The 140,449-nt window shown below is 40.4% G+C and overlaps 6 protein-coding genes across 7 annotated transcripts; 3 read left to right on the forward strand and 3 right to left on the reverse strand.

Annotated features, from left to right (window-relative positions):
- Positions 1-3,215: 3,215 nt before the first annotated feature.
- Positions 3,216-13,681, forward strand: sltm (SAFB-like, transcription modulator). The gene is made up of 20 exons (XM_070835264.1): positions 3,216-3,350; positions 4,675-4,762; positions 4,860-4,915; positions 5,525-5,552; positions 6,856-7,504; positions 8,098-8,141; positions 8,274-8,386; positions 8,513-8,662; positions 8,788-8,900; positions 8,976-9,136; positions 9,240-9,340; positions 9,455-9,511; positions 9,604-9,749; positions 9,874-10,048; positions 10,329-10,453; positions 11,113-11,286; positions 11,672-11,983; positions 12,066-12,204; positions 12,722-12,876; positions 12,973-13,681. The coding sequence occupies exons 1-20, from the start codon at positions 3,216-3,218 to the stop codon at positions 13,082-13,084; spliced, it is 3,033 nt and encodes a 1,010-aa protein (XP_070691365.1). The 3' UTR covers positions 13,085-13,681.
- Positions 13,682-14,695: 1,014 nt separating this feature from the next.
- mindy2 (MINDY lysine 48 deubiquitinase 2) lies at positions 14,696-35,966 on the reverse strand. Of its 2 annotated transcripts, none has more exons than XM_070835286.1 (9): positions 34,998-35,966; positions 34,626-34,683; positions 32,271-32,335; positions 25,342-25,500; positions 24,280-24,382; positions 22,313-22,455; positions 21,219-21,392; positions 20,006-20,218; positions 14,696-19,088 (listed from the first exon to the last, which is right to left on the reverse strand). In XM_070835286.1, exons 1-9 carry the CDS (start codon positions 35,907-35,909, stop codon positions 18,903-18,905), a joined length of 2,013 nt encoding a protein of 670 aa, XP_070691387.1. In that variant the 5' UTR covers positions 35,910-35,966; the 3' UTR covers positions 14,696-18,902. The 2 variants fall into 2 exon arrangements, with proteins under 2 accessions (XP_070691387.1, XP_070691378.1); XM_070835277.1 differs by having other exon boundaries at positions 14,696-19,091.
- A 1,899-nt stretch (positions 35,967-37,865) lies between these two features.
- On the forward strand, positions 37,866-63,623 carry adam10a (ADAM metallopeptidase domain 10a). The gene is made up of 16 exons (XM_070840621.1): positions 37,866-38,112; positions 43,091-43,241; positions 49,773-49,891; positions 50,758-50,916; positions 53,594-53,694; positions 54,071-54,229; positions 54,498-54,590; positions 54,776-54,959; positions 57,646-57,809; positions 57,943-58,126; positions 58,208-58,358; positions 58,497-58,680; positions 58,819-58,930; positions 59,895-60,115; positions 60,212-60,338; positions 60,679-63,623. Exons 1-16 carry the CDS (start codon positions 38,061-38,063, stop codon positions 60,783-60,785), a joined length of 2,268 nt encoding a protein of 755 aa, XP_070696722.1. The 5' UTR covers positions 37,866-38,060; the 3' UTR covers positions 60,786-63,623.
- Positions 63,624-64,745: 1,122 nt separating this feature from the next.
- On the reverse strand, positions 64,746-72,552 carry lipca (lipase, hepatic a). Its single transcript, XM_070841720.1, has 9 exons — positions 72,471-72,552; positions 70,791-70,975; positions 70,223-70,402; positions 69,950-70,067; positions 69,583-69,816; positions 67,916-68,158; positions 66,620-66,734; positions 65,952-66,170; positions 64,746-64,867 (listed from the first exon to the last, which is right to left on the reverse strand). The coding sequence occupies exons 1-9, from the start codon at positions 72,550-72,552 to the stop codon at positions 64,753-64,755; spliced, it is 1,491 nt and encodes a 496-aa protein (XP_070697821.1). The 3' UTR covers positions 64,746-64,752.
- Positions 72,553-77,630: 5,078 nt separating this feature from the next.
- On the reverse strand, positions 77,631-86,917 carry aqp9b (aquaporin 9b). The gene is made up of 6 exons (XM_070843290.1): positions 86,816-86,917; positions 85,872-85,998; positions 82,579-82,716; positions 82,229-82,347; positions 80,939-81,156; positions 77,631-77,860 (listed from the first exon to the last, which is right to left on the reverse strand). The coding sequence occupies exons 1-6, from the start codon at positions 86,915-86,917 to the stop codon at positions 77,698-77,700; spliced, it is 867 nt and encodes a 288-aa protein (XP_070699391.1). The 3' UTR covers positions 77,631-77,697.
- A 3,250-nt stretch (positions 86,918-90,167) lies between these two features.
- On the forward strand, positions 90,168-112,434 carry aldh1a2 (aldehyde dehydrogenase 1 family, member A2). Its single transcript, XM_070827815.1, has 13 exons — positions 90,168-90,353; positions 98,471-98,575; positions 99,434-99,574; positions 100,025-100,154; positions 102,275-102,336; positions 103,026-103,154; positions 104,731-104,844; positions 107,955-108,057; positions 108,717-108,901; positions 109,038-109,202; positions 109,368-109,525; positions 111,162-111,236; positions 111,471-112,434. Exons 1-13 carry the CDS (start codon positions 90,237-90,239, stop codon positions 111,541-111,543), a joined length of 1,557 nt encoding a protein of 518 aa, XP_070683916.1. The 5' UTR covers positions 90,168-90,236; the 3' UTR covers positions 111,544-112,434.
- The last annotated feature ends 28,015 nt before the right edge of the window (positions 112,435-140,449 follow it).

A 140,449-nucleotide genomic window follows, 5' to 3' on the forward strand; every position in this document is an offset into this window, starting at 1 on the left:
AAAGTAACCATGAATTATACCTACAGAGAAACGTGGTGTGTGGACAATACATGTCAGAGAATAAAATGAAGCCACGACGACACAATACCCCCTAAGATGTGAGCAATTCAGTCAAAAACTGCTTTTTCCTTCTTAATTTGTTTAATTTGAATAATTTTTGAGTATCTGAAGAGGTAAAATTATGCAGTGTTATGCAAGAAAAGTGCAAAGATTGGAGAAATGTTAGAAAATATACATGATTTAAGTTTTGATATATCTTGTGACCCATTTGGAACCATTGATTTATGTATTAGTTTTACTTGCTGGAATTAAAACGTAGAAAAAGATGACATTTAATTGGCACATGAACATTTACCTGGACAAATCTGACCACCCATAATAAACACACAGATGTACATATTTTTGTAAAAAAAAAAATGAGGGACTGGTAATGTTTCCGTTTATATGTCTACAAATCATGTTCAGTTTCAGTGATGTCAGGATTATGGCTGCCACATTACTGAGTTTTGTGTGGATGTGAGATTTACCTGGTTTGCAGCTTGTGTGTGTAAAGCTATGAAATTAAAAGGGATTTGTGTCTTTACCACAACTGTAGGTCTTTCCATAAGTGGGGCATGTTGCATTATGAATCATTTTATCGAGACAGTAATAACATTTTATTATCCTCATACTTATTAGCAATATTATTAAATCCAATGGCTACCTGCTGTCTGCCTCACTCTTGACCAGAGACCTGTGGTGTGGAGCTCACAGCGAAGACTGAGCTGAGAAAGACCTGAGGAACCTGAACAGACGAGAGAGGAGAGTAAACTGTGGATGCTCTGTGAAATGATGAGAACAGCAAAAGAGGGAAGACATTTCTGTTTAGTCAAGTGTAAGTTTAACCAAACTGATTTACACATACAGTCGTATGAAAAAGTTTAGGCACCCCTCTGAGGCTGCATAATAATTTACGATCACAGTGGCATGCCATTCATTTTCTAATAAAAGCTAAGTAATGGGGTATTTTCCAGACAAAGATTTTTAGTGTAGCAATATTAAGTTGTATGAAATTGTATCAGATGTGAAAAATAGGCTGTGCAAAAATTTGGGCACCCTTGTCATTTTGCTGATTTGAATACCTGTAACTACTTAGCACTGATAAATTGGAACATAAAATTGGTTTGGTGAGCTCATTAAGCCTTGAACTTCATGGACAGGTGCATCCAATTATGAGAAAAAGGTATTTAAGGTGGCCAATTGCAAGTTGTTCTTCTCTTTGAATCTCCTCTGAAGAGTGGCAACATGGGGTCCTCAAAACAACTCTCAAATGACCTGAAAACAAAGATTGTTCAATGTTACGGTTTAGGGGAAGGCTACAAAAAGCTATCTCAGAGATTTCAGCTGTCAGTTTCCACTATGAGGAACATAGTGAGGAAATGGAAGACCACAGGCACAGTTGTTGTTAAGGCCAGAAGTGGCAGGTCAAGAAAAATATCAGAGAGGCAAAGGCGAAGGATGGTGAGAACGGTCAAAGACAACCCACAGACCACCTCCAAAGACCTACAACATCATCTTGCTGCAGATGGTGTCACTGTGCATCGTTCAACAATTCAGCGCACTTTGCACAAGGAGAAGCTGTATGGGAGAGTGATGCGGAAGAAGCCTTTTCTGCACACACGCCACAAACAGAGTCGCTTGAGGTATGCAAAAGCACATTTGGACAAGCCAGCTTCATTTTGGAATAAGGTGCTGTGGACTGATGAAACAAAGATTGAGTTATTTGGTCATAACAAGGGGCGTTATGCATGGCGGCAAAAGAAGACAGCATTCCAAGAAAAACACTTGCTACCCACAGTAAAATTTGGTGGAGGCTCCCTCATGCTGTGGGGTTGTGTGGCCAGTGCTGGTACTGGGAATCTTGTTAAAGTTGAGGGTCGCATGGATTCCACTCAATATCAGCAGATTCTTGAGAATAATGTTCAAGAATCAGTTACAAAGTTGAAGTTACACCGGGGCTGGATATTTCAACAAGACAACGACCCAAAACACTGCTCAAAATCTACTCAGGAATTCATGCAGAGGAACAAGTACAATGTTCTGGAATGGCCATCCCAGTCCCCAGACCTGAATATTATTGAAAATCTGTGGGATGATTTGAAGCGGGCTGTCCATGCTCGGCAACCATCAAACCAAACTGAACTGGAGATGTTTTGTAAGGAGGAATGGTCAAAAATACCTTCATCCAAAATCCAGACACTGATTAGGGGCTATAAGAACCGTCTAGAGGCTGTTATTTTGGCAAAAGGAGGCTCTATCAAATATTGATGTGATTTTTCTGTTGGGGTGCCCAAATTTATGCACCTGTCTAATTTTGTTTTGATGCATATTGCACATTTTCTGTTAATCCAATAAAACTCATTTCACTACTGAAATATTACTGTGTCCATCAGTTATTTGATCAATCAAAATGAAATTGCTGATCCAAACACCTCATGATTTAGAAATGAAAATTAATGGAAATTGTCAGGGGTGCCCAAACTTTTTCATACGACTGTACAAATGATAAAGTAGCTTGAAAATTCCAGATTTTGTGCACTACTTTGTGACAGCACACTTACACCTTGGAAATATGTGAATCTGATATGGCAAGTTTCGGATTGTGTCTAGATTAGGAGCAGAGCCTACATGTCTTTTGAGGTCAACAAGGGAAGCAATTGAATATTATCAGTGTAAAAGAAACAGCTGGGTACTTGTGTGCACTAACCTAATATGGGCTGAATGCAGGAGAAAACTCTGCAGGCCACTTTGAACTGCACATGTTCAGTGCTTGTACTATATTCCACACCATACCACACTGTAGGACTGCACCAGCTTTTTTTGGAATTGCACATTTTCTGCAGACTGCAACAGGAAGCTTCCCCGCATCTTATGCAAAGCACGTGAAATGAACAAACTATACCCACTGTGGTGGAAAGGCTTTAGCAGACTGCTCAACCTGAAGTTAACACTGTCTGCCAAAACAGCTTTTATGATGAATACTGTTTATTTCACTTTTGATTCGAGAATAAGTTGGATCACCGATTTGTGATCATGTATTGATTCGGTCGTTTCTCCGCCAGTAGGTGGCGTCGTGGTGTTTAATGACATTTTTACGACAAATTAATGAAACGACGAAGAAGAAGCTGGAGTTTAACGGTCTGCGCGCGCATACGACTCTGTAATCTTGAGGTAAAATGGCGACGGGTGCCATTTCCACGGAGTGTAAGAAAATATCAGAATTAAGAGTTGTTGACCTCAAATCTGAGCTCAAACGAAGGAATTTGGACACGACTGGCGTAAAGAGTGTACTTCTATCAAGACTGCGACAGGTAACTTAAAAAAACAAGCTAATTTGTGCAAGAAATGGTGACTGCGCTGGGGAATGCGATGCAGAGGCAGCGTTAGCTACGGCTAATGTTAGCTAGTGTTGTGAGCTGTCCTGCTAGGCTAAGGGAATCCACCGTAGTCAGGTTTTAAACCGTTTAAACGACCGCTGGGTCAGTCTAGCTTTTAGCCGTGTAACTACACCTGAAGGAAACTGCTACACATACACCTACCAGTGTGAGTGAAGTGTTGGCTGCACGGGTTTGAAGGACTGTGTCGGGGGAAGTGATACTGTTGTGTTAAAGTTGCAAGTGTTATTGAATGTTAAACATTAGCGCTCAGTCAAAGGAAGGTCATAAAACTGTGGCTCTAAACAGTGATAGGGCTCCCTGAATATTTAACGATGTCACCACTTGGCGTCAGTGCCTACAGTACAACCTTAGTAATAGGTTGCACGGGATTGACTGTAGCTTTATTGTTAACTGCGTGGAGGACCACGCACATTTAAGTGTGGGTAGAAGTGAAAGTTCAGCACATTCATCTGTGTGTCGACATCAATTTGTTTGATCGATCACAATGAACTAACGTCATGTGACATCCATAGCATGACTTTATATTTTCCATGTTACATTAAGTGTTTTCAGTTCAGGACATAACGTGTCTGGATGGATGGAGGTAGAAACTCATTCGACTGGCGATACATTTTGAGGTTAAAAAATAATAATTCGTACGTTGTTAAAGCAGAATCAGAATCAGATTGATGAGAAACTTGTAATGACTTTGTATTTGCAATTTAGCATTATTATATAGCCATTATCTTTAGATACAAGGGTATTATATTGAGATACTAAATCATTATTTTGATAGAGTTTCTAAGTATAATCACATACAGGTTATTTTTTTCCACCATATCGGCAGAAATAGGTTTCCATAGGATGCATCCATAAAGATTTTGCAGCCTTAGGAGAAGATAGCAATAATACAGAGTGCCAGCCATAAACAATGTTTATATATACATGGGGACTCTGGATTATTAAAAAATAAGTGCCCTTATCTTCAGTCTTAAAGTGCACTTAACATACCACAAACAATGGCAAAAGAATCAGTATTGACTTTAGTTACTGACAGCGTGAGTCTGCACATTGTCCTTCATAGCATAAAAAACAAGCCTTTTTTCATGGGTCTCACAGCTCAGTCTGTGTTTAGGCAGATGAGTTTTGCAGTAGACTAGACAATTGGTGGCAAAAGTAACAAGCATGAATAACAAGGATATTGTGTGTTGCAGGGGAAAATTAAATTTTTTTATTAAATTCTTAAATTTCTTTAAAGGCTCTTGAGGATGAAGATGGTGACCCAGAAAACATTCAAATCCAGCTTTCGGCGGATGCATCAACTCGGAAAGTTGGAAAAGCTAAAGGTAAACTTGCTTTTGATTTTATCAAATGCGCCAGGTTGACCAAGCAGAAATGTTTGTTTTTTCATTTTGATTTGTCAATCTTTATTTCAACTTTCAGGAAAAAAAGTGGATTCAGATGCGGACACCACAGGGGAAGAGGATGTGCTTTCCAAGGTGACTGTGGCATACATTTGCGTTCTATTGCGTGTTGCTTTTTTTTTTTTGCCATTCCCTTTAAAAGTGTAGATATTGATATTAGAATTAGAATTTCTCAATAATCATAATAATCAGAACAATCATTGTGCATAATCAGTCAGCAGTGAGTGTGAGCTAATCACCATAATGGGAGCTGTTTTCATGGTCTGTGTTAAGGCAAACCTGCATTTATTTAAAAGTTTGGCTCACCAAGGAACAGCACACAAACATCTGTCTGTTCCAGTGGCTGCCAAGAAGAGAGAGTCTGAAAAGTATAAAAAAGATGAATGACAGGAAGCAGCTAAGATACTTTTAAGATTTACCATGCTTAGAAGTATTCTTTGCAAACTTCTCCAAGTAATTCAGACCTTTTTCAATCCCAGTGAACACTATAAATGAGTGCAAAACCACAAACTTGCTTCACACGCGGCTTCATAACAATAATGGCCTACGTTTATAAGGAAAGCCACTGAAATATGAATATTACTTAAATACTAGTTATCTGCATGCATAGTTATAACCACTATTTGTAGCTGTGCCTATTGCATAAGAATATTTGTCAGCTCACCTCAGTATTTTCTTTTCTAGGAAATGGAGGGGTACGAATCAGAAAAAGGTATGTATGCTGGTACACTGATGCCCACGTCTAACGTTAGATTGTTTCTTTTTTACAGCTGAAACAAATGATTAGAAACTCCTGGTAGAATGCATAACCTACATCTAGTGGTATGTCGTGCTTCTGCTGGCTACTGCACTATCTAGGTGACAGTGCACTAAAAGGAGCACCAAGGGCGTGATTAATGAAGACCTTTCTGAAGACTATTTTTTTGATGAAAATGAATAACTGGATGTGGGTGGCCTTGACCCAGGTGCCCAATTTCCTTGAACAACTCAAAATATTTTATAGAAAAGTTCTGTTTGCCTCAGTGGATTTCCATTTCCTCTTGCATTCAACCTCCTACTTTCCCCAGTGAAACGAAGAGTGAAGGTTCACAAAGAAGCAGACATTTTGTTATGTCCAGTGACTTGGAAGAAGCAACTTGTAGAAATCGAGGATCATTACATACACATTCCTGTTGCCATTTTGATTTACACCACTGAGGAACAGACCAGTCGACAAGTACACTGGGTAGGCTTGAATATTTGACTCCCTTTACCACAGGAATCAAGACGCCATATTACAGGTTTTGTCAGGTGAGACAGCCTGTGAATGTGGTCGGGATTTGGGTAGCTCAAGAGACCTTGTGTCAGGAGACAACTGAAAGAACAAGAGACTTCATACAGGAATCATTCATGAACATCCACGAAAAGTGCACACATTCCTGCCACCATGATGTGGGCAGTGAAGAGATCTGACATACAGGATGGACTTGCAAGGACAGACTGTCACCAAAGGGACACTGTATGTATGCAGTTGTGCACAGTTACCTGGACATGTTACAGCAGTTTGGATTTGATGATGAATGCTAATTTACAGAGTGTTCTGAAGTCTGCTCATAAGACATTGATGAGATTGATTGAAGAAATATTGGAAGACATTGAAGATATCCTAAAACCCAGATGACTTCCCATGGACTGATCAACTGGAGATGCATTTTGAATAATGGAAGAGACAGAAGGATGAACTTTGGCACAAAATTCCCACCTGGAGAACTGACACACATTGTAGGAAGCATCTGGAATTGCACGTTCAGTTTGAATTAGGACTCAAGTGCTTTACATGTGTCAAGAAATGAAGAGCACTGGTGCATCCCCATTTTCAGTGAAGATTGTGTGTTTTGTGTCTTCCTGTGGTGTCTACGCCCTCGATGACCATTAACACTAAATGTGCTTTCTATTTTACTTTTAGGTCAAGTAACAATCGAGATGTCCATGTTAAAAGTTGTGTTTGCCATGTTTATCCTTATTAAATCCCTCAGATGTAACTGATACAGATGATGGTACTCGTGAAAATTCTAAGCCTGCACCCTGTGAGGACAGCCTCGCTCAGCCAGAGGCTGAGGTCCTGGCTGAGGCTGAACCCGAGTCAGAAGCTGTGGCGGCTGAGGCTGATTCAGAGCCTGAGGCAGAGGCGGATGCCGAGAGTGAGCCAGAGGCCGATGCAGATGCCGAGACAGAGGTGGATGAGGATGCTGACCCAGAGATGGATGGGGAGGCTGAGCCAGAGGCGCAGACCGAACTGGCTGAGATGGATGCTGAAACCATGAATTCCTCTAAAGAAGCTGAGGACGATCACCTATCTGTCTCAATCCCAAATGAAGATGCCATCACCCTTGATGTTGATGGTGACGACCTCCTGGAAACAGGTAAACATGTGAAACTTCCAGATCCAGAGGCCGAGAAGGGCACTGATGAGCCAGAGGCCTCTGCTGAGACGGGCCCAGATGATGACATGAAGGTGGAAGAGACGGAGGGCCACAAAGATGGTAAGAAAGACGATGGATCCAGGGGTGAGCCCACGAAGAAAGACAGCAGGGAGGCCTTGAAGAAAGCTGAAACGGGAGATAAAGAAAAGGATTCTGGGAAGAAAGGCCCCTCCACTACTGGGGCATCAGGTCAAGCAAAGAGGTTTGTCTTTCTATGTCAGTTCTTTGATACTTCTACCAAGTCCAGCTCACTAAGAACGCAACATTGTGGGTAGCCTCAAGATTTTTTTTTGCCATAAGGGAAATGTTCACTGATGTACCTAATCCTGCCATTTACTACTTTGATTTGTTTTTCTGAAGTTGGTTATATTGTGACATAAACCAGGAGCACAGAAAACACCTCTTATTTTGTTACTTTGACGTTTCCAGAAGTTTTAAAGGCATTTCCAGTTTCTACACAAGGCATTGTAAAAGAGCGTTAGACCCCGTGATGGCAGTGGTATTTTTTTTTTTTCCTTTTTGGTCAAATGATTCGCTGTGAAGTTGAACAAACCACCGAAGATTTCATTGGTCCAGGGAATAAATTGGCTGACAACCTGACCCATCTCACCTCTGGAAAAGCAATGAAGCCTTTGAGACATTGGTTCAAATCTACGCCTTGCCTACAGGATATTTTTTCTTGAAAAGTACAAAATATTGTGTTTTATTCCACTAGATGTATGCCTCTCATTTTACACCAGGGTTTTATTTACCTTCACTCATTTTCTGTTTGTTGTTGCAACATTTGCTTTGTAGCTCTTCAAGAGACAGAGATGGAAAAGCTTCAAAAGATGAAAAGGGTAAGAAATATGTCCAAGTGTTAAAAGCCAGGGAACCACTGTTCATTCAACATTATGCATTATTTTGTATATCCAGTGACTGGAATGTGTCAGTGGAATGTTTTTTTTTGTATATTAAAACACCCTAATCAGGAGCAGTCAGCAGTAGCAGCAACAGCAGCTCCTCTCGTAACATATGGGTGAGCGGCCTGTCTTCAAACACCAAAGCAGCTGATCTAAAGAACCTATTTGGCAAATATGGGAAGGTAAATACCGTGTACAATTTTTCTAGAATTAGTTGTTAGTTACTTTGAATGTTGCCTCAAAATATCACTTTAAATTTATGCTCAGTTTTGTAGAAAAATATTGAAATTAAATGTTGTTGTCCACAGGTTCTAAGTGCCAAGGTGGTTACAAATGCTCGCAGTCCTGGTTCAAAGTGTTACGGCTTGGTGACGATGTCCTCCAGCACAGAGGTGACACGATGTGTCTCGCACCTTGACTGTACGGAGCTCCATGGGCAGCAGATATATGTTGAAAGGGTAAGTGAGAGAGCAGATCAGCAAAATTGTCTTTGGAGGGACCCTGATTGGTGTAATGCCACCTTTTCATTTACGGGAATATTGTTAGTCTTTGTCATTCAAATTTCACTGCTGCTCCTTTTCAGGCCAAAAATGATCCATTCAAGAAAGAGGGCTCAAAGAAGGAAGCAGACGACAAAGCAAGTTCCAGTAAATCCAATGATAAGCGCAGTTCTACAGGGATAAAATTGACTAACAAGTAGGTGACAGAAAAAGTTGAAAAGTTAAACCTTGATTGAGGGCACATTTAACATTTTGTTCTCATTCTGTGTAGAGCACAGCCATCTTACAAAAAAGACGACAAGAAGTTGGATAAACTTTCAGAGAAGGACAAAGATTTATCCAAGAAACAGGACGTCAAAAGTGGAAAGTCTGAGTCAGTTTCATCAAACTCGGGACAAGATTCTTCAAAGAAGGACGACAGAAAGCATGGCCGTAGGTTCAACCCCTTTTCTCTTATGTAATTTAGAGAATTTGATTGAGTTGATCAATAAGCATGTCTGTTCTTTGTGATTGTATATATTTTCTTTTTCTGTAGGAACAAAGAGCCCAGGCAAGATGCCGATGATGCATCATGCCAAAGGAGATTCTAATTTCAACAAAATGAGGCCTTTCCGAAGGGGAAGGTATTTTGATAAAGTAAGACAGTGTATTTCTTTCTAATTTAATTTTGAAAGCATATCTTAGATTTGTGATTATTGAATGTGAAATGTGGTTCTGCTTTTTGATTTTGTTTTTTTTTTCTTTTTCCAGCCCTTCATCAATATGAATGTTCAGAGGCGGCCGAAATGGTTAATTCCTCCTGAAGAGGTACATAACTGTTGATACAATGAACGTGTAGCTTAGTATTTGCACAAATCACTTATTTATTTAAACTTGAAATGTATTTTTTACCCTCTCAGTTGGAGATGATGAAAGACAAACAGCGACCTTTTGCTAACAAGGTGGAAGACAAAGACATCCTGCCTTTTGAGAAGATGAAGGAGCAGAGGATGCGTGAACGGATGGCTCGTGTGGAGCGAGTCCGTAGAGCCGTAGAGTTGCGCAGGTAGTTGGCGTGGCCAGTAGTTCACGCACATTTGGTAGATTTTATACGATTTTAAAAGTGTTGCATGCATTATTTATTTATTATCCTTCATTTTTAAGATAAGCAGTGTTTTGTTTTTTTCAAGGCGTCGTGAACTTGCTGAACGAGAACGTCGGGAGCGCGAGCGTGTCCGTCTGGAACGTGAAGAACGGGAGAACCTGCTCCGGGAACGGCAGAGACTGGAGATGGAAAGACAAAAACTGGAAAGGGAGCGCTTGGAGAGGGAGAGGCTTGAGAGAGAGAGAATCCGTATAGAGCAGGTACAGCATGAACAGATTCAAAGATACATTTTCACAGACATTTGACTGTTTTCAGACTTCTGAAAGCTGAGATTAATTAATCTCTGAGATAGACAAACGGTCCTGGTTGTAGTCCTGGATTTTAGGTATGCAGCAGGAAATGGTGAATGTAGTTATTAGTCCGTAATTGGCTTATTCTTTACCACTTGTTTTTAAATGTGTCCGCATGTTTTTTTTAAAAAGTTGATAAAGCCACTCCAATGTCCACATTTCTCAGTCTCTTTCTAACCGTCTCTTTCAGGAACGGCGGAAAGAAGCAGAGCGCATGGCACGTGAACGTGAGGAGCTGCGGAGGCAGCAGGAGCAGCTCCGTTATGAGCAAGAAAAGAGAAATAACCTCAAAAGAGGCCGTGAAGTGGAACACGGGTATATACACTGTTTGAATTTTAGTACCTCCGCAGTTTCGTGGTGTTGTGATTATGACCAAATGGTTGGATATTTAGAGTTGTTGTTCTTTTTGAGAAATGTTGCCTATGAACTGCTAATCGACCAGGAACTTTTGCCATGATTTCCAACCAAAGTGAACTTATGTAACTAACAGGCTTATTGAAAGGGAAATGGAGAAAGCTGCCAAAAACACCTGTTTAGGGCCAAATGTTGGTCAAAATTGGTGTTGGTGGATGGATGAGATATCCATCTTTTTCCTGAAATTTGTTTGCCAAAAAAAGTCACCACTTTGTGTCAGATATCTTGATTTAAGTCATACTGTGGATTGTTTTTGGGCTACCCAGTTAGACTACACATTGACGTCCATCTTCTTTTACCTGTTCTGTCTGAATAATAAGTTGTTAGTTCCTCGCTCCTTTAGTTCCTTGGTATCAAATTAACTCAAATCTATCAGGCAGTGTATCTATCGAGAAACTGAAATACTTTCTCTGAATACTGACCATGGTTATGATCAGTTGTCATTTTTACTTCACCATATTACATTGTTTTCGTCTTGCATCATCACTGAGAAGTGATAACCATAAGTGTTGCTATCCAAACTCATGACTCATGAGGTAAAACTGTATTTAATGTTTCAGTCGTAGAGACGATCCCTACTGGAATGGCAACAAGAAGATGCAGTCTGATTCTGATGTACGTTTGAATCAAGGCTCAAACTACAACCGACCGCAGAACCGCTTCTCAAACTTCAGTCCCAGAGAGAGGGGTCGCTTTCCAGAGGCTGCTGCCGAGCAGCCCAATACATATGACAGGTACACGTTTAAATTATTGTAATTGAGGCACTCATACATTGTGGCAACATTATTGTTGATATGACCTTCTTCACAGAAGCCACTTTGACATACCACATAGGAAGAGCATGTGTGTAAATACTAAAAAACAAAGATGGCTGACTTCCATTTTGCTGCTTCAGCTCAGGGTTATTGTGCTCTGTCTGTTTTTGCAATGAGAGAACCCCTCTCACCAGTCCAGGCTAGAACCAACCTTGTTGGATTGTCCAGTCAGTAGTGTGGTACTATTGCTTGTATTCTCTTTTGGTCCACAGTACTTAGTTAATTTGTTAGGCCAGGAATACAGAGCCTGTTTTATGCTGCTGCTTTTTACTGCGTGACTAATCCCAATTTGGTCTATGTTTAGACGGAACCGGTTTGACGGTGAGCCAGAGGTAAAGAAGAACCGCCCTGCTCCTCACAGAGAGGGCTCTGGCTTCGACCGCTACCCCAAGAACTTTGAAACTGTCCGCAGAGCTGAGCCACCTCCTCCTCCACGCACCGAACTCAGGGACACCGACCGCAGGGATAGAGATGAGCGACGGCCGGTGTCCATGCACGATCGCCCTATGGGAGCCAGAGCTACGATGCCTGGCATGTCGCACAACCGCTCGCCCAGAGATGGAGGGCATGGATGGAAAAATGACGGCAGTATGAACTCCAACAAGGGTGATATACGGTAAGAAAATGCACTTTTGGAACACAAAGCTTATTAAATTGACTGTTTTTCCCAATAAGTAAAATCTAATTTCTTTGAGCAGAGGACCTATGCGCATGCGTCCAGAGCGATCAGGCAGAGATGGTCCAGGCCATGCACTTAGGGGAGGCTCTACGTCAAGCCGTGGAAGGAGCAGCTTTAATGATCGAGATGGAGGAAGACCCATGGTGATAAATGATCAGGTCAGTTTACCTTCTGACCAAGTCCTCCTGTACAGGATATTGAACTGAGGATATCGACAAGTCATGCAAGAATATTGTTTTTGTTAAAGTAAAAATCTCAGCTAGTGCTTAAACAAGTAATTCCACATCTACACACTCACACACCTCTGCACAGAAGTAGCGGCCACTGCTCCACAAAAAGCCATAGCTGAAAGTGTGGCACTCCTCTTCCTCGCTGTCATCTTCTCACAGATTCGCTGGCTTCCATTGCACATTAACTTATAAATGAAACCAGAAACGCTGACTTCAGTGGCCTCCACGTTAACAACAATCCTAAGCAGCCTCAGATGTAGAAATTAGTGTGCCAATTTCACTGGAAATGTTAGTCCAGTCTTCCAAATATCTTCAAGGTTTTGGTTTTTCACTTGTAAAAGTAGTCGTAATTTACAGCGTTCAGAGTTTTTAACAGGTAAGTGTCAGAAGGAGCACTTGATAGCAGACTGGTTCCTGACTCCAAATCCCATCTCTGTCTCTGCAGCCATTCACCTCTGGCCGCCAGGTGGTGGTGGAACGCCACAGCAGAGAGCAGGGACTGAGGAAGGAGTGGCATGGCGGAGCAAACTCCCAGGGCGGGGGCTTCGCTGATAATCGCAGGATGGGAGACACCCGCAGCAGCTTGATGTCTCCTTCCAGGTGAACCACATTTACAGACAAATGGTGACACAGCCAAAACAGTACGACCTCGGTTCTCAGCCGTCTCACATTTGGGCTCCGTTTCTTTTTCTGCAGTCACTCTTCGTCTGGATTGAACAGGATTGTACAGATCACCAACAACTCCATTCCCAGTGGTGGCAACGTGGGCGGATTCAAGCCCTATAAAGGAGCGCCGCGGCAGTACTAACCGCAACCAAATTTAAAGCACCTGAAGATTTGAGGACTTGTCTGAACTCTTTATTTTTAGAATATCAATCGTCGTAGGTGGCGCATTTGTAGCCACGAGGTTGATAACACTATTTTATTTTGTAGACTTGTTTACCTCAGTGTAGGGTTTTCCTGACAGTTCTGCTGTTACCATTAAAGAACCCTGTGCACATGTTTTACTGATATTTAGGAAGACATTGTACAGCCATAGGTCTTTGTAACAAGTTTTCAAGTGATATTACCAACCTCTCCTTTAATTGAGTGTCGTATGTACATTTTCAATAGCCCAGTGTCACACTCAGTTTTCCTGTGTAATATGTCTTATTTTACTGTATTATAGAGATCAATGTGACAGGGAGCATTCACTCGGTTGGATGTTTCTCTATGGAAGTGGATGACATGACTAATGTTTTTGGAAAAGTCATACTTGGTGTGGATGTCCTATTTTGTAAAGATTGGTTGGATTTGCTAAAACAATGTCAAACTACACACTAGCCTGCATTGTAGCAAAATACCTGGCATAGGCTAATGACATTCAGGCCCATTTCTCAGAAATAAAAACTGACTTTCAACTCTGTTACTGCAGAGCGTTCAGTGGTGTCAAGAGTACCTGAAAAGACCATAATGCATCCCGTTTATATTTGTGCATTGTTATTCCAATGATTCTGTACATTTGGTTACACCCAGACACCAAATAATGGCTTTAATTGTGTCATTTTGGGATTTTCAATCGATTCAAAGCCTGTAGTCTGTATCCGAAGACAATGTTTTCCTAAATCACTCTATTGGGACGAGCTTTGTGCATCATTTAACCCTGTTAAACAAGCAGGAAGTCCTTTGATAGCAGCATGTAGAAAGTTTGAGTTTAGAAAAACATGGTACTCCGCATGAAAACCGCACTTTAACACTACAGAAGGTTGACACTTTCACCATCACCTTAAACTTCCATATTGTTTTTCAGCCATTTTAGTTTTATTTTTTTCATTTAACTTAAGAACCTTTTTTTTTTGCTTTTTATAGATGAACTCATACCCAGGTCTGCGTTGCATGTATTTAGACTGTCACACTCACACTTGTCAGAATTGGTTGATTAAACTGCAGAAAGCTGAAAAGCAGAAAGACCTGTGCTTGTTGTAGTTGCCTCTCTATCTCCTCTCAGGTCATGAGCAGATTAACCCTCTTTGGATGCCGCAGGCTAAAAATGTTTCTGTTGGCTTCCCTTTTGATTCCCCTCAATGGACTTGGACGTAGTTTCTTCTCTGACACGTGGCGTCATCTGTGGGAGATGAGCAGTTTCAGCGACATTTCATGGACTTTAACCTTCAGTTAACTTACGATACTCTTGTACAGGCTCTTGCATCAACTTTCATTTGACTGTTAAACTAGAAATTAAAGGAAAAAGTCACTCACTCCATCCTGTTAAAACACTGCACAAATGAGCCTTTTTCTTATTGAAATGCATGATGAGTTTAAATTGAATGCAGTTAATCTAACGTCACTAAATCATTTGTGCTTAATGCACTTAGTAGAAGATCTAATCACACATGTTCAAAGAGGTTTGGGCTCATTACAAACAACAACAAGGCAACTATTGATCTTAGTCTTTTATTATCCTGGTACTTCTAATCAGGTTGAATGTCCCTCGTCTATAAGGCATTTTGTTATATATATATCACCACATACATTATGTGACTGTAATGTGAAAGGCTACATACATTATTTGGTCATTTATGTAAATAGATGAACATTGAAATTAACACAAATGAGTAACCTCCCATATTCACAAACGCCTTCCTTTTGCTTGTATGTTCCGTGTGAAATATGAACCTGGGCCGTACAGCGGAAATGATATTCTCGGGGTAGTTAATAATAAAAAATTTTTTTTACTTCACCTAACTTTTCAGTCCACACTATACATGCACCACAAAGTTAAATCTGGGAGTTTGATATTGCATTAAAGAAAATATCTCCCTTTAGATTGTTCAGCACTCGGGATGTGTGTCTCATACAACAAGAATGAACATTTCCCTCTGCTACATAGATGACAACACTCAAGCAGCCTTTCCCCTTGTTTTGTTTGTAAAAGGTTTAGCGTATTTAAAAGGTTGTGTAGTTTAATGATGGACTTTGGACTGGAAAAATAACTACCTGCATTAGGGGTGCACCTACACCATTTTTTTTTGCTGATTCAGTTGAGTACCAGTGTTGTCTACATCTTTTCTTCCGTACTTTGTAGAAAAACTGCTCCTGTTTGATGTCAAGTCAAATGACATCTATCTATCCGTCTATTGTTGTAACTCATATCATCCTCCTCATCTGTGATGTGTGTGTGCTGGTACTTAGGCCTTTGCACTGGTAGCCTTTTGTCTGGTATAGGTGTACCACTAACCTGAATATATCAAATTGCAGCAAGTTCTATTGAAGTGGTACTATTTTCTTTAACAAATGTACTCTTTCATTTTAAGCCAAAACATTTTAACAGCCCTTTCAAACTCTTACAAATTAATACGATTCAGCTGGCATAATCTACCGCTACCATGTTGAGATAATTCTTCTGGCCATTATTCTTTTGTCTTTTTTTCTTTTTTTTTTTTTTAAAAGGTACCCAAAGAACAATAGCACTCTTGCACAATTTCTGTTCTGTATAAAATGAGGTATGTTTCTCTTTTGTTAGTGCATATCAATGTAACAGTGCAAAACCAATTACAACGACTATTTGTTCAACGACCATCTTGTCAAAACACTAATTTTACAGCATTTACCCCACCATCACTTTTACAAGGCATACAAGAAACCACTTTGAGACACTGAACACACATTATCCTTCTGATCAACTCATCTTAGGAACTAGGATAAAGCAAACACATTACAACAAAATATCAAATTCTGGTAGTAATGACTAGGGATAGCAAGCGAATGCACAGTAGTACATCTGAAATAATAATAATAATAATAATTATGTGTGGCATGTGTCAATCCGCATTCTATTCACTCGTACAAACATAAAATTTTCCAGCTCGATTCAAACTGCCCTAAGTGAAGTTTCCTTTTTTTAAACTTCCTCTGGAATGTTTAATCAGCATGTTCACTTGACGGGCCGAGACTTAAATTAGGTGAAACTCAGAAAAGACAGAAAAAAAAAAAAAAGCCTAACGTTGTTAGAAAGCCTCCCCCGTCTGCGATTTGGCTTTCATTTAATGATTATATGTGTTATTTATTTAAGCTGCATGGGAAAAAAAAAATGAAAAGTGAACATAACTAACAATGTTCCTTAACCCTGTTCAAGGGGGGTTTATTTTCTTTTAATCAGGTAGTCCAAGTTAAACCAAAGAGGAGCAGCTTAATTCATTGTTGTTTAGTGTGAAGTCTGACAATGAGGGTCTTAAATAATATAGTGTTAAGTCCTTCAAAGTGTCAAAACAGCTGTTGTGTGTACACATACACACCCACTTAAAGTTGTGACTGAGAAAGTGACTACAGGCCGAGGAACTGTGCCAGTACATAAAAGACACTCGAGGATATGTCCCTTCAGAAAAGGCCTGAGAGTATTTCTGATGTTCATGTGATAAACGCATGGATTGTCTCTTTCTGGTAATACGCCTGTTTCCTTTTGTCCTATAAATTATGTTGAAATGTTGTAAGGCGTTTTATATATATACAAAACATAGCCTTGTTAGGGCCAAACAAACATGGAGCTCAAACTCCAGCCATCACGAGATGAAAATTCCCACACAGTAGGTAGCCCGCTGCCTCCATGTAATCGTCCTGTTTTGACGCTCGATTTGTTCTCACTGAACAAAATTATGGAGACCGTTTTTTTTTTTTTTCTTTTTACAAGCGTTGCAAAAGACCTCCTATGATGACTGTCTCCCTCAGTCTGTAAGAGAAGGCTTGAGTCAAGGCATCCAATTGGAATGTATAGATAGAAAAGTTTCTCAGGAGGCAGTCCCATGGTACAATAATGGCACAAACCACTAGCTAAATCCATTATAAGAATGCATTAGGTAAATATGTACATCATGGGTTTGCACGCTCGATGCTGCAGTGAAACGCGCACAAGTTAAAAGGTGATACCACAGAATTTCAGTAAACTCAATTTATATCATATGTGCTGCTTTTTTTCCACTGATAATAGATTAATTTACCCCTCTCTGAATTTTCTGGCGGCAAATGTACATTTCTTTTGAGAGAGAGCTAGAAAAGGGGACTTTGAGGAGAACCGGCAAAAATTTCTTCTCAACACAGCTACAGAGTTACACTCTAACTGGAGTTAAAAACTCACACTGTGCATCTTGACGTCACACATTTGGGGTTTGGATTCAGCTTTTTGGAAGAAAAAAAAGAACATGTTCACCAGTATTAACTGAAGTTTCCCCAATCTAGACGAACGTTACATGCAAATTACTGAATTCTGTGGTATGTCTTTTCAAAACCTGGCTGCAGTGGAACTTCTACACCCAGAACCTAACAGAGGAGATCATGATCGTGCCTGCACACACACACACACCGAATCTCTTCAGGAAGCTGCCAGAAGAGACTGAGAGAAAGAAAAAGGGCCTTTCAGAACTACCATACACTGTAAACTGGGTGCCATCTAATACAAATGTAATCTGCCAAAAGGTTGTTGTGTCTCACACAGAAACTTCAGATTCAGACAAATGTCGTCAGTTAAAATCTCTAACAGTGTTCTCAGTTTGGCTTTCCCAAATGTGGTTTTTGTGTGAGAGAATCAGAACATAAAACACATCAAATGTCCCAAATTTGTAGCTTAACGAATACAGCATAAAAGATTTGGCTATTTCCAATTTGAAACTTGTTACATCAATGATGCTCATTAAATGAGACATGTATACCGCACGCCATTATACCACATAGCACACGTGTACTGTACATACCATACACATGAAAACAAACGCACACACTCACATTCAAACAGAGCAGAATACAACACTGCCATACTCTGGTAAGGCAAGTCTGAATAGGGCAAGCTGTGATAAGTTGTGTTACATAGCTACAGTATCTGGCAGCTATCTGGCATTAATTAACCCTTAGGTACATAGTGTTTCGGAGGGGACACAAGTAGTGTTGCACTGATTTCCAACAGGCAATATCAGGAGAAAATCCCTCTCAGCTCAGAGAAAAAAAAAAAAAGAAAACCTCCCAAAATCTTCCTCTTACACCGATTCATAAATAAAAACGTGAATCTTGGCAGCAACGACTAACTTAAAAAAAACTTAACTGAAACCAAAAGGTGGATCTGTCTATATACGCTTTGTAAATATTGATACGTACAAAAAAAAAGCTTATAAGCTGCAATAATGAAAAAAATGAATGAAATGAGTGACTTTTTTTGTTTTTTGGAAAAAAGACATGGTGAGAGGGTGATGCTCTGTTTCTTCAGATCATGTCTTTTGCTATAAAACATACCATCCCCAATAATTGACCCCACATCACAAATATATAGTGCACTGTGCAACTTGTAACAAAGTTTGGCCGACTCTATGAAAGATAAGGGGTAGTTGTTGTTGTTGTTGTTGTTGTCGTTGTTGTGTCCCTTCCTCTGATGTCCAGGTTCCACTGAGGATAGAGGATAGCAGGCACCAGTGGTTTGGGAACAGCAAATCCTCTATTAGTCTTGTCGCGCCTCTCCTCAAATGTCTCCTTCCCTTGTTTGTCATCAAGTGGGGGCTGCGCGTTGTGTGTCCAGTCCTCGGAGAAACAAATGCCGTCCCTCCCGTCTCACAGATAAGCAAATGCACGAAACACTCACACGCACACTCACACAGACGCGCTGTATGTTACAAAATAACACATTTGTCTTTATCCTTCGATTCTTTCTTGGCTTTGCGCTCCCCGCTTGAGGACTGTTTTCCCGGGCTGGTTGTGGCTCCGGCTGCTGCCGCCGTCCCAGCGCCGGCTGCTGCTCCGCCTGCTCCTGCACCTCCTCTGTCCGCCTCGTCTCCCTCGGCGGGCTCCGGCTGGCCCTGCTGCACACACAGGGCGGAAGAGCAAAAGAGTGGAAATTCACAGATGTGTGTATATTGCAAGCAAAACTACTTACTGCTCTGAACTTGAAAAAAAGCCATGAACCAAATACTAATGTCTGGATTGGAAAAAAATAACTTTATGAGGTAAACTAAGTATTCATGAAGAAATCTGGAAACCACTCAGTTTTTATTTATGATAGAGGGATGTTGGGAATTTCCTGTTTGAATATAAATGTAATAGTATTCCTTATAAAATATAACACAACCTTTTAAGGTATGACATGCAGGGTCTGTTATTTATTTAGTTAACTGCACTTACTTTTTAAAAATACTTAATTGTGTTGACAATGCTTTTTTAATATTAATTTTATAATCATATTATTTATGTGCATGTAAAAAGTGAGGGAAACAGGAGGGAAGGGTTTTTGTTTTTTCCCACATTTAGACTTTTTTATGCTGTTCAAAAGCAGATGATAGAAAACGCTAAGAACGCTTGTTGGAAAAATTGATAGTAAAAAGGGACCGAAGAGAGACCTCTGTGAGAGAATCTTTGGAGAGCCAAAAGCTTCTTAACGCCACACTGGTTCTAATTATGTCATTTATAGAAATAACTCAATCAATATATTGTATATATATAACAGGGAGTTGCAATGACTGTTCTTAGCGCCTCCAGGAACAATGCTTGTGCCTCACAGTGAACAGAGACAACATATCTAGAAGAAAATAAATAACACTGTGCCTTTTCATCCTCAATTCCTCCTTTAAAGCTTCAACTCTCTGATGCAGACATCCATCTGTTTCCAAGAGGCAGCATCTTCCCTCTACGCTACGTTAAACACCCCAGATTTGTTCAAAGTCCTACTTCTCCGCCCTCTCCCACCTGCTTCCGTTTCCCTCAGCCCCTCCCTCCCCACCTGTGCCTGTGCTGCTGCTGCTGCTGCAGCCGCTGCCGCCGCCGCCGCTGCATGCTCCTGCTCTTGCTCCTGGTAGTACTGGGAGGCTCGCCGGTCCTCCTCCTCCTGGAGCTTCTTTGCGAGCTCTAGGTCACTGATGCCCTCGGGGAGTTGCTCCCACTGTAGGTCCTGACTTTGCTGCTCCTGCTGCAGTGACAGCGCCATCAGATAGTCCTGACGCACGTGAACATGCACGAAGAGAGAGAAAGATGATGATTTATGAGCAAAGCTGTCGGTCTGATGTTTAATTACATAAACTGTGCTCTCATTACGGAATAACAGCTTGGCCACTCTTCGGCTTATGCTGCACACAGACCAATCCACAACCGCAGTGCCTTACTTATTCACTCAGCCATTTGTGTCTGTCTTCATTCATTTTAATCTGTTGTACCATCTTCATTATACACTTTGTAGTAGTTGTGGTAGAGTTAACAAAACCTTTACTCTGGTGTTATCCATTTTATTATAGAAAGTCTCTTCAATTATGTAGTTTGTCACTGCAAAGACCTCATTTCCCCACTGGCATCATTACAGGTTTCCTCCTAATTGAATTGATTATGAGAGCAGAAAATTTCCTGAATACATTTTGCTCATCAAAACCTGCCTTGTAGATAAGGAGGTCTGGGACTGCAATAAAATTTAAAAAAAAAAAGGGTACTAGAGCTCTGCCTCGCCCCCACACAAACACAGAGACTAGACAAAAGCATGGAGACTGTGCCTGGACCACTCTGGCCGACCAATGAGCAGACAGCTGTGAAACCAGTTAAAAAGCCCAGGGGACCTGAACCCAATGCATTAGGGGCCAGAGTGGAGCAAAGCATGGATGAGAACAGAGGGGGGCGCCATGTGTGTGTGTGTCTGGTAATGGAGAGCTACAACACATTTATTATTGAGGAGCTTCCCTTATTTTCACTTTTTTTTAAGCCTGGGATGCTGCACAATTAATTGGATGTCACATGTTTTGTTTCTTTTCATCTCTCATTTCCTCCAGTGTCTCCCTGATTCCTGTAAAATAACTTAAAAAGAGGTCACTTGAAAGAAGTGCAGTGAGGACCAGTGCGACAATTACTGGTCGTCTATTTTGTCTTGGATTTTGTGGCACACTGATGGTGTGGAGAGCACATCAGGATTAAGCGCATCGTGGTTTCAGTCTTGCCTGCATCAGTGCTCAGACCTGGTCTATCTGATCCTGCTGGCCTCGGTACACAGTCTCTGGATCCGAAGGAGGCCTCAACCGGAACTCGGAATCACAGAAGTTGCCGTCTCCGTCAACGTTGTGCAGACTCTCCCAGACGACCTTCTCCTCTGTCAGGAAACCTTGGTCTGTAACCAGGAGGTACAGCTGGCCCTAGGAAACAACCACATACTGCACACTTAACATACACACATCTTATCAGTGTCACACTGTCTACGCACAAACACGGCAGCATGGTTTCTACTGTCATTGCACGCCTGACGCAATCCGAATATGGTGGTTTACAGCGTGTGATTACACGTGTCCACGTAAAAGTCTGCAGCTGAGTGATTATAAGAAAACTTCGGCTGTCACGATGCTTTGTCTGAGGGTTATAGGTGATACACGCAGCTTGGCTTACATTGGCAACAACAGAGCACCGTTCAGACTGAAAGTAAGCAGGCTCCACTTCCTGCCCCGTAGATAACAGGAAAGGTCTGCAGTGATATGGGGAGAGAGCTGTGGGCAGGGGCTGTTAGCGATGGGATGCAGATGTGTTTGCACTGAATGGGACCTCTTAGAGGGTCATCATGAGGGTCTACTATTGTGCATCTTTCACACATGAATACAAGCTTTCATCTGTTTGAACACCATATTTGTATTTATAAGTGATCTAGATTTGCTAAGAGGTAGGTGGTAACTAGTACTTTTCCTCAATCTGCTGCAAATAACAATTACAAATGTTGAAACACAATTGAATTTCACTATTTTTTCATGAATGGCCCACAGAGAAGCATTTCATTTAAATGAGTTTATTTATATTAGTGTTAGGAGTGATTGTAGAGCCATTTAAGATTGCAAAAAAGATAGTTGTGCTGACATCTGTATGAACATTGCCCATGAAACAGAAAATATTACATACAAAACACAGTAATTGTCCTGTAAACGTACGGTGCTTCAAGGTGCTTGTCACCGACTAAAGGGACAGTTCACAACACATCCTGGCCCATTTGCGTTGCTCAATGCTTGATTCTCAGTCTAACTCGTTACTAACAGTTACGGTGAAGTCGTCATCAGCACTTTTTGGTGTTTACCTTGTACTTGATCATGGTGCTGAAGTGGTTATTCCTGAAAAAGACACAGAGCTCTCCCTCCTGCACAGTGGATGTGAGCTCACACAAGCCGTGGTAGGTCAGCTGAGTGGCCGTGCTGCTCAGAAACTGCTCTGCCACGATGCCTTGGACAAGAGAAGGGGAAGAGGGGGGAGAGAGAGAGAGAGAGAGAGAGAGAGATTGTGATTGGTTAGCAAATGCAGAAAAAGGGACCCATGAGTCTCTCTTGAATATTTTATTATATATTTATACCAGTTGCGTGTGTCTGGTATTATTTTGAGCTTGCGAGCCTGTGTGTGTGTCTGTGTGTGTCATCATGTCAAAATGAGACACCTATTGTAGTGGGAGCTACCACAGAATCCAGTTTTTTGTACTGGACAGGCACACGACAGTGTCACAACAGTTCAAGATGCAGTCTTGAAACTTTACAGTGTCTAGCTGAGATCACAGTGGAGGCCTAGTTCAGAGATGGGTGTGTTTCGAGCATGGGCGCTGGAAGTAGGGAAGTGGGAAGTAGGGAAGAGCCCACTGACCCACCACTTAATGCCCACAGCCCACATTCCTTTTAAGTCACGGATCACTGTATCCCACTTTCAATCAATCTTTCCTGTCCACTGCTCCAGCGCAATCTCACTAACTTTTAACCTTTATAATTACAGCTAACAACAGCAACTAATATCATGCATTATACAGAATCCTCACATACTAATGTAGTATTTTGTCCAAACATTGACAATGACAATTCTCTCTTCATCTTTAATGAACAGAAAAATATTATCTATGAAGGTGCATTTAACCTTTACTTGGATGTTCCTATCCATGCCAGGGGGGTTACACACCAATTTGGCATCATAGTGGGTATGATCCCATTACAGGATGCTCTCTAATTGATTAGATGATTTTAGCCCATGTGTTTTGCAGACAGATTTTAAACTGAGTGATGGTGCTTTTTGGAAAGATTCACCTGTCACTATTGTGCTGACCTGTGAGTAACTAATTCAGTTCTAATTAAAATCAACTATTTAGCCGAGGCAAAGCATAACATCCATTTGTGATTTATAAATGAACTCTTCTTGATCTATAAATACTTTCATCATTAGACCACAGACCACTGGGTGAGTCATCTGCAGTACAATCACAAAAAAAAAAAAAAAAACATTTTAAAAAAATCAAGCATTCCTTACTCATTCATGAACATAGTTCACTGTTTGGATATGATATGATGGAAATATGATGGAAACCCTGCTTTTAATGTCTGTAGCAGCTATTTGAACATCCTGGCTCTGATGGGAGCTGGTTACTATAGTGAACTCAATATAGGCTGAGAGACAGATGGCGAGTGACATCTGTAGGACAGAGCAGCATTCAATGTGGAGCAAACACACAAAATCAATGTGATACTCAAACAGTCTACACCAGAATGAGCCACATCCTTTAGGGAGAGTTGGAAAATGAAACTATTGAATACTTACTATTAAATATTTAAGAACATTAAAGCCTGACAACAACACTCAGAGATGTTTAGTATTCTCAGAGTTCTATTAGTCAATTCACAGTGGTTGAAAAGTCATCTCTTCAAGCAGCGATGGACGGGAGATCTGGGCTACAAATGTAGAAATACAATAGAAAGGAGTGAAGTTTCCATATCAATAATCAACACCAATTAATGCAAAGCTACTGACAGCTGGTAAGAAAACTGTGAGCTGTGGAAGTAGGTCATAGGATGAGCAGCCACATGTATGTCCTGGTTTTATTCACACTCAGTGGTTTTGTGCAGAATCGGTTTGCTCCAGACAGTTCGGTAAACATATCTCATGCCATGACACGTGCCACTGAATGAACGCCGTACTTGTGCCGCTAGATATGCAAACAAAGACGATGGCGCTACTCAACTTCAACATGTACCGTCAAATTTAAAGAAAAATGCACAACTCTGTTTAAGCACTCACCTTCCCCTGCCAGCTCGCTGTTGTCCGACTGTTTGCAGGATATTATCTTCTCTACCAGCTGGTTGTAACTGCAGTTGCCCACTGCCTTGACAATGTCCTGCATCTGCAAACAAAGATAAAAACTGTGGGAAAGAATGCTCACCAAGCTCTGGTGCTGTTTTACTAAAAGCCACCATACAATATTTATAGCGAGAAAAAGTCTCTTGACGTGGAGTTCACACTCAAACTACTATCACTGTGTAAACCTGATGCCTCTTGGTGCAGTTCAACTCTAGTGCCGTTAATTATTCTTGTTTAGGGTGGTGTGAACGCTTTCATTTGAACAAATCAAGTGCACACAGAGCACCTAAGAAGCAGTTTGTTAGCAGTGGGAACATAAACCGGACTGTGCAGTAGCAGGCATGACGGTACGGATTCAAAAGAGAAACTACAATTACACCCATCTGCTGATTGTGGGAACTCTCAAGGAACTGATCTCCAGCATGCTTATCCAAAATCATATCCAAAACCACGATTGGCAGTTAAGTGAGAAATGTAGAGGCCGCGGTCTATTTTACAGCAACTACTGTATCGGCCCCATATGGCAGGTTTTGATTCTGTTTCTTTCCGTCTGTGTTTTCTAAATGATATATGAGGTTAAGGTTCATAATAATATAACGTTCTTAGTGGCATCTTTGTTGTTTATTTGTGAACCAACCAATCTTTATTCATATAGCGCCAAATCTAAACAGTGTTATCTCAAGACGCTTTCCTTAAAGAGCAGGTCTACACCAAACTCCTTAATTAAAAGAGAGGCCCAGGAATTCAAAATTAAGGATTCAAGAATTCGAGATTTGTGATAAGTTATGGTTAATACGACACACAAAAACTAGAAGACAACAGTGAACTGAACTCCAGGTGTGAAAGCGGCCTCAGACTAATGGCAAGACTTGGTAAGTAGAATATTTCATCACTCTTGGTGAACTCGAAGGAGACGTGCCGAGGATAGACAGGAGGACGACGAAACAAGTTGATTTCAGGGAGGTGAAGAGAAGCAGCAGCAATGAGTAAGCTCTGTCTCACCTGGGGGTCAACCAGCCAGCCGTGGTAGAGGGGGATGTCTAGCAGATCAAACACAATGCATTCTGGGGTGTACTCGAAGACTCGCACCCCTGTGAACTTCACGTTCACATCCAGACCCGTCTGCAGCTTGTGCAACACTGCCATGGCATCACTCATGTTCTAGGAGACAAAGGCAACAACGGTTCAGATTTATGTTAAAAACTGTGCGACAGCAATGCAGCAGAGGGATTAAACAATGTGAACTTTTTGTATTGTAAACATTATATAGAACCAATAACTGTGTCCAATCCAGCTGTTGGTGTACTACATGCTTGTGGACCATATGCCGTCTTTATCTGTTATTCTGGTTGTCTGAACGAAAAACTCTTTAAAAGAAATGAATGGAAGACTATGAGAGAGTGACTTGACTTCTCATTTGATGTATTACTACATCAGTAAACATTTTCCTTATGAGTTTATGGTCTCGTTTAAAGTCTTCATCCAAACAGCATGGTGTTCATTTTGTAAATGATGGTCCCATTCAGAGTAAAATAGACTATAAAGCTGGGTATGCTGCAGACTAACCAATCAGAGACCGATCATGCCTAACCATAACCAATCAGAGGCAGGCTTTCACAGAATGTGGGAACTCAAAAAAATAAAATAAAATCAAACATCACTTCTGGCTCCAAAAAAACAAGATGGTGACGGCCAAAATGCCAAACACGAGGCTTCAAAATGGTAGTCGACAAACCAATGGGTGATGTCATGGTCCACTTCTCGTGTACAGCTATGAGTCAGCATAGCTGAAGCTATCAGGGATTGGAAGAGACCATTGGCTGCCATTTATTCCTATAGAATACAAAAAATACTTCCACGCATTCATCCACATCTTTCATTTGGTTTGTGTCAAATGTTTTTGTTTTCTAGTTGGTTTTCTACCGTTTTCATATTCACTAGACATATTAGGTTTTGCTTCACTAACCGACAATCAATCTACAACCACAGGAAGAAATGGAAGTGTCTGCCAGGAAATCATTTGATGTGAAATTTCTGTGCAAGCTCTCAGGCACATCATTGTGAGAAATGATATTTCCCTTTCATAACATTACCAAGGGGTGGACGAAATATCAGGAACACTTGACAATATCATTCAATACAATGCAATAGCCCCACAATAAAGATGATTTTTGGGTCATTTTTGCCTTTGCTTTTGATAGTGGATGGTAGTAGTAGACAGTTAGTAGACATTAATTAAGGCTTCAGTGGTAAAATACGTTTTAAACCATCTCTATCTGTCTCTCTCTCTCTATCTCTCTCTCTGCACCAAATATTGTGCAGCTCTTTCTGTGAATGTGCCATCATGTCTGAATGTAGCCAGTGGGAGCATTAACACAAAATTCAACCATGTCTAAACGACACTTTAACAGATAGATGAAGCCTGTGACGTTAAGGTCATCAGCTGGGCTCAAACAGAGGACGCTGCTACTACATGGTCAGCAACCTAAACGCTTTACCCACCAGACTGCCTCTAATATGTTCAAGTTTCAGCACTATCGTGCCGGACAGATGATTCGATCCAGTAGCCATTTTGAGGGTGGAGTCTGTTAACTGAGATTGCATTATACTGTAAATTGAAATCTGTGCCCATTTTTAATTCTTTCTCGAGGCTCAAACATGAAGTTATAGAGTTATTCCAAACAGTAACAAATCAGTACAGAGTTCATCCTACAGCTTAGATGTGACTAATACTTGTAGTGTAAGTTACAGTTAGTAAAGAGGGTCAGTAAACCTCCTCAAAAGAACAATTATAAATTCAGGGGAAATGAATGGGTAACACGTTTCAATAATAACTCACTGTAGCAGAAGGTATGCACTGACGTCACTTTTTCACATGATACCACCCCCCAAACCTCACTATGAACAAACTGAGCTGTGAGCGAGAAGAAAAACACACAAAGACTGAAAAAGTAAAGGCCGTCAGAATCTACAGCGCTCCATGCTGCGTAACAGGCGCCCAGCGGTCTGTGGACAGAAATCAAGCTTCCTGATGTATATACAGAATGTAACATCACACAAAACAGTGGCATAACAGTGCCTGAGGCAGGTTTATTGTCTCATCTTGATACATTTACTGAATAAAACCCCAGAATCCTTTTGAACTCAGAGCACAAAATTGTGCACTGTGAGCTGTTCTGGGTTTAATTCAGCAGAACCCTCCTGGAAAACTCTCCTGACCTCTGGAAACACATCCCTGGACCAGTTTTAAAGCAGCAGCCTCGTCAAAATGGTTGACAGCCTTAAATGATATTGTGCTCCTCAGTGGAAAAGTGTACACCATTGCATGTTTCATTTAGGAAACAGCTTGCTTGCTCTGTTAATATTACACAGACTCTGGGAAATTATTGCTTCGCTTCTCTTTGGCCTTCAGCAGTCGGTGAGAACGTCTGCCTGAATTCTTTCTAAACCTGTGCAGCAAATTGCCTAACAGCTCTTAACCATCTTACCAGTGTTTTCTATGGGTTTTACACATATGAATGCACAGTGGTAGATGCAGACTGTTGCAACTGTGATTTCATTAAAACATTTGACAATTTACAGAACTTCAGTATTTTTTTTTCTTTCTAGAAACAGTTTTATGCTCTTAAGAAGAATAATGTCGTCAGCTATATTGTTGTTTACAAGTTCCTGTCAGTTTTAACTAGATTTGTCTTCTCCAGTATACATGAGATGCAAATCAGGACTGAGTAATATTCAACTAGTCATTCATTTTAAGGCTGGTGGTTTGATCTTCTTCTGTCCACATGCTTCCAATGTGTGTGAAACTGATTTTATTGGTCAAATGTGAAAATCATTTGAGCTTATGACCAAAATAGGTAATAAATATCAGCGCAAACTGCTTTAGTCAAGAAATAAAGTTGTATTAAGAAAAGTCTCTTGGTGCACTATTAATGTACTACATATATGTAATCAATATGCTTACACGCATTATGGTGTCTGCATTGTTCTAAAAGTTAAATAGTTTGACTTTGAACTGGTGCTTTATTCTGTTTTTATCTCTGGTCGTGGTGGAGGGTTTTAAAAGCTGCCAAAAATACATATGTAGAAAGAAATTCCTTTATTTTAAATCAGCCCCTCGACGGTTGAAGAGAATTTCTACTATGATTACAATTCATCCTTTAATTATGAGTGAGGATTTATCGCCATTTTACATTCATACACATCATATCATATGTATGCCATATATGTCACACCTGTGCACCCACACACCTGAGAACCGAACCGACTAATTCTTGCATCCAGCCTCAGAGCGATGTTTCCCAGCTGGCTCTAAACGTCTGCTGCCATTTAACTCTGAGATCAAGATAAGCCCTGCAGCTGAGCCATACAACTCTATTATGAGCATGTGGTTGTAAGTGATTTCCCTTTGAATTCAACTCTTTCACAATAAAATACTACAGATGGTAGAAATACAAAAAAAAAATACTTAACTGATATTAAACTCTTAAAAGTCTACAAACTGGGGTTTCTGATTTAGGCTGCAGTTAAACGCTATCGAAACAGGACTGGATGATAATTCAATATCACTGTTTGTCGACTTTCAGTGGTATCTTATTCTAATAATGCAGTGTGTTATGTCATACTGTTGTTCAATCATTTCAATTAAGTTCTCTTAAATCATAATAAGCAATATGTAAAACCTGAAAAATGAGACATTCTTCTATTTCCTTCACGCCCAACAAGGAGTATAATGCTGCTTTAGAATAATTTTGAAAAAGTCTCAGTCTCAAAAGTCTCTTTCTCGGCTCACAGATAGAGGGATACAGTACAGATTCTGTGTGTGCGTCCCATGGGCAGCGAGCTACTCCAGCTTTGATGCTTGGCGAGGAGAGCTGAGGTGAAAAGCCTTCAGCTGGCCCATCAGAGTGTGTGGATTAGGACGCTTACGAGCAGCAGTGATGGCAGGATTAGCAGGGCTGTGTAATGGACCACATCTCTTCACTTTAGGCCAGAGAGCTCTGACACCAGATGAGCGCTCGGAGATCGGATGATTAGCACTGCATCACTCACATTCATCTGTGCTTGTGTTGGATGTATTTCCACAGTACAACATTAGCACGGCACTCAGCTGAGGCCTTTCAGGGGCCTTTTAAATTTTCGTTCTTCAGAGTAAGCATCTAAGAGAAGGCCTCTCTCTTTGAGGCCTCTCTCTTTGTTTTCTTTAGCCCTAAATTCTCCTGGAGACAAAGTCCTGAGTAGATATAATTATCTGGTAGTTGACAGAATATGGCATTAAAGTGCAAAAGTGAGAGATTTGGTTCCCACAAAGGTTTCATTTCTTAACATGAGAGTCCTAGTTGAAAAAACACGTGCAGCAGTTGAAACACACAGCCGAGAAATCAAATCTATTTAAAATCAAGCCGCATACTATAAAAACATATATAAAAGAAAGTGACCATGCTTCTATAAAAACATATATAAAAGAAAGTGACCATGCTTCTGAATATTGGAGAAAGAGCCGTTATTCCCCATGATGCATTTTAAATTTAAAACCAAAACTTTTCTGCCAAGCAAAACGACTGAGAAGCAGTTTTTGGTTGAGAAACACATACTGAGGTTGATATTGATCAAATTCTGTGCCATTGCTAAATAAAATCATTTGAAAGGATGCAGCCGTCACATATTTGTCAGGCAAATTCAATGAATCTGTCAGCATTCAGGTCTATAAATATTTATACAAATGTACACAGCAGTCCTGTGAACCTAAAGAAACAACACATCCATCACTGGGGGACAAAAGTAAGCCATTACATAATGCCATGGCCTATAAGTGGGAACTGTAAATAATGAACAGTTTACAAGACCGTAATGTCCCATAATGTGGGTCACACTTGTATGAATCCTGGCGCAACATTAGCAGCTGTCGCTGCTCTACATTTTTGTTGAATTACTCATCAAGCTAATCTAATGTTTCTAATGTTTCTTTCAGCTCCTGCTTAGATAGAGAATCTCTCTATATAATGCAGCCCAATACAAATACACCGCTAACTATGCTCTATAGATCACCGTATGATCAACATAAACTGACTGTAAGTTTCATAAAGGTGCATAACCCTGCATATAGTTTCATCTCTGATCTTGTAATTTGACGTCCAAAACAAACTGTTTCATCAGCAATTTCTCATCATGTTTTCTCTCAGTCAATGTCTCTGCTTACTCAATTGGATACAGATTTCTATTCAGAAGGCCTTTAATTTGATTACCAGAGTGTCTACCAAACATGTCTATGTATGCCAAATTTACATTCGTTCATCACCAGACAGGCGAGGGTTAAGGGCATGTGCAAGAACAGAGAATAATGCTTTTTGAAGCCCATTTTGGGTTTTTATCTTCTTTATTCAGAACAAATAAAAGGTTTAAGAAACTTCTATGAACAACGCCCGTCACTGTGAGTGACGTTAAATCCAAACAAAAGAGCCTTCTTAAACATAATAACCCATTTCCTCCAGTACTTGAACAGTCATCGTGGATGAATTGCCTCGTGAGAGTCCACTCAGACAAAAGCAGAGCAAAACTACGCTCACTTCAACAGCTCCTCCGAGTAAATATTCAACAATAGCTAAAGAGCAGCCGTGCAACTGCTATTTTAATCCTCATACACTCCTGTGACAGATGATGTTTTTAAAGCTGAATTTATAAATAGAACTACATCTGTTATGAACTTCTACTTCCCAAAGTCAGGGAGGCTTCTGTTGTATATTATAGCAATCAATAAGCAATGAGAACTCATCTCTCCGAGTGTTAGAGAAGAGGACACCTTTTGTTTGACATGCACATAAACACACTTCAGACTTGCTCTCTCTTAGATCTCAGCTTCCAGCATCCCGGAGCCCCGCCCACCGTAGTCTCCACATACTGTGTCGACCACAGCACACGGACATGAGGACACCCACATGCGAAAGAGCTACCAGGCCAGTGTCTAGGATTAGACTGCCATAATAACTATGCAACACAAACTTTAACCACTCCCTTACTTAAACAGTGCATGTTCAGGGCACCACTGGTTTATTTAAGAGGTTGTATTTCAGCTCAACTTAAATTTAGAAAGACGATGCAGTAAGCTTCTACGAGGAGACTGCATGTTATTTTTTTTTTTTCTCCTCTCTGAATGAGGGACAAGTGTGGCTTCAAATCATTCACAGATGTGCTGGTGCTCTGCCACGCGAAAGCAGGAGAGGCAGGGCCTCTCCCACACCGTAGGCAAGCAGTGGAGATGGGAGGTAGCAGGGGAGCCAGAGCTGGAGCTCCATCTCCAAGTGCTTCTCATGGTGACATACACACACACACACACACACACACACAGCCTAAGTAATAGCCGGGAGCTGAACCCAGCCATGCGTCTCTAAGCATTCACAGCCATGTGAAACAACATAATCTGACACTCCTGACCCCTGTTGTTCCCTGGGCCTTGCAAGACACATATTATGTAACATATAGAGCAGTGGAAAAAAGCTAAGCTGCAGTTTTATGTGGTTTGTAATCAACTCGATGCTTATTTCCATATTACGGAACATCCGCTGGCCTTCTCTGCTGCCTCAATGCAAATGTGCAAACATGTTTTAGTGTTAGCATGCAGCTTTTCTGAATGTGTGTGTGTGTGGACAGATCAGAGCAGTGTGCGTCTCACTTTGTATACTGTGGAGAAAATATATCAATAGTGGCGGGGCTGAGATATTTTGAGTGCATCAAAGAGACAAAGTGAGAGCTCATTAAACTTGCACTATTATGGTTTTCGACGCAGAGAGAAAGAGGGGTGAGAGACTGAGTTCATCCCAAAAGCCCTGCGCTCCTCAAGCACCATGAACAGTCAGCAGCTAACTAACACACACATAAGCAAAAACACAAGCCTGTTTGATAATAATATTCCGCAGCGATTAGCCGGGCCTTACCTGCTCGTAGTTTAGCCGCTGAGCCTCTGATATCTCCTTAGGCTTGGTTTCCAGAATGTAGTCTCCTGCAGTGAGAGGAGCAGACAGATGTTGGCAGAAGTGTTGACTTATATTGCACTGACAGAGCGACACAATCGCCACCTTGATTGGGACTGATTATCACAATGGCTTCATGTCTTAAGTGTATGTGTAGAAGGTGACAGATGTTTTGAGATGTTTTAAATGCCAACAGGAGGAGGGGGGGTGGGTGGCACTGGCCAGCTGTTTACCCAGGAAAGGCTGTGCCAAATATGTAGCATCAGCCGAGCCCCTGTCCACCGGGGTGTCACCTGAGAGCTCTTGTCGACTTGGCTCTGCAGCAGCCCTGCCTGGCAGCTGTCCGGCTCCAGCTCTGTTCAGCCTGATCAGCGCTGCTTATTTCTTCAATTATTTATTTCTTATTTATTCAATCATTTCTCAAGGAGAACCATTAACGCACAGCAAACACCACCACCTCCAAACCACGTGTTCATTTTCGTCGTCCTGTGTTTGCCACGCTCGCTTACACAATTCTTTAGTTCTGAATGATTTCAGAAACTATGCAAGAGTTTCACATAGATTGAATAGCAAAGGAAGTTATGCAAATATATTCTTGATATTGCAGTTAAAGTTTCCTTGCAGTCCGCTCCTTACTTATAAAACTCTCGTGTAAGTATTTTTCAAAATCCTTCACAGAGCATCATTAATTTCCCGCTGCACTTTCAACACGTACTTTTCCTGAGAATTACTCAGAGGAATGCCATCGACCTCTTGTCATCAACAGCTACATTAAGTAAAAACAGCTACACATGGAGGGAAAAATGCTTTCATTTGTATTTTGCTCAAACAAATAGAATGAATGGAGTACATCTAGGGGGGGAAAAAAAACCCTTTTAAGCTTTTTTTTTTTTCGTGTACTTAGTGCTAATAATTGTATAATTGTAATAACTGGCCCAGAAAGGCACAACTGTCCAAGCCTAAACCGGCCTTTCTCTGCACAAAATACAGCTAATACAGCAGCTACCATGTGAGCAAAGCAGAGAGATGTGTTAGACTCTTTTAATTTACATGCAAACTTGTGTTTTATGAACTAAAATGAACTCAAACTAAAGCACCAGTCGGGATCGTAGACTACTTGTAGCTGCGATTTTTAAACTGCCAGTTGCGGTTTTTAAAACTCTTCTGATCTGATTTATATCCCGTCACCCTAGATGAATATCTTACTGCGAGTCAAGATTTCTTTTCCAGCAGCGGTCCCGTCAGAGGAGTGGTTGTACCACAGTATGTCCAGAAACAGGGAAAACCCCTCACTGCTCTGTGCCACAGTGAACTCGCTCATCTCTTGTCCTCTTGTAATATCTATATCTGTGTGACCCGATAGGTCCGGATCACTGGCATGCTACACTGCGTGCTGTTTGCTCAGCAGTGAGACCACCACCCACTTTGAACATCACGTCTGAACTTCATCACACACCATCAGGCTTGGTGTTTGTTTCTAATGTGTTATGAATCCAGCAGCCGCTGAACATTATACAATATTAACTTTGTGCGCTGTGATTGTACACAAGCACAAGGTCAACTCATCCGCCCAAATACCACACAAATGGGCACATTTGGAGACAAAGAAAATGCACATAGCGATAACAATGTGAAATTCCTTCATTATTCAATTGTCACTCATAGAGATGTGAGCAATGTTTGCTTGGTAGCCCACAGATAGTTCAACAATAAAAGTGCTGTGATGTGGATTATGTTGGTCTACTCTAATAAGGCCCTGACAGCTAATGGGAGACACTACCAAGGACTGGCTGAGCCCCTGCTGTAACCAGACACTCTACTTTGATATTGTAGAGTAATCTCAGTTATGAAGGGCAGGAGACAGCCAAAGAGAGGAGATAGCTCCTGTTTCCTTTGCAGCATTTGGATCTTGGGGGATTCCCCTGTTCTGGTCTCTTCCTCTGTTGACTTTGGAATATTTTCATACATATCTGACCCTAAGAATGTAACCACTCATTTGAGAGGATGTGAAACGTAAGAATGTTTACTAGACTGCTGAACCTCAGAAACAGTGGCTTCATGGGCTTGTCTGTTTACAAGTGTGCACACATGGGAAACACTTTCAAGCTGGTGTAAAAACAGGCCACTGTGTTATTACTGCAGTAAGCTACTTTATAAATGTATTATCACCTGCATGGTACAAAACACGTTATTGTAAATGTGTTGGGCCAGATTCAGTGAGGCGGCATGGCTTAACGTAATCATTACTACATTTTTCCTCTTTGATCAGCAATGTGGCATCAACTTGCTCTTGTGTAATATGTAACAACAAACACTCACCAAGATACTCCATCAGTTGCTCAGCAGTAATAATTTCCATCATAGGTGGCATCTTTACCTGCAACATGAACACATCACACCCCTTGAGTGGGATTCAACGTGTACTGGCATGTTCATACATAATGGTAAAATTGAGAAATCATACATGAGCTTTCTTGACAGAAATTAATTTGATAGCAGGATGTGCAGAAGGATCGAGAGGCACTAGGACTTGTCCATAGATCTGATGTTAGATGTGTTTTGGTAACTACTATCAAGTCCAAATGTTGCACGTTGCAGTTACATAAAATAAGTGGAGACAGAGCTCAGAGCTACCTTATAAAATATTTGTGTTGTATTTGTTTTAAGTTTCTATTGATTCAGAGGCTTTACCTTCCATGCAAGCAGTAAAACATTCATAATTGCCAGTAATGGACAGGGGCCGTTCTCGTTCTGGGTGATGATCGGCGTGTTCTCCTCCCTCCACTTGATCCACTTAATGTGGTAAATGGACTGGCCGGCGGTCCGGTCCTTAGTGCAGACAGTCTTTGTCCCATCAGCCCCGTACTCGCTCTGCAAGGCCAGGGCCAGCCCTCTGTCCTCCAGCCCCTCGCTGTTCAGGTCGGAGCTGGGGCAGGAGTTGAGGTTGGAGAAGGACTCGAGGGAATCCATGCTTCGGGACTCTCCCCCGAGGCTGGGATCGGGGTCACTCCCACTCGGTAATCCCTCCGATAAGGTGTGATCACCGGACAGCCCCGACTTGACGTTTGCTGCGATTGCATTGTTCGGACACAGATGGGTCGGTTTGGCAAGTTTTGTCGGTTCACTTTCTCCACAAGCCAAATCCTCGTGCTGCACATCTGTGCTCTCCTTAGCAGGAGGTGAGGACGGGCCGTCGGTTTTGTTGTTTACTAACTTTGAGGCACCACCCTCGCTATCTTCTGCAGCCAGCACCGAGTCATGCCCCATCCCGTTACTGATCTGATCCACGGACCCCGACCACGATCCGCTCGCCTCGGTGTCCTTCCTCTTATCCTCCTGCACGGGGAGGACTTCGACCTCCTCTGGCACGCCAGACTTCCCAGCACTGGGAATGACATTAGCTGCGCCGGGAGAACTAACATTAGTGGTGCTGTTATTACAACTAACGTTAACCAAAGTACTGAGAGGAGCCTCACTATTCTTGCATTTCTCGGCTGTTCCTTTCACTCCGCCGACAGCTGTAACATCGCCCATCTCTCCCGCGATCGTGGCACACAAAGAGCTCCCGTCAGTGTCTCGATGCAGGTTTGCATTTTTCTCCATTTCGATTTACAGACTGTCGACAGATTTTAGCTAAATTGCAGCCGCAGCTTCGGTCCCAAAGACGCCATGACAACTCTGCCAGTGACGTCATCAGAGTGAATAGCTTTCAGGCCGAGCGAGGAGGCGTTTTAGGGGCTCGTATCTCTTAGACTCTCAACGTTTATCGCTACGATAAAAAGTGTGTGACCAGCCGGACATTGATGGTATTAACATTAATTTCAGCTGATGATTATTGATTATTTGTCAAAAACAAATTTGCAATATTTTCCACCTCAAAGCAAACGTTGTTTTGCTTGTTCAGGGGCGACGCAGAGTTAAAAGTACAGTTCAGACTCTTTTTGTCTATCGAACAGAACATCGCATATGACTTCAGCAAGGTGACAGAATACAGAATATAAAGTTCAAGACAGGGACTTTTGGATCAGGCTGTGGCGTTGTTGGCTGCAGCTTCTAACGGTTTACAGTTTGAAGTACTTTCCTTTAACGAGGATCCCTGAACGTAGCACGAACAGAACGTACAGTGGCCGTCTTGCGTGCGAATGCTCGCGCACTTGTGAGGACTTAAAGCTCTCGCGCAGCCAGACGTCCGTGCTGCTGTCCGGGTCCACGAGACTCCGGACGGTACAGGGCCGTCATGTCTGAACCACATTAATACTGTTAATGTACAACAAAATAACAGGTCTGCTTTATTTCTTCAGTTTGGCGTAAAAACAAAGTTACCCCCAACGTAAACTGACAGAGTTAACTCGTGCAAAGTCATGACAGCATACTGTATCCACACACTTTCACTTTTCTGAGCTTTCCTTTTTTACTAAAAGTGATCTTTTTTTGGAAGAGGGGGGGCTTTCTCCGAACTTCCTTGGACCTATTGAGATGGAGCAATGCGAGCAAAGTCCCATATAGGTTAGTGTACCCAGGGAAAGTTATTATTTTGACAGGTCTGATCAGCCCACATGCAGTAACTAATGATGGTCGCTGGGTGGCAGCAATTACTCGACCGAGCAGAAGAGGAGCTCCTGGCAGACATGCTCCCACTGATCTTCATTCATTCAATCCATTCTTCCATCAATGTCTGAGAATATGGGACGTACATATTTTTGTTTGTCTCTTAATTTAAGATGCCTCCATGAAAAAAAAAGCCTTCTCACTGTTAGAGCTCTTAATGAATGTGATGATTTTAATACAGTAGAAGCAACAGTACCAGGTGGTTGAGATCACAAAACTAAACATAACCAGTGTTTCTTTGTTAAGCTCACACTGTGAGATCATTTATTTCTATATAAATCCTGTAAAGCTCAGTGTCTAAGAAAGAAAGATTGTTTCCACTGATGACACCTTTAACTTTAAAAAAATAAATAAAAATCATTCTATTTTAGTTAGGGACAGATGCAAGTCAAACTGAGGACACTTCAAACAATACTTTTCAAGACAGGCATCGTTAACTGCATATCAGTCAGTCATTTTAATTATTTTATTACTCGTAGTCTATAATAATAAAGGTCTTGATGAATGTTGAGATCTAAAATGGCACCCTTCCCTTGCAGGTGGCATAGCTTGGCAGAGATGACAGAAACATATTTAGCAGTACTTTCGTTCAAAGATCAAGTGGGTTCAAGTGCGAGACTTTTGACATTAGTATGGCCGACACAGGAAGTCACACCGTTGTCTTATGAACAGGATGTGCTCTTTTAATAAACCTCATCAACATAAAACCACAACAAAAACTGTCGTTAAACAAGGAAAGTGTTATTTGAACGGGTAAACAGGCTGCAAACAGGCAGCAGACAGAAGCTGCACGGCAGTCTTAATGTTGTAAATGGTGGCGTAGGGCTGATTTGTGGCTGGTTCTTAGAGTCCCTCGACCTATGACCGCAGTAGTAGAGGGATGGGTGTGTCCGGGCTGTCCTGGCAAAACTCACCGGAAGGGAGGAGTGTTTGTCACGCCGTCTGTCTGTCTGTTTGTCGGTGTGTGTGTGTGTGTGTCTGTCTGCCGTCGGGTTGCTGGGGACAGACGGGGCTGCTGTTTGTGATGGGAGCTAGCTAACTAGGAAGGGTGACTATACCTTTAAGTGGAAGATAACGAAACAAGAAACAATCAGCGGTGTCGCTGGGTCGCTTAGCTGGGTCACTGGGCGCTCTGGGATCTTCGATATGATCTTTGTTAAACTAATTTTCATGTTTTGCTGCCTAGGAGACATCACAGGTAAGTTTCCCGTAGCCACAAACGGAGAGTGTTCAGTGATCGTCAGTAGTGCTAGCGCTAATCGGATCAGCCAGTTGTACTCTAGCTAGCTGGCTAATGTTAATGGTGACTGTGTTTGGAGCAGATAACCCGTGTTTAGTCATTAGAGTGCGTAACCAGGCCAGGTTAGTCAGCCTGTATTGGCCCGGGTATCAGGTTAATTAAGCCTGGACGACACGGGTTGATAAATTCAGCCTGTTTTTGACCGTCCGTAAGCGATAAACTAAGACTACGGCGCTAACGTCCTCAAACAGACTATTTGAGTAACGAGAATATAACGTTAGGTTAATACACTGGGAATTAACAGAAATGTTCACCGGCTGTACAGTTTTGTTCAACTAGCTTAGCCCCAACTAGCCTCGCTGGTAAACACACCAGCAGGTACTGTAGGCTAGCAAGTCAATGGTGTAGATCAGCAGCAGCGTTTGACAGCTATTAATGCTAACGTTACATCTGCCACAACCAAAAACCCGCAAGCTAAACCTGTCACAGTTTATTTTTTTCCCCACTACTGACCTGCAGTGACCTTAACTTAAGAGATCATTTTGTCCACGGGTGTTGTTGACAACAGCACAAAGAAGATCCACAGTGTCAAGTAGTTTTAACATCCTTTTCCTGTTCGTTGCAGGGATGAGTAACAGGGTGCGTTTATTGCGTTAGTTTCAGTTAAAGTTGTTAGCGGGGGAAACAGACGTTGCTTTAAATGGTGCTTGTCGAAACTCAACGCTTACTCAAGATATGCTGTAAAACTAGCTTCACAGTGTTGAAGCGGTGCCACTTGGAACATCTGTAATGACTGTTTTGATGCAGATAAACTTCCTGTAATTTCAGTGGAAACCTTTTTTTTTTTTTTTTTTCATACTTTCCAGGCCTCAGTGAGTCACTATTGGTCAAACAAGCCAAACCTCCACTGTTGTGTGATAATTGAAACTGCAAGGAAATGACTTTAGCCTGTAGATCAGTGTCTTTGCACCCTGATAAAATACTTATTGTAGAGGATTTTTGTTTACGTTATTTTCACATTTCATATAGTTACACAACCCAAAGTGGTTCACAAACACCATGACAACAAATAGCTTCAAGTGCTAAATGGATATTGTCCGTACTGAGTTTGTAACCCCCAAACCCCCTGAGAACAAATCAGCCGTTGAGATTGTGCTGCTCAGATTCAGAACTCAAGCAGCTCAAGTCACTTAAAAGTGCAGCACAAGTCGAGACAGTGTGCAAAACCAGGACAGGAAAACCAACTAGAAGGTTTTTTTTTTAATGGCTTTACTGTGTTGTCACTGTTTTTATTGTATTTATACTCATTATAGAGTTTAATTTATTTATTTTTGGCTTGTGTTTGCAGAAGCCTAAATCCAGGGTTCGTTTCAGATACACAAACTAACTTTGTGTGTTTCAACGCTTCACTGTAAAAGCCACGATTGAGTGCAGCAACGCCTTCCTCGCATTGTGCCTGGCACATCAGCAACCAAAGCGAGTTCTTCTGCAGTAGTGCTCGTTGCAGTGTGAATATAAGTGAGAAATCTTCCCCTCTCCTCAGTTTTTACATTGCGTCTTCACTAGCCAAACAGAAATGTACCGATGCTGCACCAAAGGGCCGCGTGCACAAAAAACAAAGAGAGAAGCTGTTTATGTAATCTCAAGGGACAGGAAAGGTGGGACAGACGTGTTCTGATCAGAGCCTAAATTGCTACAAACACTTTTATTTTGTTCCACATGCTGCTCTAAGATTCATGATCAATATGACGGGCAGGTTAGAAAAAGCTGTGTGTGGTCAAATGGTGATTGCGAATGTTTTAGTTTTAGGTCAGACTTGATGCTTGCAGATTACAACCATCTTTCTCACTGTTATTTTTCCACTACTTGTGTTGAGGAGAGACATTTGAGTTGCCCCAGGCTGTGGGAAGTCTGATGTGTCGTGTTAGCCAGCCTGCCATCACCCAACATGCATGGTAATGTGAGGCTCAGATCAGTTGTGATCCATGCTGTTACCACCTCCTCTGTTCCTGTCAGCAGTTTCCTTTCTGTCAAGAATTGCACTTCACTGGGGCACTTGAAGCTAAAACAGATTGCACTGAAATCATGATGACGTAGCATTTATCGTGAAACTGACTGCCAGTTTTTTTCCTCAGTTTTTGTTGCTGTCTGTTCCGAAATTTCAGCTGCTGAGGTAATCCATTTAGGCCCAAGTAAAGTGGGCCAAATAGAATACAGTTAAATAGATTAAATAGAAATATGTTTGAAATAAGATGCACTGTATGTAGAATAATCTTGTTGAAAACTATTGGCAAAATTAAATGCAATGAGTAGAAGTATTTTTGAATTTTTTTTAATGTTTAGTGAATCCATTTTGGTGAAATTTTACTTTATATTTAGTAGTTTAGTAGTATTGCCGTCAGACTGCCCAGTCCCCTTTTGTCAGGAAACTGAAGCCATTCTGTCTTTCAACACTTTCTTTAAAGCCACCAGATTCTATTCACAAAAAGAGTAATTTTACCTTGTACTAAATGGGAGTCGCTAGCCTACCACTTCCTCAATTGTCTAGTTTGCTTGTGTTATGGCGTGACTTTGGTGTTTCGTATGGTAGTTTGGGAACAAACTTATGTGGTAGTTCATTGATCCAAGGCAGCAAACTCGCCATATTCTGTACAGTAAAATTACTGTTTTTGTCAATGGAACCTGGTGGCTTTGAAGCAAGTGAAGATCGCCTGAAGGCAATGTAAAGCTGTGAAAATATTTTAAATATAGCTTGCACTTAAACTCATACTGATTGTTTAAGGTGGGCCTTTTTTTTGGATGGCTAAAACATTTTTTCTGCTCACCCTGTCTACAGCAGTACATAGCTTAGCATTGCCACTTAAAACTCGGGGGCTGCCAAATGTAGGTAATACACAAACTATGGATAAGTACCGCATACAACTCCACTTAAAACAATCCATACTATCCCTTTAAGTGTAGGGGCTGTAGATGAAGTCAACGCTGCGCTTCACTCTGGTTGGAATGCTGTAGCACAAGTTGAGCCCCATGCAAGTACTCTAGTCGAGAAAAACAATGTATTTTTTTTTTATGTTTTAGTGTGAGTAGAAATGTTATAACATCCCCAGAAATGTCAGACTTCTTGCTCCGTTATTATGCAAGCAACAGTCTGCTGATAGATCAGCCTTGTGCTTTCACGTTATCGCATATTAATGAAGTTGTCACTTCCTACTGAGAAGGCCGATCTGGGCAATCCGAGCTGACAGTGTTTGTTTTTGTACAAAATCAACATATTCCCTGATTAATTAGAGCCTTGCTGTCTCTCATCCCAAAGCCCATCTTGTTGATTTTCAGCCTGGTTGTTTGTTCGGTCTAACTCACTGTCATTTTGATTGTTGAAGAAGCTGATTGTTGGAATATATCCTCCCTGCATTCATGGACAAGTTGCTACATGTACCAGACTGGTACAGCCTCTCCCTGTTTAGGGAGTTGTGACTCCCACCACATGGAAACCCCTACAGTAATGGGGAAAAAAACAGTGCAGTGTAAAAAATAAGGTGGAGCGTATCCATTTTGGTCTCAGTAATGTGTTTTTCTATGGGCTTGTACTACAAAAGTTTAGCTCAGTGTCAGTCTGAACTCTTTAAATGGAGCCCTTGCCAAAGGCCGCATTTATAGATAACAGCAGAGCTTTTTTCTGTTATGACCCGGAGCTTCAGACAAACATTTAGTTGGTAGTAGCGTTCTGTATTTCCTTAGGAATGTAGATTAACACTTTGCCTGGGGCCAGTTCAGGCACTGTTTTCGCACGGTGACATACTGTAATACTGAAACAGAACCTCGGTCACCTGATGGGTATCATGTGCTCCTCACTTGTGCTTTAAACTGACCATTTCTTTGTCTTTGTGCAAGAACAAAGAAATGGTCAGTTTGAAAGCCGACAGGATTGCCTCTGTAGTCCCACCAATGAGCTGAATAAGCCAGTTAAGCGTTAAGTCTAGTGAGTGGCAGCTTAGACTGTAGCTGTGCTCTATGCCAGAGATTCACCCATGTTTTTTGACACGTTTTGACGCGTCACAGTGAGAAAGGCACAGGTTAATATCAAAATGAATGAGGGCCGATTTCTATTTAGCTGCTTCATTGTCAAGATCCTGGTGTTGTACATGTTGGCTCACCGTCTGTGAAAAAGACCTGTTGCTCATAGAAATGTGCAATGTCTTGTTGCTGTCAGGTGCTCCGATGATGTTTTTACAGTGAAACGTTAGCCCATTAGTCGTGAAGACTTTGCATGTTCCAAGCTATAAGTATTTCTTGTGTCAAATTCTTTATAAGACAGATAAATGCACAGACTAATGCCTGAAACAGGAATAATAAAATGTCAAAGCAAAATTTTTCCCTGGCAGAAGATGTAATGGAAAAATACTGAAATGACAATTAGTTGTTGATGACCTTTGAAAGACCAAGTGTAACAACACTGAAACATGCCAAATGTATATATCTGCCCTGCAACTGATCCTAAGAAAAGGACATGGCGAAAACAGGAAAACACCTGGAGTTGAGTTTGAGGGCATTTGATCAGAAAACAGGAAACCACCTTGATTTTAGCATTAGGGAGGATGACCAGAAATTAGGGAGTTACCTTGGCTATTGTCGCTCTTTGTGTCTGTGATTTATAATGCTATGTTTTACTTAGATTTTTACCTTATAAGGAAGAAAACCATTTGTGCTTATGATACGCCCAATTGCCTATAATACTCTGTCTCTTATCTCTTTGTGCCAGTCAACTCCTTCACTCTCTTGTAGTGTGTGTGACTTGACTCTCTTGCAAGATCTGCTGATATTAAAGAACTCAGTTTGCTTTACATTGCACCGAGCTTGGTTTTATTTCATATAGCGATTTTTCTACAACAATTATTTTTATTGACAAATATTGATGAGCCGTTGAACTCTCTTTCAGGTCAGTTTGGGAATCCCTTGAACAAATATATTCAGCATTATGAGGGTTTATCGTATGACACACAAGCCCTGCACAACAGTCACCAGAGAGCCAAGAGGGCCCTCTCTCCTCAAGACAGGACTGTGCAGCTGGACTTCCACGCACATGGAAGGTCAGTTTAAGCACAAAGACGCACACACACACACACACATACACACTGTCCTCCTCGCTTATTCACACTCTCTGTCTGTCTTTTGACTTAACCTCATATTATGCTGCCTGATGTTTTTTTTTTTTTGTTCCAAGAATATGCAAAAGAACAGTAATAAACACTGTTTTGTTTTTATTCACTCATTTAATCTCTTTTCTCAGTGACATTTATCTCATCGTATTTACCTTGACATGTGCTGTTCTGGGCTTCTTGTGTTTATTCACCATGTAATCACCGCCATCGTGTATACCGTCATCTGCAGTAATAACTAAGAGGCAATACATTTGAAAGTTAAATGGATATGAAAATGTTTATGCAGTTCCCTCCAGTGCCAAAAGCAAATTTATGACTGTACTGTTTCCTCATTGAACCATCTGGACAAAGAAGAGAACTGTAGCCAAAGACAAAACAAATGTTACTATTATACTGGGCAAATGTATTAGAACTGAAAACCAAAGATTAAAAGCCCCCATATGGCAAAAGCACCTCTTGTTTTCAACAGACAGGACATTTGTGAGGGTTTATTTAAGCCTAGAAATTTGAGGTCCCACCATTGATCCTGTGTTGAGAGGGTTTTATTCCTGGTATAAAAGATACCTGCCACTGTGATGCAGGTTTCTCTGGGAACACCAGCAAAAACATTGTGGTTATTTAAAACTCTGAAAAGACTAGACTCGCCACTTTATTGCACGGCGTAATCAAATCCTTTCCTTTTCCTTGTATTTTTTTTAATTTTTTTTTTTTACCTCTGACAGTGGAGCCCCAGTGGAGTATTCTTTCCTGCTCTTTCTGATTCTGTTTTAAATGACATGTAATTCGAGATGAGCCCTTGTCAAGGCCAAGTTGTCGGAGTACAGCGGTGCCACACCTGTTTTGGAAACAGATTATTTCAGGCAGTAACAGTATTTAAATGCTCTCAGATTTGTATCAGCTGATTTCATGTCACTTGGCATAAAGTGGCAGCAGGCTGCAGAAGAATGTGTGTGTGTGTGTGAGCAAACCATTTGCAAATGAGGTCACAAAGACTTGGCTGGTAATTTTATACCCAGGCAATGTCTTTGTGAGGCCGGTGATTTAATTTGTAGCGTATAATTAAGAAAAAGAAAGTACGTTTTAGAATATTTTAATTTACATTTCTGAGTCAAACACATAGATGCCACAAGGATTCAATGACATGGCTCATAGATTTCTTAAGATCTTTCTGAGTGCAGTGATATTCTACAGCTCCTCCAATCATCTAATGATGTATGCCTTTCCCTTACTATACTCCAGGACTGCATAGTGCCTCAACACATGACATGAAGATGTGTGTACATGGTGAGCTCATGAATAGCATCTGTTCTCTATCTACACACACACACAGTGCATTTTAATGTAGTGTCTTGTTGTCCCAGTGCTGTTCTGTGGCTGGTCCTACTAATAGGAAATATGTTTCCATTTGTCCCGCTCCCTTTCTGTCTCTCCCTCATTTCTATCATATCTATAGATTTTTTTCATTGCCAAGTTGAAGAGAATAACAATGATATACATCAGCAGCACTGTTTTATCAGCAAACTCCCTCTGCTTTCCTCATCACCAAGCCTGTCTGTTGTGGGTTATCAGACGGATCCTTTTCCTGTCCTTTTGTGCTCTTTCCTGTGATCGCTGGCCTTGGAGAAAATGCAGGTGCTGCCTGTGTTGGTGGGATAATCACAGTGTCATTATCAGCCGCTGTCTTAAGACGACATAAACAACATTTTGTAGAGGACCATGAATATAAGATGGTTTGCAGCTCCCTGGCCAAATGGACCTGCAGCTTGTCTACTGTGAACAAACTCATGTATCCTCTAAGTAGCAAAGGAAAAACTGCAGTACAGCTCAAACAATGATATGTAGGAGTACTCAAGTTGAGTTCACTGAACAGGAAAAGAGGATGCAATGAGTGATTTATGAACATTTAAGACAACAAGAATAACGAGGAAGTGCCAAATACTGGTTATATAGAAACATAAATAATGCCTCTGGTTGTAATGTAGCATGTTACACATCTGTTCTGAGGAGAAGCCGGTGGTAATAAAGCTAGTATGTTATTCTTTAGGTCTCTGAATGTGCAAAGACAGACACACACTCTTCCCTCTGTGAAAGCCCAAGGCAGGGCTGTGTGGCACTGTAGAGGTTTGTTGTAACAAGAGAAAAGCTTTCTTGTGTATGCCCACTCACATGAGTATTTGTGGCTGGATCAGGTGACAGAACAAGGCAGGGCAAACAGTTGTCTCTGTGGAGAGCTTTTTTACATCGAGAAGTGCCAAAAAAGTAGTCAAGCGTTGGCTGTGATACAATGTCTGGGGGATGTGACACCATTCACAGTTCAGTTTAGTGTCCAGCCTTCTAAGAATAATACTAATTCGTTAGATGTGCTTTGTAATACAGCAGGATAATAAAAGATTTGCAACAGTAGGAGTTGAATAGATTTCAGTGGCCCAGGCTCACGTAGCCGTACTTTGTATTAAAAGAAAAAAAAATGTGTCTTCTTCTTCTTATTTTTTTTTAATTAGCCATTGTTTAGCCTGTTGCCATTTTTCTTGAATAATGGCAGCAGGCTAAACGAAATGTTTTAAGAAAAATGGCAGCAAGTGCTCTGGAATGATGAGTCAAAATTTGAAATATTTGGCTGCAGCAGAAGTCAGTTTGTCCACCAAAGGGCTGGAGAGCAGTACTATAATGAGTGTCTGCAGGCTACAGTGGAGCATGCTGGAGGTTCCTTGCAGCTTTGAGGCTGCATTTCTGCCAATGGAGTTGAAGATTCGGTCAGAAATAATGATGTCCTCAATGCTGAGAAATACAGGCAGATATTTATCATGCAATACCATCAGGGAGGCATCTGATTGGCCCCAAATGTTTTCTGCTGCTGGACAAACACACCAAACATACAGCCAATGTCATTATGAACTATCTTCAGCATAAAGAAGAGCAAGGAGTCCTGGAAGTGATGGTGTGGCTCCCACAGAGCCCTAATCTCAACATCATAGAGTCTTTCTGGGATCACATGATGAGACTGAAGGATGTGAGGCAGGTTTGGAACCTGTGCAGGTGTACCTAGAAGAACTGATGCTGTTTTGAAGGCAAAGGCTGGTCACACCAAGTATTCATTTGATTTAGATTTTTTTTTTTTTGTTTGCTCACTTTGCATTTTGTAAATTGATAAAAATAAACAAATGTTTATATACTTACTTTACAGCATTTCTTCACACCTGCCCAAGACTTTTGCACAGTACTGTATATACTGTTGATAGTGGCCCAGTTGTAGGCACACTGTCCCTGTAGATGTGGCCTGAGGGCACTCCATGTCTTTGAGCTGGCCTGCTTACTGAGCAAAGTGTATGACTGTCAGATGCTTGAGTCAGTATGCTCAGCATTTGGAATATGTCTGAATAATTTATCAGTCAGCTGCTTCAGTGAGATGAGCACTGACTTGTTCCACGGCCTCTCCTTTTCCTGTCTATTGCAAGTCATGTTTGTCTGCAAGGTTTTTGTCTGGAACGTGTAGCAGTAATTTTACTTTCTCTTTTAATTGCCCAATGCTAATTCCTTCCTTTTTAAATATTTTCCCTATTTTAATCTGCACTCATTCTTTATTCTTACTTGTTTGGCATTGCACAGAGCCCACAAAAGGTTAAATTGGGATTTTTTTCCTTAAGTATTTTACAGTGCCTTATGAAACATGTTTAATTCCCTGTGATCCATAAAGAATGGCTAAGCTCTATTATGTTTTATGCAGTAAACTACAGTAGGCACTATATTTTTGTCAGTTGCTGTGGTTGTGGCTGTAGCCATGTCTGTGCTTCGGCTGTTATAATTATGGCTGTGACAGATTAGTTTGTTGTGGGTATAACACTCTTCATGCAGGGGATGTATGCCCGCAGTGGATTGACATGGCTGTGCTGGTTAAGCATTAATGAAGCTACAGTATTCCTGAACTCCTTGTGTGTATTGATAACTCATCAGTCATATCTGATATATGAAGTGCAGGTTAAAATCTTGTGTGGTTTATTGATGCTTTCCTGGCTGGCAGTGGTAAAGTGTCGTCACTTTACAGTCAAGTCCAAGCAATGACCATATCCACAGCCGCAGCTTGACTCTAGACTGTCAGAGCTTCCTTTTTTATAGGAGTAATGAGCAATAAGAGCATAATGTAAAGTGTCATTTCTCCTTTCCATAGTATCCTCAGAGAGTTTCATTATATTGGCAGTTGGCTGTGCCAACACACTAATTGTTCCTATGGATCAGGGTGGAATTTTAAAAAAATTATGATCAACCATATTTCAAGTGCGTAATAGTATTTCACAGAAGAATTATCACTCACAGATGTTATGATATTACTGACCCTCTGTGGTCCTGGTTATTTGGAAGTTGTCTTTAGGTGGACACGAGTGATCAAATATGCAAATAGTTGTACAATTTCTTATTAAAGCAACTAGGTCAAATTTGCGTGCTATTTAAAGTGGGTCTTGCTCTGTGATGCTTTGTAAAAAATGCCTTCATGGACAAAGTGACAGTCGTTGACAATGAACATTCAAAATGCTTGTTAGATCTTTGAAAGTATGGGCCTTCCCAGAATTAAACTTTGTGGTGCTTAACCAACAGCACATAGCACCAGCATTGAATAGCCAAAGGTAAAAGGCAGAACACACACAAATCTTCAGGACCAAGTTGATTAATCTCAAACGTTTAGACCTAGTGCCTTCCATCAGAGCACATTCAAAATGCCTTTGCAGATCCCAGATAATACAGATTAAAATTCTAACTGAATAATCTACTTAATGGATTCATCTGCGTCTGTGACCAGCGTGCCATGATGGTATCATGGGTCGTCTGAGCCTCTGATGGGGCGTAAATGAAGTCCTCTGGTCATAATGATTGTTGTAAAGGCCATTAGTAAGGTGGGAAGAGGCCAAGAACTGTAATGGGTGTGCCAGGATGAATAAGAAGTAGAGGAATTTTTACTAAATCTTATGCCAGATGATCTTTGCGTCACGATGCTGACTTCAAAGATTAGGTCATATTGCACTCTTTGTTCCATGTGTTGAGCAATTTGCTCTCTTTGGTCAAATTCTTTTCTGCAGTTACTCTTCCCTTGGCTTAATTTGAAATGTACTTCTGACAGAAGATTCTCAGAATACAGATCATATCATGTTGGACTGCCTGAAATAATTACTGACTCACTTGATGATTTTAACCTGTTTTTGAAATACACAGCTAAGACTAGATGAATACATAAGGATATCTGTTATCTTATGCTACTTTACATTACTAAACTGAAGGAAATAAAGAAAGTTGGTGTGGGGAACCAATGAATAGAAGATATTGTAACTGTAACAAAAAGTGGTGCGTGTGAAATGAGAGCAGGAATGCTAAAGGGAAAATTTAATGCTGGGGCACGTCAAAGAGTCATCCTGTACGGGGATATCCTGGACTGTGCCTGGCTCTTTTCAGCATTATCTACTATCTTTCTTTTCCACTCCTCCCAGCAGTCTACTGGCTGTCTGTTGTGCTCAGTTTCTCTAGGTTATACTCTGTTAATGTTCTTACGCACTCTCTGCTGCAGTGTTGTGAGTCTTTACCTTTGTGTCTTCAGCCCTTTTTCTCCTCCTAAACACACCTGCTACCGCAAAACATCTTTGGCTGAAGCAGATGTCCCTGAGCCACTCAGAGGGAAAATAACCCTCTACTTTTGGTCTGCCCCCAAATTTTCACCTTAATGGGGCACTCCAGCGATTTTATACATAAAGTGTATTTGTCATGGGGAGCGCTGCTCAGCCTGCGAAAACAGTCATATGTCATCATATGTCGGCTCTTGATGGAGCTTTCCAAAATCTGAAATAATAACATCACATTATCTCAGCTTGGGCTTGGAGGCGAAACATTTTTTTGGGAAATGTAACAGAGGAAGAGACTACACTTGTATGCTTTCATGTAATTCAACAAAAGGAGCAAACTGTAGACTTGGCCGTTGACATTTAATCTGCTAGCATGAGAAAACCACAATGCATGCAGGCTCAGTATGAGGCAGTAACGTGAGCATCATTTGAGTCATCTGGAGGAAGCTTTACTCCTTGAGACCAAGCCATGTGATGATTGAGGAGATTCCTGGTGCAGAGGAACTCGCTTCACTCCCTCAGGTTTCTGGGATCATGTGCACTTCATGTGATGCTTGCCTTTGTCTTTGACATCATGATTATGTTACCAAGAGGATTTTAAAAAAAGCACTACGGCTGTGCACAAATGTTAATGCGCTTTTCCTCATGACAGAATTCTTCTTCTAACTCACTGAGCACAGCAGTATCGGGAAGCTCAGTAAAAATGTGCAAATGATGCTGCTTTTTCTGCTCAATCTTCTATGTGCCGTCCAGTGCTTTCCAGTGTGTTTGTGTGTGGTCATTTTATACTAAAACTCAGCAATTAGTGTTTAAAGCTTATGCTAATTATACATTTTCTTCTATACTTCCCTTTTAGATATTTCAACTTGCGGATGAGGAGAGATACAACTCTATTTTCTCCAGATCTCATAATTGAGTTATCAGGAGAGGAGGAACCCATTGATACATCACATATTTACAGCGGAGAAGTCTTTGGTAAGTCCAGCTGTTTCCACACACCACATCCTGGGCGGAGACACAGTTTCTGAAAAGGACTCTCTGATACATGTATGCTATTTTTGCTTTCAATTAAACTGAAAGTCTGCATCACTTGAATGACAAACATTACAACTAAGAGATGATGTTTTCATTTCATCTAGTTTTGGTTTATTCTAACTAGTGCATTATGGAATATTGTGTGTGTGAGAGAGAAGAGAGAAATTTAAAGTTTGTTTCACACAACCCAGCACTCACAGGATTTTTATTTGTACCCAGTTCTTCCTTCCGCTCCTAATCCCTTCCCCTCCTGGACGCCTTCCTCCTGCCCGTCTCCAGCAGAGTTCAAATGAACAACAGACCAAAACAAAATCGTTTGCCCTGTCGTGATCAGTGTTTGTGAAGCAAAGGGAAAGGTTACAGACAAACTGAGAGACTTATATTTTTCTTATTGAAGAGGGTGCCCTCATAATAAGTATCTAAAATAAGAATAGTATGTAAAATAAAGCCGTGGCAATCAATGCAACTTTCATGACCTTTAAACAAGTTCAATATGGTTCATGTCTAAATGCACAATAAGCCTTTTAGAAGCCACGCCTTTCTGCATCATTCCCTTTATTTTATCAAAAATGTTGTGTAAATGAAGTATTGCTGTAACCATAACCATTCTTTAAAATGCACACAATAGCGGAGTTGTCATATCACTATCTATTTGATGACATTTCATGCTTATTGAAGAGGTAATTTTGACTGATTTGATATCTATTATGCTCTTCAGTTGATATAACTTTTGTTGTTTTTTGTTTTTTTTTAAAGAACAAGACTGTTTTGTCCTCTGCTCATCTTCATCGTCTTTGGTGTTTCAGGTGAAAAGGGCACGCTGACCCATGGCTCTGTGGTTGACGGGCGCTTTGAGGGCTTCATTAAAACCCACCAAGGAACATACTATGTTGAGCCCTCGGAGAGGTACCTGAAGGACAAGAGCGTGCCCTTCCACTCCATCATCTATCACGAGGACGACATCGGTAAGTAGCTGCCAGTGCACTTACTGAAGGCCCTGTGTGGTCGAGAGGCAGTTCAAGTCCACTTCATTTGCACAAAGCTTGTGACTTGTGACTTTCTAAGATATGCCACTAACATTGTTAAGTGTAGTACAAGTACTTTTAACAGGAGCCTTTAGGAATGCAAGATAGAAATGATTGAAAAAAAAAAAGATTTTAAAGAATGAAAGAATTGAGATATTCGAAGCTACAAGGGAAGAAAGGAATACTGTAGGAAAGATACTGTTGAGCAAAATACTGCTTTTACACAATGAGGACTAAAATTGTGATGTGTTAGTGTGGCAAGTGTTGTGATGTAAGGGGCAGGTGGTAAAGCAGTTCATAGACTAGCCTGACTAGCTTGGAGGGAAGGTTATGTTTGACATACTGATAGCAGCAGGATTTGGCTCTGGGTCCTGGGCCACGGACAAAGGTGGTCAGCATTTCCACTGGAAGCACTGCAAAGGTATGACTCACACCATCGCTAACCTCCGACTACAGCCAACTGTGAGATGCTCAGTTAGGAAACTCCAAGCTTCCTAATGTTTTTCCTCAAGAACAGACAGCTCTGAATTTGTCTGGAGATAATGAATAGATATCAGATAGGTGTGTTTGGTTAATGAAGCAAATGCCGCATGAATAGAAACACAATCAAGTGACTTGAGATGCATAATTCTGGCCTAAAGAGCTGCATTTAGCTGACAGGCAGTGAGTTTGATTTGTACCCCACCCTGGCATTGGACTGGCTGGTATTCACTGCACACACACACACAAACACACACACGGAGGTTCTTTTGAACTCCGGTTATAGTGACGGAGAGGAAGCTGGTTGGAGAGAACTAAACACTACAGTTGAAAATGAGGAAAAGTGAAACCCACCAGATTGATAAAAAATGTTAATTAACACATTATCTTACATCCCACATGGACCTTACTGCACAGTTAAGGCAAGGTCCCTGCTTACATCTGATTAAGCTGTAAGAAAAGATGCACACTACTCACTGTGAACTGTGGACAAAAGCTGAAAATGCATTCATTAGCATAAAGACCTAATCTCAAAGTCTCTGCTTTGAAGAATATTTAGGTCAAGATTTAGATTTTAGCCTATGATAAGATATTTCTTTGACTTTTCAGATAACACCGTACTTTATATACCATACTATGACTTTATCACTGCATGCTCAGAATGGGCACTACTCACAAAGTTCTCTCTCAGAATAAAACTACAACAACAACACAGTTTCATCTCATATCTGTCTTCTGTAAGAAATCTTGTTTTTTAGAGGTCTGGTGTCAGTGAAAAGGGAAGAATGATGACTATGAAAACAAAAAGACCTCACTTCTAACTCCTGAATTTTGTTGCAGCTTTTTTTTTTAAACTTCTGTCCAACTTGCAAGGGCCTTTTGATTAGCAGTTGAATGAGATGCCATTCAGTGTAGAGACAAAGAAGGCTTTCTCTGAAATAATTTAACACACATTGTAAGACGTTGAATGCGTTGTTTCATTGTGTGTCCAGTCAGTTTAGTAACCAGCACAGCACTGTTCTCTTTCCTGAATGACCAACAATGGTGGTGAGACATTTAGGTGGCACCACTATTAATGGGATCATCCATCCATTGTCTATACCGCTTATATTTAAGGGTTAAGGGGAGCTGGAGCCAATCCCAGCTGACTTTGGGGGAGAGGCGGGATACATCCTGAACTGGTCGCCAGGTTGCCACTGGGGCCAGCGCATAGAGACAGACAACCAGTCATGGTCACACTCACACTTACAGGCAATTTAGAGTCACCAATTAACCTAAAGTCTTTGGACTGTGGGGGGAAGCCGGAGTACATGGAGAACATGCAAACTCCACCCAGAAAGGTTAAAGGTTCAAACTGCACTAGTATAATGCTCTTTTTACTTTCAGTACGTAATATTTTTCACATTAAATAGGCCCCAAATAAATAAAATGTATTCCCTGTCGTGAGTGTGTTTGGAAAAAATCATTTCAATTTCAGTAAAGGAGGTATGAACAATTACGTTTGGACACTGTAAATGACACATTATTTGATGTGAGATTGCCTGTGGTGAACTGGGTTGTGACTCTCAGCAGAGGTGGTGATTATATATCGTGAGACTGATCCCATCATGTTTTTGTGATCCAGTAAAGACAGCTGCTGAAGCCAGATGGCCATGCTGTGGTGGGATGCAGACTCGTATGTTTTTGCTGAACTGTGGTGTTCATGTGAAAACAGAGGAAGGCAGTCAGCTATTACTGTAACATGCTGGCGTTGTTTGACATGTCTTGATCTGAACTGGTAAAACTAAAAGACTGGAAATTCTATTCATATTGTACACCGTTTGTCTAAGGACCTACCCCATTTGCCCATTAAATCATTCAATGCAGTTATAAGTCGGAAAAATACTGGGTAATACCGCCATGGGTAATACCCTATTTTGCTCAGATCGAAAGTTGAGCAAAAGACTTAAAGGGAGAGAGGAAGATAACGCCGCTTTGTGAGGATTTGTAGAGCCATATCGCTCAAGCTGTTTGTTTAATGCCGCTACTCCACCCTGATTCACTTCCTCAAGCCCATCACACATGACTCTAAAGTGATCCACGACGCAGTGTGAGCTCTTCACGACCATTCCCTTATCTCCCCCCCCCTGTCTGCCAGATTATCCTCATAAGTATGGCTCAGAGGGCGGCTGCGCTGACCACTCTGTGTTCGCGAGGATGAGGAGGTATCAGGCATCTGCAGTAGAGGAGCCGGTCAAAGTAAGTGCCAGCATCACAATAAAGCCCCTCCCCCTCCTTCCAGCTCATAATTAAACCCACAGAGGGACGAGGTTGAAAAGATCTCGTCCCAACCCTCCTTACACTAACAGTAAGAACATATGTATATTTTTAGCACAGGTGTTCAGGTTAGCTTCATTATTGGCAGTGTTAAAGCCATGCTCAGCTTTTTTAGGTATGGGGTTGTACATTGTTTTGGGTAACATGAACAGCTGTTGTTGCAGTTGCTTAGTTCACCAGTTAGTATAAACTAAAGTATAATGGCGTACAAAATAAGAGCAAACTATCTTACTTTGCCATCATCACCCCTGTTTCCTCTGTTTGATCCAGACACCTGACAGTTGTGTTTTCTTTACAGGGGGGGAACAGTGCGTTAGAGGAAGAGAGCTCCAATGGTCCCGTTATTCTGAGGAGAAAGAGGGCAGCAGCAAAAGAGAAAAACACATGCCAGCTCTTCATCCAGACTGACCACCTCTTCTTCAAGTACTACGGCACAAGAGAGGCTGTCATCGCCCAGGTATGCACCCACACACACACTGTATAATCTCACATCTCACACATCTATCAAATCTCTATCAAAGGATTACCTAAAGACCTCATCAGCAGATGTGTCACAATGTAAAAGAATCATCCTATTTTTCAGAAAGCGCAGCCTCTGTGAATTTGGCAAAGTTCAGCATCTTCAGCACAGTGCAAAATAACAGAAACTAGCTATCATGATATGTTAGTTTTTCCACGACTACATTTTCCTTACTATTAATCTAAATGACCACTTTTCCTTACAGATCTCCAGCCACGTAAAAGCCATTGACTCCATTTACCAGGCCACAGATTTCATGGGTATCCGAAACATCAGCTTCATGGTTAAAAGGATCAGGGTGAGTTCAACCTCAGGTGAATGTCAGTTGCCATTTTGAGTCTTGACTTCCTCTGTGTGAATATTAGTCCTTTTATGCCAACGGTATTTTAGTTTCCAGAAGCTCCTTCTACTACTACTGTCAGTGTAGGGGTCCCTCTCCTGTCTCGCTTCTCTTCTGTAACTGTTCAACCCTCCGTTATTCAGATAAATACCACCAACGACGAAAAGGAAAGAACCAATCCTTTCCGCTTTGCCAACATCGGAGTGGAGAAGTTTTTGGAGCTTAACTCTGAGCAGAACCACGATGACTACTGCCTAGCCTACGTCTTCACTGACAGGGACTTTGATGATGGGGTGCTTGGCTTGGCTTGGGTTGGAGCTCCTTCAGGTTGGTACATAACCACAAATGTGTGCACAAACACAAACACACACGCACCTCTGGTTGTGACTTCCTGTGAGACATTTAAGCTACAAAGCTTTTCTATCCGGTTGAGGAGTCCTCTTCCAATTTGCTATACTGATCTTCTGCCAGTTTTGCAGGATAATGCACCTCTTTGATCGTCTTATCATTTAATGCATATTTTGATAAATTTAGATGAGTTTGGTTTGAGATCCCAGATCTCGGCATCAGTAGCAGAATGCTGTGCTTAGCAGATTAAGCAGAGGCCTGACTGTTATTGTGGTACTGATGTTCTCTGAAATAATGAGCAATCCTCGGATAAGACTGTGTCTTTATTAACCACAGCAGACCCCAATAAGCCTCACCATCTCTGTCATTCAATTACCACACACACACACACACACACACACACACACACTCTCAAACACCCCTAAGTGATTAAAAGAAAACCTTCTGAATGTGTTTTTTTTGTGTCTATGTACCAAAAGCATTAATCTAACAAAGTAATCCTGGGCGTTATCACAAAAAGGATTCCAGAGTGATTTCTCTAACAACAGAAGCATCATGGCCAGAAGAAAAAGACTAGACTGTCATTAATAACCTGCTTATTGTTGTGAGAACTGGTTTCAGGGGTGGAAAGGGTGCTTTAATGGCCTCTGAACAAAGTACACTGCAGACTTGCCATATGCTGCTGCAGTAATTAGTAAATTAAAATTTGAACATACGTGCTATACACGTCATTAAATATGTTCATCTCCTATTATGAAGCAATGTGGAAATGGGGCATGGCGCAAATTGCTCCATGCCACTTTCCTATTTGTATTCGTGAATGCCTGTGTCAGTAGGAATGTCTCTATTTGTCTTAAATAAAAAATCTGAAATAAACCAGTTCCTCCCTCTCAGACACAACATGTACACTATGAATGATAGCTACGGTGGGTTCTTCCTTCCTGTTCTTTTGAATGAATTTAGACCTCACCATCTCAGCTTGAAGAATACAGCAAAAAACACAGACAATCAATAGAGGCAAATTAGGAATGCTGTAAGCTGAAAGAATCGATTGAGGATAAGAGGCGGTGTGGAAATGGGTTGCAGAGAGCTGCAAGGTGATTGTTTGAACAAAGGGAGTCTTGAGCAAACAGCCATCTGGCATGCTGGTCAAGCACAACCAATATGTATCCTATTTGATGTGACCAGTTGGTGTCAAGATATAAATGGAGGAGCTGCACTGACACATACAGTAAACGAATTTATAATGCGCACGTACACATAATGGACACATTGTTTATGGATTAAGTGCTTTGGTCCCGTGTTTCTGTGCGGGTGCTTCTGAAGTGGTCTCCTAATGACTGTGTTTATGGATTATGGGAAACGCAGTGGCACTGCAGGCATGCTTATCGTTGACTGGCTGTTTTTCATGTTGATCTTTGCTTTGGCAGTTTCATTTTAGATAACTGAAAGTACAGAAAAAGCAGCAGCAGCAGCAGCAGGTCAGGGTCCTGACAGCTTACGTGGTGCATGCTTCAGTCCTTTTAGCAGCCAGAATTCCCTCTGATGTACAGTCAGTTTATCACATTTAACGTCATAGTTTTGGGTATTTTACAACAAAATGTTGCCTTTTAAATTCTTTTATTGCATATCTCTGTTTACCCATTAGCATGCACAGTTAGCATTAGCGTGTTTTTGGTGGTATATGGTACAGGTTTGTGAAAGCTAAAATCCAAAAATCAACTACCACTTTATGTGGGCCTAACTATGTAGAAGTACAGTAGGACATTCATATGTGTTTAACCAAGACATGGTTGGGATTATAGCAGACATATCCGGTTTTAACTTAACACTTTTACTTTTCACTTTTAAAATCATTGTTTTGGTTATCTTGGTTACATTTCACTTTCTTTGTTTATTTTGTTGGTAAAATTGGTGATACATAGAGTATGTGTTTATACACCCATACAGAGTCTTAGTTGTCTATCCTATACGTCAATAAAATGTTTCACTTTCACCAAAATCTAAGTGGGGCTCATGATCATCAGTGATCAGTTGTGTTCAGTTACTTCAGAATCTCTACTTGGAATACATTGATTTAACCACTGGCCAAAACTAGGAAATATAAGAGTTAGCAGTAGAAATACTGTAATTAGAAGAAAGTAGAAGAAGTGTGATTGGAGTGCCCGTTTAGACTGTATTGTCTGTTGCATATTGGCACCTGTTCTGCTGATGTAGCTGGCCGATGTTTCGCTATGATGTTTTAATGGTTCCTGTTCTTCAATAAGTAAGCTGTATTTCTTGGCACCAGTTCAGTTCAAATGACCTCTTCACCTAACTCCTAACATCTTGCCAAAATCCAACAAAAGTACTTTTGTTGGATTAAGGCTTTTTGAACCTTTTTGATGATTGGTCAACAACAGTAAATTAACCTGATGTTAAAATGCATCTTAACATCTTACAATCTTGTCTAATATTTATTTAGTCTAATATTTGAATATGGTCCGGCCTGAGTACACTACTCAGTGTGTGCTTCTGGCAGTAGTGACACACCACTTCACTCCAGTAGAGCTCAAGCTTGCACTCAACTCTGCACTTCCAGAGACTCCTTCCATTTTAGTTTGATGATATTCCATCCTCCTCTTATATTTTGCATTATATTATATTTTACATACTCCTGTTACAGGAAGCTCGGGGGGCATCTGTGAGAAGAGCAAACTGTACTCTGACGGGAAGAGGAAATCTCTGAACACTGGTATCATCACTGTGCAGAACTATGCCTCCCATGTCCCTCCTAAAGTGTCACACATCACCTTCGCTCATGAGGTTGGGCACAACTTTGGCTCTCCTGTAAGTACTGTGATTTGAAACACTGGCCTTTGCCAGTACATTTCTTCTTCTTGCCAAGCTGTGCAACACATTATATGCAGCTCTCTGTCAGTTCTCTCTGCCCTCTGTACTTTACTTGCCTACTGTTTTACAGCATGACTCTGGGATCGAATGCACTCCTGGAGAGTCTAAGATGCAGGACAAAAAGGAGCAGGGCAACTACATCATGTACGCCAGAGCCACATCAGGGGACAAGCTCAACAACAACAAGTTCTCTATCTGCAGCATCCGCAACATAAGCGCTGTCCTGACGAAAAAGAGAGATGAATGTTTTGTTGGTAAGGTGCCTCTTATGAACATATCTTTTCCTGTAATATCTGTCCCTGTCTGTGTCCTCATGCTGCTGTGTCTGTGCACAGAGTCTGGCCAGCCTATCTGTGGTAATGGACTAGTGGAAGCTGGAGAAGAGTGTGACTGCGGCTACAGTGATCAGTGTAAGGATCTCTGCTGCTACAGCGCCAATGAAGGCGAGGGCAGAAAGTGCAAACTCCAACCCGGCAAAAGCTGCAGGTCAGATGCGATTAGCATGCATTTTTATGGTCTAATTTGTGAAAGAATTATTATTGAGCAGAGTTATGAGGATTGAGCACTGCTGTTAATAGCATTTGTCTGACTTATAATTGCATATTTCTAATTCTTACTCTGCAGTCCCAGCCAAGGCCCATGTTGCACACCAGAGTGTACTTTCAAGGGCACAAATGAGCAGTGCAGAGTCGAGTCCGAGTGTGCCCAAGAGGGCATGTGCAATGGAGGTACCGCTCTGTGTCCTTCCTCAGAACCGAAGGCTAACTTCACCTCTTGCCATTCAGAGACCCAAGTCTGCCTCAATGGGGTATGTTGGTATTGGTTGCTCTGTTGCTGTTTGGTGTCCGGTAATAGCAATTTGCGAGTCTGTGTTTGCAAAAGGTTTTGTATTTATTTTGTATTATTTTATTTAAAAAGATTTCTCCTACCTGCTTGTTTGGACCAGGTATGTTCTGGTTCCATTTGTGAGAAGTATGGTCTGGAGGTATGCACCTGTGCCAGCCTAGAAGGCAAAGATGAGGCAGCTGAGCTGTGCCACGTTTGCTGCATGGAGAAAAGTGAGTGACAAGCTGCAAAACGGTTCATGGATCAAAATGGCAGTTACATTAAAGCTGGGAGAGGCAGTTCTCTGGAAAAGGCAAAAAAACCCAAGATTTGAAAAACATAGTTCTCCTCCTGTAGAAAAACAAACAAATCACTGCATTTAACGCATTTAGATATTACAGGAAAATGAAGTTAGCAGCTTCAATCATCCCAAACATGATTGTGATCCTGATGACCATTATAGAGCTTCACATTAACTTCAACTTGATTTAGCCGCAACTTCAAGCCTTTGGCTGACATTACAGTTAGCAGGAGACCAAACCATTAGCAACATTCAACATCGGCTGCTAAATGTGCATACACAAAATATGGATGTATTGTAAGAGATCTTATAATCATGACACAACCTAACAAAGCACTGCAACATTTGGATATTACAGGATGATGAAGTCTGCACAAAGCTATCTTTATCTCTGAAACGCTTCACCACTCGTCTCTTTTAGACTCTTTTTTTTGATCAATCGTTTGTTTGTAGACAGTTTTTCCAATGCTGGAATACCAAACTTTTTCTGCAGGATTTTCTGTCTTTGAATCAAACTTTGACCGATATCTGAAGGGATGTGCACGTGCATCTGCATTTGTAGAACAGCCAACAGAAACGCTCCCTCTCTCTGAAAGGACTCAAGATTGGCTAATGTCTGCCATCACGGGCTAGATTACCTGAAGCCTAAAAGCAAAGCCAAGACAAGGTGCAGAAGTCTAATTTTCTCTCAGACCACTTGAATTGAAATATGCTGAAAGGTCATTATGGCTCTTTTGTCCAGTGACACAAAAAAAAACTGCCTACCCCAGCTTTACACCCAAATTGTGTGATAAATGACATTAGTGACTTTTTATTCTTAGCTATGTCATCTTCAGGGTAAATGCCTGACTTATTATGAGTATCTCAAAGGTCACTCCCTTTCATTCTGCCCTCAGTGAATCCAAGCACCTGCAGCAGCTCGGGCTCAGAGAAATGGGCCAAATTCTTCAACAAGAAGGTCACGACGCTGCAGCCCGGCTCACCCTGCAATGACTTCAAGGGCTACTGTGATGTGTTCATGAGGTGTCGTCTTGTGGACGCAGACGGGCCTCTGGCAAGGCTTAAGAAAGCCATCTTCAACGCAGAACTCTATGAGAATATTGCAGAGTGGATAGTGGTGAGTGTCCCCGCACTGGAAACGCAGCATAAAGATCTGTCGGCACAGTGGCACAAAAGCATTTAGTTAACTTTGAATATATTCTCTGTTATCCAGGCTCACTGGTGGGCAGTGCTGTTGATGGGCATCGCTCTTATTATGTTAATGGCTGGCTTCATCAAGATCTGCAGTGTCCACACCCCCAGCAGCAACCCAAAACTGCCCCCACCTAAGCCGCTGCCAGGTACAGTACATCGTATACGTTTAGACTTACATGTATGTTCACGTACACCCACAGGAAATAGATGAGTCCAGCTTAAGGGGAAAGATTTTACTGATGTCACCTTGTGTTAGGGGTCTTGAAATGTGACTGTTATTCTGTCTCATCAGGATATCTAGCTGCTGAAGCAATTCTTTTATAATCACATGATTAAGATTTTACATGTTATTGCTATGTTTGACTCATCTTTTGCTTTGGCACATTTCTGATAGTGTAGAAAAAGAGCAGCATTACTTTCTAGCATTTATTGTCCTGTTTTTTTTTGTTTTTTTTTGACACTCACTGACATGTCTATGGCCTGTAGGTACACTGAAAAGGAGAAGACAGCAGCAGGCACAACAACAGTCACAAGGCCAGCGCCCCCACCGCCAGCACAGAGAGAACTATCAAATGGGACAGATGAGACGCTGAGACACTGGTCTGCTCTTTGCCTCGGTTCTTCCTAGTGCCTACAATGGGAGCACTTCACTCCAAAGAGTTACCTTTACCACATAATGCAAAATTCAAAGAACTGGCAACTGGATCGATTTCACTGGACAGTTTTGGGGCCTAACAAACTCACTCACCTCTGCTCTGAGAGCCAGATTAGCAGTGGTTCACACAGCTTTTATAGGAAATAAATAACTTTTCCAAGCAGGGACAGGAGGAGAAATTCACTGATCTCTGTTATGTGGTCTTAATCTTATAACTTTCTTTGAATGCTTGTTTTTGACCAGAATGGAGGAGAGAGAAGCAGCTGTATGTTTGAGTCGCCTCCCTCTGTCCTCCATCTGTGCAACCGTTTTCCTTCCTGTTCTTCCTCTCTGAAGTGCTGCCATCATCAGCACGATAGCAGGACTGCAAGTCAAAAGGTTTTCGCTGCCAATCAAAAACAGCATTGAGACGTTGAGCTGGAGGAAACTCTTTTTCTTGCCAATATAATTAGTCTTTTAAATCGAAGCACCATCAAAAATTTAAGCTTATTATTTCTAAAGCGTACATGTTCTTTCTGTGTGCAATTGTACAAATGTTGCAGTAGGTTTTTTTTTCTGTGTTTCAAATGAAATTGATTTTCTGTATGTGAGATGATTTACTGTTTTAATTCACTTTCTCAGGATTAATAAAACAACAACAAACAAGTATATTGAGTGGCAAAGATGGCTGCATGCATATTTCAGGGTAAAGTCCCTCCTGGCTGAAGTCTGCGCAGAAGGATTCAAGTTAGCTTCCATGGGGTGTAGGCGACGGGTCGTATGAAAAGAGTGTAGATAAATGAGCTTAATAAGATTATTGTGTCGTCTGTTAACAGATGGAGGGAAGATTGATTATCCGGATCTGTGTATTTCTTGTTGTGATGTGGTTTTGCAGCTGTGTTTACATAAAGGTAGAGTCCGGGGCTGAAATTAATGGTGAGAGTCATCAACCTGATTGTATCACACGTTTATTCTGTCATAGCTGTTTTTCCCTCATTCGTTGCTTTGGCACCGATTTGTGACACTCTTAATGCTACAGGTTCGTGTGTCTTTACATTCGGAGTGATAGTGAAAGCAAAGAGGCGAATGTGTTAAAACTATTAACTCTGGGACAAAGAAGTGTCCTGGTAAGATTGTCCTGCCTGTATTTTTACTTGTGGTCTGTCCACCTTTTGAATTTCACACACTGGCAGTTGTTTAAGAAAAATCAGTTCAAACCACTTAAAGACAGTTAGATCCTCTGGGCTTCTGTAGCCAGATGAACCTTTCAGGTTTAAATGTGATTGTTGATTTAGCTTTTATTGATTTTACTTGCAGTTCAGATTATTTGTACAGGTGGAGCAATTGAATCAATTGGGGAAAACTAGATCGTAGAATTTTATTGCTGCTTTTTTGCTGCTGTTAACACACATTTACCAGAGCAAATGTGTCAGCCATCCACTGCTGTTCTGTCCTTTCTTTTCATTTCTTGCTGATTGGGATTTACTCAAGGAACTTTGTTACGCTTGTTACACCCTCTTGGTTTGTGTAATTGCATTAAAATGTGCCTACTCAGAGCAGTGTGACTGAAGTTGGTGTACGAGTGTCGGTGATCTTTACCAAGGCTGAAACCACGCACGAGGTGTCAGTTTATCCAAACACTGTTGTCAGACCAGACTGCTGAAATTGGAAGAAGAAATGTATTGGGAATGATTTAGGGCTTGTATGATAATCATAGAAAATGTAAGTGGTGATCGATATACAACTATATCGACCAACACATGAACATTTTCATACTATAATCCGCAACATGTTTCAGATATTTTTCAGATATATTCAGATATATTATGATCAATATTTAGTTTGTATGATATATTATTGCCCAGTTCTAATTTGTCTTATTACGAGTTTTCACTTGTCTTAAACTGCAGACGGATGAGAGTGCAGAATACTCAGAATTAGTGTTAGAGTTCCTGGCAGAATATAAAGATATACAGATATATGTATATGTATAGTTTCTTGAAATTATTTTAGGATGGAACAAGTGTAGCAGAGATTACTTTTTTTTCTTTGCTTCCTCTTGCAAGAGTTGTATTGAGCACATTTCTGTGCAAGATGAAAGGATGTTGCGTTATTGATCAGATAGGTTCTATGCAGAGAATCACAGAGCTCAACAGCGAACAAGTTAGCCTCTTCTGAGAAATGCCTTCAATGTTTTGGGTAAATGGAAAAATCTTTTGTGTTTTTCATAACAAAATGTCGATGTGCTACACTTTCTGAACAGACAAAAATGCAATCCTCTGTGGCTTCTTATACTGATTTTGTTTGTCTTTTTGGTGCTACTAGTAGTGCTTTTTCTCGGGTCGAAGCTTAAAGTATATTTTTCATTATATTTGGCAAATCTGAAAGCTTTTTTTGTGTGTGTGTGAGCTGCTTTGCTGGATCATCCTTATCCTTTTTGTTAATATGGTATGGTGTGGACATTACTGGGTGATAGGGGATAATACTCTGGGAATTATTTTTTTTCTTTCTTTCACATGTGTTGCAATGATGTCGAGCAAATGTGCACTGAAGTGTAAGTGATGTAAACGGAGACTCCAAAATGATCTAGATTCAGTACTACTGTCCGATTTTAATGTGTCCTGTGTTTTTATACAGTGTCTTCAGTGGTCTTTTTGTTGTCATTTACCTTTTTTGTTTCTGTTTCCCATTCTGCTTACTTTGAAAATTTTGCTAAATTTGCAAAGGTATCGTACAAAAATATAATTTCTTTTGAACTACTTGAAATGCATAAATAAACCAGAATTGATGAAATGTTTGTTTTCAATGTTTGTGTAGCGAAAAGTTTGTGTGCATCTTACACTGTAGGTGTCTAAGTTAGGGGTCATTCGGGGGAAATTATGACACGTCACATGTTGGAGCTGCTCGACAGGACGGGATTCAATTGCTGCGATGGTCCGACATGAACTGTTGTTGAAGGGTCCAGCTTTAAACCTGCTTTTGAGTTTGCTGCCTTTCATTTGCTGTGATCACCTGATAAATGCTTCAATCTGGCTCTATTTGAGGTTTAATTCCTCATTGTTTGAGGTTTGACTGGCACCTTAAGGACTGCTGTCTGAACAGTTGGACCTTTTTTAGCTGAGAATATATATTTGTAAATTTCATTGTACATTAAATAACATGTACCAGCAGTAAGTTACCACTGTTAGGTTTTCTATAGTATCTTGGATGCTCTGATGAATCAGTTTGTCAGAAACGACAAAAAGAAAAACAGTCCACAAACCAGAATAGAAAAGAACAGAGTTTATATTTATTGCTCTGGTTTGAGTTTGATTTACAGACACATTTTTTTTTACTTTATGAAGAGTAATGTAGTTTTTAAATGATTGATAATTTTATAAAGGACACTCAAAAACAAACCCAGTTGCATTTGGAATTAAGGAAGTGAACACAAAGACAGAAGTTCAGTACTTCTGTCCTTGTGTTCACTTACTGGTTAATATTTGAACTGGCAAACACTCAACAGTTAATATCTCTGAAAGATGTTTGTATGTAGACAGAAATGTAAATCTGACCCAGTTCTTAAAACTGTGAGGTTCTGTTGAGAAAGCAGTGTCTATCATAAAGATCACTTAGAATAGTTCTGTCAATAATAATTTGATCACATAATCAAACTTAAAACACGCATCTGTAAATTGTAAACACAGTTTACAATAGTTGCTGGTTGTTTTATAGCTCCCACTTTCCAGGATTCAATTCTCCCATTAAACTTTAGCACTTTGCCTGAAAGCTGTGACACTAAACAATTAATAATTTCTAATGTACTCAGCAAATCTGCACAGCCTCACTTTGTGGAATTTACAGAATTTCATCTCTTTGTGAACTTCCAGGCCATCCATCAGAGATCTTCAGTCTGCTGAACAGACCAGGAAACCCACACAAGTCTGTTAGTTGTGCTTTCTTCTGTGCTGTCTCGGTGTGTCCTCTTTACAGCGCACGAACACTTTATCTTGCGACACTTCAACTTGTTGTCCGTCGTTTGTCATGGCACAAAAAGACGTCCTGGAAAACAGAAACCGTGATGGTGGCATGATGTGGTTAAACATAGAGGCTGATCAGTGAGGCATAGCAAAGAGCTGTCAGTACATGATGATAAATGATTCAAATTCTGTGCGTGGGAAACAATGAAACCACTAGGTGGCGTTATAAGTCTGTAAATGTGTAGATGTGTCAAGAGTGGGACACTCTAAGATGTTATCATATCTGAAAACAGTTACTTTAATTCTTTATTAAATGTGTTTATGTGTATCTCAAATCATTAGTACTTACTGGCAGTTCATGATATATGACATAAATACATTAGATAATATTAAAACTAATAATAATAATAATAATCTTTTCAGACTCAACTGCCCTTGTGCCCTCCTGCCTTGCAGTGCAGTACATATTTATTACGTACAGGTGCTTATAGTTCACTGGACTATTTCCATTTCATGGATCTCTATGCTTCTGCTCCACAGCATCTCTTAGTGGTAATATAATCCTTTTTACTTCACTACATTTATATGACAGGAATCTACTTTGCAGAGTAAGAGTTTCCATCCAAAAAATACGATTAGCTTCAAAAATATGATTCAAATCTCTTCAAAGTAGTTATTAACTGTAAAAGAACATTTGAAAAGATTTGTTGTAATGCTGCTAATATTTGGTGTGTGCATTATTTATAGGTTCTTGGATGTCACCATGATTGGGCCAAATAGCCGATGATATTTGGGGAATAAAATCTGGTATGTTGTAAATGTGCAGCGTGTTTAGCTTTGATGAACTGATACTGACAGAATAAAATACCAGTAGTGTATAAATGAATTAAAATGAGCTCAGCTTTTCCAGCTATCACAATAAAGTGCTGTTTGTATCTATGATCAAATGATCAACTAATGACATAAATAAAATAGTAATAATGAACAGCAAGAAAAGGGGCGATCCTGTATTAAGGGTGCTTTTTCTACTATGACACCTTTTTCTGAACCTGCACACTTTTGAATGTAATGAATGATGTGATGAACTTTTTACATTGACATATTGCTGCTTTAACACATCTGAGTAACTTCTTCCACCACCTCTGCCTTGTTATGTAAAGCTGTACCTCTCCTGCGTCTCGCCTGCTTTGACGCTGATCTTGCCAATTGTCAGCTGTGGTTTTATCTCCCGGCCTCCCCAGGGAATTATGGTCTGCACCCGGTTCCACACGTTCCTCCACAGTGCCGAGCCCTCCCAGCGAAATTTGAGCAACATCAGATCGCCTAAGTCTTTGTCCAGGGTGATCAGGAAGGTGTGGGTCCTATTACCCCAAATTGTTTCAGTGCTGTTTCAAAGGGAGGACACAAAAAAGACAGACAGAGTTAGATAATTACAAAAGGGAACATCCTGAAAAACATTTCTTTATAGATATTTATATCTTTATATGTATTCTGTTATACAGCAAAGACCTGCTGCTGTCATGGTATACAACTAAAGCAGGACACGTGAGATTTCCTCTAAGGCTACGACTCTTTGATACACAGAACATGAAGGATAACACAGTTGTCAGAGAATAGTGTCTTGAGTAAATTATTTACTCCATCATCGCCATTTATAGTTCTCTTTCATGCAGCAGCTCCAGTTGTTTCCATGTGTGTCAGCTGCTCTCCTTAACTTGCTCTCATTCTTTATAGAGTTGAGAGCCCAGCTGCATATTGCATGTGTCACAGACTGAGTACACTGTGCATAGATGTGATATAACGTAAGCCCGATGTGAGGTGGTACAGTACTCACATGGTGATGGGGAGATCTCCACTCTCTTCCTTTGTTCCGGTGAGGAAGATGGTGAGAGAGGGCTCGATCCTCTCCATCTGGTTGACAAACTGGACCCTGAACTGGTAATGATAGACTGCAGAGAGGGAACCAGAAACGGAAGACAGAGAAGAACAGATGAGTTTGATTTCTGTATTTTATCAATCAGATGTGCAGTGCGGTAAAATTAAAGTGAGATTAATGTGACCATTTGAGTCGTAATCAGTTCTGATGATTGATAATACTGAGAACAGCCAGCACACTGCAAAACAACGCCATCATGTCACATCTTATCATAATATAACGCAAATCGACCCACTTTGAATTCACACACATACTAACACCTACACTTTAAATATAGGCATGATGTACTTTAAACCCATTCATGGGGTCATGGGTTCTTACAAATTGTAGCTGTAATTTATGTATTGTTTTCAGCCCATTCATGTCAAGAAGTGTCCTTTTTTTTATGTAAAAGTAGCAATACCACAGTGCTGAAATAACTAGAAATACAAAAGCTATTAGCATCAAAATGTAATTAAATCATGGCCCATTTCATAATAATGTATTCTATTGTATTACTGGAGTGTAATTATTGATGTATTAATGTGTGGTGGAGCTAATTTTTAATTACTTTATAAACTGCTGAGTAGCTTGTGAACTTCCTCCCAGGAATAATTAAGTCCTTGCTTATTTTAATCTATAGTAATGTGAGGTAATTTATCTGTTGATTATGTTTTGTATTATTCATCAGCAAAGTAAGTTATCGAATAGGTTTAGTGGAGTTTAAGTAGAAAAAACAGTTATTGACCACCACCTCTGGTACCTGGTGGCATCTGTTGGGGTTGCGATGGCTGTGCGATCTCATATCGTGAAGCATGTTTTTTGACACGACCACTGGGGGCACTAAAGTCATAAATCCTCCACAGTGGCTTCAATGGATAAGGCTGATATTGTTCTATAGTTTTCTTATTGTCTGTAAATCCCATGAGAAGACCAACATCGACAATATGTTAGTCTGTTTTAAGGTACTAGTAAAAGATGGGCACTGTGGCTTTTAACAAATATTACTCAAACAGGTGAAAATAGTGCACTTGTTGGGAACTATTTTTAGCAGTGGATTAGTACACATTTGGTGCTGTCGCGATTATTTATAGCAAGTGTATGTAAGATCGATTTTAATTAAACTTCAGTACCCATGTTCATCATAATAGCAGACTAAAGATATATAAATCAATGTTAAGGCTGTTTATTGAAACAGTAAAGACAACCACGTACGTTTGTAAGGCATCCGAGGGCGGGTTCTCAGGTAGAGCCTCTTGCTGTTGCCACTGCGAACCTTTTTGATATTGTAGCCCAGTGTGTTGCAACGATTCTTCCGACAGTCCAGACAGATGCCTTTGTCAAAAGCACTTGTGTCAATGCACCTGTAGGCCATGCTCTGCTTGTCTTTATTCAGTAGAGAGTCGATGAACAGATGGACGGACCGCTCGTGAGCACATTTCACTGTCTGCTCGAAACCTATGGGAGGAAATAAAGATAACATGAGACATTGATTTTTCTGAACAACCCTGATCTGAGTGAACAGATCGCTTCCTCACAGCTTTTTCTCCTGTGGATTGAGAGGTTGCAGAATACCTTAATCATAGCGTGTGACCATTTTTTTTTTGTGGATTCGTTTCATTATCACCAAAGCCTGACATCTATCAGACTGTCATCCTGTCAGATCTCCCAAAAGCATCTCATTATGTCTAATGCTGGTCTGCTCTGAAGGCCTTTTCTCTGAGCAGCCTCTTGTAGCCTGCAGGCAGCTCAGTTCAGAGGGATGGATGGAGAGGGGAGGGAGGCACATGTTGCTAATTAACTCTTAAGGATGACAGATGCTTTAATGTGGCTCTCACTGTCATATTATGCAGATGTGTGCTGGATAGAGAAGCACCATAAATCCCAGAGCAACTTGTGTTAGATTGGAGGGAATTAAAGTCATCTGTCTGCACACAGAATGAGAAACTGTCAACAAGCAGAAGATGACTTGGAGCCTACGATATTCCCTCTAAACCAGTGTTTTGAGGTGGCAAGACCAATTAAGAAAAAAGATGTTATGGTAGAGCAGAGAACGAGGCAAACCAGTAAGTAGTTAGGCAGCAAAACGCTCTGCTCTGATTCTGATTGGCTTTTCTCCACAGTGTTGTAAAAGTCACACAAGGGTACCAGAAAGCTGAGTGGCGTGTCTGTTCAGGCACGGAAAACATTTGCTCGTAAACAAGAGCTCCCTTCTCACAAAGAGTCATCCAGATTGTAAAAACACAAAATGAACTTTGGTTTTCCTGAGAGATAATTGTAATGGTCTTTGGTCTGGATTTGTTCAGGACTAATAATCCCGATACTGTTTTTAAGGTGGAAGGATGCTTATATTAAGTGTATGCAGTTTTTATTAGTTGCACGGCTAATTGATGGATTGTGTAAAAAGAAACTAGAAACAATCTCAGATACAGATAATATTCAACTGCTGTACAATTAAGTGACTTTTTCCAAAGCCAGAACTGTAATGATAGATGAAAATATAGGTACGTCAATCATGACATCTACTGGTTAGATTGCCGGGAAATTTTTGTGGATATTCAGGGTCATCAGAGGTTGAATCCTGTTGTTTTCAACACCTACAAAACGTTCTAAAACCACCATCAGGCTACAATTTCTACTTACACACAAGAAAACCAAAAGCCATCTTGGCATATGTCATGAAAGTTACTCATGAAAGTTTATGAGAACATTCATTCTCCCCACAGGATGGACTCTTTTGCTTCCTCTTGCCACCCTCAAATCAAATCAAATCAAATCAAATCGACATTACAGCCTCTAGGGACCACCTGTAGAACTTTACATTTCACCATATTATTTGGTAAGTACATTATATTTTTTGAAGTGTGTGTTTTTTGTCGTACCAAGAAGGCCGTACTGGGTTATGTGCTCGTAAATGTTTTGCAGGTCACATCCTGGTTGGAAGTCTCCTCCGTTGGGGTAAAAGTCATAATGTGCCACAGCTTGCTTGATGCCCACGCTGAGGCCCATACGTTCATGGGTGAAGGTGTGGATGGCATCCACAAATTCAGCATCATCGGGAGACAGTCTGTCTGTGGGAGACATGCCCTCAAACAATGGCCCAGCTGGATCGAGACCTGCAATTGAAAAACGGTTTGTTAGGAGGCATAAGATAAACAAGTTCACCATCCAAAATATCCAACACTATATTTGTTTTGGCCAATGAAATTAGAAGCACAATAATTCCCCTGATCCAGTAGGAAAACTCACCAGTAATTCTTCCAATCTTCTCTGCACCCTCTAGATAGCTTCCAGCAAATCCAGAGATGTGAGCGCCCAGGCTATAACCAATCAAATGAGCCTTTCTGAGTGGGTACTGGTAGTGTACCTGTTGGAGTTTATGACAAGTATAGTATATAGATTAATAAGTACTTATGACAACTTAAATCTGGTGTATTGATTCTGTTTCAAGCTTCATTACAACTTCATTATGTGCAAGATATGGACTGTAAACATGAAGCGGCCCTCAGCGCACAAAGTGACCTGAAGTGACTGTAGCAGGTGAGCTATGTCTTTTCCAACAGTGCGGGTGCTCTGTGCCGCTGTGGGATAGTGCTGGTGAGCCAGGGTCAGCCAGTCAGTAATCACCACGTTGACGTCTATTAGATTTGTCTTCAGGGTTGCTGCTAACCGGAGCACCCAGCTCTCCATCATACCGTCCACCTGAGGAAAAACAAGACTGATGGTCACAAATGTGTTATTTACTGAAGTGTTGGCACACTGCTGTGCTCAGTATCACTCCTAATTAGAACAGTCTAGTCTTCATCCAGTTTAGTTTAAAATGACAAGAATAAGTGTCTCCACCAACTGGACACAGTGATGTGAAATACAGTTAAAATGTTAAACAACTTAATCAAATTGAGATTTAAATGAGTCTCTGCATGTTTGCTTCACGTTTTGTTGTTTCTGTGTATTTCAAGGTTTTGAACATAATTTATAGGCAGCATTTACATTTGAAACTATGCCAGCAGCGGTTCCTCCATATTGGTCTGAGTTCCATGTTTTTATCCAGTGGTTTAAGTCAGTGAAGTGGAAGAGAAGTTGACCTTACCGACCACCCGTGAGTGATGATGATGAGGGGATTACTGCTGTTGAAGCCACAGGAGGTGAGAGTGTGCAGCTGCAGAGGGTCCAGTATGCAGTTGTCCTCACCTTCTAAAAACAGCCCGAAGGCTGAACTTCTGACATGTGGCTCTTTCACCCTCAGGACTCCCCCCTCCTCTGTGTTCACTACACCTCGGAAACCAAACAATGGAGGAGTTATCTGTTTGTTCTTCATGATCACTCTGAATATCGTAACATGCTGCTTTTTTGGATATGTTCACTGTGAGGTGAACACTTTATTTGTTTACTTGAGAGCAGAGGAAATGTTCTATTTTACGTGTTGATGCAATTATATGAGAGTAAATACAGAGGACACCTCCTGTTAAGTCCCCTTTGGTGTGTAGGCTGATTAACGCCCTTTCAGAAGCACTTTGCTGTGTTTCCAGGTCATGCAGACCTCTTTGGCAGCTTCACACAGATATCGCTTCATAAAAAGTCCCACCAAGTGAATCTCTGCCAGACTCTTCTCGTAATTTCTTATATAAACTCCTCCTCCCTTAACATGTTTAAAACCACAGCCAAGAAACCTCAGAAATCTCACTCACAGACTTCAGATCATTCTCCAGAGAAATCTGTCATTACATTTTCTGTATGGTTTGTCATTGATTCGTGTCCAGCGTATTTGTTATTTTTTATGTTAATAATGCCAGAAACCCTGGCGCCTAAACACTGATACAGTTGCCATCCGATGAGCTCTGGGTGCTGATATGAAGCTGATGATGAAAACTTTTCCACAGTGAAAATAATTATCCATCATCGTCCATCATCCACCCCTCTGCTCGTAAAATCCCACATCTTCCTTGGTGTGTCTCTTTACTTTTATGTCTGTTTATCCAAATGAACATGGAGAGCAATTAAAAACAGTTTGACTCATTAGTAACAGAGCATCAGAGTGTACTTTACAAATCTTAGACTGTAATTACTTTAATACGTTTTCTACAGTGTTAACTCCAGCAGTGTTTGCTTTCCATGTGGCTCAGAATGATTTTACTCTCTACTATTTCATAGTGTTTGTGTCGTGCTTGGGTTGTTTTTTAACCATTCAAAGATACACTGTAATGTATGAGTGGTGGAACGATGACAATTCAATTCAATTAAAAACATGAATGGTTTCATAATTCAATACTCACAGTACAGAATACAATGTGTTTTTGTTTTTTGTTTGTTTTTTGGCTTCATCTTTACAAACACATATTACAAAGGTATGTTTAAGGAAAATGTAATGAGTAAAATTATTTACAGTAAACCAAGTCCGTGTGAGTTAATGGCTAAGCCATAAAATATTCATGTCTTGTTGTGAATTTATTGTCACTGTAAATTGTGAATTCAAATGAAGGAGAGAGAAATTGTTTTCTGAGAGTTAAAAAAAAAAAGAAAGAAAAATGTTTAAGCTGCAGTTTGGTGCCCCCTGTTTGAAAACATGAGCTTGATGTTAACCTGACAGTTTGACACAGCTGATAAAGTTTGCACAATCATATTTAGTGTGTTTTATATTAATACCAAACTGTCACCCACTGAACTGCACTCTGGACTGCCTGTTGATTTGTAGGTTTTTCATTAATTCGTCCATTGGTGAACTCTTTCATCAAACTTTTTTGGGAGCAATCAAATTCGACATTTCACTCACCAGCTCTGCTTCCTTTGATTTTCTTCGCCTCATCGAGGTGGAGCGTTAACAGCAAACAGCACAGGATTTTGACCGCAGACATGGCGAGACTTTGGTAATTCCTTTAAACCAACGCTTCTCCCACAGGTGAGGAGAACAGGCTTGAAATCTGTAATGGAGGAAATGCAGGTAATGTAGAGTCTGATCACGAGATCCTGTTGGCTGCGTGTGTAGAAGCTCTTTCAAAGAGGCCTCATTGCTGTTCTGAGGCTTGAAAATCAGAGAGGGAAAAACGTTGTACTGTACTGTAGAAGGAAACTGGGAGTAATAGTTTATTGATAAGGGGCATTTGGTCCTATCCTGATTGGCTAGGGGCCAGGCTGTGTACATCAAACACATTGTGAAAGAGTGGAGGTACTAACGGGGAGGGGATCTGGTAAAATGTACTGACAGATATTCAGTGGTAGAAATTACATCATTCAGAGTACGAGAAATGTCCTTCTTCATATAGTTTTTACAGAGCTACCACTTTCAAGCCAAAATTTAGTCTAGGGACAAACCATGAATGACTAAAACCTTCCAACTATAAGATGTGAAATCTTCCTGTAGCAATACATGTTTGAACAGCTGCAAGGTAGCAACAGCCGACTGTATTCAGAGATGTCAAATGAGATGAAATTACATGTTTTGGGTAAAGTCAAGCCCAATCCTCATTTCTGTTTGTAATGTCTGTGGTTTTTTTTGATAATTTGCTGAGTTTTGCTAAGAATAAAATGCCACAGCTTACATGTACAGTCCAATCACCTTTTCACTGGACTGGTTTCAAGTGTCATTGTGTGACTATGCACAGTACAAACAAAGTTAATGGTCACACAGTGGTCACGGAGACCCGCACATACCGATCCAAGTCTGGTACTTTGTTTTTCACTCTTGGACAACACAAATTCTTCAGTTCTCAATCAATACACAGATAACACCTCAGTGATGGGCGCAAATAGTTTATGCTTGCATTAATCAATATTTTTGATTTTACATTATAACAAAATGACATCAAACTTTGACTTTTACATTTTGGTGTCTGTGTATCTGTCCTCTTGTTTTGATGTTTTTCTGCCTGTTAATGGTCAGAAATAGAAAATTGAAATTTTAGCTCATGACTGAATTTTCAGTTTACTCTCTATATTTTGCAATTGTCTTCTGATTAAATGGCCCATTAACAATAATCTAAAATTATTAGATTCATAGCGGATGCTGTTTAAATCAGCATTGATAAATTGACATTATTCATTATAAGAAGTGTTCATGGGATATGATCCACATCCCAAATCAGGTTAGTATTCATTCACATAAACACACAGACACATAGTTCTCATATTTCAGGCTTCAGTGGGTGTCCTCTTCTGTCCACCGCATTAAGAACGAACAGACTATAACATAACATAACATATAACAATAACATTTCAAACTGTAAACATGTTCTTTAAAGCCTCAGTTCAGTCCAGCAGCAAAAGAGTTAAAGTCACAGTTTGTCTAATGTGTGATGTCACATCTGCAGGTTAAGAGCAAACATGATGAACCTTTGCCTTTCCAAGTATTGTGGGTGCGTGAGTGTGTGTCTGTGTGTCTGTCTGTGTGCATGTATTTGGAAAAGGCAAACATAATAATGTACACAAGTGACTCGACCATGTCGATGCTATATCAAGACTTAACGTACTAAATGAAAAACTAAATCACTTGGTGTAACTATCAATGAGTCAGACCAATTAGGAATCCAGTGACACAGGCACGTGTTCTCTCACTCCTTGGGTACTTTATGGTTGTGTGGACCTTCGCCGTAAACAAAGGCATCAAAAAGCTCCTCACTGCTATAACTGCTAAAACTAATGTCACTAAGTTGCACTGTAGTCTATCATGGGTGACTACTGAGGCTAAAATGATACAGAATGTTCTTATCTTTACAATCGTAGATGGAAAACCATGCGGAAAGAGCACAATTTACACTTTACAGAACACTATCATCAAACTAGACGGGTCAGCGTGGGTCATCTCAAACTTCAAAAGCCGAGAACAACTTATGAGCTCGTTTTTTGCATTTATATTCATTCATTGAGATACCAGCCAAAGCAGCTCATTACCTGCACACATTAAAAAATCAGTAGTGAAGACCTGTTCAAAAAATCACTCAAACTGAAACTACTGAGAGGAATGATGCCACTTGCTACGATGTTTTGTTTAGGATTTCACTTAATTAGTTTGTCTGGTAACCTTTGTACATGCATTGTTTAAGTTGTCTGATAGCTTGATTACTTTGACTTTTAACTGACTGAGACTGAGAGGGGGTTAGTGTTTGTATGTCTGTATGCTGTCGATATTTTTATGATTCAGTGTGCAGGATTAGCAACTGCAGTCAAATTCAGACAAAGAAAAAGTACAATAGTAAGAATCAGGTTAAGGATGAGAATGAATAAATGCTGCCATTAGGGTACAATTATACTATTCCTCTTCTGACTGAGGACGACAACTGAGGAAATATTTTCACACAGGCAGAAGGCACATGTGCGGTAGCTAGTGTGGTCTGTTATTATGTAAAGACATTATTCAACCCAAAGAGTATACACTCTGGGGAAGAGCTCTGAAACCACTGAACCGCAAAAACACACTCTTCATCTATTCTCCATGAAGTTATGTAAGCCAGTTCCAGTTGTCTTAAATTTTAATGCATTTTTCCTGCTCTTGGTACTTGTATTGATGACTAATGATTGCACATAGATTTACTTGGGTCATCGAGTTCTCTGGACCAGACTAATCACTGAACTTTATTTGTTGAATTAACTCCTCCCCTTGGTCTATAACAGCCTGTGTGTGTGTGTGCGTCTGTGTGTCTGTGAGCTATTGTACATCTATGTTTGTGAGGACTATTTGGCTCCAATTTAGACCATGAGAGTGAGGACATAATAACTATTTTAAGTTTTAATTTTCACCTATGAGACCAGAGATCTAGTACTGTGTGTGACCAAATGTCACGATAGAATTTCTATTTTCAGACTTGGAGTAGATTTTGGCTGATACTAGGTAGTGCACAGGTGTTACTAATAACATCAGGTGAGTGACAGTGAGCCAGCACACACAATACCAGGACTCTGAAACTGAAGCAGCAAAACAGAATTCATTAATTTTTTCATTTTATTACACCTTTTTTATTGGGTTACTTCAAAGTGTCCACTGTGAAAAGGCCTGTTTGTCCTTAGATGGGATTATAAAAACAATGCTGTGCTGACGATATTTTCAGCAAAATAAAGAGCAAATGTCTGACCTTGATAGGCCAAAACAATCTACCTACACACAGCAAAGCTGGCAACAAAACCTGATCATCTTCACAGAAAGTGATTAGAAAATCAGCAGGGACTATTCTTCAGTAGGACAAAACTTACTGTTCGCAATAGTAGTGGTTATTATTTATTTTTCACCTGGTGATATCTAATATTTTCCAAATCAAAACAACAGGTACCTTTTGGAGGGTATCAAGGTTGCAAATCATCACATTTGTGTATCACATCATATAATGTGCCAACACTCCTTATTATTTATAGTCTTTAGAAAAAATACATAAAAAGTGTGAACAAACTTTATTCAGTATCAAGATACAGTGAAAATTCAGACAGAAAGAACTTGAGGAAATAATGTTGGGAAACTACCTTAGAAAAAGCAAATTAAAATAATCAACAAACAAGCAACAAAAAGATGACACGTGAGTGTAGACCTGGTTCTGGTGAAAACAGGACCAAATGGTGCATGTTTAATCCAGGACATTTCAGCAGAATTATTCTTGTTTTCTTCACATTTTTTTCTGTTTCACAAAAGGAAAACAAACATATGAATAATTCTTAATATAAGTGATTGTCATGTTGCCAAAAACGTGTCTTGTGTATTACACAACTTTTGTGCTGTTGTAAAATGACATTTAGTGCAGCACAATATAATCTCACAATTAATGTATGCATCCACATTAACATCAGCATGGGTCTATATGGATTTCTGTTGCAGATGCAGTGGTTCATTCTTCCAAGCTGGGTTATATTGTTGACATCGGATTTGTCTTTTCAAAGCCACATTTCTGTGCTCACACCACACCAGCATTATGAATCTCAAATGCACAATGAATAAAAGAAAGTCCAGAGTTTTATACCTCCATTTGAAAACAGTAGACCTATTGTTCCTGTTTATTTTCCTGTTTTTTTTTCAGTGTTGAACCAAACCTGAACCAAGCCAAAAAAATTGTGTTTTATTACACATTTTACTTCAGCTCTGAAGAATTTGTAATGTAAACAGTTACAGCCAGTGTTTGTGTATTAACCCTGATACAGCATGTGCACTACTTCAAACACAATTCATCAAGCAATTCAATGATATTTGCAAATGTTTCTGCAAGAAAGTAAATAAACGTTAAAATTATGGCTTGTCAATATCCAGGGTGCCTGTTATGAGTAAATCTGTAATCCCGTGAAATAACACAAGTTTGGGTGTCACAAAATTATGGAGATGAGTGAACATGTGGAGTATAATCATTTAAGGCTGGATTTTCTACATAAATGTGTTCTACAAACATCCCTATCTGCAAGATAAAGCAATCAATCACACACTTGTTTACACGCATGCGAAGGATGAAGTGAATGAGGACGTCACTCCACGAAACACAAAATGACTGTAACATAATGGCTAAAACTCAAAACTAAATGACTCCATTTCCACACTAAATCAACAGTTTCCTAAGTGCTACACGTATTTAATGCCCGTTTGTTAGGTACACAGTATTAAAAATAAAAATGTTGCACAGAAACTTGGCAAATATTTCTAACGAGAGGAAATGATCCCAGTTAGGAAAAGAAGAATCCTGCATAGATATAATGCAGAGGAAACTCTCCATACAAGGTTATGATCTTATATTTATCAAGAAAGTTTAGTATTTCAATATATGAAAGAGCCCCGGCAGATAAAACCTGAAATCTATAAATAAACCAGAGGTTCTACAAAAAGAGACTTTAAAGGCTTCATAAAACATTCATGCATATTTTACAAGAACTATATTGTGTCGTCAGATGCGTGCTTCGTATTAAACCATTACCTGTTCATTTTCTGAGAGTTTTTCTGAGTGTATAAATGTATAAAACTGCTTCATCTAGATAAACGACTTTGCCGAATGAGGTTTAAAATCAGCTACTTTGATGCTCTGCAGCCCTTGTTCTAAACTTTAACTCATAGTTATCATTTCATATTTGTCCTGGACGTTGTTCTCCTCTGGTTTTTCAGGCTCAGGGTGGTGCAGCTCAATGAAGAGAAAGTAAACGCCTGCTCCAACCGCTCCGCCCACCATCGGCCCCGCCACAGGGATCCACCACCAGCAGCCTCCAGCTCTGCAGTGAGGAAGACCCATACACATTATTAATGATAACAGTGTATGTACTATTATAACCACAGCATCCTGCATGAAGTCAACCTTTAAACCCCTTAGTGGATTGCTCCACCACTGAGCAGTAGGCCTACTATACAGCCTGTGAAAATAATTCCTCTGTGGCTCTGAACAAACTTTTTCAACTCCAAGAAAATTACTCAAAAGTGACATCAAAATTTTTCTCAGAGTCGGAGCCTGAAAACTGATCTGCCTACCAGCACCTCTTAACACACACAAGAACTAAAGTTTAAAAATGGCACATTATGGTTTAACTGTTGGTTATATGACTATTTTCTGGCAAACAAGTTTACCTTGTTTACCTTGAATGGTAGATTTTGGCAGGTGATGTTGGTTTGGTTTCAGATCTTCACTATTTATTATTATTATTATTCATAATAGTTATAATCATAATCATAGTAGTAGTAGTAGCAGTAGTAAAGCACAAACTCGGATATATCAGCACTTTTAGAAAAGTTTTCCCATCATAATCACAGTTTAGACTTTGACAAGTGTTACATCCAGCTTGATACACACTAAAAGTCGGGATATCCTGACCTCTGCTACCTCACTTTTAACCATTCTATGGTCCATGGTCTTTAATCTGACTTTTGCAAATCACCAAATTTAACAGAAATACAACATTACATTTCTGCAGTAGTCTTTTAAATAAAATTATGTTCACTGCCTTTCCAATCTGTGTCTTTGTGTGTGTATGCAATTATCCCAGATTACAGTAATGTCTTAAGGAGCTCTCTTTGTTAGACCTATTGCATGTGTCCCTATTCTCACTCTGGCTGACATCAGACGGAGCCAGAGGGAGATTAGAGTCCTGCTGGTCGTTGTTGCTGTTAGAAGCCTTTATTGCAGGTGAAAGGGTTTCAGTTAACAGAGCTGATGCACAGGCCTGAAAGTAAACAAGCGTCTGAGCGGGTCATCTTTCTCTCTGTAGGCATTCAGGAAGTAGACTAAAGGAGGGATGCGGCTGGATTATAGACTTTAATCTATGGCTACGGCTAAGATGATCAGGCCAGGAGACACCCGGTGGGTCACATTGACGCCATGTGGACACTGAATGGAGCCAAATGCTTCTTAACACTCAGTGCTGAAAAGGGATGTAATGTACAGAAATCCTCACAATACACTACATTTGTAGCTGCTGTGTTCATATCATATATATAAAAGATAATCTCAGATGTAGCAAGTACTTTATGCGTGATATGAACCTGATAGTTCCAAAGGCTTATGTGCGCATTAAAGCAGTCTTGATGTATATGTGTATTTGAGCCATCTGGTGATAGTTAAAGCTGTGGTATGTGTACAGAGAGTATCAGAAACTGTATCTTTCACATACCATCGACCACTTAATATCATGAGTTTCTTCAAGATAAATCAAGAATTCTGATTTAAAAAATCCTTAGTTTGGGTTTTTACTGCTTTTATAAAGGTACCGTTTATAATCCAAGTAGTTTTTGTTTTAGTTTGACAACCTTATATTCTCCACTCTTAATGCATTTCAGCACACTTTCAAGGACTAGAAATGCCCAGAGCAGGGCCAGTGATAAAGGGGGCATTGAGGGTAAAGTCAAAAACGGCACGTCAGTCACCAGTCAAAACAGATACAGGCATCATGGGAGGGAAATTTGTTGTTGATTTGCTAGGTGAAGAAATTAACCATGTCCTATAACACATATATGCATATATATGCATTTCTGACGCAAAACTTTCAAGTGAAAAAACTGTTGGATCAGATGGCAGTGATGGCTATAGGACTAATGCCTCAGAGAGCTATTGTTCTTACCAAGGACAGCACTGACTTGGAGAGGTTGATGAAAGGACAAAGAAACCCCAAAATAAAACCTGACCTGAAAGGATCTGGAAGCTCTGAGCCTGCAGTCTCTCATTGGCCAAGTTCACTGGTTAGTAAGAAAGCTCCTCGGCGGAAAGGTGCCAGGATGAATGAGATCAGCTCCTGAAATGATTACAGCTTCTGATATTTTAGGCTGCCAGAGTTAACATGCCATTGCAATAATACTAGATTTTCAGGAAAAGGGCCTCTGAACTGAGTCTGATCAACTGACCAAGTCACCGACCAACCAACACTGTCACCCTGAGAGCACGGAAAAGGCGATCAGAGGAATGTGTTCCAACTTTCCAGGGATCATACTGGTTTAGCTTAGAGATAGTTAAAGCTTAAATCAAGATACTAGAGAGAAGACTCGGTGAGACTTGACTTCAGTAACAACTGTGATGTGTCCACGTCACAGAGTGCTGGACCAAAATTTACTACTAGTACTTTAGTACTGGACTTTTTAAATGTTCCCCGTGGTGTCCTGTGGGAGTACAGTATACAAAGTCTGCTGTTGTGAGACATTTAGTTTATATACATGTAACGTGACAGCTTTGTTTGCATTCTTGGCAAAGTCCAAATTGAAAATGAGACAGAGATGCACCTTGTCCCCTCGACTGTTTGCAACCTGCAGACCGTATCTGAAATGTATTAGAGGGAGAGATCACCTTTTCTGTGTGATGGTATCATTTTTTTGTTTGATTAAATTGCGATTTCTCTTTGGAGAGGTTGAAGCGAGAGAGACTGAGCAACATAGAATTGTGCCATTGCTGTAGCGAAGCATTGAATATTTAATATTTACGTGCATGGAATCTCGCCCTGTTCACTTAAACCCCAGAGCCCTTTTTTCAAAATGCAGGAAATACACACACGGTCTTTGAAATATTGATTCAGATTGTCAAGAGAGCAGAGATGGAGCTACAAATGCTGCTCTACATGTGGGATAGGAAAGAGCAGCCACTTGGTTAAACCCTTAAATCACACGTCTACTAGTCTCAGGCTCTGATGAGAGTGACAACAGCAGTAGCGTAAATAATGGACTCCTAGCTCTCTCAGGCAGGCAGCTCAGGAAGATATCTTCCATTTTCTCTTGAATCTTCCTAATACTAACAATAATAATATTATTAGAAACTTTCATATTTGAATTTACTTTAATTTACGATCACCTTTTGTTGTCTACGTCAGTAAAATTACCTAAATACGTCCATGCCCCATCCAGCCACAGCTGTGAAGAACCGTGGGCCGAGGTCTCGTGCCGGGTTGATTGGATACCCGCAGTTCAGACCCATGGACACTCCAATGGCCATGATGATCAGGCCGATGCACAGAGGCTCCATGCCTTTTGGAGCACCGATATTCCTCTTGTCAGTGATGGCCAGGATGCACAGGATCAGCGCACCAGTTGCAATTATCTTGAAAACAAACACATCAAGTAATTAGCATAACAGGAGTTATATTTTGGCCGTTATTGGACAGTGGTAGAGGCAGACAGGAAAGGGGGAGAGAGACGGGTATGATATGCAATCATGAGGCCATGTGGCCATGAGACCATCCAGGATGCGCTGTAACCATTCGGCTACCAAGGCACTCCTTGTTGTTGTTTTTAAAGGGGATGTTTTTGAGTCACCTTGTCTGCTGTGGTAACCTCTGCCCTGTGTCATTTTGCTTAAGCTTATTATAGGGCTTCCCCTTTCCCCTGATTTCAGTGTGTATAATACTGCTTTACTGTGTAGCTCCATATGGCTGTGAAAAAAAAAAAAAAATCTAAATAATCCATCAAATAATAATAATGATTTTGTTGAACACCACTTATAGGCATGCAGTCTGTGATCAAAATGCCCGTTATCAAATATCAAAACAGGCCATTACAACCTGCTGCTCTCACATTCATTAGCAGGTCTCAATAAAACAACTGAAAGTTAATCATTAATATTTCTGACAGTGTTTACATCACCAATGCATGTAAACATTGGCATAAATCCTGGCCTTACATTGAAATACAATGAGTTGAAAAAACACTGATTATTCCTTTAATTTCCTCTTTGCCCTCACAAATACGAAAACACTAACAAGAGCATCTCATCTCATCCAGAACAGATGGAAGTTATTCTCTGCATCGGAGCAGAATTGTTCATACATCAGCAAACAACTCACTGTCCGTTTTTGCTTACATTCATGCACATGACTGCACTAAATTCACACTCACATGCATCCCTGTATGCTCCAGTGGCTTCCATATACACAGAATCTCGTTAGAAAATCTTACTGACATCAATAATTCTGTATAAAAACAGAGCAAAAACCCTCCATAGCTAATAAAAGATACAAGATCAGGCATTTTGCACAAATTGTATAAAGTATTATTATCCATGGTGATATAATTTTAAACAGGCTTTTTACATGATACCTTGGCAGTGGTATATCATATTATGTTTTCAAGGGAAGTTATATATGAATTATAAGTTAAATCAAATTAAGCCCCACCTGATCAACAAGACCGTTCAGAACTGAGAGATGTTTTGCAGGATAGGATGCAAATATGTTGGCTGTGGCATTTGCACCAGTAACTGCAAATTCTCCATTGGTATATTCCATCAAAGCATCTGTGGACAAGAAAATACAATAAATATAAGAAAAAACTCTCCGTGCAATAAACACCAACAAGCACAATATTTTAGTTTACTAATAATTACTAATAAGACAGACAAACAACATCCTTATAACCAGTGTTTTTAGACTTGATTGAGTTCTGGGTTTGAGTTGAGTTCTGGGTTTATCTTAGCCAAATAACACAAATTCTCTGGTAGGGATGACATTTACACATTTACACCCACCATAATACAACCCATAGACAGCACAAGATCCAGCAAAGGCTCCCAGGAACTGGGCCACAACATACACAGGGAACTTCTTCAGAGGTAGCTTCCCCAGGATCACCATGGCCAGAGAGACTGCAGGGTTCACGTGGGCTCCTGGAACAATCCAACAAAAAAGATCAGGTAACATTTGTACAAGGTTCACCTAAAACATAAGCAAGTAAAGTATTTTAAAAAGAAACGTGGAACAATAACAAGTGGAAATGACAAAAAGTACCAATGTTTTTATGACTCAAAACAAAAATCTAATTAAGAAAGCAATTGCATTTTATTTACATTATCAGTCAGGTTTTTTCTCAGTTAATTGTTAGTGTAAAAAAAGAGTTAAAAGTGACCATAGCAGCTCCTGTAGTCCTGTCTGACCAACAGTCCAACACCAGATGCTTGGTATTTTTGCTTAAAAAATGACTAAAAGAGTCCTCCAATCATTTTGGCATCAGACAATCAGATTTCTTTCATTTTCAAACTTTTATACTGCTGCCGCTGACTTAAGTGACATCATCTGAGGCAATTTATCAGATTTCAAAAGGCTTAATGCAACTTTTTATCAGGTATGTAGTAGCACCTTTGATGTGATGGAAAAAATATTTCTGTCTGATTAATTAGCTAATTGTTTCATCTCTAAATCAAATAAGCTGAGTTCAGTGGATTCACAACAGCCAGTAACAGGCTGTCTGGTCATTTAGTGCTTGTGTTCAAACCCTCTGGGTGCTCATCCATTTCAAATGTTTCAATATCTTATATATTTTTAAATATTTTCACACAAACAGCACTAGGTTTGTGTACCTTCAACGTCTGCCTGTTTTCCTATATTCTACATTGTCCTTGGGAGAGGTGTTTGAACACATTCCAGCAAAATGTTACTGGGCTGTGATGGCAGTGTGGGGTCATTTATTTAACACTCTGGGATCTTGGCTTTGACCTCGCTGTGGTAACACCACTGGGGGTATCAGCCATGCGCCCATTGTTAATCTCCCCATCCTGTTCACAAACACTGACCACGACAACCAGCCAGACCTGCCTGTCTGAATTGCATCTGACATAATCTGCCTGAATCTGCTTAAGGCACACGTAGACTGCAGGTCATTAGAGTGACCATGATGTGTCACACTTACGGTACACTGTCATCTAAAATCTGAGACTACAAAGTGAAAACAATTGTGTTTTCTTCTCCTATGGGGCCGCCCTGCCAGGGAAGCCTAGAAAGCCAGGCTTGTCACACCTGACCCCCCTCCTCTCCAGAGACCCATGCCCCAGTAAAGCTCATTAGTCCAATACCTATGATCATCTTCAGAGATGTCGTTGGACAGAAGCTTCCCACTGAGCCATGGACCCTGGGGCTGAATGGCCCAGTCATGCAGCAAAAGCTCTCCATATATTAACCCCCCTGTCCTCGGGCTTTTCTACTATTCCTCTGAAGCTTTACAACTCTTCTCATTAAACATGTAGCACAAGTAACACTGTAACATGAGTCAGAGTGATCACAACAGCCATCCTCAACAAGAGAGAAAAGGAAAGCTTTACTCATGGTGCTTTTTCTATTTTCTATCAGACTTAAATCTCTCACTGAATAATCTTTTGGGTTGGATTGTTTGGACAATCGCTGACGGACTAAAACATGATAAAGGAGAATCAGTGCCATCCCGGGACTGTTTATTTAGGAGGACAAACTTTTAAGCTTTTAGGGGTTTAAAGGAACAATTCAGCAAGTTAGATGAGAGGATTACTACCACTCTCGTGTCTGTAATTATGTAGCTGAAGTCAGCAGCTGGTTAGCTTATCTTAGCGAAAAGACTGGAAACAGGGGGAAACGGCTAGCCTAGCTGTGTCCAAAGGCAACAAAATCCACCAACAGCATTTCTACAGTTCATTAATAAGTATATTATATCTCGTTTAATCAGTACAAAAGCCAAAGTGTATGAACGCCATGTTGTGATGTTACGAGGAGTTATGTCTTGATGAATGAGCTTTAGGGGTGCTGATAAGTGTGTCTAGCTGTACTAGCCGTTTCCAGTCTTTATGCTAAGCTAACTGTTTGACGGCTGTTGCTTCATATTGAACAGACAGATGAGAGAATAAGTGTATTTCCCGAAATGTCAAACTCCTCCTTTAAGCAGTTATTATGCCGTCAGATGTTGCAACATTTATTTGATCTCTTCTCTGCAACTTTGATGATGATGATTTTTCTCTTCCCAACGGTGATGGAAACGACCACCACACTGCAGTCCATGAGGCCAGCAAATGCAAACCTCGACATAATGAATCCCTTGATTGCTGATTAATGGACACTCACCATTTTGGCTCAGCAAACCTATAAGAAGCACTGTGACATTTAACAACTATTTCCTCCTACCCCTATCACTGCTGGCAAAACACAGAGGGCTCCTCTTGCTGTAATCCTTGAGGAATGTACCCCATAGAGTCCCATTTGGACACAATATCTTGAGCCCTGAAGCACACTGACACCACTTTTACACTGAAAATCACCCCATTAGAGAAGGTAATTAAATGATATCACCAGGAAAGGGCATATATGTTGAATGCTCTCCATTATAAAACATAGTCCATAACAAAGGTCCACTTTGGTCTTCATAGGCCATTACGTTATCTAGATCAGTAAGCTAATGCGATGATATCAGTCATCCGAGGTGAAAATACAGCCTAATAGTTTCTAGTTTTTCATGCAACTACTTCGGAGGAGAGACTTCCACATCCATGACCAAAGATCACACCAGTCTGTTTCTACCATTTGTATCCTGTAATAGCAAATAATTACATGTTTTTTTTTTTCTTTCCCTGGGAACCCCAGAGAGTTCAGAAAATGACTGAACTAATTTGTGAGAGAAATTTGCCACTTAAGCAATTAGTCAATTGTCAATTTACCTGCAACTGTTTTTATTAATCAATTCGCTGTTTCGGTCATTTTTTTTTCAAACAAAAATGTCAAACACCCCTTAGATCTCGTTTAAGTGCAAGATTGTGTGCTTTGCTCTGTTTTCTTTGACTGTAAACTTAATATCTTTGGGTTTTGATTCTTGATGTGACAAAAAAAGTGCAATTCAAAATGTAATTTTGGGATTAAAAAAACTGCAGAATTACCATTTTCTGACATTTTAGTGACCAAGTGATTAATTAATGAAACAATCTATTGAATAATTTCTAATGGAGATAATCACAGGTTGCAATAGTGGATGATTTAGTGGTGTAATGAATGTGAGCTGTGCACAGATGTGTGTCCATACACCTTTTACCTGACACTCCCCCGGCCATGTAGACGGCCATCATGACTCCCAGAGTGAAACCAACGTGGATGGTCAAGGGCTCCCCGAGAGCCCCTTTACTCAGCACCGTCTGGGCCACTGAACCACATCCAAAGAGCTGGGACACAGACAAGAACAAAAACACAAAGGGTGGAGGTAGAAAGACTCATTGTTTTTAATGATTCCAATTATACCCGCCATTAACACTAGCCCTAGCCTGTGACTGCCACAGACAATTTGTCCAACTTGGAGCTGGGAAAAATAATGAATCCCCCACTTAGGTAAAAGGCAGAAGTAATTCAGATGGGAAAAAAATGCTGAAGGGAAAGCAGTCATCCAAAAATAATAATAATAAAAAAGGGCTGTTGTGGAAGCTGCATCACTCCTCTGTTGTGGCATCACAGGCATTAAAGTGGACTCAGAGAGGTGACAGGCTGGGCTCAGGGGTGACAGGTGACGGAGGAGAGTCCAGACTACAAACACATAACAAATGAAAAGCAGCCAGCTCCTTCAGTGAATAATAAGGAAACAGAAAAACAACAATACTTCTCTGTGCTGCAAAGCGAGCTGATGATTTGCTGTAATTAATTTAATCTCACTATTATTTTTTTTACATAACCTCATAATTGAGAGACAATGACTTGTTATAATAGTGGTTCAAATTTTGGGTTACGTTGCACTTCTGGAGGAGCTGTGAGGAAGAAAAACAGCCCCACAACAGCCACATCTTGTTATGATTGTCAGGAGCAAATTACAGCTGAGCACATCAAAGACAAAGTCTGTTATTCCCAGAATATACTATCTGGTAATAGAGACATATGAGAGACAGCAGTCAGAGTCCCTGGAGACCCAGTTTGACACCTAATTAGCATAGTGGTTCAAAGCTTTAAAGCGGCTGTTTAAGCTGGATGACAGGTGCAGAGGGAGGTACTCACTATCAGGACAAATATCCCCAGAAATTCCGCCAGGAACTCCTTAAAGATGTCCCGCCTCAGGCCAAATCTCTCCTTCATCTTCCTCTTGCTATCATTTTCCATTTTTTTTTTCTTCTGCAGCTCCTTGATGTCTTCCTGCGAGCAGAACAAACAGCTAACAACTACAGTGGAGTCTCTGTGTAATTGTCGGTGCGGGTTGCCGCCTCCCACTCGGTGCGCTCGGACCGTGCAGCCGTCGGCAGGCTTTCTGCACCTATTTCCCTTTATCACCACAAGGGGTCTACTTTTTATTAGAAATACGGGCTCTGGGTTGTTGCACTGCCATCCAGACCTAAGAGCAACTGAAACAATTAGTTTGCACTTCAAGGTTGTTTTTTTTTCTGAAATGCACAAATAACACTATAAATCAGACTGCAGATTGGAGAGGGACATCATACGATGTTACGATGCCACGACGATGAGAGAATCTTTTAATAATCCCAAATAACATAAAACCATGAAAGATGAGATAAGAGCTTCATCCCAGTGGATATTTTCAGACACACTGACGTCCAGTGTGAAATGTGAATGAATAAGAAAGGCAGCAGAACAACTCTCACTGGGGATTTATAGTCTGAAATATATCTCTCAAATGTGAACATCACCTACAATTACATTTCCCTCGCAGTGATTAACCAACAGTGACTTTTCTGACCACAAACATCGCTTCATATTGTTTACTTTAATGTTGCGTAAGTATAGCAGCTTCTTTAATTACTGACAACGAACAAATATGACAAATAAGGTAGATTTTTTTTTTTTTATTGTCCATTCACAGGTTCAACCCACAATTTAGGATGATGAAGTTTTATAATCTATACTTTCTGTATTTCTAACAGAACTTCATGTAGATTGTATTTAATTTAATTAATTCCAAATGATTGTGCACCTATACTGGTTTCAATATGCAAACATAATTGTCTGAATTATAACTTAACTTGTTAGTTTGGACCACTTTGAAAATGTTTGTCTGATTTTGGCATTTGAAACAAATCAACAAATTGGCAAAACTAGTCCACAGCCAAACTTTTTGTAGGCATTATTAAAACTATATACTGTAAAAAAAAAAATTTAAAAAGCGAATTCACTGGTATGAATAACCTCGGATACAAGTCTTTTTAAAAGTCCCACGTGGATTTTGAAACAAGGAAGGTAAAATGTTTTACTGAATACCAGAAGAAAAGTAGTTACAAAGAGTTAGAAAAATCTCTCTATGTATAGATTTATATTGTGGACTTAATGAGAGAGACAGTGTTATCAAAAGCTTTGTCTCCCTTTAAGATGTATTGTTCCAGATGCATAATGGCCTTTTATGTGTCTAGTTTGAAGCACAAAACCAAGAAGCACATGTTAGAGAAGGCTGTAACATTATTAAACATCCTTTCTGTGTATTTTGTCCCTATTGTTTAGATATTTAATCTCCTTAGAGGTTTTTTCTTGCTAAACACCAAAACAGATAACGTACACCTCTCTTAAACACCCATCTATCCACTGAATTATCTTATTCTTTTTCATCCCAACTTTTTTTTTAAAAAAAACTTTCCACAGCTCCCTTTTCGCACTTTTGGCTCTTTTCTTTTTGCCATATCAGAAAGTTTCTCTCTCTCACCTTCTCCACGCAGCTTCTGTTGTTCCACTTCATCTTCTTAGACATATTTTCCAGTTCCCATGCCTTGTTCCTTCCATGCTGCTGGGAAAAATCATCCCATTTATCACGTTAAAGCGCTCTTGGTAAACAGTGTTAAAACTTGAATATGTGAGTGTGACTCTGAGAGGTCCCAGGCCCGCTTCCTCCAACAGAGGGAGCTCCATGAATACGTTTGAACTGCAGGCCGGAGTTTGTCACACCGTCTCCCCGGTGCGTCTTATCTTCCGTTCACTGAGCTTTGTGAAAAGGTGAGGCGACGGGCCGAGGATGGGATGTTTTGAATGCATTAATCAATGTCACCGTTTCAGGCACGTCCTCTTTGATGTGAAACAGACACTTGGAGAGTGTCGCCCATGCTGTGAAAAAAGGGTGATGTGCTGATGGAGAAACAGCATCCTCCGGGGATTTGCAAATGACGGGCCTGCATCTGTCTCCACACTCCTTTGTCCTGTCAAGAGGCCCAGATCACCAAATGTAAAACTTAAAGGGCCTTCTAAGTGTTGAGATCAATGAGACTTGACTTTGTATTGAAACATCGTTCCTCCACTGACCAGATACATTTATCTCCGGAGCCATCTCCCATTTCTTTGCATTTCTACCGATCCCACAGTCCTAATCTCAAATAAACTTCTGATTCACCCTTTAAGTGTTATCTGAGTGGCCTCATGAATGTGTAAGGGAGCGCAGTTGTTGTGGATGTGTCAATACATGCGTGGATTTGCTTTAATTCCTTTAGTTTTCGGAGACAGGCTCGCTCACAGCTAATTGGTGGATGTTTATTGGAAGAATTATCACCTGCAGGACAAATCTCTGCCAACAACACCCCAGCAAGTAGCAGCGATCCCTCCAGCCCGCATTTACATAACATCTTAGGCCGTGGGGAGGCTGTGTCAGGCAAGTAAAGACCACTGGGTGATGGTGAGGAAAGGAGTTTGACACCTTTATGTCACTTAGGAAATGTTTAATGATGGTGCAAGAACGTGAGTTTGTATTTCCTGTGGAGCAATCGCGCTTTTGTAAGTATATGTGGAGATGTTGGTTTGGTGCCAAGGTGGAGAATTAACTTATGGTCTCAACTCTTTAGGCAGCATGAATGAGAAAGTCCTAAATGTGCTCAGAACACAGCAAACTGTGTGCTGAAGAAGGTCGTGTAACGCCATTAAAAGTCAGAACAGCTACTAAATGGAGGTTATGAGATTATTTTGCCAAAAAAAAAAAACCCACAACCATGCAGGCTTCATACGACTATTCTGCTTCAGTGAGTTTAAGGAACTGGGCCCACACTCATTCATTTATGACCCATTCATAAATAAGGGATATGACATTTAAAACTCGCAGCCCAATTATTATCATGGTTGTTGGTTCTGATAAGTCGTGGCATCCTGTTTGATAATCTCAGTTTTATGAGCAGGCCTGTGTCTGTGTGCGTAAAGTTACGAGTTTCTATAGAAAACCGCTGCTGGTGAGCGAAAGCTGTGGAAACTTAGTGTACCGGGAGTGTGAGGTGGGTGGGGTGGATGTGTTTCTCCTCCTTAACACGCATGGCTGAGGTCGTTTATGTAAATGCGTGAATTTAATTTTCAAAAGGACGGCCCTTTTCTTTGCCCAATGAAAATGAACCGCGGCTGACACCTGGCTATAAACCCAGGAAGGAGCCCAAAGTCCTAATCAGAAATCTGCAGAAAAAAACACCCAGAGAGGCGCAGCAGGCAGACGAGTGGAGAGACGGCCGCGATGACTTCCAGTAAGATCGAGATCCCCGGAGAGGTGAAGAGCGACCCCGCCGCTCTCATGGCATCCCTCCAGCTGATGCCCTCCCCGGTGCCCAACCCGGAGATCAAGTACACCAAGGTCTGTTTCTCTGCTCCGTCCGACTGGCTCTGCGCGTCACGACTCCGCTTCTCCCAAGCAGACGTCCGCTCGTGGGTCTTAGACCAAAAACTTTCTCTTGAGCTGAACTCTGAGCCTGTGCGCAGCTGAAGCCTCGGTATCAGACCGCGTAGCTCTCACGGGGCTGCAGCTGATAAACTTCTCCGAAGCAAAACTTTCTAACTTCCAGCTCAGACCTGATAAACTGACGCCTGCATGTTTTAAAGTCCCCGTGAGTTGTTCTGCGTCCACGTGCTCCGTGTGGCTCTGCCTTACACCAGTGATAAAATAATTTAAACTAAAGAAGGAGATCTCAGAGGTCTTTAATCAATCACACAGATTTTTAGTGTTTTCTTCTCGTCACACTTTACTTTTTTTTTTTTTTTAAGTAGATTTGTATCTTATAGTATAGTCATTGCGTCATTGCATAGATCTGGTGTTATCATAAAGATTGATTATTGACTTTGCCTCTAATTTGAACCAGTTATAATTGCAGATGCTAAAATAATAACGGAGTTTTTAGGAGGCGCAATAACGTATTAATAAGGGCGTGTCATAGTTAGAGCTTCTTCTGGATATAAACTTTATCAAGTGTCTTTAAATGTATGTAACTCTAAGGGGCAATTATTGAATACTATTGTGTTTTGTTTTATATATTTATTCCACATTGTACCTGAAGTGCAGTCTGCATGAAGACACAGGCCAACATCCGTTTAAGTTCCTGCATTGGAATTCATTTAAAAACACGTATTTTTCAATATAAGTCGCTTAACAAAGAGTTTATAGAAGCAGCACTTATAAAAGTGAAATATTGGAAGACTGGAAGCAAATCCCTCCATTTCTTTCCATTTTTCCATTTTGACTATAATGTTTAACTTCAGTAGTGTTTTTGTGGTATTCAGTGAGTCATTAAGTCCATAATTTAATTAATGTTAAATTGCTCACAGTGATTTTAGGAATCAGTGGCAAAGGCTGAGTTTGTGTATAAACAAATCAGCCCACATTCTTTCTGCCTGGTCTAAAAGGTTCTCCTTTCAATGGCATCAGTAATCGCAGCAATTTACACTACACACAGCTTAGTCATGCAATTTAAGTCAGGCATTGTCTCATTAATATATGACAGCAATCCGGTTAAGCGAATAAATGGTTCAGCATTAAATAATAATGTTGTCAAAGAAAAAAAAAAGTGTTATCAGAGCAGGTTTTTGGATTGCCCTACAGTCAGAAGTGTGTGGGTGGATAAGTCCAATATTTTGTAGTTAAGTGCTCCAACATTTCTCCATGAATTAATAGAAGTAAACATACTGTAGTTTAATCACTAAATTGCATTCTCTTATTTTCTTATGAAAGTGTTTGAGCTTTTGTGCCCAAGTCTTTAACTAGTTACACACATGTTGAAAATAGTTCGAAATGTCTTGTAGCCTGTTTGATAACATCTCTGCAATGTCTCAATGATTTTTTTTTACTATGGCCAATGCACATTTTGGAAGAAGTAAACTAAAGTCAGTAGTTAAACATTGTCCACTTTACTCTGAGATTCCTGTAGTGTCTCATCATCAGCGTTAGCAGCCAGGATGTAGCCTGCTGCAGTCTTGTTGCTACCGAACAAAAGTGGGTCTTTTAGCTGTAGAACAAGTGTTTTTATGATTGTGAGATGAAAGGGCAGGTCTCGCAGAGGACAGATTCATGATAGCGTGGTGTAAGTTCAATCAGGGCTATAATTGCTCCGTGCTAACACATACCTCAGTGTTTTAAGTGCAAAGGGCGCTCTGCTGCTGCCGCTGCTGCACCGTAAAGAGGACGGTACATATTGTATAGGTTCTGTTGTGTTGTAAGCTTTCCATTCCCTCACCGTGCAGAGTGTTAGTTAAAGGGGTGGACACAACGGTGTACAGGAGGAAATTTAGGGAGTGACTTGGTGAATTAACCCCCAGGAATTTGGATCATCCAGTCCCTGTTGGTTTGGTGGACATAGGGGGCAGAAGGGCCCTGATTTATGGGAACCCCTGGCGTGGGCTCTCCTCACACCCTGTTCCTGTTCTCCACCCCACTGATTGCAAGGGAAACAACCAGCACTGTTCACTGGTCTGCAGGGCGTGTGGATGGAGCTGCAAGCTTCCAGACACAGATTTTCTCAGGTTTTGTTTTTACAACGACACTTTCAACTCCCCTGCAACATAAATGCAGCGTTATGTTTTTTTATAACTTGCGTAAAAATGAAAAAATCTTCAGATTTTCAAAACTCATGAAGTCACCATGACTATTCTTTGTTTTGCAACCCAAAGATTACATCTGAGCGACCCTGGAAACAGAGATATGGCTGATACAGTATCGTTACTTAACCGGTTTGCTTCTGTAATAGGGAAGCATGTGATAAAAAATAAAAAAAAGACTATTGCAATCAAGGTTTGCCCCTTGTCCTCTTCACCGAGTCATGAACTGCTCACCGTCAAAGATACACTGATTGTATCAGTAAAGCTATCTTCCTTCTTGCGTTCATCTATAAAAGATTGGAGTTCTGTTATTAGTGCAGCGATCTCCCTATAAGCAGTACTGGTGGTTTTCATACACCCTTTCTCTTGCAACTAAAAGAAAGCTGTAGGAAGGCTGTGTCTTCGTTGTCCTATCCCCTACCCCCACATTTCTATCGCTAGAAGGCTCCAACAGCTGGGTTACAAGACAGAAACAGTTTAAAGGTTGATAGGACCACAAAGGAAGCCATAAATAAGAGAGCCATGATAGCTATTTATTGATGTTTTCCACTTGTGGTAGAAGTGGAGAAGATAGATTCTGTTTTATGAACAATCGAGGCAAACAGAGGAAACTTCTCCTGCTCTTTTTAGTGGCTGATACTTGTGGCCTTTGTGGTTTTTCACACCGTGCAGTGATAATGAGTTGTTCAAGCAGACACTTAGTGGGACACATTTTACAGGAGTGGAAATAACTCTGCTGCGTTTGCTTTGAAGGAAAAGTCTGTAAAAAAGTTGTGTGTGGTTAAAAATGCAAGTGAAAGGTTAGCACATTGTTTTGCCCTTCATTTTGGTATAGTCGATCATTTTAAAAACTTGAGATCTTAGTAAACTGAGTATGAGAACATGATAAACAAAAGTAAATGTTGAGTTTTTAGAGGTGATTGCAGTTAAGCTGACTGATAAGAATGAATATGCAAAAAAAAAAAATGCAATCAATTTTGTTTTAATGTGGCCTTATTCTTTAATAGGATAATAACATAGAAATGGTGCTACAAACAGAAAGAACTAACAAGAACCAGATTGAGGGATCAATTTGAGTTACAGATCTCTTAATCTAATCAACAGTTATAAATTTTCTTTGTTGCTTTGCTCATGTTGGCATTAGTGCACTTTCACCATAGGAACCTGTGCAGAACCTGTCTGCTGAAGACCTGTGTATTTGTAAAGCAGTCTATGCAGAGACATCCACTCAGTTTGGATGAATAAGAGGCTCCATCAATCTGTCACTGATTGAGATAGCACAGATGGAGGCTTAGGGCTCCCCGATGCTGGGTGCTGTCCGCCGGGGTGTAAATTATGACCCTGTCTCACTGTGTGGGTTAGTGGCCCTGCCTTGCCAGAGCCTGACCTGCAGTTCTGGAGTTTTTCACTTCAAAACCACCATCTTACTGCGATCAAGATCAAACAGAGCCAAAGTTAGGGGATACTGTGCAACTAAATGATTTATCACAACGAGCACAGCGAGACCCCCCCCCCCCCCTCTTCTCTGCCTTTGCTTACACAATCTCCCTGTTCGCACACACATGCTCACATACTCTCTAAAACACATCTCTTTGATTGTGACAGGGTAAGTGTGCGCCTCCATTAATATGTCCGTTGGTGTGAAATGCCTACTTGTGCAGCAAGTGTAAATTATCATCTTAGCAGACACGTCAGCATCGTGTCCCCTGTCTCTTAATCACTGTTTAAAGAAGAGCAGTGACAGCGAGGTTACCCTGTTAACTTCCCATACCTTCAGTCTGTGGCCCTCTTGACAAGGAACGTGTAAATCCTTACGGTGTCATTATGAAAAACACTTGGCTTCATAAATCTGTTGGACAAGGCCCTTTCTCCAGCGAGAAGGAGACGCCGCAGAGACACAAGTGCTTTTCTAGATGTTTATTCGTCCGTGGAAAAGCGTCACATTTCTTTAAAAATCACTTCCTCTTTGTGCACTGATCCCATGAGTAAAACTACTGTTCTTTAAACATTTCCTCGACCTGAGATTTAAAGAATCGTTAAGTACACAGGAAACCCGTCAAACTTCAGATGTTCGAAGTAAAAACACACCAGTAGTGAGAGGAGAAGTCGATTCTATTGTTGAATCGAGAAAGTCAAACTGCATGTAGCCTTTGTCTCGTCTCTTAACATTTCATCAAGATCGTAGATTAAATTCTGACATATTTTATGTAGTGAATAATATTTATATTAAGTCTGAAAGATGATACATTTTTGTTGAGTGTTAACAAGTTTTCTGGCATTTTGCTCGACTCAGATATTTGAAAAGGGAGGCTAGGTTTTGGAATCCATTGCTGCCAATTGGATAAGTTATTGAATTAACAAATGACTTACTTAAAATATGCATTCATTGAGTAAGAATCAGCCCAGATAATTTGCCCCACAGTTGTATTTAGCTGTAAAAAGCTAAATCTAATATCCCTCTTTTAAAAAAGGTATTAGGAAATTACCATCACATTAGCCTGAAGGGAAAAAGCTCTAATGTGAAGTGTCTGGTGCTCCAGTGACAAGCGAAGGGCATCAAATGAGTGAATCACCTGAAAACGTGAACGAGAAGTTGTTGTTGTTATCATGTCACAATTAGTGTTTCTCACACAACTTCCGCGTCAGAATGAACGAATTGAACCAATCGGCCACACACACCGACGAGACAAAGACGTTTGCCAGTCAGTGACAGCGAGGTCGCCCTCGCCAAAACCCAGGAGCGCAGGGTGGCATTGTCTGTGGGTGTGTGAATGAAAAACATGAAGGCTCCATGGTGTCAGACATGTGGAGAGGAGTAGGAGAAAAAACACCAGCTGGTCTCCACTTTCACATGCTCTGCACTCACTCGTAACAGTAGTAATTATAAGACTTTTGAAACCCATCCAGAACCAGAGAGGAAATAGAGGTCCTGTGATAGGGGAGGATATGAAACTTCCTGCGCAGACGAGTGCTGCAGGTGCCCGGGTAGGGTTCGTCTGGCTGTGGAATCTTGGCGTGTTGTGTATAAACACACACATATATACATACACCCCCCTCCCCCCCCGCCACCGCACTACTCCCCCGTCACACCAACTCCCCCCCCCCTCATCCTCCCCTAACCCCCCTCCTCTATGAACCAGAAAGACAAGAACTGAGCAGCATTACATGTTCCTTCGGCCGTTAGCATCTGAGCTGTGAGAAGAAGCAAAGAGCCAAACAGATGTTTTGTTGGCTGCAGTATTACAAGCATTTTGGCATTTCTTACTTCCCATTACAATTCACTCCTAAAAAAAAATGAATTATCACAAAAAATCACGCAAAGCTTTGTCATCATGAAAAAATGAAGGACATTAACATCCTCATCTTTTACTGAGTGCAAGGTGCACAGATCTTTTTTTTAATTAGAGTGTATAAAACTTTTTTGTAATTGATGATTAAGAAATAAATTAGAATGATCATTTCAGCAAACAGGAACCAATTTGCAGCTGATAAGAAACATGTACTCCTTTCGTTTATGCACACTGTGTCTCATCCTTTCCTTATCCCCATGGCCGGGCTCTCTCTGGATGATGTGATTGACAGCTTTTGTAGAAAAGCATGAGAGTTGCTAAATGTGTGCAGCTGCCCTGTGGCCCATGCAGAAAGTCCTGACCTATATGCTTACTGCTTCCTGCTAATCCACATCAGGCCTCCTCATTATGTGTCAGGCATCACATATCACAGCTTTTTGGTCACTGTTGATACTTTTTTAAAAAGAAGGAAGCAGCAGTGAAATCAGTTAAAACAGCTTCATTGCAGGAGCAGAAAATAGTTTATTTTGAAAATCATCTCTGCAGTCTCTCTATCCCAAGTTAACTCTAAGTACTCATTAGATTTTTATAAACATGAAAGCATCATGTGAGGTGATAGCAACGACCCAGCAGGGAATGGGAAAGAAAAACATCATTTGTCATTTGAAAATGTGCACCCTTGCACTTGTTTTCTCATTCTCCCGTTCTTTGCCCCTCGTCCAAATGATCCTAAAAGCAATTTTAAGAAACCTTGTGAGTTGATTTACGACTCGGTCCTGTCATCTTAATCAAGTCTCTCAATGGAACGAGACAAAAGTCTAACACCAGTCCGAGCCCAGAGAGAGGGCCGAGCCAAGCGGCGGCTGACAGTTGTCCTTTTCTGGCCGTGATTTAGGTGGCGGCCTGCTCCACTGTTCTCCTGCTTCATCCGTTCTCCTTTAGCAGCGTCTTGTGAGAGGGGTTACGCCATGCATAAAGCTACCCATGGTCTGCATTCTTGCTGGGACTGTTTAGGCTGTCAGGGGGCTCCTCTGATTTAGGGCGCCCCACTTCAGTGGCCCCTATAAATTTAAAAACTAATTCAGTGCTCTACAGGACTTTCTGTTTTTGTAGCTGGCCCTCTGCTCCTTATCGTTACTGACAATTTTATGAAGTGCTCTTAATGAGTGTCAGATTAAAGGTGGCCCCTGGTGGAAGGCGCCTGAGAAGAGCCACTCTGGCCTTGTCTATCTATGTGTGTGTGTGTGTGTGTGTGTGTGTGTGTGTGTGTGTGTAAGGTGTGTGGGGGATGGTGTGGGCACAAAGGAGCCCGTAGAGGAATGAGTCTGTAACTTATATTTCTGCACGGTGATGCACACAGATCCTAAACACCTCAAACGTGTGTGTGTGTGTGTGTGTGTGTGTGTGTGAGAGAGAGAGAGAGAGAGTTACTCATAACACACATTATGGGCCTGCCAGCCGTGGGAATGAAGAGGAGGAGGGAAGTGGAGAGATGTGCAACAGTTTCAGACTCCCTGACATTTTATACCAGCCCGAAAGAAAACACGACTAACAGTTTACAGCCAATTAAATAGTACTTACAACCCCGCGTTTATGGAGGTAAACATGTTGGAGAGTTTAGGGAGGCGCAGGCCAGTGGGATACTTGAACCCTGCTCCCCGGTTTGCACTCGGTGCATCTGAGCTCCTCTAAAGTCGAAGGACGGTAAGAGCATAATGTATACACAGAGAGATTTGTGCCAGCAGATGTTCTCCGTGCACTCTATCTATCAGGCGGACTGACAGCCATTAAAAACAGTGTGTGAGCAGTCGGACTAATGGATCTAAACATGTCTGCGGCGAAGGAGCCGCGTTTCTCCTCTGATTTTTAACTTTCCTCCTCTGTAGCCCTTTGCAAATCACACCTCGCATTTTGTTCCACTTTTCATCAGTCTCAGTCCTCCGTCCTTTGCATTTCAGTGACCCTGCGAGCATTTCTTTTCCCTTTTCGCCACAATAGATGTTGAACGTGTCCTGTTTTGGTGTTTAACGGGAGACTCGCTTTAACGCGTCGCAGAAACCAAGCGCGGCACGTGTTTTATGATCTCGTAAACGAGCAGTGATGTTGTGAAACGTGTGTCTGTGGGCTTGGGGGTGGGTGGGTGGGGGTCTGGTGTCTGATAGGGATTTATCTGCCCCCCCACACCTCCCTTTTGTCTGGATGGTGGAGCACTCCCCAGAGAGCAATGCTGGACAGGCAGGAATCTGTGTCCAGATTTCCAGAGATTCTCCCATATCCCTTACACAAGTCTGGAAGAGCTGGGGCTGCTGCATGAGGGCTGTTAGTCTCTCACAGCATGTCACAGCAGCCAGTATGGTGTGATGAAATGATTGCTTAAGATAACATAAATATTTAAAACATAAAAATGAAGCTCAGTTGGTTTGCAAATTCTTTGGATCTTTGCAATCAAATGAAGCCAGTTTGAATACGATTTTAATGATACATTCGCAGATTTCACTCTTACATAGAAACTACATGCGTGACTTTATATTCACAACACAGATCCTTTATTGGATTTGTTTCCTAACATACTAAAAATTGCATTTTTCTCCTGCAGATTTTCATCAACAATGAGTGGCACGACTCTGTCAGTGGGAAGGTGTTTCCTGCCTACAACCCGGCTACTGGAGAGCAGATCTGTGAGGTCCAGGAGGCAGAGAAGGTAAATACTTTACAGCATTACACCCTCTGTCTGTCTTTGCCATAGCAAATCTGAACTATTTACTATACCGCTGAGTAGTTTAATCACTATCAGTGCATAATATTTTAAAAGCTGGTCGTGTGTTTTGTGTGCAAAATCTGAAAAGTTACTATATCTTGAAAAAGCACAATGTTTCCCTTATTAGAAAGAAGCATGAATTGTAGGCCACTAAAGCACAAGCTGCTGTAAATATACTTAGTTACTTTCTACCACTGGGTAGTTTGACGATGAAAATCCAATTTCTTCTCACTATAACTTTTAGTTCTTTATACACATGCAAACTACCAGCAGCCAAACAATTGAGTAAAGCAGAAGTGCAATATGGGATCAGCCTATTATGATTTGGTGAGCTGGCAGCTGGCAATTGTGTCCACATCTGATTCAGTGTGCTACATTAATGAACATAGTTTCATCATCTTTGCACATTGCATATATTCTTATACTTCATACTGTGAACATTGGCACATCCAGTGGTTATATTTTGCCCATTGCTGAACAAACTGTGCAACTCTTTTATTTCTAACTTGCTTTTCACTTTCTTTTTTCTCTTACTACGCTAGTATACCAAATATCAATACATATATACATGAATACCAAAGCAAATTCATTGTGTGTGAAAACTCACTTGGCAATAAACCATTTGATTGTGGCCCTTTCTTATTTCAACAATGCTAGTCAAAAAAAAAAAAATCACAGGAAATATTAAGATATGCCATGTGAAAAGACAAATCTCTTCAGTCTGATAAATAAAAACCAATAAACACCTGTTTGTTTACTGGTTCGGGTAGATTATCAGTGTGATTCCCTCTCGTCTCATAGGCTGACGTTGATAAAGCTGTGCAGGCGGCTCGCCTTGCCTTCGCTTTGGGCTCTGTGTGGCGAAGGATGGATGCATCTGAGAGAGGTCGTCTGCTGTCCAAACTGGCTGACCTGGTGGAGAGAGACAGTGTCTATCTAGCAGTAAGTTCAGTTAATATTGGCATTTCTCTCAAATAACTGTGAGACTTACTTTTTTTTTAGTTTGGTTTAGAGAGCCAGAGTTGCTTCCCCTTGGATGTAATAACAAAAAGTCCACTTGATTATTACCCTATTTATGTGCTGCACTGTAACTGTAGTACAGCCATTATTTTTTTTATGTGAATTTCATTTTACTCTTATTTAATATATTTAGTTTCCCTTGTTATTATGATATTTTTATGCCTCTCACAAAGAACTTAAAGATTCCTCTGTGTTTAACAAAGACAAGAGAACGTATAACTGTAACTTAGGAGCTGTATTTGTAGTTTAATGTTATCTTAGTGTTGCATTTCACCCATGGGAGAGTGTAAAGGCTGGAACAGTGTGGAATTATGTGAGGATCACAAGGTTATATCACATATTTCTCAAAACGTCTCCCACGTCTTTCTTCAGACTATTGAGTCACTGAACAGTGGGAAGCCTTTCCTGCCCACCCTGTTTGTGGACCTCCAAGGAACCATAAAGACACTGAGGTACTTCGCTGGGTATGCAGACAAGATCCACGGCACTTCTATTCCAATGGGTAAGATCCCTCTCTGAGAGCGACAGCAGAGTTTAAGTGAAATGGAGAAAAGGTAGATTGGTGATGAGGAAGAGCAGTGGTGGATGATTATAGGTAAAAGAAAGGATTACTAGGATGATAATAGCAGAAGTCGAGCAAAGAATCACGTCTGTTCTCAGGGACATTTTAGAGACGAACACAGTGGTGCTGTTTAGGTGAAATCTCTGGCTTTTTTATTAGTAGGGCTGGGTATCAAACTGACATACTTTGAGTAGTGACTGAACCATATCGTATTTTTCAGACAAAGTTCTCGCGCAGCAGTCTGCGTTAAGACTGCTGCTTAACACATGCGTATTTTAAACCTGCAATAACTGTTTTCTGGCCTCTTGGGTGCAATAGAAACAAGCCTTATAGACATAAATATCATCACATTTTAAGTTGATAGGGTTAACTTGTTAGCAAACTGCTAGCTGTTAATATACATAGCAGTTATGGAGCACTATAAGTATTCATTTACAGTGATGTTTCTGGCCACCTGGCGAATGTAAGTGACTCTCCTTTTAGCTCCAATATGTTCCCCAGCTAGTAGCTAATTTTGTCTGTCTGCTTGGGATTTTAGTGGGTTTTTTTTTCTCAAAACAGCTGTGTGCTGTTTTCCCTCTGAAAACAACACCAGTGAGGGGAGAGAGTCCCAAACCAGTCAAATAGTAGAAGTGTGTGAAAACCAAAACAATAAGCTGAAAGACATTAAAATATTCATCTTTTTACATTATCGATTGTCATTCAATTAATTGTTATTATGGCAGTATTGATAATAGTCATTTTAAGAAGTTTGAGAGGTAGAAGTATTTAGTTGAATGAAATAAAAGTTTTGTAGAAAAAGCAGTTTAGGATACCAACTTGGCGATCAATCCAAACACTAACTTTTATTGTCCCGAGGCCGTCATATTTGCTCCTCTAAGGCAGTTGAATTTGGGGCTGGAAGAGGGGATCATTGGCTATCTGTTTGAGAACAGCACAAAACAGCACAAGAGATAGGACATGGAAAACCTCCTGATACCACTGTATTGTTCCCCTCAAAGCTTCTCTCGTACACTGCTGCCAAACCAGCCACAGTGAGCATTTTCCCAGGGCTTTGGTTTAAGCTTTATTGCTCTTGTAGACTAGCAGAGGAAATAAACAAGGGTATTCCTGTAGCCTGTATGATGTTACTTGTGTTTGTTCACCTGTCAGGATGAGGTGCAGTACATCTGTCATCAGCAACTCATCAGCGTCCGTCTTGCATGTTATGCTGAGCTTACTAGGTTAAATTTGCATCATAGACAGTGTACGATGAATGGGGAGTGTCATTATGTGGAGCACCTTTGGCTACAGAGTTTGGTATAGTTTACATTGCTTGTTCCAAATTGAAATATAAGTCATTTGCAGGCGTCATACTTTCAAACAAACCTTCCAGACACTTGAGTTCCTCCTGAAAGTCTGATTTTTAATAGGTTCATAGTTTCTTTCTCCAAACAATGACAAGTTTGAAAGATCCAACATCCACTTTTGAATTAAGGAAAGAGGTTGACATATAAGATCTCACTGCAGTTTTGTGTCCATTGTCATACTTTCACTGTATCCCATTGAAAATGATTATCTGGCCTGTCATGTATCATTGATCATTCCTGTCCAAATGCAACATTAGGCAATGTTTCCTCAGCTGACGACTGTTACTGACAAATTTACACACACATTTCTCAATATCAATTGTTTTTGTGGAGAATGAACAAGCATGGCACACCCTGAGTAAGTACCTCCTTTTATTTAAGTAATGCAAGAGGAATGAGCAAACCTTTCCAGTATAACACCCATCTCTATGACCTAAAACAGTTACACACATGCCTGTGCTGTAGGAGGCTCCAAACGAAATGTAATCTCTCACTAGGGTTAAGTAACCAGGAATGTTGCGTGTGGATTCATTTACAAATTAACATGTTGAGTCAACAACACTGGGGGTATCAGGTCGTGACATTTTCATGTGTTTCAGGCACTTTTTTAAGCTTTAAACTACTAAAGTTAGATATCAATAACCCTGTTTTCTCTTTGTGTCTGTGTGTGTGTGTGTGTGTGTGTGTGCTGCACGTGTGTTTCCCCCACAGATGGAGAGTATCTGACATTTACCAGATATGAGCCCATTGGAGTTTGTGGACAAATTATCCCCGTGAGTATAACCCTTCCTACAAGTGACATGCATTATGGATACAAATGGAGATGAAAGTTTGATAACAGTGAATTGGCGGAGTGAATTAAGTTTAAAAGAGATGTTAGTCCAGCCTGTTTGTTGAATTACATTCTGTATTTTCCAGTAATTCCCTGACAGTCACTGTTTATTCGGCTAAATCCAGCTGGTGAGCCCCTAAAGTAACACTGCCAGTGAGTTTGAGTAATAGGGAACGAGAAGTGAAAGGCAGAAGAGTGAGCTGAGGGATTTAAAATAGTGGGTTTGAGGAAAGGAGAATAGTGAGAAAGGAGGAAAAGATCAAGGAGAAAGAGACACTGTTGATTGTGCAAGAGTGCAGAAAGCGTGTGGTTCTGCGTTGAGCCCCATGGGCTCCTGTGTAAAGCAGAAATAACACAGGCCTGTGTGTTGTACAGTGATATGGGTTTATTGCACATGTGTTGCAATTTCCCGGCTTTCTCAGAATACTGTGGGAAGAGAAAATACTGTACAAGTGCCGAGAACATTTTCTCACTTGACTATGTTTAGACAGAGTGAAAATGAGAGTAAGTGACTTTAGAGCGATGAGTTATTGAGCTTGACTTGTGACCACCCAGTGTGTCAGTTAGATGCATGATGTCTTTTTCCTGCATGTGTGTGTGTGTGTGTGTGTGTGTGTGTGTCACGCGCAGTGGAACTTCCCTCTGATGATGACAGCATGGAAGCTGGGTCCAGCAATCGCATGTGGAAACACTGTTGTCCTCAAACCCGCTGAGCAGACGCCGCTCACCTGCCTCTACATAGCAGCTCTTGTCAAGGAGGTAAATGACAGAATCACTGTGCCAACCACAATGTGTTCACGAGGCTATTTGCCAACATTTTGGACAGTCCAACGCTGATACCCCACTAACTGAATCAGAATCACTTGCAGGTTTCAGTTTGCCAAGAACACAGTGTTCACTATGAATTTGGCCAACACTTTATTTGCATAGTCCAATGTTAATGTAACCGCAAAGTGACAAAAAACAGATGTGTCTGTCTAACAAAGTGTCACTTGTCTTAGTGTTGTGTCAGTCAGCAGATTTTAGAACCATTGTACGAACCAATTGTTGAAAGTGGTTTAATTTTACCTTTCACCTAAACAGTAGATCTAAGAATAAACTTTCTAGGATTGTGTGAATTGCAAGAAAACTAGTTGGCAAACCTCAGAATCTCTTGACTCAACTTTTCAGAGGAACAAGGAAGAAAGAGCGTCCTGGCAGATAGCTCCCACTCTCTCTTTCAGCCAGTTTGAGCTCTTGCACTCCTGGAGGCAGCATAGAGTCTCTCTGGCAACTATAAATGTATTTAAGAAGTCCTTTATCCCGAGTGTAACTCAACAATGTGACTGATGAGATTAAAAGCACAGACATTGAAATGAACTGTTGTAATGTGTAATATGACATCTTCTGTGCGTTTGTTTTACTAATTGCTTGACTACTGCTTGTGTATATGTTGTGGTTGAGTGTTTTTGTTGGGCTGAAGACAAAACTCAGTGGACAATAAAGATATATTGATATTATAGATATATGAATATTATAGATATTAAAGATCTATTCTATTCTATTCCATCTGGTGCATGTTTTTGAAGTCTGTCATCCAGATTTCCACCCTTAGATTAATGCCAGCCAACACATTTGCTAGAGCTGAAGGGTCAGTTCACCCAAATCACTCATAAAACATATTTTATCACTTACTTATAGTGGTATATAGCCATGCAGAGTCTGCAAAGATTTTTACTGCTACCCCAATACAATGGAGGTCAACAGAATTTTTATTGTGGACTTTGAAAACTCAACAGCAGTGCCTTTGCAGGGCTCTGGTTGTCCAGGTTGTGCTGTGCTACTTAACAAGCTACCAAGTTAGCATCTTTGAATAGTTAAACGGAACTGAATAAAACAATTGGGATCAACAAAGTAAGTCATACTTTCTACCTCTAACTTGGAACTCAACTATGCGGCTAAGACAGTTAAGTCAACATAAATCTGTGTATCTGTGTAGCAGAGGATTGTATTGTCTGCAGCAGCAGGGTTAGTGAGTGCAGTTGTGTACATGTTAAACACATGACTGAGTTAAACAGGACAGGAACAATGCACCATCACATGTTCATGCAGGGAAACCTAATCATGCTGTACAAATCTCAGTGTCCACATCCTCCCTGTCATCCCTCTGCCCTCTCTGGCCTCGCCTCTTTCTGGAGACTATCTGTCTGTTGCCTTCTTCTTTTTGATGTTCTCTCCGTTCTCTGCTGGTAGGGAGGTTGGGTTGGGTCCGGATTCCCCCCACACTGCCTGTGGTTTTGCTTGGCTCTGCTGTCATCTCCGCTAAAGCTTGTTTCCTCTCATATTGTTTTGACAGGCTGGGTTTCCACCGGGAGTCATCAATATTTTGCCAGGATTCGGGCCAACGGCAGGAGCTGCAATTGCTTCGCACATGGGCATAGACAAAGTGGCTTTCACAGGATCAACCGAGGTACTTTTGTTTAATAAAGTGTCTCAGATCAGCAGCTGCCTACTGCTCGCTTTTGTCAGCAAGTGACACAGTGACCAACATGTGCAGAGCATAAGAGGAAGCTGGGTAATTAGGTGACGTTTTGTGTCTGTATTGAAGTCTAAATCACCAACAAATGGGGTCTTACTTAAGCTGTGTGCCCTGTCATTACTACTCATGACGGGGGGGCTCTGATTTTATCTGACACACATGTACATATTTGCACTGTCAAGAGTATGCAAACACATCTCTCTGAAAACACTTCCTCCTCTCAGCTGTCTCTTCTGCACTAATGTACCTCCTCAGTGCCTTTCACTGAACTTATTATCAGGACGCACACAGGATAAACTTTGTAACTTTGCAGAACAGGGAAGCAGTTAATGGAAAGCTAAATCATCAAGGCCATACCATGTTAGGTGTTGAGCGCTCTGAGGTGTTGCGGTCCGAATGCATTCCTCAGGCCAGAGGGAACAGGCAGAGTGACAGCAGATTCCTTTTTTGCAGATCTGTTATTTCTAACTGCAAACTAACCTCTGGTAAAATCATTTACTGTATTCCTGATGTAGAATTTATGTTATGATGTGACCAGCCTGTATTTCACATCTATCTTTGGTAAATATAATGTTCGTATTAGCTGTGTGTGCGTGCAGTGTGTATACATGTTGTGCAGCCTGCAATAAGCCCACAAAGGTGTAGACATGATAGACTACTGGCCTTGATATGGAGCCAAACAGGCACAGTAGGCAGTGTTTCTTTTTGTACACTATTGTTACTTCTCCAATATCTCATCAGTTCAGGGTACAAAATATAATTTGAGGTAGGAGACAAGTTTTAGTTCAGATAAGAGTTAATTTAATCATCTTGCTGACTTTGTTGAACAAATCACATTTTTGTTTTTCATTGAAACGTCTCGACAACTAGTAGATGGGTTGCCATTAATTTGGTAAACACACGCTGTACATTCTAATTAATCATCTAAACTAATGACATCCCCGTCAGCTTCAGTTGTATTGTTTAGCACTATTTCTGGAATGTCTCAGACAAAGATAATGAACATGCTAAACATTTAACCTGCCAAATGTCAGCATGTTAGCATGCTGACATTAGCATTAAGCTCAAAGCACGTGTGCCCAAGCACAGCCTTACAGACCTGCTCTTACCTTATACTTAATTTTGACCCTTGAATATCCAATTTCATTCTTTTTTCTGAATTTGTTTCAATTTAATTGCTTTCTTGTCTGTTTCTAAGATATGCCCATTTCAGCTACAATCATTTCATAGTTTTCATGTTACCATTTATTTATTGTTGAAAACACATTTATTGGCAACACAAGCTAAATATTTTTTTACAGTACTCTAACATTGTGTCTTTATGATTTTCCAGCACAGTATAACATAAAACATACATTTTTCTATCGTCATTCTCTCTTCTGTCATACACACACATACGCACGTGCACACATACACACATACACATATACACATTCCCAATCAGTGCGTGCACGCAAACTTGCAAAATGCACCTTCTAACACAAACATCTTCCTTGTTTTATCATCTCGTCTTGATTGAACATTTCCTTTGAGAGTGGCCCAGTTTTTTACTATTTTCCTGTTGTTTCATGTGATCTGGAGTCAATTACTGAGGGAATGAGCCAGTGCTGTAAGAGCCTGCTGATGCCCAGACAGTGAGTCACCACACTGTAGTAGCACGGGTGGGGGATACTGGCGACCACAGCATCTCCTCACAGGGTGGAAGGTGGTGGTGTAGCTACAGGTGGATTTTAGGACCACAAGTCATCCTCGTACTGACTCACATGTGGCTGTGACTCCACACGGAGGAGTCTCGCAGCCCAGCGTGTTTCCTTTACCCCTGAATAAACACACGCTAACCTCCCCTTAGTCAGCCTCTTTGTGTTTCTGATCAAAGACAGACAAAACACATCAGAAACAGGAAACCAAGCCAAGTATCGTGTTGTTTTTATACAGCTTCAGTACCAGCCACGGCACACGGCTTGATTCTGTTCTTTTCTATCGGTTTCTATCTTAGTATCTTGAAGGGACTCAGACACTGGAGAAGATAGTGAGAGACGATGAGTATTTTCCATGTTAGAGCTGGGGGGTGGGGGGCTGTTGGACATTGAGAGGGTATTTTCCACTTTATCCTGTCAGCTCTCTTGGAAAATGAAACAGTCTGTATGAGTAACAGGAAGATGAATACTTGTTTAGGGTGTAGGGTTGTGAGGGAGGTGTGTGGGGTTTCTCAGGCTTGTTATCTAGTTTTTATCTAGAGTTAATACAATAAGTCACGACATGGAAGAAATATTAGTTGAAGCAACAAATTCTTTCTACTGTGAAGACTCAACAGTCTGACACAATTCATAAATCATATTATGAAAACCCCTTTTCAATGTAATTGCCTCATTGTTACCATGACTACCTTAAAGGTGTAGTTCAAGATTGATCCCACTCTCCTATGTCTACATTAAACATAAGGCTAGCAGTTGGTTAGCTTAGCTTAGCATAAAGACTGGAAACAGTGAATTTTGTTGCCTCTGGACAGAGCCAGATGAATTACATATGTGATTCCCTTTAGTGATCTCATCAAGCAATGACGTTCTTGAATATTTTATTTGTTAGTCTTCATTCCATTTATGTGATATTGTCATTCCTGATAGGATTTAGGAAGAAAGAGGGATGATAGTATGATAAGGAAAAACCACAGCAAATCCCTTGTCGTCTTCCATATTGACACACCAGACCCCTTTCATACCAACCCCCCCTCATAGTGACTATCTATGATCACAGGACACCACCCACACACCTTGTGGTTGCTTCTTCCTGCCCTTCATTAGACATCAGATGCTGTTCTCGGCTGAAACATAATTTTATTTTCCTGTCGCTGGCTCCAAAAACCTGTAATAGATATTCATTCTGTGTGTTTGCAGAACTCATGTTACAGCTGGCCTACCGGTGCATTCCCTGTTTGGAGCTAACCAACCTCTTTAAGCTGTTTAATGGCTCCAGCTGATTTACTGATCTGGCCACGGGCCTGCATCTCAGTGAGTAAACCCCAGATCTGTTTCCTTTGCTAGGTCGGCAAGCTGATCCAAGAAGCAGCTGGAAAGAGTAACCTGAAGAGAGTGACGCTGGAGCTGGGAGGAAAGAACCCCAACATCATCTTTGCAGATGCTGATTGTAAGTTTTCAAGTAATGCTTTATTCAAAGTTTCATTTACACGTCACCCTCACTAGGTGGTCCATCACTATCACTGTTTTGTTTAGTCGTGTGTCCCATTCCCAGGACCTTCAGTCTGTGGATAAACAAGGACTCACAAATTTAAAATGCTCAAAAGCTTTGTAGTGCTATGAAAACCTGTGGATGGATGGGTTTCATATAAATTCTAAGTGGCTCACCAAACTGGGGGTGCAGAGGCTTTCAAATGCTTTCAGCAGCCGTGAGAGGGGCTCCCTAAGGCCTGTAAATCAGGAGAATGGACCCTGACTCAGTCGGGTGCTTCAGCCGAGACCCATAAATCACGGGGGTCCGTTAACCCTTCGTGCGCAACAGCAGGGTCCTGTCTCTCAGGTGTCAGGTATCGGATTTGAACAGGATAGCTTCAATAAATATTAGGGCAAATTTTGTAACAATGTACAACACAAATAATTTTTTTTCCCAAATTAAGTTTTTGTATGTAGAAGTGATGATGATAGTTTTTGTTAACGTCAAATTCCGACTTGATATTTCCTATGTACTGATTAGCCTCATGAGTTTGAAAAATGATTCTCACGATCTTGTATTTCAAATGAACAAAGTTATACGTAGCAATCTATTAACTGAAATCCTTTTTTCCCCAGTGGATCTGGCTGTAGAACAGGCCCACCAGGGCGTGTTTTTCAATGCAGGCCAGTGCTGCACAGCAGGCTCTCGCATCTATGTGGAGGAGCCCATATATGATGAATTTGTTCGGAGGAGCGTGGAGAGAGCCAAGAGGAGGATAGTCGGCAGCCCCTTTGATCCCACTGCTGAGCAGGGTCCACAGGTGAGGTCTATTTTCTTTCGATCTTCTGTTCTCTTTTTATCACTGTGTGTATCTCTCCTTTCTTTCACTTTCCAAATGTTTGTTTCTCTTTGCTGGGTTCGCATGTGTCTGTAATGTCTTTCCTCTGCCTCCTCAGATCAGTCGTGAGCAGCAGAATCGTATTTTGGAGTTTATCCAGAGCGGCATCAGTGAAGGTGCCAAGCTGGAGTGTGGAGGCAAAGCTCTGGGCTTGAAAGGGTTCTTCATTGAGCCCACTGTTTTCTCTAACGTGAGGGATGACATGCGCATCGCCAGAGAGGAGGTATAAAAAACAGTAGCATTACCACAATATACAAATACTCCATTCAAGTCAATGTCCTGCATTTAAAACTTTACGCACGCATATATATACATACATACAAGTGGATGAGAAGAATAAGAAGATTTCAAATCGGTAATCAGCCTGCACGTTCTTGTCTGTTTACAGATTTTTGGCCCAGTCCAGCAGATCATGAAGTTCAAAACAATTGAGGAAGTGATAGAAAGAGCCAACAACACAGATTATGGTTTGGTTGCGGCTGTATTCACCAATGACATCAACAAAGCCATGACCATTTCCACAGCCATGCAGGCTGGCACTGTCTGGTAAGTTTCATCTGCTGTGTTTCTTTAGCTGCAATCAGTAATATTTTTCATGTGGGAAGTATCAACCATCCCAGACTCTGGCATCCAGAAACTGTAAACTGGCAATGTGCCACTTCACGATCATTATACAAGCCACAAAGAAATGTTTTCCTTCCTTTTTTCACTTTTTTTCCCTCAGCTCAGACATTCAAGATATAAAAATATCAAAAGCAACATGCCTGTGCAAGACAACAATGCAAAAAGTACACTGTAAATGTAAATGGACACCCTAATTTTATTATTTGAAGAAATGAAATGGTCATGAAATGTTACTTCTTAAGTTCACCTAAAATTGTTGTGTTTCTTTTGTAATTACCTGCAGATGGCTTTGTGTAGGGGTGGAATTATAGCTAACATGCAGCATCTGCCAAGAATTTTTCACCACTTGTCATACTTGACTGCAATCCCCTGCAAGCTGAGGAAACATTTTTCTCCCTTGTCCTTCATTCTTGATGCCGCCCAATCACCACCCTTCTTCTCTTCCTCTGTTGAGGGTTTTGTTTGGTACTTTGAGAACTTTCTTACCATTTTTTCTTCCTCAACAAATCCTGCCTTTTCCAAACAACGTACACTTACTGCTGACACGTGACAGCCACGACAGCCGCTTCTTATAATGTGAGGACATCTATGTATATGGATGTCTATGGTTGTCTCCTGATCTTATAAATGTGACTTTTGCATAGTCTGTTGATTCAGGTGACACCCGAGGAACACCCTCATCTCTTCATTTAATATTTAGTCATAAATTTAGTCTCATCATTAGATGTCTCTGCTAGCTTGTACAGCCTCAACAAATTTTCAGTTGCAACACTTTATTCACCAAACATTTTCAGCTTCTTTTGCAAGTATACAAAACCTCCTTTTAAGAATACTTTTTTTTAGAAAATACAATATTTATGTTTCAGCCTCTTGCTGATGACAGGACTCCAGGACGTCACTGGTCCCAGCCAGGAAATAGTCTGGCACATAACTCCCCGTAGCGCTGCAACTTTTAGCATTTTTTATATGAGACAAGAAAGCAAACAAGTGTATTTCCCAAAATGTTGAGCAATTTCTTGACCCATTAATGGTTAAGCAGGTTAAATCCTAATACAAGACAGCTAACCTGCTCTCCTCCATCTCTGAATATCTTCTCTATAAACTAATTTCAAATAGCTCCATTTGCATCTTTGTCTTTCTCTGTGACAAACTGGCCATTGCTTCACATTGCATTGAATCCTGCTCCTCCTCCTCAGGATCTTCGCAGACAGAGCTGTGTCCCATTTTTTCAGACTTCTCCAACTCCCACAGTCCCAGCATTTTCTCTCTTCTACTCTACCTCAACTTCAGTCTTCATAGTATCCATTCACTCTTTCCACCAGGCAGTTGCAAACTTCACAAATGTACAACCTGACATATTTCAGCTGTGTTTGCTGAGTGATAATAAATTCTACTGATAAATCCAGAGGGTTTCAAAAATAACAGTAAAGTTTTACATCAGTCTTACTGAATACAGCTTTAATACTACTGCTTTGGACAGAGTTGTGCACCATTTTTCGATAGCAAACCACAGGAGTCAAATGCACAAGAGTGACCGATGTTTTGTGTATTTTCCCAGGATAAACTGCTTCAATGCTCTGAGCACACAGTGTCCATTTGGAGGATATAAAATGTCTGGCAATGGACGTGAATTGTGAGTATGACTTGGTTGTCTGCCCACTAAATATTACTAATACTGACTCTGTGTTTTGAAAACCTACTTTCCAAAATTGCTTAACATCACATAAATCTTTATCTAAGAGGATATTGCAATATTTCTGCATGAGGAGTCTCCAGCAGTGTATACTCTATATTTCAATGTTGCTGTCAGCGTGATAACTTAAACAAAATGAACAGAACTGTGAGTATTTCCTGTTGTTTGTTTCAGGGGAGAAAGCGGCTTGAAGGAGTACTCAGAAGTGAAGACCATCACGATGAAGATGGTTGCCAAGAACTCTTAAGGCAGCTTCACTTTTTTTGGGAGGAGGTAGCGTCTTCCTCATCACTGACAGCGCCTCATGTCGGTCCGTCCACAGTGGCAAACCACATTAACCATCAAAACTAGTTATCTCCATGGTAACTACAGGCTGTGACCACTCGCTGCCTTCCTAGTTCCTCCATCAACTCTGCCTTGCTCGCCAGGGACAGTCAGCCAACTCCTGTCCAGCTACAGTATCTTCACTTGCCTTGAGTTTGTGGACTGTCTCTAGTCTAACTGACAACCACTGAACTACCCCCATAATGTATACCTCCTCCACTAACTACACTAAAGCACTCACAGAGACGATGGGGGAGGCTCTTCTGACTGCAAACCCCACAATAGCAACCCCTCTCCCAGCCGCTACACCCTGATCCTCACCCCCCAGATGCTGGATGCTCAGAGACTCAGTCGCCGCACTTGCAAATCAACCCTTTGCTAGCAACTTGTCATGTGTTGGGAGGCAGTTTTTCTTTGTACTGTGCGGTATGATCGTCAAAAACCTCATGTGTCATTGTCTTGGTAGAATTTATGCAAGCATGTCAGCTCATTCAAGACCACTGATGTTGTCAGCCTCAGATATGAATGGATGAAATGTTAATTCAGAATTAAAATTGATTTCTAATTGTCTTTGTTTATATTTTAGCTCGTATGACTTAACACTGTATGTCAACCTTTGACCGATGTAAACGTGAAGACTTTAACCTCTTAAACAGCATTTTACTCTCACCTGCTAAAAGAGGAGTAGATGTGTTTTAAACATTATGTAACTGATTTTCATTGATGTTCATCTATGTTTATGTTTATACAATCATATGCTATAAAATTATAAAATGATCATAGTTTTTTTCAGTAAAAACTTTTTTTTACTGGACTGCTGTTTTTCCCTGAGTGTTATATATTATTAGGACTCAATCTCCACAATCATGTCTCAGCTTTCTCTCATTCATACAATATACTTACAACAAACAACCCTCCTGCTGAACATCAGACTGGGATCAAACACATTATTTAATTAACTTTAATTTCTATTGATGCATCTTATTTGCAAATGAACAGACTCAAGGAGATGACTTAACTCACGTACTTGTGCACACCTAATATTTTTACATTCTCAGAAAGTGTTCCTCTTGGGCACTTATGCAGTGTTCAAGATTATAGAAGTTCCTATTAATTTTGTCAGCCCCACCTACCGGGCAGGTAGATTCACGACACCAAGGAGATGGCCTTTATTACAAAAGGCATTTAGACATGTAACAGTAGGAAAGGCTCAGATGTAAATTATAAAATGAATGATGGCTGAATTCCATTTAACTGCTTCAGTTTCAGAACGCACCTATGTTAGAAGTAACACCTGTAATTTTACTGTATAAAGCTGCTACATAAAATTCAAAAGAGCAACAAAAAACAAAATATTGAGGAAATCCATAAACAGATTCAAAGCTAAACATTTTCTTAAAGTCAATAGGTTGGTTCTTCAGCGTCTGTGGGTTGCTATTTACCTCATATCATATCTCATTAAGGTCATTGACATGTTGCAAAAGGTTACGACTAATACAGGGCGAGACCAACTTCCATCGTCAGAAGTTGCTTCATGACAACCTTTAACATTTACATGCATGACCTAAAACTGAGTAACTTAACCAAACTAATGTCTAAATTTAGTCTTGCAGATCTTTTTTTTTTTCACGTCTTAAACACATTGATTTCAAGTGTAAAACATGGAAGTATAGATTATGCTTTTCAAACTAAACTAGTTTGGAGAGGCATTATACAAACTGTTAAAGACAGAAAATAACACCAGTTTAACGTAAGAGACAAAGACTTTTCTTCAGTCTGTCATATAAAAAGATTATTTAGGACATCAGCACTGATTCGGGACTGCACCTCATGATTGCTGGTTTGCATTTGATATATTCTTAATAAACAGCACACACAGTTACATTAACAATCATCACACAGTCTGGTTGGTGTTGGTGTTCAGATCAACAGATGTTCAAGGCTGAGGCCTTTCTTTGGCATTCAGCTTTTGAATTATCAGGGTACATTTTCCCACAATTCCCCTCCCAGTTGGTATCTGCAGCCTTTCCAAAGAGAAGATGAAAAAGCGATCTCCTTATTGCAGCACTCTGTTAACACAACAGGGAATGTCAGTTCAGACTATGGACACACACTCTGAAGTTAAAAGTGCAGCCATGAACCTTTATGTGTCTTTTAACAAGAGAACTATAATGAAATACGGCTGCAATGGGTCTTGTACTTACATTATTTCCAAACATGTTTTAGGTACAAGAAAGTCCAGAACAAAATTACATTTTCCCCTCTTATATATATATATATCTGTTTTAGTACCTCTTACTGCTTTAACTCTTTAGCTCCTTTAACTATAAATAACAGCCTCCTTAATTTCCCCCACAGCTTATTAAAATAAGCATATCACTGAGAGAATGCAACAACACACATTAGAAATGGTTTTAAATAATTTAGAATAACAACTAAAGGACAAATGATAGAACAGATTATCAGAACATACTGGTGAGACTTCCTTGATTCATGTTCAAAACCGGGTGGAAAAACTTCTTCAGTCTTCACTGAAAAACAACCATGTGTGGAAAAGCATTTCAAGAAAAACGGATTCAAGCAGGTCCATATCTCCTTTGTGAGAACCCTTTGGACAGCCTTATTTTCTTAGTGTGTACAAGCATAACCCCGCAGCTAAGGACATCAGCTTGGAAATAGACCACACACTGACAGGGACATTCACCCTTTGTCCAGATGGACCCTTATCCTTCAAAAGCCATGTTTATAGCTTCAGTTAATATTCCAGCAAGATAGCGCTGCTTTTGCTATTATCTGTTCTTTCATAATATTTTCTCACATGAGTTAACTGAGCAAACAGGGACGTCTCTCTGTGTCTGGTTGATTGTTGTCTGGTTCTCTTCATTTGTCACTAAAAGGTGATTTGCTGTTGTTGTTTTTTTTCATTTGTTTGTTTGTTTGTTTGTTCTTAAAGGCATTTCACAGAGATGTACAGCATTGTAACACTGTGTGTGTGTGTGTGCGTGCATTTGTGTGTGCTTGCGTGCAGGAGAGGTCTGATTCTTCTCACTGAACTGTTGTGCAAGCGTCTCTGTACATGCTTCTCATTCCAGTGTTGTGTGAGTCAGGACTTACTGAGTGAACAGATCTGCAGAGCAGAGACTCCTCCACACAGCGATGCTGTGACGACCTAATGTCTGCATGAGAGTGAGCATGACAAGACTGTTTAGCATTACAGAAAATAACAGCAGGAATATCTCAGCATCTATGGATTGACACGACATTTTATAGACATTCATTGTACCCAGAGGACGGACCCTACAGACTTGGATGATCCCCTGACTTTTCCTTTAACAATACCATGGGGTTCATATTTGTGGTTTTTACTTAAATATTTTGACAGCTATTGGATGGTTTGCCATGAAATTTGGTTCAGATATTCATGATGACAAGAGGATGAAATGTGATAACTTTAGTGATGCATTAACTTGACATCTAGCGCCACCATCAGGACAAAATTCTTAGTTGGCCAGTGCTTTAATTTAGAACCAAATACCTGCAAAAATAACATTCCCATCATCCTTAGATGTACTATGTCATTAGTGCTAATTAAACATTATTAGCACTGTAACATTATACCTAAACACACTATTGTGCCTGAGCACCACAGATACTCACAACATAACTTCAGACTTTTAGTCTTGTTTGCTCAAAATTCCCTGTTTATGTTTTTTAGTCAATAGAGGAAAGAGCAAATCGAGTACTAAAAAGGCAGAAATTAGTAGTTTCAGCTGAACTTGGGAATGCAGTGTTGCACAGAATCAGGTCTGTGGATCCAGATTCACACTAAGAATCTTAGAACCACTTATTCTAAGATGGTCTCAGTATGGAGAGGAGGAACGATTACAGCGATAGCAATAGCTCTCAACTTACATGTGAGCATGTGTGTGTTTTATTAAGATACACTGTACACTTAAGAGTTGAAAACCTCGTAAGTCAATCATGGGTAACTATTAAAGTAAGCGTACAGCTTTAGATGTTCACATAAAAAAAGTTGTGTTCCCGAGGGATCATGTGTCAGAGCAAACTCCTTTCTTTTCCAAAATGGTTATACAGTGTTTTGGAATGAAACCCTTCAAATATAATTGTGGCAGGCAGGGTCAGGGTCAAGTGTTGGTTGGGAAATGAGAGCCAGCCTCCAACAAGAAGCACATGATAATAATCAACTTTCATATATCAGTGTCCTGCTTTGTTAGTAGGCAGAGTCAAACTGTTTTAACCTGAAGAAGATAAAACATGTTGAAGCTGAATCTGGCGTCATGTTTGGTTAAATTCACTGGGCCTCCTGAACAAACAGGAAGTTCCCCTATTGTCTACAGTCCTGCGCGCAATGCCGTGCCACGCCAAAGGTCGAAATAATAATAATCATAGAACCATTGTTATACATAAAAGATACATACAGTAACAACCTTTTGAAAATAAAAGGGTAGTGATGCCCTGTCACATGTGCATCTATGTGATTAATAAGTCACTAACACCCCCACTTTAATTTATCACATAAAGCATTCTTTGCATTAGGAGTGCTATCCTTAAAGACTGGTCAAGCCGTTATGGGATAGATAATGTATTGGATGATTTAAGGGGTGTCTTGGAATTACTCCAAGGTTAAGTGGTAATCCCATATCCATCAACACTTGAATCCCAATACAAATGACCTGGACTATGTATTTATTGGAAGGAGCACTTATGGAGCTTGATAAGTATCATTCACCAGTCATTACCCTATGCTCAGAAAGATGATCTATGAGAGCCGTTTGCATGCTAATCTCCCCATCTGCTCAATAGCCTCAAAGGTTTCAATTTTGCAGCACAGTTTCTCAGAATCAACCACTGAGATATAACTTCCTTAAGAACAGAATTACTGAAGTGATCTATTGGTTTTCCATGTTGTGCCAAATTCATTCTGGGACTAATGAAATGACTCATTTGTACCTTATGAACTTAAATGAGATGGTGACATTGCGGCTTTGAATGTCATCATAAAATCTGTGCTTGACATGTCTATGGCCAAGCTTGAGTAGTGCTTTCTCCAATACAATGGGGGCGGAGAGGAAGAAGACGATGCCTGTCAGACTGACCCAAAGGGAGGTTTCAGTACTTCCCCACTCAAAGCGGAGACACGTAATGGTGTAGACTTAACTGGCCTAGAAACAAATTCTGCCAAACTGGTAAATGTAACAGTGTAAGAAATACATGGTATACATCATATTTGACATCATCAAGAACTGGTATTGAAAGTTGGGAGGGGTGTGAATTTGTTCACAAAGGATATCCAAAAATAACCCCCAGCCTGCCTCCGGAGTGATGTCAGTGTAATGATCATAATGCTCGCAGTCACTAATGATGTTGAAATAGTTTCCATCTGCCTATACGATAAAATATGAGTCAAAGATGGACGTATGGACATGAAGAACCGATCTTTTCTTTCTCTCTCTTTCTCTCTCTCTCTCTCTCTGTAATGTTTTAGATTACAACCCACAAATTAGAGTGTACACATTTTTTGGGTAACTACCTGTGGGTAGATGGGAAGATGAACATGCAATACAGGGACAGGAACAAATTTTCTCTTAGTAAGTGATCTAGATGTAAAATTCACTGTAGGTACATGTTACATTTCTCAGTATACTTATTTATACATGTCCACAACAAGGACACAAACAGACATAGATACACACAGATATAAAACATTAAAGAAGAAAGAAAAACAGACAAAATGTGCACGTAGTTCATTAATTCATCATACTTGATTTGTGAGCTACATTTCTTCATCAGACAATACAGAGTTTGTTGGGTAACTTAGTCTCACTTAACTTAGTCAAACACAGACAAATTTATTTTATTGCGACAGCTATGAAGGTACATTCTTCCTCCAAGGTTTAGCCTAGATAACATGCAACATAATAAGGCTTTACCAATTTTTGTCTCTAAGTATTAAAGGTATAATGAGTAAGGTTTTCCTAAAAAAACGATTTATAGACTTAAATAAAAAAAAATGTCCCTGTAAATCGTCATTAATGACCCACTAATAGTGCGAGACACTCTCTGTAAGGTCTGCAGAGACCCCGCTCCCTGCCTTTAGGATATAGCAATTCATAAAAACACACCAACCAGGTGGCAGACCATAAGCATGCATCCAAGAGGAAGACAAAGTGCTGAAAAAAACACAAATATAGCAAGACAAAACAGCAAATGGGCAAAGATAATTCCAAAATGCAAGTGAACACCCTAACCCTAACCGTGGTGAGCTGAGCTGGGGAGGAGGGGCTAGCTTTGAATGTTGTGTTTACACCTTTAGGTAAGCACTAAGTCATTTAAAAAAGTATATAGTATATGTTTTTACTGCATCTCCCTTAAATACAATGCTGTTATCGCCTTATTCTTGTGACGAGTGGCTCATTTCCTTCGAACTGATGCATGTAAATGTATTGAGCCTTTCAAATATTTCGAATTTTGTTACTTTTTGTAAAAGATGGCTTCAGTTTCTGAGCATGAGCAGTACCCTGTTATAACAGCGAATAAGTGTGGGCCTTATGAGTTAGAGGAGTCGGGGATTTGTGAGAGCTCGGACTCAGAATATTCATCAGGCTGATCTAAAAAGACACCTAAAGTATTGTCTTCCCTGCAAACTTGTATCAGTGTAATCACCCACTAGGTAGGCCTGTTTTATTACCAGGCCCAACCCCAAATGTACTGGTTACACTCTAATCTGCGAGCTGTAATCTAAAGCATCACACACACACACACACACACACACACACACACACACACACACACAAAAAAACATTAAGTTTAGTTCTATTACCAATGTAAGCAGAAAATCATGTCCAAAGCTTCTGACCACAAATCAAAGGCTACATTTCCGATTGTCAAGTAGAGCAGTATCAGTCCAGGCATTTAACGCTGTCAGTCATAAACAAAGGCTGTTCATATACATGGCCTGGTCTCCCTCAGCCAATACGATCTGTTTTATGTGTACTTGCTCTGCCAGCTTCATTAACCTGAAAAACACCATGTGCTCCAACATTATGAAAACTGTAAAAAAAAAAAAAAATCGGTTACGGTGGTTTTCAGCACAGAAAGCATCTAATTCTGGAAATGAAAGGAAATTCATGTTTCCTCTGGACCTAAAGAATAACTCTACAAACCAAAGTATACAAACACTGAACTCCCACAGAAACTTCTAAATGTTTACAACAAATCAGTGTTGTTTACATGTTTGGATGTTGCAACAGGCAGCATGTAGGAGCTGATCTCCAGCGGAGCTTTTATTGTACTTGTACACAGAACTATTTGTTTCTATTCATAATACAGCGCTACTGGAGTGTATCATAGAACCAGGAATGGTTTCACAAACAGAATAACAGAAACCATTTGGAAGTTCAACTGACGCTGGTCTGAAAAGCACCATTTGGTCCATTTAACTGTGCCCCCGGGAGGAGGGAAGGTGGACATGCCACCAGTCTTTCTTAAGTCATTTTGTTAGTTTGGCTTTTAGTTTTAGTTTGAATACAGTATCTTCTCTCTCTTGTGCTTGTGATTTTCAGGACAGGTGCATGACAGAAACATTTAGTCTGAACTTTAAGTTACTAATGTGCTGCTAAATCATTTTGTTCTTTCAAATACCGATGGGTTTTTTTCTGGTGTGCTGATGCGTTTTCTGCTCAGTAAAGAAAAAGGTAATGAAATGTTTAATTCTGTAAATTATTGTCCAAGAGCCATCTTGTTTGAAAATAAAGTTCAATACAATAGAACAAGATAGTTCTTTTCTTTTATGTCCTGTTAGCCATCAAAACTAAATAAGAGTCTACGTCTACGTCCAATGGACTGCAATGAAGACATCCAACAACATTATCTGCAATTTTGTAGACCGGGTACACTCTTAGAAACGACCAATAATAATCTGATCCCAAAGAAAAGAACTTTCATGAATCTGGTGCAATCCGACATCCCCCCCACTAACAGAGGGACAACAGTGTGTAGGAGGAATTTGAAGAATCACTTAACAGCTAACAGCTTTCAACAGGTAAAATGAATACAGTGAATGGGAAAGGAGCTGGTTGTCTCTCACCTGCCTCTTTAAAAGCACAGTAACTTTGAGCCTGTGCACATCTGTTTCACTTCCAAAGCAGGCAAACTGGACACACAAGAAGGCATCAGTGAGGACTGCTGGACGTGGGTTCAGCCAAGACAGACTGCTAAGATCGCCGTTGTGTGTGATCCCTGGACGGGCTGCATCCTGTACTGAAACAGAAACACACCAGTATCTTTTGTTAGCTTCATTGACACCACTGGTCTTCCAGCAAGACGTCAGATCAGCCGAACAAAGCAGCAGTTTTCACAGATGAAATGTCTTTTTAATGATGGTATGTTTACAACATTGGGACAGGTTAGCTGCTGGAAATAATTAAAAATCTGTGTTATCAAGTCTCCGCAGGGCCTGAAATAAGTTAAAGTACATAATAACTATCATAGAGCTCCCATTACTCCTTCCTCTCCACCACTACTGCTCTCTACTCTGTATGTTGTGCATGTACTTAATCATAACTTGTTTGCACGGCATCTGAGGCCTTTTATGGAACAAGTCTCGGATAAGAACATGGCCAAATTACTGTACATTCTGCCTGCAGGTCGCCAGGAACCAAACATTAGCTCTCTGCCAGAATATTACTGCTGGAAGGCTCCTATCTTTTTGGTTGATATCGCATATTTTAATCAAATTCCTCAAACTGACAGACACGTGGCCAACCTGGGGCCCTTGGGGCCATCTGGAACCATCAGTAATCCAGTCTAGGAATTAAGCGTATCAGCATACATCCAATGCAATAAAGGTGCACTTCCTCTGAGCTAAAATGACAACAATTTATTACCTGTGATGAAAAAAATGATCATTATACGACCTCAGTTTAACATTTTATGTCTTACACTAGCATACTTCCACAAATAAACCTTTACCCATATAAGTTACCTTTCTCTATTGTATATTATTGTTCATTATGGCATTCATTAAGTTACATACATGGGGATAATTTGTTATTCTCTATAAAAGGAGGAGAATAGCACTCTAATAGTGCTCTAATGAAGGCTTCTTTGCCAAAAATTAACAGCATAAGAAATAAAACGGTAAAGTGAGAACATAGCATTAAGATTTCTTTGTGTTTTCTGGAGTGCTGTTATCACACTTATCACAAGTATTAGTGTACATTTTTATAATACTAAGAGGATATTTGGTAAACCTGTGGATTCTGATGTGCGATTACGATTGGACGTACAATCGCTACTGTCTGGAAGTCGATACTGGCCCAGTTGAGGTTAGAAACCCCCTCCAACATACACTCACACTTTTGGAATCGCAAAAATTTTTCTTCTCATAACACCACTACTTCATATTCCCATAACAAGTGCTAGTCTGAACTTGGTACAATGTATGTGTGCCCGAAAAACGTATTCCAATATAAACGGTTGTCTGTCAACTTTGAAAAGCAAGGCTGAAGCGTCATACAACATAGCAACTGAATAATGAAGCTGTCAAATGGAATAAGGTTTCAGACTTTACGTATGGTTTTTCCAAGCAATCAAAGAGTTTTTGTTTTAAACTTTACTGTGACGTCACACATTTCATGGTAGCAAACTCACACACTCCCTCCATGAGGCTGAGATTTCAGTGTTTAAAAAGTCTGCTTTGATCCTCCCCCCAGAACAGTGGTACAATATGAACACACAGGGACACAAAACGATCTTTCACATAATAGATTAGGTGGTGTTGATTTTTCATTACAGATGATGAAATGCTCACATTAATGTAGCGAATGAATTAGTTTGTCCATCCGTCCATTTGTCTCAGTTTCATCCATTTACAACAGGGTATTCCATCAACGCAGAGCCATCTCACAGGATGTTCCATTTAAAAAAGCTGTTATCTTTAACCCCAAAATGACAACTATTACTCCATTATGATAAATCACTGCTCATATCCAGATATGCCAAAGGAAGCGGCATCCTGTCCATGCAAGTCATTTGGACGAGGCGAATATGCTTTTAAGGAAAGAAAAAGGGAAAGAGAGAAAGGAAAGTGTTTAAGCCAATCTGGGTCTCTGCCAACCTGACTCTAACCTTTGCTCTTTTGGTTTGGGAGTTAGCTAGTTTCCTTTTTCCTCTGACATCACTCTCTAGGATTCACACAATGATAACATGGCCCCGATTGCATGACATTATTGCTTCCTTGAATGCACATGGGAGAATTGTGTTAAAAATCCCTCACGACTACAGGCTAACTGCAGTTTCCAGCGAGCACCAGCTGCACAGCTGGTGTCCATGGGAGAGACAGAACGGATACACAAATTCCAGACTGTTATGAGGCAGGGAAATACATTTCCTTGGGCAAGATTTCTCTTACAGTGCACTACCCTATAGTGTGTGTCCTTACGATTATGGTATCATATGGCAAATGTTACCCCCTCTTAAACCACAGACATGCAACTATATAAGACCATTAAACATGATGTTGTAGCTGAATATTTGTCTCGATATACTTGGACTATTACTTGACTATACAGCTCTACAAATTAGATGCACATCAGAAGGGATTCCACTTTATTTATGTGTGAATGGATTTAACCACAAACAAACTGGAGTCATTCCCTGTCAGCTTTGAGAACTGAACCCTTTGTTATCTTAGTAAACTAGCTTTACATTGCAGTAAACCTTACAGACCGCTTAAACTCCCGCGTTTAATATGTTCAGATCCCCAGGGAGTCTGGTTCTGAAAAATTAAAGCAAATTGCTGCTCGATATGAGCGTTTTTTCCTCCATGTCTTAGATCTTAATTTGTTGTTGTAGACTATTTTAGAAATATAAGCCAAATACTAAAGTAAAGCAAAGCACACAAAGAGGGAAGAAAAAATGCACCTTGTGTGATTTTTTTTTTTTGTAATGCAAGCCAGATGTGACCGGGACCATGGAAACAGGTGATGATAGCATTACACTGAGATTGCAAACAGATGGAGAAGGGCTTGAACCTATTCTTGTGTCATTGTCGGGGTCATAAATAAAGATTATTTTTTTCCTCTGATGAAGCGATTTCTGTATAAATAACACCACAGCAACTTTAGGTGTTGTGTAAACAATGCGAGACCTCTCTCTGGGGTCAAATCTTGATCATCAAAATTGTACGTATCATTGTAGCCTAAAAAAGTGTTGTGCATGCGTGTTTCTGGATGGCAGGGGTGCTTGTAGCGCTTCAGTGTTAAAGCTGAGGATAAGCTCAACTGAGACCCAGAGGACTTGTGCGCCACCATGTTTCAGTGTATCTGTAAGTTCATAGCATGTACTGATTAAGGGTGCAAGTGTGTGTAATTATTACTTGATCGCTGTCTTGTCCAGCTCCATTTTCTGCAGCAGGGAGACTCCTGTTGTTTCCCAGGACGCAGGTCTGCTTCACATCAGGTGACTATATGACTGGGAGAGGAATGTCTCCGGCAATCAGCCTTGATGAAGCGGCTGGTGGAGCTGTCCTGGGAGACAGAGGAAAGCCACTGTACGTGTTGGACTGGCCTCAGAGCAGGAGAGGACACTGTGCAGACCTGTGTTGAATGGCAGGCTGGCCACCCCTGAGAGATGGTTATTTAGTGAGCAATTACATCTCGCAGCACCAAGTGAAGCAATGAGCCCCACCCCCACAAAAATGGCTGGAGTGTATATCTTGTGACCTCATCTCCAGAAGTAAAGTTTTGCATGTGAAGTGCGAGTGCTGAAAACTGATCGTACATCTGCAGTTACATAAAAAGGCCCAAATGCAGCTAAATCCGGAGCACTGAGTCACAACAGCATGTGTGTTTCAGAAGTTGTAAAGTGTTTTTTATATCAGTTTGGAGAATTATGAACAGATAGAGTGGATTACAGAGGAGAGATTTTGCATTTGACGTTTTCCAGGCTATCCCAGGAGCTACCACAAGAGAGCACAGCTGGCTGACTCTCCCACTCACTGCTGAACTTCCCTTGTCACACACAGGTGTAAAAGCCCAGGCATTAAGCACAGATTCATGCTGTCACTAGCCACCCCAAATGGGGCCTCCCATTCTGCCATTTGGAAGAGTGGACTTTCACAGTAATGGACACTTAAGAAAGCGACACCTCAGCCCAGCATGGTGCCACAAAGTGACAAATAGTGAGCTCTTAAATCATTAAATTATAGAGTGAAATGATTTATTGGCCCTGTAGCAGACAGCGTCACCCAGGGAGCATTAAAGATGCTCTCTGTTTTAGATTTCACACATTCTGTAACATGTTTATGCAGCTGGATTGTTTTATTGGACCAATTGAATTAAGCTGTGATAAGTGAGCTGAAGTACCATGCTCAAGGGTAAACTTGAAGTGCAACACCTGTCAGTACTGCGTGCTGGATGGTTTGGCTTCAAGTTATGAAAGTCAAATATTCTAACAAAACATTTGGCCCTTGAGAATCGTGTTTCAGTTTCCTGAACTGGAGATTGTAAAAGCTTGGGATTTCCTTATTAGTCTTTATTAAAGACTATTACCACAGTCTACGTGGATCTTACAAGGCCTGTTACACTAATTTATTTTGTTCCCTAGTTTTCCCTACTTCTGGACCTGTGGATTAAGTGCTACTATGGTTAAAAAAAAAGGCAAAGCTTAGTTGCGGTCTGCTCGAGAGGATCAGCTCATTTCCCTTACCACACAACACAGTGTGCTGAGAGCAGAGCTTGTCTTAGAAGATCAATGTCTCCTCTTTTGTCGCATCAGTCATGCAGCTCCTGCATCGCACAATGGCATCGGGGTGGTTGGTGCCGGGGTGCGATGCTTGATTGGAGAGCACAGAGGACCACCTGACCGCCTACTGGGGCCCTGGGATCACACACACACACACACACACACTGCTGATTGTGTCTTTATCTGTCTAGTGACAGCAGATTTGTTTGAATGTTTCTTTATATCTCCTCCCCCTCCTCTATACTGAGTTAATGTGCTTTATCCTACTTTGACATATCAAACCACATACACTATAATGTGCACTTGGCTGCTACTTGCTCAAAAGGATTATTTGACACCAGCGTACAGACTTCTTTCTTTTCTTTCTTTCTGTTGATATGAAAAAGCTGTTGTTCATTATTAAGTCTGAGCGTTCATTAATTGTACCCCTTTTTCCATTCATAAGACCGTCCACATTTGTTTCTACCCACCTCATCTGACGTGCTGTTCTGTTCATAATATTAGTCTGACACGAGGCCTGTGGGTCTAAAAGTTTCATGCTGGTTTGTTCACATTTGGGATATTATTCATAAATCACGTTATCTCTGCATTGTTAAGATAATCATTAAAACAGAGAGTTCAAGTGATTTTTAATGAAGTGCTTTAAGTTTGGGTTTTTTTTTATTGTATGAGATTCTCAGCTTCCCACAGTTCCACAGCTGTGCTGCTACAAAAACCAAGAGTAGTTTCTATGTTTATCTTTCTCTCACAGCCTCAAAATCAGTTAACAAGAAAGGATGGGAGACCAGAGCTTAGCATGCAACTGCACATTCTCATTAAAACGGGGTGGCTAAGACAAGATAGAGAAACAAAATAAACAATCAGCGGCTGCACCATTCTTCATCCCGAGCAAGAATGTTGAAGCTGTCGGACCGCTGGGATCCAGGGGCCTGTTAGTGATGACACTTCTGATCTATTTTTTCTGCAGCCTCTCAGCCTTGACAAAGTCCAGCATCAGTGGATTTCTCTCTCACACACACACACACACATACAGGCACACACACACAGGCACACACACACAGTTGTTTTGTTAAGTATGTGCTAAATGCTACAAGGTGATTAACCAAGGAAAAGGGGTGAGCTTGTCCATTTTCTACAGGAGCTTAAGTGTTTGTAAAACACCTCAGGTTGAGGAGTTCTCAGGCCTCCTTGAACTTTACGGAAGAGGTTAAATATCTAAAAGAAAAAAAAAAAAGAATAAATAGAAGTGATGTAAAAATACAAAGACTTTTTTTTTTAAATTGTCTTTGAGAAAGTTACATATTAACTCTCTGAGATGTCTCTGTTCCACAGTTTGTCTTGGCTTATATAACATTTTTAACAGTTCAACTTTTTTTAATTTGTATTAAATCCTCTTGAAAACGTAATGCTTCCTTCATTCACCATAAGTAAGTGTTTAACAGTACTTGCAACTAACCGGATGATCCCTTTAATAAATGGTGGGAACTGAAAGAGATAGATTAGAGGTACTTTTAATGCCTAGGATGTTTAAAGACATTAGTAGTGCATGGGAGTCCAGTGCATTAGGCTGCAGCTAAAACAAGGCTCCCAAAGAACTTTTTTTCTTCGTTTTTTTTCCAAAGTGCTTTTATTCAGAATTGCCAGCGTTGCTCTTTCTACAGGTCTCAAAAAGACTGGTTTTACACTGTCTACACGCATTACTCCCATAGTCTGTTGAAGGCTGATCCTGTCACCCACATCTTTCCTGCAGCCGGGCCACCCAGCCTGGATGTGCCTCCAACATGTCATCCCTCTGTGTGGTCCTTAACAAAAGAGAAACAGAGAGACAGAGGGAAGCACAGCACTGCCAACCAAGAGAGAGATGTTTCAAAATATGACAGTGTCATCTCTGGGAAGGGAGCACAGAAAAGAGAAAAGGGAAGCAGAGAGAAGGAAAAAAAAAAAGGTTGTGAAGCAATAAACCAAGCAGAGTCTGAGGTAAGTTTAGTGGTGCTGAAAGGTGAATTTCAAACTTGAAACCTTGTAATAGATGAAAACAGTAAGTACATAATAACGAGCAATGTAGGGCATAGAAGGTGTTAAATATCATTTGATACATTTTTAGTTATTTTTAGCTATATGGTCTTAATTGGTCATTATTGTTTCATATTTGATTCATCCATGCAATAAAACACAGAAAAGCAAAAAGTCCAAAAAACAAAAAATATTTTCTTATATGTGCTGGTGAGATAAGACATCACATTTTGCTTTCAAAACTATCAAAAGCAACTAAAAATGATATATCAATAGAAATATGAAAGACAACTTTTTGTTAAATTCCAAATTTTGTGATCATGTTTTCTCTTGCAATTTTTAGTTATCATGAATGTATCATGATTCTTAGCCAAAGGACAACAAAGACTCCTCTAAAAAGAACACTAAAATTATACAACAGATTTTCTATCACAACAGTGATGTGAGCTAAAACTGTCACGTGTCATAATGTCAGGAGTGTTTTACTATTTGAGTGTGCTTACGTTTTACAAAATTAAATATAATAAATAACATATATTACTATATATATATGTGTGTGTGTGTGTGTGTGTGTGTGTATATGGTTGACTTATTTGTCAGATGGATATGAATAATCTTTACTGCTATCAGGCTCATTTGTAAGTTGTGAGATAAAGATCTCCAGTCACAAACAGATATCCAGTGTCTTGAATGTGTTCTGTGTTAGAGAACTGTTTTCAGATCTGATTGATATCAGCCCACTTCTGTGATTCACGCAACATTAAATTACTGCATGAAAAGATAAGAGTGGTGGAAACAAATGATCTGCAGGGCATGTTGACTGTCCAGCTCACCATCTAGGCACCAGTGCTGTGTTGAGAAGCTTTTCTCTCATCACTACAGCTAAGGTACTTTAAGTATGCAGAGCAAAGTATACATATGACACTCATAACTATTACCAGTCCCCAATGCCTCATTTGGCTTGCTGATATTAGCTGAGCAATTGTTTGCAGCCATTCTGTTATTGTAATCCCAATTAAAAGTTTAAAGGAGCGATGTGTAAGATAAAGCCATCAGGCCCATTCAAAAAGTAACCAAAAACATCCCCAGAACTCATCCAAATGTTGCTATATTTTTGTTTTAATCTGTTATTTTTTGGCTTGGATTAGGACCAGTGGACTTTGAAACAATCAGTATCCAGCCAGACCAAATGCTACAGCAGGTTGTGTGACATAAATACACTCAAAGGCATTGGAAATGAAGCATGAGGTTTTGATTAAAAGCAGCGGACCTGGCAGTCACTGTCCATGGCATCTTCTGACCACCAGCAACACCAAACGTGTGGGAAACAAAATTCAGATGGATGAGGGCTAAGATGAGCTAAACTAACCCAGCTTGGACCTGGCTACAGTCGTGCAAGGTGGAGTGGATGAAATGGGACTCAGATTGGCCAAGCAAAGGGAAATCCCGGAGTGTTTGTGCCCACATGAATGATGTTTGGTGCTCAATCACAGTCAAAGTTGAAGGACAATGTTTCCCGGATGTCAAACTATTAATATGAAGATGAAGACCTTATTATCATCACTCTCCCATTGATGCTGTTAACAAATGTAAATTCAAAAAATACATTACAGAATATTTCCTAGCTGTATATGGGTATGTATAACTTTTTATAGAATTATTTGACTTAATTTAATTTATTTAATGTCAGAAGAAGTTCATATAACCAAACATGGCTACGTGCTCTGCCCTACAGCTCCTCAATGCTGAGGATGCATTGATCTGTTTATGGCTGTTTAAAAGACAAAGGCAAGCAACAAGGTGTGTTGGTCTCTCCGTCCCAGAGAGATGTCACAATGGGGAGTATAGCTGTCTTGTGATATCTCTGTGTGGCTGCATCCTGTCTTGATGAGCTGCTGCATTCACTTGCACAGATGGTATGAAAGAAGTCAGAATCAGTTCGCTGAAAACAGCTGTAACATTAGTGTTTAATAAAAATGTGTGCAAATGTTCACAGTATAAAGAATATGTGCATGAGATAAGGCATAGATTCAAACATTGTGACAACAAAAACTTAATATTGTTGACACATGTTATAAATCTAAAATAATAACAAAACCACATACAAAATAGCAGCTGTCCCTGTTATGTCTCACTGAAGGGGCATAAATCCAAATTAGGGGACCTGCATCTGATACATTTTCTAACATTCCAATAGGCATTCCTACTTTAAAACTCTCCTTTTCATCTTTTACATAACTACTAAAATAAGTGCAGCACTATGAATGCCTTTGAAGACAGAATGTTCACAAGTGTGTGCCGTCATCCACATTTGTGCAGGTCATTGGATCTTGTCCCTCTATACAACTTCAGACCTTTGTACCCCACCTTCACCTAGCCACTCAGAATAGTTATCAGAACTCACTTGTCTTCTGACACAGTCAACAACACTTTGCATGAATTCAAGAATACCCTCGACTTGATGCATATCCACTAAACAATATTTTTCCTACCTACAGACAATATAATGCCATCTCTTGAGGTCTCTTTTCCTCTCCCTTCTTTTCTTATGATGATAGATGCCAAGAGTACACCCATGTGTTCAAGACACTGCAGTTTAACAAAATGTGGATCGAATGAGCAAAGACTTAATAAAAATAATGTGCAAATGGGAAGGTTAAGGATAAACCAAGAAAAGTTGCAAGTAATAACTGACAGCGTCTGCTTTAAATTCACAATTGTAGTGGAACAGCAGCAAAACTCAATGTAATTAATTTCTTGTCAGTGACAAACACAACAGTGAAGTCATGTTGCACTAAATCATGGCGCAGTTTAAAGGTGTATTATTCAATTTACCCATTTTATCTAATTTTATTCATTTTATTTATCTAATTATCAATGAAAATACAGCACTACCTCTTGCAGACCTCATTTCATGGTCTACCTGATATAATAATGGCATCAAACATATGCACAGTCAGTTATATAATTTTTTAACATAATTTTTAAGTATTGTTTGACAATGTCTGGAATTACTAATTTGTTTGGGTGGGAGCATCATAATTATGGTTTTGACTCAAATGTATTCTTATTTCTCATACAGAGAAAGGACTGAAAGACAACAAAAGTTATCTTGCACAATATGTCTGGAGCTAGGGAACTATCCACTGCACAAAAGTAAAATGTTCAACTAGGTTTGGTGAATATCTCAGCTCTTTGTTAACGCTATAATGTTTTACAGCTTATTAAAGGGGCATATTTGACATTTATGTTAATATTAAATCTGATGGCCTTTGTTAATAGCATGCTGCATAAGGAACGTGCAGAAGCACATCATCTGCATACAGATGTATTCTTGTCTTCTATCTCAATCTGATATTTATGACAAAGATGCATCTATCTTCTGCATCTTCTGTCTGAGCAAAACTCTACTACAGGCTTAAAGATCAGTTAGCACATGGAAGAAACTGCATCCTTGAAAAATGCAAAGAATTAATCAGACTTTTACCTGACTTTGAAAGTATATTGAACATATTTATAATTCTTGTAGTACTTGGCCATGATTTGGGTGTTATTTATCAAATTTTGAGATATCTGTCTCTAAGATTATTCCTCCCATGCCAATGGAGGCAAACTGAATTTCATTTCTGGCGCTCACTGCATTGAAAAAATGTAGGTCTTGATAAATGAAGTGGGGTTTGATATGTTATGTTGTGTTATGTGAAGTGATAGGCACTGAGTGTGATGTTTTTAGAGCTTTAGAAGGTGGGTTTTGGAGCATTTAAGTTTGAAGAAGCTGACTGAATGCAGGACACACAATGAGCCATGCAGACTAGTTGGACCCCACAGGTGGGGATGCCACTTGAACCCAAGGATCTCACTTTCAGCTCATTCTTTTCCTGCACCCCTTTCTGATGTCAGTGAACCAGGGGGCATAGAAAAGGTTCTGCATGATGTGTTCTTCTGGGCAGACTTGGAGGAGTCAATGTAACGGTTGAGGATTACTATTAAATGGCACTCCGCTGAGAGAGGAAAGCTCTTAAGTCGGTGTCTTAGTCTATTTTTGTTTGTGATATTGTTGATTTTATGGGCAGTGAGGCTAAGCAGCGAGAATATTTGTATGAAAAATGCAATTTAAAGAGTCCACTTAATAATAACTAACAAGTCCTTGCAGCCTCAGGGAACAACTTTGTTTGTAATGTGCAGACACAAACTCCAAAAAGTGTTTAGATAGGACAGCTCAGCTAAATCCCTGCACCACATGTGAACAGTGTTTGTCACAGATAATTACTGCTGCTACATTACACAATACAACACATTCAGTATGTCCAAACTTTAAGTAATTCAGCATGTGGCAAACGCTCACACAAGTAATGACATGAGAAAGTGAATGGGTGTAAACAATACCCTAATATCAAGACATTATGGGCGAGCAGCTGGGCGACTTTCAGCCACTAAACGGTGCTGCTCTGGTCTACAGAGATCCTGCTAATGATCATTCAAGTGAACTCCATATCCTGTCCCAAAACCTCCAGCCTATTTATCTTTAGTAGGTTAGACTCCCTCTGACTCTCCCTGTCACACAGAGACACAGACATACATATTCATTCATTCAGTCACACTCTACTCTGCCGTCTCTCTCCTCTCTTAAACATACGACAGCACGTGCACGCCTAAATACAATAAACATTCAGACAGTCTCTCGAGAAGCCCATTTTCTGTCAATGCTTTCATTGTCAGATTAGGCTATCCATATGTTAGTGAAGAACAAACTTTAAATTCCTGGGCTGCAAAAAACAACAGTGTGTTCCTCATCATTTGTTGTGAAAACAGTCCCTCTGGTGGCCTCCCTGCCCCCAGCCTGCATTTCCCCCACTGTAAATCATGATGAAATGGCTTGCAGGTGTCAGGATTAAAGAATACTCTCAAAGGACTGTGAGCCACAGACACAGTCACAGCTGCTTCTCTCCTTTTGCCAGGTCCTTTATTGCCATTTGTTTTCTGTTTAGTGTGATGGTCTTGTAGTACCAGTCCCAGGTTGGATGAATGGCCAACCTCCACAGGGCTGAGACCATGGTACATGGAGCTTTGCCATAGCCTCTGTGATGTAAACAGTCCTTTAACCTAATGAATAAAAAACATCCAGCCATCCCAGGGTGTTTTGCATATCTGCCTCCTGTCAGAAAACATGTGACTATGTGACTTTAATTTTTCTGAGAACCAGCATTGTGTGTGCCAGTATATCTGGTACTAATAAATACCAGTAAAATGGATCATCAATGCCTTTTTTTGATTATGGTGTCCCATGTACTGACTGGCATCACTTAGAATGAAGGATAATGTATCATGTCTCTCCAAAGCATCCCACTTCTCTAGGAGGCATCAATGACAGAAAGAAACACTGTTTTTTCTTTAAATGCACATATCTTAAAGGAAAACCATAGTTTATTACAGCCTGGTTTTATTTTTGCAGCTCTGGCTATCAGTTCTGTTTCAAGACAAGTTGTGACCTTGCCATAGTTTTGCACACTTACGGTTTTCCTGTGCAAAGAGGTATTATTAATGGCATTCAGATTTACCTTGAAGAGGGAGCTAATCTGGCAAAACTGCTAGTTTCTTTACAATGTATTTGCAATTATTTGTGTAGTGTCTGGTCTAATATTCATTCTGCTTTAAGCTCTTCTTACTATTATGAACTCCTGAGGAAAATGTCTGACTCTGACTCTTTAGGTGCAAAATGCTCCACTATTTTCACCAGCTAGCAACTAACTGTGTCTGTCTGCTGTTTGGCGCCAAACAGGTGACTGCTGGGGCCTAAAATGGCACTGATAGGAACAGCAACGGGGAACCAAAACAGTTATGTTGCAGCCAAAAAACAAAGTGAAACATATCATACAAAGCTCCACAGAGCAGTGCAGAGTTGGATAATAATTTCCTTTTGGTTTCATCACTACAAGCAATTCCTTTCATGATTAAATAGTCATATGATCCATGGGAAACAAAAACACTGATTACAGCCACGTTGTGAGTAAAATCTTGATTCTATTATTTGCTTTTAGGTGTTTTGAATTTGTCTATAATTTTCTGTACACCAAATAAGCCAGTTTTGGTCATATGGGAGTGGACTTCATGGAAATGCACATCCTAGTTCATTATAAAGTAAATTCTACCTGACACAACAGTGAGCATGTAGCTCAAACTCAAAATGATCACAGCCACAAATATAGATCTTTCTCACAGCAGACAATTTGCTTGTCACATATAACATATATTGTCACATATTACTTATATATTACAATATTAACAATGGCTCTGGTCCATTTCGGTGCTTCAGTAAGCCGTGCTAGTGAGCCAGCATGCACAATAGCAGGGCCTTGCTATTAACTACACCTGTGTTTCATAAGTCAAAGTGCAGTAAGAAACACTGATTTAAAAAGATTAGTGAGCATATGTAAATAACATAGTGTGCACTACATGATTTGTAATACCATACATTGTAACTTTAAATGCCATTTACCTGTCAAAACAAAGAATTAAGTCTGATTACATCATGAGATCTCTACAGAATATAGTGAAAACAAAAATCTCTCTTAATCAATGATACTTGAAGGAACGTTTCCTTCAAAATTTCACAGACATCAAAGCAGGGAGGAAATATAATAATTTGTTGAGGGCGTTTGGGTTAGTATGTAGGTGTGTCAGTGAAATGAGACTGTGCAGATCAGGCTGCTGAGTGCAGTTTGTTGGACCACTTGTATATTGTGTAGATCTGTTCCAAGCACGTAGCAGCCACACTTCACATGCAAGTTTGACATAAAATCAGTGTTTAGAGTGCCTGCCCTAGTTTTCTCATACTTAGGCAACATAGTTATAAGTATGATTTCCTTGCACCTTGAGTCCAAAACCACTGTGAGGTATTATATGAAGCTGTTGAGCCGTGATGAGCACCACTCCTGCAAGGCCAATGGGGAACTGGATAGCAACTGTGATTATATAGAGTAAGTCTGAGGTTTCCTTTACATTCCTCACAATTGGCGCCTTCTGGACAAAGCGTACTTTATTTGAGAGTATATCCTTTCAGTTAATATGTTTTTAGTTAATAAAGTCAGTTTATTCGTGTTAAAAACACTAAACTTGCATTAACCCAACAGTGTATTTATGTTTGTTTCATCTGTTATAATAAGTTGAAGCAGAAGCTTCAGTGGACATTTCAGTTTAAGTCACATGCTTCATGCTCATAATGATGCATTTGTCTGTCACATTTTTCCTTCACTGATCCCCAAATGTTTCCACCTCAGCCAGGCGTGAAAACTTTGTTGCTGTATTTTAAATTTTTGTTAAAGGTTAAAAAAATTGCTATTTGAAAATTAACATAAAAGCAGGCAGATATAAACGCACCTTGTGCAACAACACTAAGGTTAATGTTTGGTTATGTTTGGACACTAAAACGACTTGGTTAGGTTTAGGGAAAATTACGATTTATGGATAGGGTTAGGTTTAGGGCTATATTTGAATTTAAGTTTGTTAACCCTTTATCTGGCAAGGGACCATATTTGTTAACTTAAGTGGGAGTTCAAAATGCCCGCCCCTTGTCTCACCATGAGGCAGTAGAACTACGAGATTTCGCCAAGCCAATCAGCGACAATCAGGCTAGATGACAGACCGGCAAGAAATAATATATGGTAGCAGAAACATATATGGTAACTTCACTGACCTTGATTTTCACCATAAAATTTAATTTTTTATTGAAAAAGTAAAAAAGTCTTGTAATGGCCACCAGTAATGGTCTAGGGTTGAAGTAATATATCAAACATGTGGTTAAGGTTATGGAAACAGTCGTGCTCATGGTTTTTAAAAAACAACAACGCTGACTGATGTTTGGAAATGAAAACTTACCAGAGTCTCCAATGTCCAATGTTTTGCTGACCCTGACCTCCTCACTATGTGGATGTTGCTGAGCTATAACAAATAATTCCTATGGCCTCTGGAGGACTTGTTTGTCACTTGAAAGTAAACAAATACTGTTGTGGATCACCATGTATTTCACAGCTCAGTCCACCTTCAATCTGAGCAGTCATCTAATTAGCAGACTGACAAAGAGACGATAATAACTTTTACAATAAAGAGGCTTAAATCCCCCGGTGTGGAGAAATGTCTCCCTTGACATTTTTAGTGTGTGAGGTATAAGATATGAAGAAAATAATGAAAAACTAAATATAATTGGACTTTGAAGTGGTATCGCCAAAATTACAAAAGTGATTACACAGCTGAGTCATGTTACATTCACTGCTGATTCCCAGCATGTGTCTGACCTGGCAGTCATCACCTCTAGACCTACATGTTAAAAAACACAAACTGCACCAGCACCTGTTGTGAGATGAAGCTCAGTTACCATGATACTGACTCAACACATCTGTAACAGACTTAATTAAAGACTTAAAGACTTAAAGCCGTTTGCCATCACCTGGGTGTTTATGGGTGTCATTTGAAAAGCCTCAGGTGTCTAATGTAGGAGCGAAAACAAAACTTAGAGCTCTAAATTAATCCCTAAACACCAGCCGTTGAAGATCACCCAGCATGCTAAACAAGATTTGTGCAAATAGACTGATTGGCCACTTTAATAGGGACACCTCTACAATCTAGTGCAATGCAATACAATAGCTTTGCCGTGAATTCTGCTTTTACATTATTACGCCCCACTCACCAGCCAACTTTAGAAAGAGCTTGAGTGAGATCATGGATGTGAGATCATGACCACCAACACCTGCCTGAAGAAGCACACCATGCAGTATGTAAAACATGTCACAGCGAAGCGTGGCCTTGTTCTCTCTTCCTGCTTCCACCACTCATCCACACTCTGCTTTTTATTACCATGTGCCGTGGCACCTGTAGGGGCTGAAACAGGGATGTATACACAAGTCAACCAGGACCATCTGCTGCATGTAAATGTTTGCCAGGGTGTGATACATTCTTCATTGGTTATGGCCCTCTTTGTAAACTTGTTATGTTTTATGCCTACAGAGAAGAAAGAGCAACAGGAAGACAAACAGCCTTTATGAATTTAGGGAAAGGACTGCGTATTTAATGACAATCTAATTTTTTTAATTTCAAAGAACACAAATACACAGATCGCACCTTTCGCTGACAATATCACTAACATCAAAGTACCTTTCAGTTTTAATTAAAGTTTAAGCTGTAAATGATTTAAAGGAATACAGACCTTCCTTTATAGAGTGCAGAAGACTAAGAGAAATATACTGTACATTCAATTGATAAGTTATATTACATTATAACACTGGCTATTGTCCATGTGCAGCATCTCACACAACAACAAATAGCTCATGAAGTAGGTGTAAGAGCTACTGTAGAATTTGATAACTTACATAAATGCTATGTTGTAAATCATACTACCAGGTTTTAATCTTAATTGTATTAAAAGATCAGTCGCTCAATTGCTTGATCGCTTGATCGCTTGATCGCTTGATCGCTTGATCGCTTGATAGCTTATGGCCTCTAATCTCTAGGGTTACAGCTCCATCCATTGATATTTCTTCTTTTAACGGTAAGTTAAATGAATAGAAGTTATATAAAGGCATCACTCATATTCGGTCACCAACAGAAAACCATCCAACTCTGCAGCTTAATGAAGCTTTTTTACCCTCTTTAAGCCGCTTGTTTTGGTTTAATGGCTAGACGTTCACTGTATGGCCCACTCTTGCTGTGCCTTTGCCCATTTCTTTTGAGGCTGAACTTTGTACATTCATACATTTTCAATGCATTTGAAACTATGCCAAATATCTGAGATGTGCTGGTAAAGATATGATAAAAAGCAGGCACCCATGTGTTTGTATGACCATTTGTGCTATTTTGGACTTTGTTCCAACGGTGGCATCACACCCCTACAGGTCTGCAAAACGTGCCAAGGAATTGGCATTAGTTATATAATCCTTAGGATTTTAAGAGTTATTGCAAAACTATGGAGATCAGACCCAGGATTTCCCATGAGAAATCTAGTCCTGTAAACAACCTCTTCCTGAGGTACAAATGCAACCACCAGAGGGCAACACCATCAGGTCCTTGGCAATCAAATTAAATTAAAATACAAAATATAGCAACCATGCAATGTATACAGTATTTTTATATTCTAAAACCACAAAACTGATTTTCTGTTTTAAAAATACAAAATGACATTTGCCAAGGGAGTATGAAATCATTTCATTTACATGTTAAGCTATTTGATCTATTCCATCACCTCAACTTATTCAACAGATCAAATGGCCAAGCATGAGAGAAACAGCTTTTCATAGCTTAACGAGAAACAAATAAGTAAATGTAACATTTGGCTAAAACCAGAGATCCCAGCAGAGATCCCAGATATCCCTGTGATCACCCAAATAAAGATAAGTTTGTTAAATTAAAAAGAAATTGAAATGATAACACAATCAGAAGGGTTTGTTACACTGTTAACCTTTTAAATTAAGAAAATGACAACATAAAAGATCCCCCCATAATTGATACATGCCTCAGTGTACATCTGCAGGAAAATGATTTTGTAGCATGCATTCCCAAACGATGTAATGGGCCCCTGTGTTCAAATAAACTGATTTGTTTGGTAACAACAAAATACTGGATCGCCCCAGTTAAATAGACACAAAGGCTACTCATGTGGGTGTTGTACGGATCAGTGCTGCCCAACACATATGAGCATTAAACAAGTTACACATTCTCGTGTAATGTTATGTGTTATTATTTCCCAATTCTGAAATGGCTTTCCTCTTTGTGTCTGTGTTGCCAAACGTTTATAAAGGTTAACGTTACAGCTCTCTACAGTACATAGTTATATATCGTTAACTTATTTGAACATTTTGCCAAATATCTTAAAATGGTAAATGGGCCTATGGCCTGCCAAAAATTAAGACTATATACACTTCACCAAACTATACTGAAACATGCAGAGAAAATGTGCAGATTGTTTTTAATGGAGTAAAAGGGAAACCACCGCTGTGTCCACTCTGTTATGGTTTTGCCCCTGAAACTTTTGTGCTAGAAAATCCAATGTTGTCCTTCTCTGTGGTTCATCCAAAAACACTTTGCACTCTGAAATGTTACATCTCAGCTGGAATATATTTACATAGTGACGGAAGTCATCTAATAAGAGGGTGTAGCTGCCTGTCTGTCTGACAGCTTCTCTCCAAGAAAACAAAACATTAATAAATAAATAAAGAAAACAGTCTGGGCCTCCCTCTCCTCTGGTCTATCATACTCGTATCCAACCATCCTGTGGGGCCAGAGCCATGCTGCATAGTCTGCACTCCAACGTGCTATTCTGCAATCAAAAACACCTGGCCTCTGGGCTTGGAATGGTCACAACATTACAGCACATAAACGAGCCAAATACTCCATATAGAGGCCCCATAATTGTTGGACTGGAGAGGATTTCTGCTTTTTTTTTTTACTGCACGGTTTTACTATTGTTGTAAGACACAAACCCAGGGCCAAACTTAACCGTCCAATACAGACTTTATGATTATAATTTTACAAACAAAGAGGAATTACCCAGAAAGCTGCACTATGCTGACTCACCAGTGCTGTGAGACGGAGGAACGGGAAATAAAATCAACTGTCCTTCAGATTTAAGTGATTTCCAACACCCACACGTATCCATTTCCCACCTGCAACACAAAAAAAAGGATTTGGCATCAACACTTTTTTGACATTTTAGACGTTTTGTTTCATGACACTTTTCATGAAATTTGGTTTGGAAGGACTCCGAATAGCTGTATTTACACTTCTGGTGCTTGTTAGTTGGGATGTTCTCAAATCAAGGGGCATGATTTCACTCAAGCAGTAATGAAAAACAATATTAGGCTGTTTTGGTCCGCCCTTGTTTCTGGACAACTTTAGATTGATGTCACAAACAACACTGGCCAAGAAATTATACCCTTACACACTGGTACTCTGCTTGACAGACCAGAGTTTTATAATCCTTCAACCAGGCGATTACTGAATACAGGAATACAGTACACTGAGATAATCATTATATGTGTTTTCCACTTGGATTGGAAATGTCAGGTAATGGGAAAGGATAGAAGGATGTATCAAGATATATAACTTTAATTAGTATAAGAGGCACTTTTATCCCAATGGGAAAGCTTAATTTGACGATGACAAATCATTGATGGCTCACCTTTTACTAAATGCAAGATGAGAGGCGTGAACAAACAAAATCTGTGGTTTAAAATGCTTGAGGAGAGAAAAAAAGTTGGACAAAAGTGCATTGTTGTTCTAACATTAATGGGGATACAAGAATAAGAATTTTCCTCCTCATTATGACCAAGCTGCCGGGCAGGGTCTCTGGTTTCTCCCCCCTGCCGTGTCCTGGCACCCCCGCAGCATCCCCACAGAGACGGCTTCCTTGCCGTGATGAGCTTTTGACAGGCCCCAAAACAGCCTGCTTAATGCTGTGCCAGGCCAGACATGGAGCGGCTGGGATGCTGGCAGCTTCTTGGCCCACACCATGCATCACGGGCCTCAACCCATTTTACCCCTACTTTCCCTCCCATTCTCTCTCTCTCTCTCTCTCTCTCTCTGCCCTTTCTTTCTAGTGCCTCGGGATTGTTATGCAAAGCTTTCCAAGCAGAGATGTGGGAGTTCTTTCAAGCACAGATGTATCCAAATCATATTTGTACAATCTCCTGTCATAGGGAGACGTGTAGGTCCGGGGGAGAGCTGCTGTTATCTGGGCTGAGCAGCCAGGTGTGAGGCTGTGGCCTCACCTGGGACATGCACCACACCTTTGAAACACTCGCTATCTGGAATCGAACAGTAATTTTATCTCTTTGTTGCAAATAACTGCTGACAGCTGCTGATCCTTCACATTCCCTGGTGACTGGCTTCACAATGCATAACAATCATTTAGTTGATAGATGGTCCTTATATTGCATGGCTATTGATAATACACACAGTGACACATTAAAAGCATCCAGAGGAAAGTAACAGCCACCATGACACGCCAGCAAAAAACAGTTTTTAAAAGATTTAGCATGAAAACTTGACATGAGAACAAAAGCTCAGGCTGCAGAGATGAAGAACAAAGATACACTAGTGCCATCCAGTGTTGAGGTAAGAGTACTACTTACAGAGAGTTAAAATAAACATGTAGTCCATCTGCTGCAAGACGTGACTACACAAGGATAACTCATTACAGCTATACCATGCCTTTTCCATTTGTGGTCAGTTTTATGGCTTTTGAACTATAAACATTGTTCCAAGGAAAAGGAAACACATAACGCTTGTGTTGTGACATTCTTATCTCACCGAAACTCGAAGGGCTGGTTTACTGCGCTTACATTAAATCTGGTAGTCAGTTAACTATTAGGGGAAAAATGTGTTGGTGGAAAAATAAGGACTAAACTCTGTCTTACAATCAAAACAGCAGTGTGGGCAATAAAACAACAGTGCATGCACATTTTATTGTGCTTTACACTTTATTATAAGCACATGTTCTCTTTCTAAAATAGAGAGAAAATCAACTTAAAGTTATAATTCTTTATGAATTGTACCTATTAAATGCAATTCATTCGGGAGTGGATTGAAGTTGAGGAAGACTCTCCTAAGAAGAATGTAAGACATGGGCTGCTGTCTAATTAACATTTGAAAGTGTGAAATAAGGCAGGGCCACTGAGATTTTCACACTCGACAGTTTACCATGTGTAAAAACAGAAACACACATTGGATACGGCTGCCAGCAGCCACACAGACTTTCTCTGTGTTCACAGATAGTCGAAGGGAAATGGAGGGACTATGAGGCACTCGAACAAGAGAAATTCTTAAGCTTCTGCATATTTTGGTTTACAGTGATGTAGTTTAGAGGTGCAAATTTGATATGTGCAGCTTTTCCTTATCCAGATTTGGAATGCAACATTTACTACAGTGTTGTACTTGAGACCTGAAACTCTGTGCACATGAAGGCACATAACTGATAATAATGACCATTATGTAGTACAACAATCATGGAGGGAATAGTGTAAGCAGGTAACAACAGGTTTTCATGTGCAGCAGGATGTTGTAGC

This window comes from Pempheris klunzingeri, chromosome 1, assembly GCF_042242105.1.
Source record: "Pempheris klunzingeri isolate RE-2024b chromosome 1, fPemKlu1.hap1, whole genome shotgun sequence".
Taxonomy (NCBI): domain Eukaryota; kingdom Metazoa; phylum Chordata; class Actinopteri; order Acropomatiformes; family Pempheridae; genus Pempheris; species Pempheris klunzingeri.

Excerpts from the sequence above, each read along its gene's own strand:
- sltm (XM_070835264.1), top strand. The coding sequence starts at position 3,216 with ATGGCGACGGGTGCCATTTCCACGGAGTGTAAGAAAATATCAGAATTA. Across the intron at positions 10,454-11,112 it reads GGCCGTGAAGTGGAACACGG|TCGTAGAGACGATCCCTACT; the intron begins GTATATACACTG and ends TTAATGTTTCAG. Across the intron at positions 11,287-11,671 it reads CAGCCCAATACATATGACAG|ACGGAACCGGTTTGACGGTG; the intron begins GTACACGTTTAA and ends GTCTATGTTTAG.
- mindy2 (XM_070835277.1), bottom strand. The coding sequence starts at position 35,909 with ATGGAGAAAAATGCAAACCTGCATCGAGACACTGACGGGAGCTCTTTG. Across the intron at positions 20,219-21,218 it reads AGCAGGATCAGATAGACCAG|GACTATCTGATGGCGCTGTC; the intron begins GTCTGAGCACTG and ends CACGTGCGTCAG. Across the intron at positions 19,092-20,005 it reads CAGCAGCAGCACAGGCACAG|CAGGGCCAGCCGGAGCCCGC; the intron begins GTGGGGAGGGAG and ends CTGTGTGTGCAG.
- adam10a (XM_070840621.1), top strand. The coding sequence starts at position 38,061 with ATGATCTTTGTTAAACTAATTTTCATGTTTTGCTGCCTAGGAGACATC. Across the intron at positions 49,892-50,757 it reads TTACAGCGGAGAAGTCTTTG|GTGAAAAGGGCACGCTGACC; the intron begins GTAAGTCCAGCT and ends TTGGTGTTTCAG. Across the intron at positions 60,116-60,211 it reads ATATTGCAGAGTGGATAGTG|GCTCACTGGTGGGCAGTGCT; the intron begins GTGAGTGTCCCC and ends TCTGTTATCCAG.
- lipca (XM_070841720.1), bottom strand. The coding sequence starts at position 72,552 with ATGTCTGCGGTCAAAATCCTGTGCTGTTTGCTGTTAACGCTCCACCTC. Across the intron at positions 70,403-70,790 it reads TCATCACTCACGGGTGGTCG|GTGGACGGTATGATGGAGAG; the intron begins GTAAGGTCAACT and ends GTTTTTCCTCAG. Across the intron at positions 66,171-66,619 it reads GGAGATCTCCCCATCACCAT|CACTGAAACAATTTGGGGTA; the intron begins GTGAGTACTGTA and ends CCTTTGAAACAG.
- aqp9b (XM_070843290.1), bottom strand. The coding sequence starts at position 86,917 with ATGGAAAATGATAGCAAGAGGAAGATGAAGGAGAGATTTGGCCTGAGG. Across the intron at positions 82,348-82,578 it reads TGTCTATGGGTTGTATTATG|ATGCTTTGATGGAATATACC; the intron begins GTGGGTGTAAAT and ends TCTTGTCCACAG. Across the intron at positions 81,157-82,228 it reads TGAACGGTCTTGTTGATCAG|ATAATTGCAACTGGTGCGCT; the intron begins GTGGGGCTTAAT and ends TTTGTTTTCAAG.
- aldh1a2 (XM_070827815.1), top strand. The coding sequence starts at position 90,237 with ATGACTTCCAGTAAGATCGAGATCCCCGGAGAGGTGAAGAGCGACCCC. Across the intron at positions 100,155-102,274 it reads CGGCACTTCTATTCCAATGG|ATGGAGAGTATCTGACATTT; the intron begins GTAAGATCCCTC and ends TTTCCCCCACAG. Across the intron at positions 109,526-111,161 it reads ATGCAGGCTGGCACTGTCTG|GATAAACTGCTTCAATGCTC; the intron begins GTAAGTTTCATC and ends GTATTTTCCCAG.